This window comes from Zalophus californianus, chromosome 9, assembly GCF_009762305.2.
Source record: "Zalophus californianus isolate mZalCal1 chromosome 9, mZalCal1.pri.v2, whole genome shotgun sequence".
In the NCBI taxonomy this organism is placed as follows: Eukaryota; Metazoa; Chordata; class Mammalia; order Carnivora; family Otariidae; genus Zalophus; species Zalophus californianus.
This window is the reverse complement of record NC_045603.1, coordinates 10,609,516-10,745,855: the sequence shown is the minus strand read 5'-3', so window position 1 is coordinate 10,745,855 and position 136,340 is coordinate 10,609,516. Positions and strand designations below refer to the sequence as shown.

Here is a 136,340-nt window from a genome sequence, read left to right as displayed (position 1 = left end):
GCAACTAGATACAAATAACCAACCCAACTATTTGGTACTTACAAGAGACAAGATTTAAATATAAGGACGCAGAAAGGTTTAAAAGGATAGAAAGACATACCACACAGGGCACCTGGGTGGCTCCGCTGTTTGAGCGTCTGACTCTTGGTTTCAGCTCAGGTCATGATTTCAGGGTCAAAAAATCGAGCCCCGCGTCAGGCTCCGCGCTCAGCAGAGTCTTCTTGAGTTTCTCCCTCTCCCTCTCCCTCTGCCCTTCCCCCTGCTCATGCCCTCTCTCTCCGTCTCATAAATAAATCTTTTTAAAAAAGAAAAACATACCACACAAACGATAAACAATCGAGTCTGCTGCAGGTGTCCCAGAGTAGACTTTAAGATAAGAAGCATTACTAGAGGGCGCCTGGGTGGCTCAGATGGTTGAGCGTCTGCCTTCGGCTCAGGTCATGATCCCAGGGTCCTGGGATCGAGTCCTGCATCGGGCTCCCTGCTCCTTGGGAGCCTGCTTCTCCCTCTGCCTCTCTCTCTCTCTGTCTCTCGTGAATAAATAAATAAAAAAAAATCAAAAAAAAAAGAAGCATTACTAGAAACAAAAGGGACATTTCAATCAGGAAGATATCAATCATCCCAAATGTGTATGCACCAAATGGCAGAGCTTCAAAATACAAGCAAAACTTAACAGAACTGGGGAGCCCGGCTGGCTCAGTTGGTGGAGCATGCGACTCTTGATCTGGGGATCGTGAGTTCAAGCCCCACGCTGGGTGTAGAGATTACTAAAAAATAAATAAATAAACTTAAGAAGTAAAATTATTTTTTTAAAAGGATGCTCATCATATGTCATTAGGGAATTGTACATTAAAACAATCATGAGATTACACACCAATTAGAATGGCCAAAATCCAAAATACTGACAACACCAAATGCTGAGGAGGCTGTGGAACAACAGGAATGCTCATCCACAGCTGGTGGGAATGCAAGATGGTACAGCCACTTTGGAAGACAGTTTGGCAATTTCTAACAAAATTAAACATACTCTTCCTATACGATCCAGCTATCACACTCCTTGGTCTTTACCCAGAGGAGTTGAAAACTTAAGGTCACACAAAAACCTACACATGGATATTTGTGGCAACTTTATTCACAACTGCCAAAACTCAGAAGCAACCAAAATGTCCATCAGGTGAATGAATAAAACTGTGGCATACCCAGGCAATGGAATATTCTTCAGCACCAAGAAGAAATGAGCTATCAAGCCATGAAAAACATGGAAGAACCTCGAATGTATATTACTGAGAGAAGCCAATATGGAAAGACTACATATAGTATGATTCTAACTCTGTGACATTCTGGAAAAAAAGCAAAACTATGGAGACGGCAAAAAGATCAGTGGTTTCCAGGGATGGGAGGGGAGGGATGAATAGACGGAGCACAGAGGATTTTTAGGACAGTGGGACTATTCTGTATGGTACTATAGTGGTGGATACATGTCATTTCAAATTCATCCAAGCCCACAAAACGTACAACACCAAGAGTGAACCTAATGTAAACTATGGACTTTAGGCAATAATCTGCCAATGTAGTTTCATTGATTGATAAAACAGGCTGTTGATCGTGGGGGGAGCTATGTTTGCAAGGGATATGTGGAAACCCTCTGAACTTTCCACTCAGTTTTGCTGTGAACCTAAAACTGCTCTAAAAAATAAAATCTATGCTCCATCTGTAGGAACATCAAAAACATCAACTTCCTAGGAATACAGGTTTCCCCCACTATGCACAAGTGGAGTGTTACTGTGAGAACTTTTGTAAGCCGAAATCCTCTAAAGAACAATTACCATTGGTTTCTACGGAAACATGTTTGAGTGCTCTAAGACCCCCCCAAAAAATAACCTCTCTTAGGCTTTTCTGATACCTGAGGACACATCTTGCTAACAGATGCACAAAATAAATCTAGATAAAGCACAGACGCTCAGAGTTCCAAGCTCTAGCAGCTGGGTACTGAGCACAGTCCCAGGGAAGGAGCTTGGAGGGGCGACTCTTGCCACTTGGGGGGTGAATGCTTCCCTAATGGCTCCTTGCAAAACCAATGCTGAATGGTATTTTTGCTTTGGGCCTTTTCTGGTAAAACTGAAAATCTTCAGATTTCTTTTGGCTCGTAAAAACAGGTGCTAATGGAAGTCTTCTGTAAAAACGAAGCGGCGAGACATGAACTTTGGAAAAACGGGGGATACCCGAAAATCAAACAGTGTGCAAGACCCCTACACTGAAAATACAAAATATGATTGAGCATCAGGGAAATACAAATAGAAACCACAATAAGATTCCATTTCACACCCATGAGGATAACTTAATCAAAGTGACAAACAGTAGCAAGTGTTGGCCAGGATGTGGAGAAATGAGAACCCTCTCCCATTGCTGATAGGAACGCAGGGGAAGAAAAGGTGCAGCCACTTCGGAAAAGAGTTTAGCAAGTCTTCAAAAGGTTAAATATAGAGTTCCCAGATGACCCAGAAATTTTCACCCCTAGGTATAAAATACCCAAGAGAATTGAAAATATCTGCCACACAAAGACTTACACATGATGTCCATCACAGCATTATTCAGAACAGCCCAAACGTGGAAACAACCTAGATGGCCATCAACTGATGCTCCTTGGGAGAAATAGAGTCTTTTTTATTTTTAAGATTTTATTTATTTATTTGACAGAGAGAGACACAGTGAGAGAGGGAACACAAGCAGGGGGAGTGGGAGAGGGAGAAGCAGGCCTCCCACTGAGCAGGGAGCCTGATGTGGGGCTCAATCCCAGGACCCTGGGACCATGACCTGAGCCAAAGGCAGACGCCTAATGACTGAGCCACCCAGGCGCCCCAGAAGGATGATCTTTTCAGTAAATAGTACTGGGTCAATTGGGCAGAACTGGGGAAAATGTGTGCGTGCACGTATTTGTGTGTGTGTGTGTGTGTGTGTGTGTGTGTGTGTGTGTGTGTGTGTGAGAAATCTCCCTCTGCCCTCCTCTTATAAGGATACATGTCGTTGGGGCACCTGGGTAGCTCAGTAGGTTAAGCGTCTGCCTTCGGCTCAGGTCAATATCTTGGGGTCCCGCGATTGAGTCCCACATTGGGTTCCCTGCTTAGCGGGGCGTTCTGCTTCTCCCTTTGCCCCTCCCACCCCCACTCGTGCTCGCTTGCATGCTCACTCTCTCTCTTGCAAAAATAAATAAATAAAACTTTAAAAAAAAAAGGATACATGTGGTTGTATTTAGGACCCAACTAGATAATCCAGGATAATCTCCCTGTCTCAAAATCCTTAACTTAATCACATCTGCAAACACACTGCAGGGGTTGGGATGGGCACATCTTTGGGAGCCCATTTCTCAGCCTACCACAACCCCTACCTCACACCATAAACAGAAATAAATTCCATACCTAAATGTGGAAGATTAAAACAATAAAGCCTTAGAAGAAAATACAAGAGAACATCTTCATGACCTTGGAACAGGCAAAGTTTTCTTAAACCAAAAACAAAAGCACTAACCATTTAAAAAAAAAGCATATGTATGTAAGTGGCCAATATTAAATTAAGAAATATGTTCAACAGGGGTGCCTGGGTGGCTTAGTCGGTTAAGGGTCTGTCTTCGGCTCAGGTCATGATCCCAGGGTCCTGGATGGAGCCCCATGTCAGGTTCCTGCTCAGCAGGGAGTCTGCTTCTCCCTCTGCCTCTGCCCCTCCCACCATGCTCTCTCTCTCTCTCTCAAATAAATAAATACAATCTTTAAAAAAAAAGAAATATGTTCAACAAAAAGTACACTTTAGAAGAGTTAAAAGACAACCCACAAAGTGGGAGAGGATATTTACAATACACGTATACAACAAAAAGTTTCTACTTTATATATATACATATATATAAAGAGCTCCTACACATCAATATCAGAAAGGTAGACACCCCAATAGAAACATGGGCAAAAGACTTAGATAAAAGAGCGTACCCAGATGGCCAGTAAATGCATGAAAGGGGGCTCAACCTCATTAGCAATCAGGGAAATGCAAACTGAAACCACAGTGCAATATCACCGTACACCTACCAGAATGGCCACAACGAAAAAGGTTGAAAATGCAAGTCAGGGAGGATGTTGAGTAATCAGAACTGGTGAGAACGTAAATTGCTTGCTACCATCACCTCGGAAATCTTTAGGGCACCTTCTGCTAAAACAGAACATCCGCAACTCTCCAAATGTCCGTCAATAGTAGAACAGATAAAATAGGGGCGCCTGGGTGGCTCAGTTGGTTAAGCCTCCGACTCTTGATCTCAGCTCAGGTCTTGATCTCAGGGTCGTGAGCTCAAGTCCCATGTTGGGCTCCACATTGGGCGTGGAACCTTCTTAAAAAGAGAAAGAGAGAGAAAAATAGCAGAATATATAAAATAAAGTGTGGACCACACAACAATGTGAGCAAATAATGTACAATTAGGCAACACGGAGGGGGTCCCACAAATGTGATACTGAGCAAGAGAAGCTGCAGACGAAAGAGGATATGATTCTATTTACACAGAGAACAAAAATAGGTCAAGATTTAACAGGTCAGGACAGTGGTTCCCTTTGTGGGGAGTTGGAAGGGGGCACAAAAAGGGTTCATGAGGGGCTGGTGGTGTTCAATGTCTTTTTTGTAATTATTATTTTTATTATTTTTTAAAGGTTTTATTTATTAGAGAGAGAGCACGAGGCATGTCTTTATCTGGGTGCTGGCTACATGTCGTGTTCAGTCTGTATACACTTACAAGTTTTATATGTATATATAAGTAGAGTTATATTTCAATAGAAAATTGTACCCACAAAAGCAAATTATACATTGTAGCATGGGTCAAATGCAAAAATGTAATTAAGTGACAACAGTAAACGCAGAATGTACATTGCATGCCACCATTCGTTTAAAAAAAACTGGGGTGGGTGCCTGGGTGACTCAGTCGGTTAAGTGACTGCCTTCGGCTCAGGTCATGATCCTGGAGTCCCCGGATCGAGTCCGGCATCGGGCTCCCCGCTCAGCGGGGAGTCTGCTTCTCCCTCCAACCCTCCCCCCTCTCATGTGCGCTCTATCTCTCATTCTCGCTCTCTCAAATAAATAAATAAAAATCTTTAAAAAAATCAGAAATGTAAAATTAAAAAAATAAAAAAATAAAAAAAACTGGGGTGTGTGTGAATATACGGGCATGTATATATGCATATGCGTACATCATCCCTTGAAGAATGTGGAAGAAACTGCCCTCAGCTTACTGTCTTTCAGAGGGGGATCTGGAGGCCTTCATGAAGTTTTATCCAGTAAGTATATTTTCAAAACTATTAAATAGTTCACCCATATGAAAAGGTTTACAGAAAGACAATAAACACCTAAAAAAATGTCTAAAAGACCAATATTTGGGAAGTACTGGGAAGTAGCAAGGTCCACAGTTACCTCATTTGGGTTTCTTTCCTCTTTCTCTTTTTTCTTTTTTTTAAGATTTTATTTATTTATTATTTGAGAGAGATCGAGAGAGAGAGAGAGAGCATGAGTGGAGAGAGCGAGAGGTAGGCCCACCGCGGAGCAGGGAGCCCTAGGCGGGGCTCGATCCCAAGACCCTGAGATCATGACCTGAGCCCAAGGCAGCCGCTTAACAGACGGAGCCACCCAGGCGCCCCCTCATTTGGGTTTCTGTTGGGATCAGAGCAAGGGGCTCCGGGTTGGGGTGGGGGTGGGATGGCTCACGTGCACCCCCTCCCCTTTACAGAAGAGGAAACCCGGGGGCAAGACAGCGGCCCAAGTCTGCGTGGCCTGCCCTCCTGCCCCCAGGTTCGACTATGGCTAGTGGATAGGTGGTGGGGCTTTGGAGTCAGATGGGGGTGGAAGGTTGTGTGACCTCTGAGCCGGGCTCTGCTAGTCTGAAAAGTGGGGACAATACCCCCCACTTCGTTCTGATGTCAGCAGAACCGATGTACGTGGGTGGAATAGCTGGCGGGCCGCGGGAGCTCTGTAAGTGGCCGTCCCAACGCCGTCCGCAGGGAGGGACCGGCTGCAGCCTCCGCGCGCGCTGCTCCAAAACGGACACACGGTGGCGCCCTCCCCCCGCGGGTACCGCGAGGTCCCAGCCCCTGAGGGCGTTGGCTCCTGGAGAGAGGGACACGTGGGGGGAAGCTGCCTGGGCACACGCGAACTCACACTTCTGGGCCCTGGAGATGGAAGGGTGAAAGACGGAGGGCGTCCCTGTTCAAGGAGGTGGGACTGAAGGGGCTGGCAGCCCAGGAAGGAGGGAAAAGGGGAAACAGGCTCCCCTGGCACTTGTCGTATGTGAGTGGTGGGCCCCTAAAAGATAGGTCCACCTGGAACCTGTGAATATGACCTTATTTAGAAAAAGAGTCTTTGCAGATGTAATTAAGATGAGGCTCTAGAGATGCGATCATCTTGGATTATCCAGGTGGACCCTAAACCAATGACAGGCGTCTTGTGAGGGAGGACGCTGACCTGGAGAAGGGCATGGGGTAGCAGCAGAGGTAGAAGTGATGGCAGCCACAAGCCAAGGAAGCCCCAGAGCTGGAAGAAGCAAGAAAGGACTCTCCCCTAGAGCCTTCCAGGGGAGCCCTGCCCCAACCTTGATTTCAGGCTTCTGGCCTCCAGAACCGTGAGGAAATAAATTTCTGTTCTAAGCCACCTAGTTTGTGGTCAGTCGCTATAACGGCCCCAGGAAACCAATACAGATGTTTAAATTCTCTTCCTACTGCTCAGCCCACTGACTCCCACCCCTCGTAGCCTATGGATGGCACCCGAGGCCCCCCAGCTCCTGACCCCACTATTTGCTCCCAAAATCCAAACTCCACCATACCCACTGTTTTCCAAACATGCGCTCTTTCACCCCTCTTACGCTTTTGCTTTCGGTGGCCCGCTGTCTGGGGTGCCCCTCCCTCTAGGTCCCCTGTACAACTCCTATACACCCTTCAAAGCCCTCCCTAAACATCCTCTCCATCTCTTCCCAGGACCCTTGTGCCACTCCTCACTGGTCTTCTTGCTCCAGGTGGGTCCTCCAGTCTATGGACACTCTTGCTGCTCAGATCTAACTTGTCACTCCTCTGCTCAAAAGCCTTCCATAGCTCCCTGCTGCCCTAAGGATGATGTCCAAAGGAATGAAGTACTTCAAATACCCCTTCCCACCTCTCACTGCACCCCAGCGATGTCTAATGTACCCATGTGCTACATACCTCTGGACCTTGGCATAGGCAGTGCCCTTCCCCTGGAACGCCCCCTCCCGTGCCAGGCATGCTCCAACCCATGTCTCAAGTGGCCTGTCCTGTAGAACCCACCATTCTGCAGTGACAACAGCTAAAACATCTTCAGGCTGACCACACACCAGGTACTGCTCTAAGTGCTTTACCCTGTGAGTTCTCATAACAACCCCAGGAGAATGGGGCGCCTGGGTGGCTCAGTCAGTTGTGTCTGCCTTGGGCTCAGGTCATGATCCCAGGGTCCCAGGTGGGCAAACTGAGGCCCAGATGGAAGAAGAACGGTTCAGAAGTGGCAGAAGGATCTGAGCGCAGCCCACACTGTCATTCCTCCTGTGGGGGCCGCAGTTGAACAAACTGTTGAAGTCTCCCCTTATCCACACCGCAGCCCCAAGCCCCAAATTCATTGCTGGCTCCTCTGTGGATTCTGAACTTTGTCAACACACCCCTCCAGTGAGCAGAAGTGACCCGATCACACGGTGGTCTCCCCACCAGGAAGCACCTGAAAAGCTTCTCTTTACTTCCCTCGGTCTGTGGTAACTGGCACAGTGGAAGGGGTTCCATAAACAAGAATGAATGAGCGAGTCACAATGGTTTCCAGGGATGTCAGGCCCTGGGAATGTCTCACCCTACTCAAAGACAAGAATAAATTATGCAAATCATCTGGAGCCAGACTTTTTGCCTTCTCCCTCCCTCCTCCAACACCCCCCCCTCGGCCCACCAGGTTTCTGGGAGGGCCCTGGGCTCTCCAGAAAATGCCCCAGGCTCTCTAGTGGCCCGATTCCTGATTACAGACGAAACTAGAGCTTAAAACCTGGTGAATCACTAGCAACCACCAGCCAGGGCCTGTTGGGGTGTCAGGCAGGAAGGGAGAAACCAGGCTCCCCTGCCCGCCTCCCCTACTCCTGCCACCCCCAGCCCTGCCGTCACTATATAACCCCACAAACCTCTGTAGTCTTGGCCACACGAGGTGGAAAGGGCCTAGCCTTGGGTGCCAGTGACTTTGAGCAGCTCCGAGACTGTCCCCACTCCCCACCCCTACTCAGCCACACCCAGGTCCCAAAGAACCCACAGCCTGAACAGCTTGCAAACCCTCTTCCCGTCCCTGGCCTGGCGACTCATTAATGACACCCAGGTGCAGCACCCCCATTTTAGCAGTAGGGAAACCAGCTCAGGAAGTAGAAACTACCGAGACCATCATCAAGTGTTCCAGGGGCTGGAGGCGGAGGTGGGGGACTATAACCCAATAGTTAAGAGCCCAAGTCCAGGTTCAAATTCTAAGTCGACTCTGGTAAGTCACAGGGTTCTTGCAAACTTGGACAAGTTTCTTAGCTTCTACAGGACTCAGTCTCCCTGTCAGTAAAATGGGAAGCCACTCTAAGTACCTACAGGTCACAGGATTGTTGTAAGGATCATATGAGTTGACACAGACAGGACCTAGAAAGGCAACGTATACTCTATAAACAGTGGCTGTTTTTTAAAGCGTATTTCAAAGGAATCTTTTCCCAAGGACAAAGCATTTGGAGTGAATCCTTGTCATCAGAGAGGAATGTTCCCCATACCTGTCTGGTAGAAAGCTCAGGCCTGGGGCCTCCTTATAAATCCTGAGGCCTGTCCCACCCCAGACCTGCCAGGTAAGAGTCTGGGGGTGGGAAGCTGATATTTTTAATAAAGGCCCCCAGGGTTCCTTGAATCAGGCAAGTCTGGGGATCTCAAAAGACTTGGAAACTCAAGTCTTCTTTTGAAGATTCTTCTGGTAACATACCTTTCACCCACCTGTCAACAGGTCCTTGGGGGAAAACCAACTTTCTCTTTTTCCCAATTAGTAACACTACTACTTGTAAACTGGTATAAGCACTCACCAGCTCCAGTGTTTGCTAAATTCATTCCATCCATCAACAGCCCTCTGAGGCAGGTTCTCTCTTTAGCCCCATTTTACAGAGGCAGAAACTGAGGCCAGGGAAGGTAGTGACTTGACCAAAGTCACATCGCTGGAACTTGGCAGAGCCAGGACTCTATTCGCGGTCCCAGTATGGCCTGGGCCAGCAGCCCCAGCTCCTCCGGGAAATGCCCTGATGCTCTGGGGCAGGTCTCTCAGGAACCCGCAGGCTTCTCAGGTCGCTTTGCAGAGCTAGAGGCCAAGGTCCCAGTCCCAGTCCCCAGGACCTTCCCTTCACCATGGCCACGAAGCCACACCAAATCCCACTGGCTCCTTTACTGGACTCCCCTCTGCATCCTAGCCCAGGGCAAAAGAGGGCGCTCCAGAGCCAAGGCAAGTCCAGGCTCTGAGGCATTCCCCCACCCCATCCGCTCCTCACTCCCTCACCTGCTCCTTTCTCCAGCCCCATCACGTCGCCAGCATTTTCTCTAGAAGTGCAGTGCCTTTGACCAGGCTGTTTCCCGGGCCAGGCCCACCCTTTCTTGATTGTAAGCCTCCATGTTGAGAGGGCAGCCTCCTCCAGGAAGCCCTCCTTCACTGCTACTCTGGGTTAGCTGGCTTCTTTTTTTTAAATATTTTTTATTTTTATTTATTTGAGAGAGAGAGAGAATGAGAGAGACAGAGCACGAGAGGGAAGAGGGTCAGAGGGAGAAGCAGACTCCCTGCTGAGCAGGGAGCCCGATGCGGGACTCGATCCCAGGACTCCAGGATCATGACCTGAGCCAAAAGCAGTCGCTTAACCAACTGAGCCACCCAGGCACCCTGGGTTAGCTGGCTTCTTGGTGTTCCCACCGCCCTCTAGGGAATGACTGCCTCGAACCCCGATGATGCTGTGACCTAAGGATCTATCTCCAGTACTTTAAGCTGGGGGTGGGGGGGGCAGAGACAGAGGATAGGTGTCACTCACCTCCTTCTAGGCAAGGTAGGGGAAGAGGGACAGAGCCAGTCTCCCCGCCCTGCCTCTTCCAATGGCCATGACCCCCAAGCCCTTGGTCAATACCTGTTGGGCAACCACAGGACAGATTGGCAGGGACTGCCTGGAGGGGGAGGAGGGCAGAGCTGTTTGCTTCCTGAGGGGCAACTTTGGCCAACCCCACCCCTCCATCTGCACACCCCGCCCCCCACACCTCTGCTTGGGCCTGGGGCTTGGAACACGGAGGGACTCCTTGAGGTGTGGTCCGTGGTCTCTCCGGTGGTCCCAAACCTTGGTCCGTGGTCTCTCCGGTGGTCCCAAACCTCCAGGCAGCCCCTGCCCCATCCTCCAGAGACGGTGCAGGAACGAGGCTGACGGAGCTGCTGGCTCGTGGCCCTTGCCCACAGATGAGAGACTGTGGCTGCCAGAGCCCGGTCAAGCCAGAGCTGAAGTCTTGTGGCCCCAGGGAGGCAGGATGGGGTTTGGCCTCCTCCCTCCCGGCTCCCACAGCCCTCCCCTATCCAAGCAAGGGAGGGGCCCTGGGGTGGGGGCGGGGGAGAAAATGGGGCGGGGCGCCCAGACTGGTCGGGGCTGGGCCCTGGAGCCAGGGATGCTTCCTGCGGACATTCTGGACATTCGACTCCCACATTCCTGGCCATTCCAAAGACTCTTCACTCCTCCTCCCTTCTCGCGTTCCCCAGTGTGGGGGGAGGGCAGCGGCCTGGGTCTGAGCTAGCGCACGGGGCCTCTCCGGGAGGGACGGAGGTCTGGGCTAGAGGGGCTGCCCCGGAGTCCTGTCCAAGGCACCGCCCCAGGGGTCCTTGTGATTCTCATAAACAGGAAGTCCCCCCACCGCTGCAGACAGGCCCCTGTGTGTGTAGACGCTGGGCTCTGGAGGCCCAGCGGCCCTTGACCTCTCCGGCTGCTTCCTGTTAGCTGGGCCAGAGGAGAGAAAGGGAGACAGAAATGGCCTGAGATGGGGAGAAGCCTGAGGGAGTGACGGCAGCAGAGACAAGCACGGAGGCTGAGAGGGGAGAGGCCAGAACGAGCCTGGCACGTAGTAGGTGCTCAAGAAATAACATGGCCTGCGGCTGGCGGGGGAGGAGAGGGGCCACCCTGGAGAGAGCAGCAGAGTTAGGGGAGACAGAGGCTGGGCCTCCCTGCCCCACTCGCACTGAAGCCTAGCACATAGTAGGTGCTCAGTAAGCATGTGACACCTATGTTTAGGACAGGCGAGGAGGGAGTATTCTTGGGGGAGCAGCACTACTTGGGGGGGCTGGAGAAAGGGGCTCCCCTGGCCTGGCTGCTCCCCCGGGACGGACAGCCCCCAAGACTCAGCGTCCCGTTGTCCCTGTCTGGCCCCCACCCCACGGCTGGCTGGGCCAGGCCACCGTCTCAAGGCCCTTTATTTTTAAAATCCCTGTGGTGTTCCCACCCCAAACCGAAGGAGCAGTGCCAACCACAGATCCGCCTGCGGCCTGGGCTCAGGGCCCAGAGGCACTGGGGGTGGGGCATCCGGCCACCCTGCAGCTGCCAAGACAATTCTGGGAGGCCAGCGAGGCCAGCCAGCCTGCTGGGCAGGTAGGGAGGCCCCTGGGACGCCCCCATGCGGCGCCCAAGGTGTTAGCCCGGAGGCCCCCTAGGGCAGCAACCCGACGGGCACGTTCAATCCAGTGGCACATTCTTCTGTCCAGCAAACCGTCGTGTCCCCACAGTCCACCAAACAGATATGTGCACGGCACCTACTGTGTGTAAGGAACGACCAACAGGCTCGACCCCATGGGGGTGACAGGTGGGGCCTCACAAGGATGCAGGTGGTACGGTTGTGGAGCCATTCAGGAAATGGACCCTAGCTCCTCCCAGGCCACGTGGCCTTGGGCAAGTCATTTGGCCTCTCGAGACTCAGGCTCCTCTAGTAAGATGGGACAGTGAGAACTACCACAGAAGGCAGTGGTGGTTGCTGCCCTCATGGAGCTTAATGTCTTGGGGCAGGGGTGGGGTGGGGAGGGAGGGATGGGGCGCTGTATGAGCAAGGTCATGGTAGTCTCTTAAGACATGGAGCAGAGGGGCACCTGAGTGGCTCAGTCGTTAAGCGTCTGCCTTCGGCTCAGGTCACGGTCCCAGGGTCCTGGAATCGAGCCCCGCATCGGGCTCCCTGCTCAGCGGGAAGCTGCTTCTCCCTCTCCCACTCCCCCTGCTTGTGTTCTCTCTCTCGCTGTGTCTCTCTCTGTCAAATAAATAAAATCTTAAAAAAAAAGAAAAAGACATGGAGCAGAGACACGGGAGGGAGAGTGTCGGTGAAGCCAGGGGTGGGGCAGAAGTTCATTTAAATGGGTGGTCTAGCCGACTTCGGAGGAGGTGAACTGGGGCTGAGAAGGAGACTACCTTTCACTCACCTTGGGGAAGAGTATTCCAGGCAGGGGAAGAAGTGGTGCAAAGGCCATGAGGCAGGGGTGGAGGGGAGAGCCTCAGATAATGGGTAGGGAAGGAATCTATAAACTCTGGGGCGCTGTGCACTTGGCCTTCCAAACCTTCTTGTTATTGTCATTATGTCAAGTCTAGGGAGGAGACAGGAATGTCCAGCAGACTCAGGCCACCGCTGACGGCTGTCCCTGCATCCCTTCCCCTTCATTTACTCCACCTAGAGAATGCCAGGCTGGCTGGCCGGCCGATGTGCGTGGGCCCTTGGACTACAAAGGGTGCGCACTCTGGCCCAACCCGTTTTCTCCTTTGATCCTCCCATTAGCTATGAGGTAGGGCAGGCGGGGCTTATTATCACTGGCTCCATTTGATGGACAGGGAAACCGAGACCGGGGGTGGGCACGAGATCCTGGCGGTGGCTTGCTGAGATCACCTAAGTCATTAAGGGCAACACTGAGCCATGTGCCCAAGTGGCCTGGTGCCCAGGCGAGCCCATTCACCACACAGTAGTCCCTTGGGACCACCCTCCAAAAGCATTTCCCCACCTTACCCCAGCATCTATGTTGGCACCCACAAACCAGCACACAGACTCCACCAGGAGATACTAGCCTTCCTGCAGGCTCTCGCCAGAGAAGAATGTGGCCTGACCCTCCCCGTGGGAGCTCTGGCCAGCAGGCCTTGGCAGAAGAGACGCTGGCTGAGTCAACAAGAGACTGGCAGGGGCTCAGGCTGCCCAGTGAGGTGGAGTCAGAGACCTAGAGGGGGCTGCCCATACCCCGCCCCTGACTCTCCAGGGCCACCCACCCTCCTCCTGGGCTGGGCACCAGCCAACCCCGTTAACCCACGCAGCCCCGACAGGGGGATGGCCTGGTGAGAATCAGTTGGTCCATCCCCCTGCAGAGAGGTGCTGTGAGACTTCAGGTAGGTTGCTCCACCTCTCTGGGTCCATTTTTTCACCCGTGAGACCCTCTACTTAACCTTGAGGCTGTTGTTGGAGTCTTTGTGAATTAATAAAGGTTATTCTGCACATAAAACCCGCAAGCTAAAACAACAAGCCACTGTGTCTCCTCTCTGCAAGCTGGAGGGGGCGTTCCTGAGTCCAAAAGCTAGAGCTGTGCCCTGTTGCCCATGCCATGTAGGTGCTTAAGGAGCTCTTGCTGTGGTGTGACAACTGAGTCCATGGAACAATGCAGAAAAGTACAAGAAGCCTGAACATCTGCAATCATCGTGACCCATACCCTCAGCCTGTGTGGGCAAAGCTCCTTTCCCAGCCATCTTTCTTGATCACAGGCATTATTATTCCCATTTTACAGATGAGAAAACTGAGGCACCAGGAGGCAAAGGAACTGGCCCAAGATCCACGGCTGGGATTAATGGGAGCCAGATCTTCTGACTCCTGGGCAGACATTCGGAAAGGCGGAACACCTGGGGGCCTCTGTGTGCAACACCAGGAGGCGGAAGGAGGAATGGTGAGCAGGGGTTATGGGGAGTCGATTTCGGCTCCATTTCGGGGAGAAATCCTTGACTGGCAGAGCTGTCCTCGTGGGGTGAGCTCCCAGCCACCAAAAAGGTAGAGGCAACACCCAGCAGTCAGGGATGCTTCTGAGCAAGTCCGGCCCCAGGGCGATGCATGTGTAGCACATGAGGTTCCTTTCCAGACATTGAGACTGAAGGAACAGGGTCCCCTGGCCTCCTCAGAGCCTTTGCCCTGAAGGCAGCAGGGCACTGGGGACTCCACAGGCCTGGGCTTGAATCCCGTGGGACCACTTCCGAGCTGTCAGAAGTGGAAGAAGTAACTTTACCTCCTTGGCCTCAGTGTCCTCGTCTGTATAATGGTGGTGTGAGGATTCGAGCAAGCCCAAGTAGCTCAAGTGCGAGCCTGACACTTAGAGGGTGCGTCATTAGTGTTCCCCTGGCTTCTGATAATCTTCCTCTTGCCATCAGTCTAGGAGAGGGAGGAAGAAACCAGGAGCTGAGAAGCAGTGGTGGGGAAGGAGGATCATTGGGTGAACGCAAGCCTCAGAGCCAGGAGTGCCGGGTTCGAGCCCCAGCTTCACCAGGAACAGGCAGGTGCCAGGAGGAAGTTGCTTCCCCTCCTCTGTAAGAGACCACGTATGTTAAAGCCCTTCATCGACCCAAGAGGGCCAGCTTTTGTCAGAAGAAAACAGATGGGCCCATGCATCCAGGAAGGGGTGAGAAAGGAGCCCCCAGCCCCATCTAGATGGGGTCACACGAAGCCCCAAGGGCTGGGGGCTGGGCAAGGCGGGGGGGCCGTGATGCTGGAGATGGTCCGGCCAAGGCAGCGCTGGCCTCCAGCCCACGGGCCTATCTCTCAGGCCAGGCTGGACGGCAGAGAATAGACCATTGTTTCTGTGCCTCAAATACTTTTCCTGTCCCCCCTTACCCCTCCTCTCTCCACACACCCCCCCCACGTTGAGAACAAAGATCTCCTGGAGGACCCCTCCTCACTGCCCTTCCATCCAGGCTCCTGGACGCCTGGCCCAGCTCTGGAGAACCTGGCTCCATCACCCCTGGGACAACAGGGTCACCGGGCCCGGACCCTTCAGCTGTCCCTCCCCACCTCCTGCAACTACGCGCACCTCAGACCCCCACTCCCGCCTCCCTCCATCCATCTGACTGTCCTCATCAGGGGTGGGGCTGGAGGAACTGACCCTACATCCTTCCTAGCCCCCGTCCAACTTCTTGTCCTGTTCTCCAAGAGAAAGGGAGCCTGGCGGGAGGCGGCGGGGGGCGGGGGGGGGGGCTTCCCCGCCCCCATTTCCCTGCAGAGCAGTGAATAAGGAACCAGAGCAGAGTTGGCCTGGAAGGGTCCAGCTGAGAAAACTCTTGCACATGGCCAGCCCTTTTCCCAGAGCCTGGAATTCCAGAGGCGTTTCCGGCCCTGACAGCTGCCTGCCGGCAGTCAGGGAGCCATGCTCTCCCTCTGGGCCTCGAGGCCACGCCCTCCCAAATACCCTTGGGATTAACTCCCATCCTGACCCCACTGCTCCGAACAACCCATTCACACCCAGGCATCACCCCCAGAAACAGCTGGGCAGGACAGCCAGGGACTAATCTGCCATCACCTGGCCCTCAGGCCACCCACCAGCCCCCGGCAGGGCCCCGATGTCCCTCATCACTCAGTGGTCACTCCAGCCGACTCCCCATGGGGCACACACTCATGCCAGACACACACACTTACTGTACTCAGCCTGGCTCACATGCCTTCTGCTTTGCACAGCTTCACACGTCTGTATAGAACCCCATACCACCTCCTCCAAGAAGCCTTCCTGGGAGCCCTGCCAAGTCTGTGCTCTGTCTGAGCCTTAACTGTCTAGCTTGCCGTCTGGTCTGTTATGAGGAAAGCCCAACCAGGATCTCAAAGCACCCCACTCCCGAGGGCAGCCGGTGCTGGGCACAGAGCAGCGGCCCAGGCTAGCTCAGGCCACAGAGGGCCTGGCATTCAAGGCCTCTCTCCCATCCTCCATAGTAGACCCTTCCTAGCTCATTCTCTACCCTCCTGAGCCCTGTTCTCACCCCAGCTCGCCTAGGGGCAATAATTCCCCAAGCTCAAATACCACCTCCTCCAGGAAGCCTCCCTGGACCTCCTCAGTCAGTCCTCTGGCTCCTTGGCCTCTTCTTTTTTTTTTTTTTTTAAAGATTTTATTTATTTATTTCAGAGAGAGAGAATGAGAGATAGAAAGCACGAGAGGGAAGAGGGTCAGAGGGAGAAGCAGACTCCCTGCTGAGCAGGGAGCCCCATGTGGGACTCGATCCCGGGACTCCAGGATCATGACCTGAGCTGAAGGCAGTCGCTTAACCAACTGAGCCACCCAGGCGCCCTCCTTGGCCTCTTCTACCACTGTTTTGACCCTTCATCCTCACCAATATCTTGGCCTATGTCTTCCCTTCCAGACCAGAAGTCTCTGGAGAGTAGGAATTACACTCCTTACTCACTGCTGCCTCTTCACAAGGTACCCCTGCCTGGAGCCTGACCCACAGCAGGAACTTGCTTAAAATGTGTTAAATGAAATCGTCTTTGGGGGAAAGGAAAATGGTAACAATAGGAATAACAGTAGTTATCCTTCTTGACAGGTCAGACAGTGAACGTCATGGCTCATCACAGACAACACAAGTGAGGACCAGGCAAGAAAGTGGCTCGTCCAAGGTCACTCTGCTAGTGAGAGGCAAAGCCGAGATCTGGACTCTTGTTTGTCCGACTTGCAAATACACGCTGGGGCCGTACTGGTGAGAGCATGGTGGATAGCCCCCTTGGCCCCATTGCCAGTCTGCCCTAGCTGACGACCTAATCTGCCTCACAAACTTCCTCAAGAACCCAGTGCTGTCCCCTTTCCCTGCAACACCTAGGTGCATCTGAGCCCCTGCCAGGAATCTGGCCCATGGGGACTCTCCCTGGAGTGGTCCCAGGAGAAGGACACCTGCCCTTATGGTGGGGGCAGTCCAGTTCAGGGGACAAGGACCCCCTTCCGATGCTGGCTGTGACCATGCATTCCCCAAATTGCCAGGAATACCAACATCACCATCTCCGGGGAGACCTCGCAGGCCAACAGGTACCAATACAGACGCTCTGAAGGAAGACCTCCAGGAGGAGGTGACATTTCAAAGCAGCTCAGAGACCCATGTTGGTCAGCAGAGGCCGGGTGTGAGTCGAGGTAAGAGCTTCACAGGATGGACAGGAAAAAGAATGAGTGAATGCATGGAAGGACAGGTGAGTGGGTAGATGGGTGTGGGTGTGGGCAGTGGACCAAGGGATGCTGCACGGGCAGGATATATAGGTGTATAAATGGATGGGGGCGGAAGGATGCATGGGTGAGTAGTTGGACAGATGGGTGGGGGGATGGATGAATGAATGGACAGGGGTGTTGGCAAGGGGGTCAAGTGAGGAGTGGGTAAGTGGTTAGGTGATTGGATCGGTGTGGAGAGTAGGTAAGCAGGTAGACAAATGGAAGCGTGGAGGGGGAGGTAGATGGATAGATAGAAGTGTAAGTAGTCTGTAGGAGGATAGAATGGTAATCGCATCCATAGGTGGAGGGACCACTGGCCACTCAGGAGAGAGAGTACTGGGAAGACCAATCAATGGACCAAAAGCCCAGCCAGACTTTGGGATGGAAAGGGTACACGCAGGGCTCCCTCGGGAGAGCCTGGGATGAGGGCTGATAGATGTGGCCAAGCCAACTCACTCAGCTCAAGGCTCCCACTCCAAACCTCACTGGAGCCGGGTGGGTAGCCACGGGCATTCTTGAGTCCCCAAGGCGGAAGTGCCCCTCTCTAGCTGCACCCTGCTCTAGCTCCACAGAGGACTCCCTGCCCAGAAACTGCCTCCTGCCCATAAGCCCTAAGCTTCAGCCCACCCAGTCTGCAGGGGTGAGTTGAGGGGGCAGCTGAGCTCTGTGATTAGGCCCAAGGGCCCCTGTTCCTCCAGAACAGAGGAGGAACTAGGGGCTCCTGAATTCTAGGCAGCCAGTCCCAGCTAGCAGCTCCCAATCCCTGGCTGGGAAGCATTCGTTCTGCATTCTACATGGTGATTACAGCTCCCCAGGGTTAACCCCTGCACTCCTGGACACAGACAGCCCCTCCACAGGGAAAGGAAAGGGACCATGAGAAATGGGTGGAGGAAAAAAGCACAGGAAATGGGGACTGCCCATCCTGCATCCTTCATAAGGGTGCCAAGACCCCTCCATTCCACCCATTTTCCAGAGAGAAAAACTGAGTTGGATCCTTAAATCAGGAGTGGAGCAAGGAACAGGAACACAGCCTACATGGAGAGAGGCTTTGAATGAAGGGAGAGGGCCGCTCTTAGCCTCAGTTTACCTATCTGTAAAATGGGCAGAGAATTCCTGACTCACAGACTGCCTCGCCATGAGCTGGAGGAGACAAAGTGCCTGGCACACAGTAGGAAGGTTCTCAGCCACTGGCACTCTGCCCCCAGCGCGGAGCTGGAGAGCATGGGGGAAGTGTGTGGCAGGCTGTAAGCATGCCCACTAAGACTGCTTTCCCAGCCATCTCTGGGGCTGGCAAGTAGCAAATATCTGCCGTGGAATTGTACCCATTTTATAGACAAGAAACTTGAGGATTAGAGAGGCCAAGTGCCTTGCCTCCAGTCACACAATGGCTGGGAAGCCCATGGGCCAAGTTTTGGGTTCAAGGCCTTTGACACGGCACTAAATTGCTTCCTTTGCCGGCTGTTCTGGTGATCCTCTGGCGAGAATGACAAGTAATTTATTGTCTAACTAGGTCACCGTTGAGAGTAAAAGGAAGAACTATTAATAATTATGCTGAGGGGCGCCGGGTTGGCTCAGTCGGTGGGGCCTGCGCCTCTTGATCTCAAGGTTCTAAGTTCAAGCCCCATGTTAGGTATAGGGATTGCTTAAAAATAAAATCTTAGGGGTGCCCAGGTGGTCAAGTGTCCAACTCTTGATTTCAGCTCAGGTCATGGTCTCAGGGTCGTGGGATCGGGCCCCGTGTCAAGCTCCGTGCTCCGCGTGGAGTCTGCTTGAAATTCTCTCTCTCCCTCTGCCCCTCTCCCCACTCTCTCTGTCAAATAAATAAATAAATCTTTAAAAAAATAAAATAAAATAATTATGCTGGGCCCATCCTGGGCAAACAGGGAAATATGGCCATCCTGCCAGAGCAGGAGGCTTTGGGCAAATCACTGCACATCTCTGCAAAATGGACATGATGACAGTATTGTCCCTATGGGGCTCTCATGAGGATTAAATGTGGCAGTGCCTCTAAGAGGCTGTAGAGCCTGGTATGCATTCGATGCTCAATAAATGCTGGTTATCACTACTGCTATTAATGATAATAGCTACTACTCCCTGCCTCCATCACTGTCCTTCCAGTTCATTCTTGGCTCAGAGAAAGAGCTTCCAAATACACATCTGACTCACACTGCCTACTGGCTCCCCATCCCTGCCCAGAGGAGGCTGGACGCCCAAGGGTAAGCCCCCAAAACCTGGCCCAGTCCTCTCCCAGCCCTTGACTGTGCCCCCGCCCCCATCCCTGCCTCTCAGGGGCAGTCTCGCTTCTTCCTCACCCCTGCTCTTCAGCACCCCTGAGACAGCAACCCCCAGGACAAAACACCTCCGAGCCCGACCCCGAGGAAAGGGCTCTGACTGACAGGAGTCTCAGTCCTACTGCTGTGCCACTTGAGCAGGTGCCAGAATTCTTTGTGTCTCAGTTTCCCCATCTGTCCCTCTGTCCAGCTGGGGGAAAAAAACCCTCCCTTTGTGGCCAGCATGAGGATTCAGGGAGCCAATGCAAGTCTCCTCCACCAGGCTGTAAACATGGCCCTCCTCCCAGGCGGATGATTTCCTCCAGCCACACCTGCCTCCTCCTGTAGATCCTTAGGTCCAGATCTTTGCTTGTGCGGTCTCCTGCCAGGTGTGTGTGTGTTTGTGTGTGTGTGTGTGTGTGTGTGCACTTACACGGTGTTCCCCCTATGTGTCCTTTACAACTTAAGTCAGGTATCACCTTCTCTGGGAAAACTTGCTGGGCCCCTCCACTCCCCTGGAGGCTGTTAGGAGTCTCTCTGTGCTACCACAGCCCCCAGGACTTTCTGCCTGTCCCCAGAGAGCTCACAGAATCAGAGGAGGGCAAAAAAACATGAGGCAGGGATCAGAGTTCTCTCTCCCTTCCTTGAGGATGACACAGGGTCCGGTGCAGGGTGGTTTCCTGCCCCTCTTGGATGGGATTGGGGGGGTGCTCAATAAAGCTTTCTAAACCCATCCATCTGAGGTTTGGTCTCATGTACCTGTTCAGCAAGCCTCCTAGGTGCTGACAGAGCAGAGAACACCTAATAACATAACATCCGATGCCTACTACTATCCCATTTTACAGATGGGAAACTGAGGCCCAGAAAGGATAAGCAGTGGCTAGAGCAGGAGAGGAAACCAGGCAGTTGGGTTCTAGGGCCCCCACCACACCACACACCACTCCACAAGTTGCCTGCTGTGGTCTGCGCCCCAGTTGGGCTCAATCAACTCTGTGTTCCAGCACCCCCGAGGCCTGCGCTGGATTGAAAGGAATGGGGGATTGGGAGAAAGGCAGTGGGCATCCCAACTCGTAGAACTCAGGGTCTCTGCGGGTCTGTCCGGCATTCAAGGCCCCGGAGACCCGAAGGGAGCGGCTGGGGAGCCCAGTTCTCAGGTCTGGGCGCCCCAAAGCCCCGCGGGGAGCCGGTGGGGGAGGGGTGGCCGCCGCTGACCCGCGTCGCCCCGCCCGGGCACCCGCACGTTCCCGGGGTCCCCCGCTCCCTGCCGGCAGTCGGGGGCGGCGGGCTAGGGCCCCTGCCCGGCACCCTCGCCACCCCCCTCCAGCTCTCCTCGCCCCTCTGGGCGGCCCGACCGGTGCCCCGGAGGGGGCCCGGCCCCGCCCGCGGGCGGGAGGAGCGAGGCGCGGGGAGGGAGCGCGCCCACACCCCGCCCCCGCCCCCGGAGCCAGCCCGCGGAGCCCGCGGCCAGGGCGGCGCAGACCGGCCCAGCCACTCGCCCGGGCTGCGCGCCGCGACGCGCTGCCGCCGCCCCTGCCGCCGCGTCCGCCCCCCGGCCCCCGGCCCCCGGGGCTCGCCGAGCGAAGGTAACAGCGCCACCCGGGTGGGCGTGGACGCCGGCGGGGGGGGACCGGCACCCTCCTAGGCGCCCGGGGGCTGGGGCGGGGGAGTGGGGGAGGCCAGCCTGCCGGAGGCGCCCCCGGTGCCAACAAGGAAGGCCCAGCCGCCGGCAGCGGGAGCGGCGCGGGGGTCCCTCCAAGTTTGGGGGTTGTTTTGTACTGTCCACGGCGAGCGGAGGGGCGCAGAGAGTTGGGGCGGGTGAGCGGTGAAGCGGGCTGCGGGAGGAGGGGGAGAGCAGAGGGCCGTCTACGCTCCTTCCTGCCCTGGGAAAGGAAGGGAAGGAACGGGGAGGGGGCGATGTGCCGGAATGTCGGGCCCCTTGGCGAGGCCGGCGCGGAGAGCGGGAAGTGGGGGGCGGGAGGGACCGCTGGGGAGATGGACCAGGCACCCTGCCCCCAGGCACCCTGCCCCCTCCCCAACCACCGCATTCCAGGCCGAGCAGCGGATGAGGTCATCCCGTCCGGTTCCCCTCGGGCCACGGCAGCCGGCTGTCCCCTTCCCCCGCGGAACGAGCGACCCTCCCCATTCTAACCCCCTGCCTCCCAGAGGGAATGTTTTATGGCCCAAGTCTTCCGCGACTTCCAGTCCCGACTGGCCTCGAGATTGTTCTGTCCTTGCCCCAACCAGGCAAGACCCGCGAAGCCTGAAGCCCATTTTCTAGACCGGAAAACTGAGGCCTAGAAAGGCGGAGGGACCAGTCCCAGGCCGCCCCAAACGCGTTGTGGGGAGTGGAACCCAGGACTGGGGGGGGGACACTTGGTCCGTGGCCACCCCCCTCCTCGAGTGGAGGGCTTCGGCCGTAACTTGGAGTGGTGGACCAAGAAGCGTCTCTCCCGCTTTTTCCTCTTACTCCCCTATGGCCCCTGGTGCTCCCTCCTAACCCCTCAGAGTCCAGCAACAGGGTCCCCACTGCGGCCGCAGACAACTTGCTGGCCTTTTCTGGCCTCGGTTTGCCCGTCTCTCCACCTGTGGGGAGGGGTGCTTCAGGGGATACGAGGGGCCCCAGGGAGTTAATCTTTTATTCTAGGGCCAGAACTGTCCTGACCCAGGCAGGGCCGCGCTGTCCAGTGGTACGGGTGGTGTTACCCAGCCGGACGCCGGTGGGGAGGGGGCTGTGTGCATGTGCCTGGCCTCCAGGGTGACAGGTGGTGCGCTGGCAGGCACGAGGGTGACCCTCAGGTGAGCGCCAGGGTGCAGGAGCCCAGCCTCTGCCCTCCCCGATGTCGGACAGCACCCCCTGCCTCCACCGCACCGCGGTGCCTCCACAGCGGCCCCTGTCGGCCCCCTCCAGCCTTGTCCTTGCGGTCATTACCACCATTGAGTAACCTCTTCCCAAGTGCCCCAGCCTCACTATCCTCTGTAGGCTAAATACGAGGACCGCTAGGACCTTGAGGCTGCTGGGTGACCACTCTTGCCCAGGTCACAGGCACCGAATGTACACAGTCTCCCGCCTCCCAGGCCTGCCCTTCCCGAGCTCAGCAGCTGGGCATTGCCTCCTCCAACAACTCTCCCCAGGCCCCTGTGGTCCTACCCCTCCCCTGACATTTACTTGTGATGGTGACAGAATCCCAGGGAAGCTCCGGGGCCATCCACTTTTTTTTGCTCTGTGACTTGGGGCGAGTCAATCCCCTTTCTGCGCCTTATTTTGTTCACCTGTAAAATGGGTGTCGTGAGCGTTAACAGGTAGTAATCCCGGGCTGGTGAGAGGAGGTGGGCCTTGCACCAGGACACCTGGAGCCCCTCTTCCTCCAGGGCCAGGTGGGGCACACCTGATCGCCAGCAATAAAACCCTGCAGTCAACAGCTGGGGTCAAATTGCTGCCACTAAGGGGCCCCCAGTGAGAGATGTTAGTGCTAACATGTTGGATTTGAACTGGGGCTGCCCTGCTCCAGGACCTGGGGCTTTATTTACAGCACCTTCCACTCATAACTCCTCTGGGAAAGGGCCAGCTTTCGATGCTGTTCTTGTTTTCCACGTGGGAAAATAGGTCCCCAGTAGCAATGCCCTGCCCTTTGTCCCACAACCTCTCTATTGGCAGGGTCTCTTTATTGCAGTGGGCAAGGTGGAAGGGTAAGGAGAGACCTTTCCGAGGTGCCCAGACGCATCTGGTCTCACGAGTCAAAATGGCCGTGGGGATTCAGTGGGGGCCAGAGTCCCTTTTGCAGAGAGAAGAGTAGCTACTTGGAGGTGGCGGCTGGGAGAGAGGTGGGTGTAGCCACAAGACAGACACAGGGACCCCTCACATGACATCTCAGGGTGACCCCCCTCCCCAGTTCCTTCCCCCGCTCACAGAGTCATCCCGCATCTCTGCAGAGCTAGGAAACCTGCCATGTACCTGCCAGGACCTTGGCCAAGTCCCTTCCCTCTGAACCTTGGCTTTCCCTGTAAAAACGGGCTAACCCCTCAGCTGTGCGGGGCAGTTGGCGTCCGAAGACGTCATGTACTGGTTGGCCAACGGCAGAGTGCTCCGTAACTTCAGCAAACATTCCGCGAGGACTTGGTGCCGGGGGTGCCAGGGAAAGGGATGATTCAGACACCCCCCGCCCCGGGGGAGGAGTTAGGGTTGGGGGAGGATCAGATGGTGGGAAGGGAAGAGAATGTAGTCAGAGAACAAAGCAAGCTTTGTTTTATTGCTTTCTTTGTTTTTATCTTGTTATTTAACCTATTTTGAATTTCAAATAACATTCAAAGGGCAGTACTGAGATTTTTCTGCTTGGAGGTGGCAGCGAAATTTAAAAAAAAAAAAAGTTCAGGCACAGATCTAGGTGTTCTTGTTAAGGATTATTATCAACTTTTATCAGCTGAGGTCCCAGGCCCGCGGAGGTAGGTGACTTGCTCAAGGTCACACGGTGAAGCTTTTCCCCACCCATCTACCTACCCTCCCTTGGAAGGTGGCAAGGGGTGATCCTTTGGCAGGAAGGTCATTGTAGCGATCTCCTGCGATTGAACCCCTGTTGATTTGGCACTTGCCACGTGCAGAGTTCAAGCTGGATGGAAGGAGGGAGGAAGACAGGAACATCTAGACGGCGGCCCCACCTTCACAGTGTGTTGCCAATCTGGGGAAACAAGACTGGGCTCCAGGAGCCAGTCAAAGGCTATGTGAGTCAGAGGCTCTGAGTTCAAGTCTCGACTAGCTCTCTTGATGGGACCTGAGTTCAAGTCTCGACTAGCTCTCTTGATGGGACCTTGAGCAAACTTGTAACCTCTCTGGGCCACAGGAAAGCCAGAGGTCAGACCATAGGCCCATAGGCATCCTCCAGACTGCACTTTCTATGATACTAGAAGGGATGGGGTCAGACCAAGAGAAGCTTAGAGAAGGATGGGGCGGGGGAGGAGGCAGGGAGATCAGGAGGGGTGGGCAAGAAATAGCTTTTGGCACCAACTGTGCTTTTTCCAAAACTTGTTCCCTGACAACAAGGCTCCTACCTCAATTTGAAAAACTATAGTAAAATTCTTTCCTGCGGGCCTTCTCAGAGCCTTCAATCTGCTCAGGCATGCAGTCGGCAGCTGGGAAAAGCCACTTTTGACCACAGGATCCTTTTTCCAGGAAGCACCTTGAGGCGGAGCGTTCTGAGGAACCTCTGTGCAGGCTGTTTACACAGCAATTCCCAAAGCCTGTGGCAGGGCACCTCCTCCCTCCTGGCCTCTCTGAGTGGAGGACAGTTTAAGCCACAGAGAAGGGAGGTGATTTGCCCAACCTGGCAGCAGAGGAGAATGTACCTTGGGGCTCAAGGGCTCTGGGTTTGCAGGGGAGGATGGGGTGGGGGGTGCTCTCCCTCGCCATTTTGATTGTGTAGCTTCAAACAAGTCACTTCACTTCTTTGTGCCTCAGTTTCTCTAAAATAGTGCCTCCCTCAGGGCTGTCATGCGGGTTACATGAATGACAGGTAATTTATCAGCACTTAGTAGGTGCTTCACAGACGGTCTGGGTATAAGGACCATCCGTGCTTCTTAACTGCTACACATCTCCAGGGTACAGCTGGATGAATTATTCTGTGCCCCTCCCAGCAGTCCCTGCTCAGAGGCAACCACGATTCTGACTGTATCACTCTTGTTTCCTTTGCCTGCTCTTAAATGTCGGGTGCCCAGAATTCTACAGCATGTCCTCCTTGTGCGCCTGCTCAGCGTTTTGTCGGTGGCCCCCATCTCTGTCGGCAGGTATAGCCACCTGTTCTCTCTAGCTGTGATTTGGACCCAGGATCCCCCGGGCCCACCATCGTTTTCTTTCTTTCTTTCAGGTCTCTACCCCTGGGCAGAGAGGGGCTGTCCACACTCGAGGCACAACTCATACCTTCCCTGTTCTTGGACAGAACACCGACAGCTGCTTCCACGGGGCCGGGAGCCAGGCCCCAGGGAGAAACCAGCCATGGGCCTTCCACAGCCTCAGCATTTGGGGGCGACACCTTAGGAGCGCAGGGGAGGCAGCCTCTGTCCACCCCCTTCCACGGGGAAGGAGGGAGCTGAGAAGTGGACCCTGAGCCCAGGCCCCAAGGGGGGCATGCACCAGCCGCTGTGAGAGCCAGAGCTGATGCCGGGCCCCCAGGGGGCTGGAGGAGCCCCTGCCATGAGCCTGGGCAAGCTCTCGCCTGTGGGCTGGGTGTCCAGCTCACAGAGCAAAAGGCGGCTGACAGCAGACATGATCAGCCCCCCGCTCGGGGACTTCCGCCACACCATGCATGTGGGCCGTGGTGGGGATGTCTTTGGTGACACCTCCTTCCTCAGCAACCATGGCGGCAGCTCTGGGAGCACTCACCGCTCACCCCGCAGCTTCCTGGCCAAGAAGCTACAGCAGGTGCGGAGGGTAGGGGCGCCGCCCCGGCGGATGGCCTCCCCGCCCGCACCCTCCCCTGCTCCGCCCGCAGTCTCCCCGATCATCAAGAACGCCATCTCCCTGCCCCAGCTCAACCAGGCTGCCTACGACAGCCTCGTGGTGGGCAAATTCACCTTTGACCGCAGCCCTGCCAACTCCACGGACGGCCGCTCCAGTTACGGTGAGGGCCTGTGCTTGCTGCTTATTTTTTAGGTGCTGAGCTCCAGAGGGTTCGATGGGTCAGCCTAGCCTCCAAGTGAGCGCTTTTCCCCACATTAGTTTGGTCTCCCCATGGAGGTTAGGCCCAAACTCCAGACCGTGAGTGGGGTGGGGGTCAAGGAGTATTTGTACGCTGAGGTTGAGAGGTGAGGAGCTGGGGTTTGAGTCCCACCTGCCTCTAACTTGCCTCCCCATGTCTGGGCCCCTGGCTGAGCCAGCCCGTTCCCCCCCACCCACCCCCGTCCCCTTCAACCGAAGCAGCCCCTTTACATCAGAATGACAGAGTGGAGAGACTGGGAGTCTGGGCTCTGGGATTAAAATCCTGCTTCTACCTGATTTCCAGCAAGCCGACTGCCCTCTGTCAGGTCAAGTCCTGACCTGTATAATGGGTGCATTAGGGTCATTGCTGAGACTCAGAGATGTGATACGTGTATCAGGCGTGGCCCAGAGTCGCACATAGTAGGTGCTCGGGACATAGGAGCTGTTGCTGTGTTGTTGTTATTTGAACAGAAGTTCCTGTGACTTGACCAGTTTGGAAAAACCACTCCCAGGGACGGAAGCCAGAGGTCCCTCTTGCTGTGGTTGGGGAGTGGTGGGTGCTTCGGTCCTTCCGCTGCGCTGCTCACCTGGGAACCGGGGCCGCTGCTGCCACCTGGTGGCCATTCCCGGCCCGTGGCTTTGCCTCACTGCCACGGGCCTCCTCCCATGCTCGACTCCCTGAGGGCTGCTCAGAGCTCCCCTGGGGGCTGGTCCACAGTAAGCACACCGGGCCTCGGGCATGGCAGTCCTGGAGCCAGAGGGTGGAAGAGGTCCTTTGCAGGGCATCTGCCTGTCCTCTGAGTCTGTGATTTCTGTGCAGTCAGACCCTGGCTGCTGGTTCCATCCCTGTGCCCACAAACCCGCCCACGCGCTGTGGGTTTGCTGCAACCCTTGGCCCCTGTCATGGAAGGGGACTAGCGACCATGACCCTCAGTTGGGACTGAGAGGAGGTTTGAGCTCCAGGCTTGGCTCCACCCCTTCAGAGTCTGTGACCCCGGGGCAAGCCTTTCCCCTTGTCCCAAATTGAGTCTTACTTTCTTCATCTACAAAATGGGAATGAGGACTGTGTCCATTTTCCACTTCTAGGCTTGATAGGAAGATCCTGTGAGAGACTCCAGGGTTCACTATATTGGAAAGAGGGGAGAAACTGAGGCCAGATGCGAGAGTGACGTGTTAGAGGTCACAGAGCAAGCTGGCTCTCCCCAATTCCTGGTTGGGGACCCCAGCTATGACCCTGCTCCCCATTTTTATTTTTTTCCAGGCGTGGACTCTGGGTTCTGCACTATCTCCCGCCTGCCTCGCCAGGAAAAGCCTCGTGACCGAGACCATGATAATACCTTCCCCTCTGAGTCCGGGCTTCGCCGCTCTGACTCCCTTCTGTCCTTCCGCCTGGACCTCGACCTTGGGCCATCTCTCCTCAGTGAGCTGCTGGGGGTCATGAGCCTTTCAGAAGCCTCTGCTGCTGAGACCCCAGCCCCTGCCACAAGTCCCCCCGCCCCTGCTGCCGGTCCCCCAGCCCCTGCCTCAAGACCCCCGGCCCTTGCCACAAGCCCCCCAGCCCCTGCTGCAAGCCCCCAGCCCCGTGGACACTGCCCCAATGGGGTAACCGCTGGGTTGGGCCCAGTGGCTGAGGTGAGGGCCAGCCCAGTGGAAGAGTATCCCTGTGCACCTGCTGGCGTGGCCCCTGGCAGGCACTGGGGAGCAGGCTGGGGGGACAACCAGGGCAGCCGCCACTACACTGGGAGAGATGCCTGGAGCCAGGAGCTGGGGGGAGTGCTGCCCCAGGCTCGGGCTTCTTGGGAGAGCCTGGATGAAGAGTGGGGCGCACCCCAGGCAGGCAGCAGGGCCCCAGTGCCCAGCACAGTGCAAGCAAACACCTTCGAGTTTGCTGATGCTGAGGAGGACGATGAAGTCAAAGTGTGAGTGGCCGGCCATGGGCTCAGGACCCTGCCGGGGCTCAGGGCACTGCCAGGAACAGCCCAGGTGCAGAGGCAGCACCTGATAACTAGGTCCTGCCCATGATCGATGGGAGAACGCAGTTGACCCCCAGCCCCTCCACCCCTCTGCAGGACAGACATGGGAGGGAGGCCAGAGGAGACCAGGCTTGTTCTCATTCCTGCTGGGCTGCCTTGCCCAGCCCCCTTGCCACTCTGGACCCACAGCCATTCCTTAGGCCCACCCCCAACCCTGTGCCACCCCCACTGATTGGAGGGCCCAGCCTCACAGTGCAGCTTTTGTGCTGGAAAAACTGTCCTTGCTGGGGGTGGGGGGGGGCACGGGGTGCATACCACACAGGGCCTTTGTCTCCTCTCCCAAAGGGACCGCCTGCCCCAGCCCTCCTAGAGCTGCCCCCAGCAGGGTCCCTGCCGCATCCCCGAGAGCCCCAGCCCTTGCTAAGGCTGCTTCCCCAACATTCCAACCCTAACCCCTGACTTATCCCAGAAGTCTCAGAGAAAAGTCAGGTGTGACCTCACAGGGGAGGAATCCCACCTTCCTGTGCACCCCAGACCTGCTTCTGGGTCCTGATTAAAAAAGGCTTTTTGATAAAAGGTGTCCTGCAAGATGCTTGGGGACCTGGGAGAACAGGGTCAACTCCACCTGCTTAAATAGCCTCCCATCATGTTCGGAAAACCAAAGAACCGTGCCCCCCCCCCCCCCCCCCCCCCGCCAACCCACACCCCCAGGGCCCCCAGTGAGGGGAGGGGCTGAGGCAGAGGGTAATGAGTAACCAGGCTGGAATGACTGTTCCAGCGATAAAGAGGCCCAGGTGGGAGGCTTATCTACAGTTCCTGGAACAGCCCCTGGCCCAGGTGCCTGCAACCAGTGCCTGCCCTGTAATCCCACAGGGCAGCCGTGGGTGCTTGGAGGTGTTTGGGAGCACGTCCCAACCCCCACCTCGAAGCCCTATGATCTCGTGCCTCAGTTTCCTTCTCTGTATCATGAGGATGCTGGGGGCATGACAATGTATGGAAAACACCGGCCACAGAAAGACTGGATAAAGGCGTGTTCTTTTTGTTTCTTCTTCGCTTTAGTGGAGGAGAGTAGGGTCCCGGGGGCAGGAACTGCTGGGCGGCTGCTGGTCCTGTGTGACTGGGTAGAGAAGCTTCAGAGAGGGCATCTGTACCCGGGGTCTTCACTCCGGTGAAGTGCTATCCACTTAGTCAATCTTGAAGGAGGAGACATTCAACCCGCCTTGCACGCTCAGGTAGCTCAGGTGGCTGTCGCCCAGCCTGTTGGGAAAGGTAAACTGGTGCCCATCTGGCAGCTTCACTTTGAATCCGTCATTCCCAAAGGTCACGGTGATCTGTGGTGGGAGGGAAGGTGTCAGGGAGGCAGGAGGCCCCGGAAGTGGGCCAGGGCAGCTTGAGGAGGCTCAAACAGTGCCAACACGTGTCTAGGCCAGGGGGCCCTACCCTCGGGGCTCTCCCATGGACGTGCTCCTCGGGCGCCTTTCCCCTTTGACCTCACCTTGACTTCTGACCCTGGGCTGAAGCACATGTGACCTTCCCGTTGCTCCTGCCCCCAGTTGCCATCCCATGAGTTGCAGATGATGGCAGAATCATGGAAGCGTGGGTTGAAATGCAGGTTCAGCTTCTCTGACCCCTGGCCCAGATTAATCACAAATCTGCAGGGAAAGGGGCAGCAAGTCAGGATGGGGGGCCAGCGCTGGATAAAAGTACTTGGGTTGACCCCAAGCTGAAAGAATCATGAAAGAAAGATGTTAATTGAGGCCTGTGCCTTAAAACAAGGGAGGTGACAACCTGGTCAGACCTAGCACGTGGGAGTACCACATTCCATTTGGCACCTGGACTAAGGCTCTCAACAGGAGGGTCACTGAGAGTGACAGTCTCAGGAATCGGGGTACCTATCCTGGGGGAGAGAATTGCTGTCCTTAGATATTTGGAGGCCTGTTGAGTTTGGCCATAAACAGTTAAGCTAAGGTGGTGAGCTCCCTGTCATTACAGGTATTCAATCAGGGGTTGTGTGACTTCTTGACAGGATCACTACAGCCTGGGTTAGACCGTCAAGGCCCCTGAGAGTAGGACACTCTGAGTCATGAATAGGGTGCCTTCAGGGGTAGGTCTCAGACCAGAGGGGTTACAAATGTCTGTAAACTTGAACCCAAGTAAGAGAAAGGGGTGACTCTGCTCTTGGCTCCTACCCCCTACATCAGCCTGCCCTCGCCAACCAAAGATTCGTGGAGATCAGCCCCAAGAAATTCTATACCCGTTCGGCACACAGGTAGAGCCCGATGCTGAGCTGTAACACGGGAGGGGCAGCGCCGCTGGTTCTAATGGAGAGGATGCAAGTGAGACCCCCCCCCCTTGGCGCCCCCTGGTGGCTGTCTCTGGGGTAATGTGTATGAAAGGCTGGCCTCTGCCCATTCAGCCGGGTTAAGAGAGTGATGGTGGGGAGGCGTGGGCTTTCAGTAGAGACACCTGACCCACAGGGGGCTGGGCAGAGCTCCAGGGGCTTCTCCACCTGCCTCCTCAATGTTTTGGGGGGCCGCGGAGCTGAGCATATAGCATGAGCTGTGAAATTCTGAGGGTCCCAAACACCCTCAGCCGTGAAGGCAGGCCCCCTCCTGTGAGGGGCGCGGGAGGGTGTGGGAACCAGCAAGGATGTTAAAAAGGCCCGTTTGGACCGGGGTCGCTCTCCTCTGTGTCCATCTCACAGGGCTGCCCTGCCTGCCTGCCCGCCCCCCTGCTTCCAGGCCTGTTCCAGGCCTGTGGACAGCTCCCCTGCCCCCTTCCGTCCCACCCCACCCCCCACCCCCCGCCTCTCCTCTTGCTCACCCATCAGCATCACTGGCAATCTTGCCCTTGATCTTCAGGGTGGTCCCCAACTTCATGTCCATGTTTGTCATCTCCAATTTTTCCTGTGCCAACCGAGAAGCATTCCATAAAAAGCCCATCGCAAGCATGCCCAGAGCCCTTCTGCCGGTGGAGCCCGCTCACACGCCGCAGGTCGCACTCCCCCTCTGCGCACTCGAGGGCACTGAGCTGGGAAAGGTTCCCCCATCGTTAATATAAGAGATTTGGACTGGGTGGTCTCTGGAGAAGGAGGAAAGAGCGGGCAGGGATGGGATGGGTGGAGAAGCAGAAAGTGGGTTGGGAAGGTCTCTGGGCCACAGAGCTCCTCTGAGAGGGGAGGGCTGGACAGCATCATCCCTGCCACACGTGACCCCACCCGTGGCATTCACATCCTGCATCCTATCTGTACCAGCTTGAACGGTGTCTCCCAAAAAGTTATGGCCACCTGACACCCATGGACATGACCTATCTGGAGATAAGGTCTTTGCAGATGTAATCAAGATTTGTTTAGGGTAGACCTTAAATCCAATACACCTGGCATCCTTATAAGCAAAGGGAAAAGTGGACCCAGAGACACAGACACACAGAGGTGAAGGCTCTGTGAGGACAGAGGCAGAGAGGGGAGAAGTGCAGCCACAACCAAAGACTGCCGCGAACCGCAACCACCGGAAGCTGGAAGAGAAAAGAAAGGATCTTCCCCTGGAGCCTTCAGAGGAAGAGTGGCCCTGCCGACCCCTCGATTTCAGACTTCTAGCCTCTAAAACTCTGAGAGAATAAATGTGTTACAGTGACCACGGGGAACTAAGACACCTTCTGATCCTCAGATGCCATCTGTGATCCAGTTGCCCAAATGCGGGAGACGGAGGCTCAGAGAGGGGCAGTGACTTGTCTGAAGCCACACAGCTGTGACAGAATCAGGGACCGCAAAGGGATGCACTCAAACTCCTGCGTTTAACAGATTGTGACCTTGGGCAACATCCTCCCCGAGCCTCAGTTTCTTCATCTTTATAAAGCTCAGTAGAGGGGCGCCTGGGTGGCTCAGTTGGTTAAGCATCTGCCTTCGGCTCAGGTTATGATCCCGGGGTCCCGAGTTTGAGCCCCAGCTCAGCAGGGAGTTTGTTTCTCCCGCTGCCCCTCCCCCTTCCCCTGCACATGCTCTTTCTCTCAAATAAATAAAATCCTTTTTAAAAAGCCCGGGAGGGCGCCTGGGTGGCTCAATTGGTTAAGCGACTGCTTTCGGCTCAGGTCATGATCCTGGAGTCCCGGGATCAAGTCCCACATCGGGCTCCCTGCTCAGCAGGGAGTCTGCTTCTCCCTCTCACCCTCCCCTTTCTTGTGCTCTCTCTCTCTCAAATAAAAAAATAAAATCTTTAAAAAAAAATTTTAAAAACCCGGTAGGTGTTGACAATTATTATTATTCCTAATATTATTATTATTACGGAAGAGCAACTGAGTCTAGAGGGGGGAAGAGGTAGGTTCACGTTCCCGCAGCAGGGTGGTGGTAGAGAGAGCAGAGAACATCCATGCTAGAGGACGGTGGAGGCCGTCTGTCCTCCTCGGTCACTATACAGATAGGGAAACCGAAGCCCAGGGAGGGCCGGTGACACTTTTCTCCAGCCCCCCTCCCCACCAAGTCGCCCCACTCAGGCAAAGATGTGGGGAATGGAGGAGGTGAGCCGTGGGGAAGCCGGCTTCCTCACCGACATGGTGGCAGCTCCTGGCCGCAGTTCTTGGTGGCTCCTGGAGGCCTGGGCTCCAGATCGCGCCTCACAGCCCAGTTTATATTCTAGAATATTACACATTAACTCCCTCAAGGCCATAAATGGGGACTTTGGTCCCTTCTGCCCCCGTGTCTCTCCACCAGCATCTCCTAGTACCCAGACCAAACGGGTGGGAGGCTCCTCACCTGGGCGCACCCAGCCCAGCCCAGCCCAGAGCATCCTCCCGACCTCCCTGCCCCCAGCCTCCCACCCCCTCCCAGCCCAGCCCCAGCTGGGTGTCAGAGCCAGCACAAACACCATGCGAGCTTGGCAAGCCACCTGCCGTCCTGAGTTCTGCTTCCTCATCCTCAAGCACAGAGACTCGCTCTGCAAAAAACCTCGAAGCTTCTCATTTTCTCTGACGTCGAGCTTCATTCCGAGAGCTCTCTGTTTTGTTTTCTCCCCTCACCCCATGATTTTTCTGATTGTACGTGTAAGTTTTAAAAGCAATACATGGTGGATTCAAGGAAAACATCTAGAAGTGCCTATAACAAACTGTTAAAATCAGAGAAGGGAGGGGAAGGGCTGAGGTGGGGGCAGTACTGGGGATTTAAATGCTTTGATCTTCTGTGACTTACATCACTGGCTCACGCAGGCAGTTCGAGATATGAAGTATGAAAAACGTCAGAAATAAAGCAAGCGCTCCTAACCCTCCCACCAGAAGGAAACCTGCTTTCTCTACTGGCTCATTTCCCTCCTCACAGTTTTCTGTGGATTCATATCACAGACAGCCCTCTGTGCAGTTGCCTACCCTGCTTCATTCAGTAAACATTAAAGCCCACAAATCTGTATTTCACAATGATAGTGCAATGGCAGTGAACTATTCCACCTTTCAAGAACTAAATTTATTGGACCAATTTCCTTCTGCTGAACACTTACATTAATTCTAAATGTTTGCTATTAAAAGTACTGCTGCATTCAATCTATTTGCATATAAAGTTTGACTGCGTCCGGACAACATATTTAGGGTGGATTCCTGGAAGCGGGATTTTTCTAGAACCCTAGTTTGGCATGGTTTCCATCAGAGCTGGTAGTGGTCACTCTGGAAGGGGTGCGGAGAGGCCAGCCCTGCAGAGAACCCTCCAGTGCCAGGAGCTGACGGGTGGCTTGCTGCCCGGTGCTCACAGAGGACACCGCCTCCAGGCCCCTGCCCACCCCAAGAGGACGGTGATTTCCTCATTTTAAGCCACAAGGAAATCAATCCGTTCTCGGCCTCCCTCCCAGGGCCGTGATAAAGCCCAAGCAAGATAAGGAGGTTTCAGGTGCTTTATACACAGAAAAGCCCCTAATCAACAGAAACTGCACCTCGTAAAGGTGGTATTTTTCTGATTATAGCAGTAATTCTAGCTCACTATAGAAGGTTTCTATAAGTGCACAAAGTAGAAAGAATTTACAAGTTCGCTTGCTTTAGAAGAATCTTTTAAGATTTTATTTATTTATTTGACAGAGAGAGACACAGTGAGAGAGGGAACACAAGCAGGGGGAGTGGGAGAGGGAGAAGCAGGCTTCTCGCTGAGCAGGGAGCCTGATGCGGGGCTCGATCCCAGGACCCTGGGACCACCACCTGAGCCAAAGGCAGACGCTTAACGACTGAGCCACCCAGGCGCCCCTAGAAAAATCTTTAAAGATGGGAGCACATGTTCACGAATTGGATGCTTTTCTGTGTGTGCGTGTTACCTCAATGAAAGGTTTTTTAAAAGAAAGAAAGAAGGAAAGGAAGGGAGGGAGGGAAGAAAGAAAGAAAGAAAAGAAAAAATCAAAATCACCAAAGAAAAGAAAAAAAATCAAAATCTCCAGCCTTGTTCTCTTAGTAACACCTGCCTTCTGGGGCGCCTGGGTGGCTCAGTCAGTTAAGCATCTGCCTTTGGCTCAGGTCAGGATCTCAGGGTCCTGGGATCGAGCCCACCTCAGGTTCTCTGCTCTGCAGGGAGTCTGCTTCTCCTCTCTCTGTGCTCTCTCTCTTCACTCTCATAAATAAGTTAATTAATTAAAATAAAACAAAGCCTGCCTCCTAAAGGGTACTCTACACTTTACAGAGCACTTTATCCAGCCCTCATCACAGTAACCTCAACAAATTTTCAAGATGATCTTTATTATGATCCCATTTTTCAGATGGGGAAGGAAGGGTCCCATGCAAGGAGTAAGAGGCAGAGCTTGCCTTGTCTACAAACCCATGGCTCGCTGCCCTCACTTAGCAAAGGGAAGAGTCGCCCTCCAGAAGGATGTCCTTTGTGTGACACACAGCCTTGGTCATGATGTCCAGTGATCCCTACCTCCTGGTATTCACACCCTCGTATATTGACTCCCCTTGAGTGTGGCTGGACCCAGAGACTTTCGCCTAACAAAGAATATTAGAATAGGGCAAAAGTGCCCGGGTGTCACTTCCAAAATTAGGTACTGAAAAGACTGATTACAAAAAGAGACATTAGAAAAGACTGTCCCCTCTCCCTCTCCCTCCCTCCCTCCCTCCCTCCTTCCCTCTCCCTCTCTCTGCCCTAACTCTGGGGGAAGCAAACAAGCCACTTTTGAATAGTCCTACAGACGAGGCCCATGTGCCAAGGAACCGATGTCTCCAGCCAACAGCCAGTAAAGACCTGAGGCTCCCTGACAGCCAGATGAGTGAACCTGGCAGTGGAACCCCCCCTCCCCACCACCGCCGACTTAAGCCGTGGGATGGCTGAGGTCGCCAACACCTGGACTGCAGCTTGTGAGAGACCCAGAAAAGTCCTGTCTGGATTCCTGAGCACAGAAGCTGTGAGAAACCTATTTCTAGTTTTATGTCTCTCCATTCAGGTGAATAACTAGTACACTTGGCCAAGCGATTACTACCAAAAGCTCGGGGTGAGAAATAGTATCCCCGAAGGCCTCCCCACTAAGGAATCTGCGGTCCGGCGTGTCCCTGGACATTCCATCATACTGGTCTTTTTAAAGACCCAGCCCCTGGTTTTGTGTCCTTAATTCCTCCCTTTATGCCCTATTAGCTCTTTCTCTTGGTGTTTCTTTTATTGCTCTTTTTCTCGCTTCTCAAGTTGAATGTTCAGTTCATTCATTTTTCATCTCATCTTTTTACTCATAAAGGCATTTGAGGCTATAAATTTCCCTCACTGCCTCCTTGGCCACTTCTCCAAAAGTTTTGTTGTTGTTGTTGTTTTGTTTTGTTTTTTAAGATTTTATTTATTTATTTGACAGAGAGAGATAGCGAGAGCAGGAACACAAGCAGGGGGAGCAGGAGAGGGAGAAGCAGGCTCCCCGCAGAGCAGGGACCCCGATGTGGGACTCGATCCCAGGACCCCGGGATCATGACCTGAGCCGAAGGCAGACACTTAACGACTGAGCCACCCAGGCGCCCTGTTTTGTTTTGTTTTAAGATTTTATTTATTTATTTATTTGAGAGAGAGAGGGAGAGAGACCGAGCAGGAGGGAGGAGCAGAGGGAGAGGGAGAGGCAGACTGCCTGCCGAGCAGGGAGCCCAACATGGGGCTCAAACCCAGGACCCCGAGATCATGACCTGAGCCGAAGGCAGATGCTTAACTGACTGAGCCACCCAGCCACCCCACTTCTCAGAAGTTTTAAGATGTTCTGCTCATATTCCCGATGTTACCTTGAACCGAAGCCGGATGATCAGAATGTTGTTCTCAGCACTCAGGTCACGCTTAATAACTATTTGGGGACTGACCTACTGAAGAGCAAACTCGCCATCCCCATCATCACCGGGGAAGGGTTGGAAAATAAAATATCACAAATACCCGCTATGTTCACGACGCTACCCAAATAGAAACGAACTATCATACAGCCATCAAAGGTCACATTTTGGGGGGCCGCTGTAAGGGGCAACAGCGAGAAGCAGCCACAGAAAAGCTGCTAATGTGGACACCTCCAGGGGGCCAAGAAGGACACAGGGTCTCCGTAATGTGACGCAAGCACCTACAACTTTATTCAGAACACAGGGGATTGAGGGCCTCCGTAGAAGAAAAGTATAAAATACAGTCGGGCCTTAAAGAGATCAAGCCTAAGCAGGGAGACAAGCTTGAGCCCAGGAAACAACCAGAAAACAATGTACTACGCCCCCTCCCCCAGTGGAAGGCTGCAGAAAGTTCCAGACTCCTGGGGCAGAAGGGGTCCTCAGATGTCATTTGCAGGACAATATGGAACTGGAATCTTGGTTCTACCACTTGCCAGCTATGTGACCTCGGGCCCAGTTACTTAACCTCTCAGATCGATCTCTTCCTCTGTAAAATGAGAACAAAAGTGTTATAAGGATTAAGGGAGATAACACCTGGAGTTTTGCTGATAGTTTACAGATATTATTTGTTATTATGACCAGGAGCCCAGTGCCCCACCTGTGTTGGCTGTGAGGAAGGTAACTGCCCCCACCCCCACACCCGGCAGCTGCGTGAGAACCCTCAGGCTCAACCCTCAGGCCTACAGGAATGTTCTTCTGACAACCTCCCAGGGCCCCATTATGACTTTTGTGAGCCCAAAGTACTTCTGCCTTCATGGGCCCCTTCCTGCAGTAACTACACATATTTTTATATACACATGCATAAACACACACACATATATCATTATATTTTACACCACACTGAATGAATATGTCAATGTTATATATTAATGCACCTGAAACTAATAAAACACTGCAACCTATACTGAACTTTTTTTTAAACATTTTATTTATTTGACAGAGAGAGACACAGCGAAGAGAGGGAACACAAGCAGGGGAGTGGGAGAGGGAGAAGCAGGCTTCCCGCAGAGCAGGGAGCCCCACGCAGGGCTCGATCCCAGGACCCTGGGATCATGACCTGAGCCGAAGGCAGACGCTTAACCGACTGAGCCACCCAGGCGTCCCTGAACTTTTTTTTTTTTTAATGTTATATATCAGGGGCACCTGGGCGGCTCAGTGGGTTGAGCGTCCGACTCTGGATTTCAGCTCAGGTCATGATCTAGGGGTCGTGAGCTCGAGCCCCGTGTTGGGCTCTGCACTGAGCAGGGAGCCTGCTGGACATTCTCTCTCCCTCACCCTCTGCCCGTCTCCCCAGCCTGCACACACTCTGTCCCTCAAAAAAAAATTTTTTTTAATGTTATATATTAAACATTTTCTCAGGGATGGGCGAAATGGATGAAGGGATCGAAAGGTATAAACTTTCGGTTATAAAATAAATAAGTCATGGGAGGTACCGCATGGCGACTATGCTTAATTATGCTCGTGCGTATTTGAAAGTTGCTAACAGACTAGATCTTAAAAGTCCTCATCACAAAAAAAAGGCAAGAAAAACAAAACAAAACAAAATGCGGTAATGGACGGCAGCTCGGCTTACTGTGGCGGTCATTTCTCAACATACACAAATACCAAATTCCTTCTACTCTAAACCTGAAACTAATATAATGTGATATGTTGGGGCGCCTGGGTGGTTCAGTCGTTAAGCGTCTGCCTTCCGCTCAGGTCATGATCCCAGGGTCCTGGGATCGAGCCCCGCATCGGGCTCCCTGCTCAGCGGGAAGCCTGCTTCTCCCTCCTCCACTCCCCCTGCTTGTGTTCCTGCTCTTGCTGTGTCTCTGTCAAATAAATAAATTTAAAAAAATAATAATAATATAATGTGATATGTCAACTATACCTCAATACAAAACAAAACCCAGAACACCCACACTTCTTTTCTACCTGAGAGTTCATTTGCTTCCAATTTTATAAGAAATTGAAACCTTTCGGTGCACCTCTGAAGTGTGCTGGGCCCACGGCACGGTGCCTGCCGTGCCCACTGGAGGAGCCAGCCCGTGGCTTCTGGTGACTGTTGCCCACTGGCCTTCTGCTGTTGGGGGACTTTAGTCCTGAGGTCTGTGAGATCCCGGCCTATCTCCTCTCCTGTCCTGCTCCGCCCAAAGAACAAACAGCCCAACGCATCAGTGATATTCATCCTGCTTCCCTTCCGGCTCACCCCCTCCCCAACAGCCTCCTTCAGATGACAGAGGGAACAGGGTGGGAGCACGGAAGCACCGAGCTCTGGGTATCAAATGGGAAAAGGTCAAGTGTCATCTACGAGCTGAGGAGCCATGGCGAGTCACTCGGAGCCTTGGTTTCTTAATCTGTGAAAGCGAGCTAAGAGCGCCTTCTTTGCGGGGTGATTGTGAGAATATTTTTAAAATTTAATTTAAAAACTGGACTTATGTAGCATGTGGGGCACATCATAGATGCTAAAAAGATAAACAGATATCTTCCTTTGGGAGAATTCCTAAGTGGGTAACGGTTCCACCTGCGCTGATGACCCCAGAGTCCAGGAGAGTGGACAGAGAAGAAGCTCAGGTAAATTTGCAGTGAGCAGCGTCCAACAGCTCGGACTGTGGCTGGCAAGCGCACTCCTTCCCCTGCCCCTCGGGAGGAAGCCAGTGTCCATTCTGCCGGAGCCTGGGGATCCTGGACAGGAGCAGGCGGTGTGCGAAGAAAGATGCTGGTGACAGCCAGATGTACCATCTCAAGGCAGCCAGATGCTCACACCAGCCCGTTAGGGACCCCATCTCCCAGACAGAGCTGGGGCTCACGATCTGTGCTTCCCGATCTCCAAGGACATCAAAGCCCTCCTAGCCTCGGTCTTTCTTCAGGCGTGGTAGCCTCAGGCACAGGGAGCCTCGTAGATAGCTGTGTGACCTTGGGCAAGTCACGCAACCTCTCTGGGCTTCAGTTTGTCCATTTGTAAATGGGAACTGTCACCTCACAGGGTCACACCTCACGGGGCAGCTGACCCTGAAGGGAGAATGCTAAACACAGTGCTGAGCCATGTTCAGTGTTGAATAAGCATTTGCCGTTATTAAATATTATCTATTGGGGGGCGCCTGGGTGGCTCAGTTGGTTAAGCGACTGCCTTCAGCTCAGGCCATGATCTCAGGGTCCTAGGATCGAGCCCCGCATCGGGCTCCCTGCTCGGCGGGAAACCTGCTTCTCCCTCTGACCCTCCCCCTGCTTGTGTTCCCTCTCTCGCTGTCTCTCTCTCTCTCTCTGTCAATTAAATAAATAAATAAAATCTCAAAAATAAATAAATAAGTAAATATTATCTATTAGGCCTGCTTGGATGTTAGGGCTGCCAGAGTAGGTGTCCAGCCCTGCTGCTCCAGCTCCAACCAGCCGCCCGTCTGTCCTTCAGGAGACATCCACAGGGTTCTTGCCTCATATGCCCCAGGGATCCTCCTTATTTAACCTGACCCCAGCCTCTGTGGCTCCACTCTGAGCCCCAGCTGCTGGCTGGACCTGGCTGCAAGCCGGTCCAACATCCCTCGGGGACCGCAGAGGTCCACTGGAGCTCTTGGGTCATCCCCGCCTCACCTGGAATTGGGAAGGGGCCTTGAAGAAGGAAGGATTTTGGAGAAGTGGGAGGAGGGGATAGGCCACAGTCACTTAGCCATACCCGCAACTTGTCCTCCAGTCTTTTTTTCTTTTTCTAGGATTTTATTTATTTATTTGACAGAGAGAGAGAGAAAGAGAGAGCACAAGCAGGGGGAGTGGCAGGCAGAGGGAGAGGGAGAAGCAGGCTCCCCGCTGAGCAAGGAGCCTGATGTGGGGTTTGATCCCAGGACCCCGGGACCATGACCTGAGCCGAAGGCAGAGGCTTGACCGACTGAGCCCCCCAGGCGCCCCCCTCACGCCCCATCCTCCACTCTTGCCCCACAACCTTTGGCCACCCACTGGGATCTTTATAAATCTAAGTGACAACATCCCAGTCTCCTGCTCTAAACCCTCCAGTGCCTTCTTCTGGCATTTAGAACAAAATCCTAAGTCCCTCTTGGCTGACGAGACCTCCTTGATCTGATACTGTCCACCTTGCAGCCTCATGTCACTCTGCCATGTCCCCTGGCCAGACTGACCCTTGAATTCACCAAGCTCATTCCAACCTCAAGCCTTTGTCCTTGCTGTTCCCACCACCTAGAACTCTTCCCCAGCTCTTGGATGGAGCTTATCGTGTCTATCTCAGCCCAAAGGTGGATGGATGTTGAATTTAAGTTAAAAAAAAAAAAGGTGGGTGGGTGGATGGTGGATGTGTGGCTGGATGGTGCATTGGCAGCAGAAGCACTCATCATAGAGGGCGGAAGTGTGGGTGTTTGCAGGGGCTCCAATCTAGGGACGCCTAGCCCCATCACTTCCATCCCTGCCACCCAGCGTATTACCCAAACCCTGTGGACCAGGAAGCCTCCTTCTCAGGGTCACAGCTCCCTGTGCACACATGGTGCTCGGAAGACTGACGGAAGAGGCATCATGTTCTGTGTTCTGTTTCGCATAAGTGGCAAGAGGAACATGTCCACAGAGAATGTCTCTCTAGAAATTAAACAAGTAAATCAAACTGTTTCTGTTCCTTAGGTGGTCCTGCAGTGCTCTTCCTGGGGGAGGGGAGACCCCAGCCCTGAGCCCCATTCCTCCTCCGGGGCCACTCAACCTTCCTGTGGTACTCTTCGATGTCCTGGTCACAGCCCATGGAGCAGATCTGCTGGGGACAGAAACAGCCTCTGGATATAACCCCTCACCTGGCATTCCCACCCCGCTGCCCCTCCCCCCCCCCAGCTCCTGGCAAACTCAAGGTCAGGACTCTATCTGCCTCAGGGCAGACGGTTGGTCTTTGTGTCGGTATAACGGAAGGGAGAGGGGCGTTTATCTGCCCCGATGTGATAAACAGCAGAGGAAGCTCCCCACCAGGGGAAGCTCACCCCCTCCCAAGGCCTCCAGTCCAACTTGAGCTCACGAGGCAGCTAGAAAGACCTCTCTCCTATTGAGTCAACATCCGTCACCATCTTGCACCCCAGAATCGGAGTAGATGCTGCAGGATTCCAGGGACCCCGGAAGTCAATGGGGAAATATCCATTTCAGAGGCTGGCCCCCCCTTTTTAAAGTGGGGATGGAACCTGGGCCCCATAATACTTCTGTGGGTCAACTTCACAATTCAGAGAGCCACCGCCCAGAGCTGTAATGGGGCCTCGTCCACCTCCCAGAGGCCCAGCAGGAGTCCACAACCATAGAGGATGGAGACCCCGAGTCCAGAAGAGCTGCCTGCTGGGGGGCTTCAGTGGAATGACATATTCCTCAAATCCTGGCTCTGCCCCTTACTTATTGTGTGACCTTGGGCAGGCCAGGTGGCCTCAGTTTCCTCACCTGGAAAGTCATTTTATTTATTTTTTTAAAAGATTTTATTTATTTATTTATTTATTTATTTGAGAGTGAGAAAACAGGGGGAGGGGCAGAAGGAGAGAGAGAATCTCAAGCAGACTCCACCCTGAGCGTGGCAGGATCTCACGACCCTGAGATCAGAACCTGAGCCGAAATCAAGAGTTGGACGCCTAACTGATTGAGCCCCCCAGGCGCCCCGGGAAAGTTGTTTTGAAGATTTCTATTTCACAGTATTGCCACGGGGCTAAACGAGAGAACACACGTGATGGGCTTCACAGACAGAGTCTGGCACGTGGTAGGGACTCCTCTGCTTCTCTTCTGTAATCTACAGCTTAATGGCTGGCATTTACTGAGGGGTTCCCACACTCCGGGCCATGGTGACGCCCCTCACCGGCATCATTAGATTTACTGTGAGGTGCTCCGGGGCCTTCACAGAGTTGGCACCCGATAGATGATCATTCTCTCATCTGGACACAGGACAGCTGCCCAGCCTCAGTATCCCCAGCTGCAGCAAGAGGGGTTGGGAGCAATGACCCTCCGGCTCAATGTCCAGCGGTCTCTCTGGGTGTTGATTTCTCCCTCTGCCACTCTGCCCCGCCCTGGCGCCCCACCGCTCAGCTGGAGGTTCCAGGGGCCTGCTAGAGGTTCCCTTCTCCCCTGCAGAATTCTAGAGGCCCCTCCAGCCCCACCCTCCCTGGTCTTCGTACCCTATAGGTCATCCTCAGCCCTGCCCCCAGGAGCTGATTTGCAAAGAGGATAAGGGACCTCACCATCAGATCTCCAGAGTCTGTCCATTTCCCAGCAAGCAGCAGACAACTGTTCAAGGTTTTGGGGCACCTGGGTGGCTCCATTTGTTAAGCAACTGACTCTTGATCTCAGCTCAGGTCTTGACCTCAGGGTCTTGAGTTCAAGCCCCGCATTGGGTTCCACACTGGGCATGGAGGCTACTTAAAAAAAATAAATAAAGGTTTCAACCCTGATTTGTTGCAGGTAGGAATGTAAAAGGGTGCAGCCATTACGGAAAACAGTTTGACAGTTCCTCAAAAAGCTCAAAGTAGGATTACCACATGACCCAACAGTTTCACTCCTAGGTAGAGTCGAAAGGGATGAATGACAAGGACTTGAACAGATCCATGTACACCGATATTTACAGCAACATCACTCATGAAAGACAGAAGATGGAAACAGCCCAGTGTCTGTCAACAGGTGAATGCACAAACCAAAGATGCTATGCACCCACGGTGGAATAGTATTCAGCCTTAAAAAGGAATGAAGAGCCAATCCATGCCCCACATGGATGAACCTTGAAAACCGTATGCTCGGTGAAAGAAGGAAGATACAAAAAGCCACATATGGCATGATTCCACTTTGATGAAATCTTTACAATAGATAAATCCATAGAGACAGAAAGTAAATTAGAGGTTACCAGGGGCTGGGGCTAGGGAGTTACTGTCTGATGAGTACAGAGTTTCTATTTGGGGTGATAACAAAAGTTTTGGAAATAGATAGTGATGCTGCACAACATCGTGAATGCGATTACTGCCACTGGGTTATGCACTTAAAATAGCTAAAATGGAAATTTTTATGTTATATATATTTTGCTACAATTTTTTTTTAAGATTTTATTTATTTGACAGAGAGAGACACAGCAAGAGAGGGAACACAAGCAGGGGGAGTGGGAGAGGAAGAAGCAGGCTTCCTGCGGAGCAGGGAGCCCGATGTGGGGCTCGATCCCAGGACCCTGGGACCATGACTGAGCCGAAGGCAGACGCTTAACCGACTGAGCCACCCAGGCGCCCCTACAATTTTTTTTTTTTTTTTGAGAGAGAGAGAGTGTGCACGTGCGCAAGCCGGTGGGGAGATGGAGGGCTGGCGGGCAGATGGAGAGAGAGAATCTTAAGCAGGCTCCACACCCAACACAGAGCCCACGGACTCCATCTCACAACCCCAAAATCATGACACCTAACCGACTGAGCCACCAGGCGCCCCAATTTTGCTACAATTTTTTAAAATTAATAATGCAATTTACAAAAAACCACGGAACTGTACACTTTAAATGGCTGAGACATATGGTATGTGAATTATATATCAATAGAGCTATTTTTTTAAGATTTTATTTTTATGTAATGTCTACACCCAACACAGGGCTTGAACTCATAACCCTGAGATCAAGAGTCCACTGGCTAAGAGCCAGATGGGTGCCCCACGATAGAACTATTTTAAAATCAGAGCTTGGGGGCGCCTGGGTGGCTCAGTCATTAAGCGTCTGCCTTCAGCTCAGGTCGTGGTCCCAGGGTCCTGGGATCGACCCCGCGTCGGGCTCCCTGCTCGGCAGGAGGCCTGCTTTTCCCTCTCCCACTCCCCCTGCTTGTGTTCCCTCTCTCGCTGTGTCTCTCTCTGTCAAAGAAATAAATAAAATCTTTAAAAAATAAAAATAAAAAATAAATAAAATCAGAGCTTGCCTGGAGTTGATAATGGCAACTTCTTTCACTTATTTTCCTCCTAAGGCCCCACCTGGAGTCTGGGTTCCAGCCACAGGGCATAGCCACTGTGTTTTTAGGAGGTTGTGGAACGGGTAACCTCTCTCCAGGAGAGAGAAAGTATTTGCCTCCTCCTGCTGGCCACTAAGGGAACAATCTAAATTAGCAAAAAAAAGAAGGGGGGTGGAGCACCTGGCTGGCTCAGTCAGTTAAGCGCTTGCCTAAGCGTCTGCCTTCGGCTCAGATCCTGATCTCAGGGGTCCTGGGATGGACTGTGGGGCTCCCTGCTCAGCGGGGAGTCTGCTTCTCCCTCACCCTCTGCCTGCAGCTCCCCCAGCTTGTTCTCTCTCTCTTACTGTCAAATAAATAAATAAAATATTTTTTTAAAAATGAAATAAATTAGCAAAAAAAAAAATAGCTCGTCAATTGCTAACCACCTACCTCAGAAAAATGAAAAATTACAACAGGCATGTGATTTAAAAAATACTTCATAGAGCTCGAAAGGGTTAGACAGGGAAAAAGCAAGTCTTCCTCTTGACCAAAATTCTCACAGCCGCCCAGAGGAGAATACCCTTCTCCTGCTTCCTTCCAGAGTTATGCTCCATGCCTCTCAGGGAAGAGCCTGCCATATGTACTGTCCCATACCTTAGTTTTATTCTCTTAACGGTATATCTTGGAGATTGTTCTATATCACTAAAACACTTCTCTCTAGAGGCTGGGCCTAATTTGAGGTCTAACTAATGGGAAGCTGAGTTGGATATGCCTTTAGTTGGAGTTTTAGTGGGTTGTCATTATAAGGCTCACAGTCGCTTCCAGGAGCAGTTAGGTGATTGCTAGCTGTCCTAGTGTAGACAATGGTCTCCAGAAATACTATCACCCATACCCTCTCTGCCGATTCAGCTGGTGTCCTGACATAAAGGTGCAGGGAAAGAGGTCACATCACTATGTCACCAGGACTATACCCCCACGCACCCGACACAGGAAGAATGTGGGCAGTGGGGGAGAACCAAGGTCTACATTGTACCAGAAACTAGTCTGCGGAAAACTCTCCCAATTCTCAGACAAGCGGTGGACTCCGTTCTCACTGTCACCTAGCTACAAGGGAACTCCTCGCCATCGGGAAGACGGTCAACGACACGTTGTATGTGACTCTAAACGCACCACATGCTGTTTTCTTCTTTGTTGGGAATCCTGTGCAATCGAATGGATCAGAACACCTCTATTGTAGGACCCAAGCCTGTAACAGTCGTGCAAACAGCAAGTGTAACCGTGTGTCAGGCAGAACGTTTTCTGTAACACGATGTGTGGGGGTGTGTCTCAGCATAGAAAACATTTTGTTCTGACAAAACTTTGCAGTTCCTGATGAAACAACACACAAAGTTTGGCTTTCTCAAGTTTGACAATATTAGAAACTTAAGATTTATGTGACATTACCAATAATAGGTTATGAAGAAGAGAATAAAATAAAAAATAAAATACAAAACTTTTTTTTTTGACTTTGGGACCCTTTTATTCTCAAATGAGATTCAAAGGAAATCTTGAGCAGAAATTCAATACAAAAAAACAACAGAAAAGAATTACTCTTCAGTACAGAACTCTCAGATTTACTCGGGATGTCTGTGAAACTGAAAGAATACCTTCATAATTCCATATAATTATTTTTACAAAACTTTTTTTTGATCAAACATGCTAGAAGCCTGACTTTTCTTTCTCATTACAGAAAAAATAATAAAATCAGTACTATCTGAAGAGCATGCAGCCCAAATTGTAGGAGAAAAAATGTAGGGGCGCCTGGGTGGCTTAGTCGGTTGGGCATCTGCCTTTGACTCAGGTCGTGACCTCGGGGTCCTGGGTGAGCCCTGTGTCAGGCTCCCTGCTCAGCAGGGAGTCTGCTTCTCCCTCTCCCTCTGCCCCTCCCCCTGCTCGTGCTCTCTCTCTCTTTCTCTCTCTCTCAAATAAATAAATACAATCTTTTAAAAAATGTACTACAATGGCATGTCAGGTAGTTAGGTAAAAAATTCTTATTGTTCTGATCTTGCGAGTATAGTATTTGTCAGCTTTTTAAAGTTTGTAATTCAGGAGCGCCTGGGTGGCTCAGTCATTAAGCATCTGCCTTCAGCTCAGGTCATGATGGTCCTGGGATCGAGCCCTGCATCGGGCTCCCTGCTCAGCGGGAAGACTGCTTCTCCCTCTCCCACTCCCCCTGCTTGTGTTCCCTCTCTCGCTGTGTCTCTCTCTGTCTAATAAATAAATAAAATCTTTAAAAATAAAATAATTAAAAAAAATAAAGTTTGCAATTCATAGGAATTTATTTTCTCACTCTCAATGAATACCTAATTTTGTATGTGTAATTTTATATTCTTTTGTTTCAATGAGGTCTCCAAATTTTTATAAACTTCAGGCTCCATAAAACTTGGGTTCACCTTGTCCTCATGTAAAGTGCGTTGCTTACGTTGGCTATCTGTCCAAAAAAAAAAAAAAAAGATTGAACCCCCCTCCCTTTTTTTTTTTCTAGTTATAGTCAGATGTTTATGTAAAAATCTGATCCACCAACTTAGCGCTTTCAACCAACTTGGGGTACAGAAACCTTCACAGGCTTCACAATCTTTTGCTTAGGTGCTGCCCTTATGGGAGACATTGCTGTCTTTTTAGATGCTTGCTTAGCCTTTTTTGCTTCCTAGGCAGCCCTGACGGCCTGTTCTCGTTGGGCCTTCCTAACTTCAGGTTTCTGATTCCTCTTGGCCAGTATTATCAGCAAGAGACGCACCAGTGATGGTCTTCCGGAATTTGACAGCACGGCGGGTTCTTTTCTTTTGAATTTCTTCCAACTGTCCCTTTTTGTGCTTTCTTGTGTGGAGGACAGCCCAGTTTATCTGCCGAGGATTAGATAAATGATCTCAGAGATTTCTTCCAGCTCCAGAATTCTTTCTGTGGGAAGCGTGCCCTGCCCCCCCTCCTCCCAGCAGCTTGACTCGGACAGAAAGACAGCAACTCCTGTCTTGGGGCTTATCCGAGTCTTTTCTGCTGTACTTGGAGTCCTTTTCCGGCAGGGAGACAAAAGTACAGGTATGCAGAGCTCCGGGGGGTAGAGGTGAAGACAGATACCTCGAAGGTATAAGCTTTGGGGGAAAGGGAAGACAAAGGGGCAGGACCCAAACCCTAAACCTAGGGAATGGAACGGAGGACCACTCCCACTATAACAGCACTCGTGACCATTCAGAGCCCGCCCTTTTTTTTTAAGATTTTTTATTTATTTATTTGAGAGAGAGAGAGAGATTGAGAGAACGAGTGGGAAGAGGGGCAGAGGGAGAAGGAGACTCCCCGCAGGGCAGGGAGCCCAAGGACCCCGGGATCATGACCCCAGCCGAAGGCAGATGCTTGACCAGCCACCCAGGCGCCCTTAGAGCCTTCTTTAATTTAGCATTTATCGAGTGCCTACCGTATGCTAGGTGTGGTAATATGTTATCTCTAATCCCCCGCCACCCAGGACTCAAAGTCACATATAGCTCTGCTCTCTTCTGCCTGGCACACCCTTCCCTCCAGCCAAGCCATACTTCCCACATACTGTCCCCTTCTCTTGGGGAGGGCATTTCTGCTCCTACTTTAGTTCCTTGCTCAAGGGCACCTCCTCTCTCTCACCCCTCAGTTCACCACCAGGATAATTGGTCTTGCCCCACAACCCCCACCCCTGCAACACTTGTAATATACCCCTCCAGGACGTTGACTGTGCAGCCAGCTCACAGCTCCCCGGTGCGTTGTCTTCCTGGCATCACCCCGTTTGAAATTACATTGTTCATTTATGGGTTTATCAGTTTTGTAGAATGTAAATCCCACCAGGGCACATTAATGAATGGTGAGCATCTATCCATCAGCAATTAGAGAAGGGCCATGTTTGAATATTGCCTTCCAATTGGTGAATTCTGGGGTTTCTTCTTTCCTTCCAGCCAATAGGGTGAGGGTCATAGTGTGGCGTCTGTGGCCACACACCCCCGGTAAGCCAGATCTCTCTACCTGCTGGAAAGGGGTATAGAGGGAAAGGGGGGATTGCTTAGACTCTTCACTCCCTAGCCTTTTCTTCTTCCCTACCACCTGGGTTGGCATACAATTCAGTCCCCGGAAAGTATGACTTCGCTCAGTACATCTGAGAACCAGAGCATGGAAAGGTTGATGTTACAATGAGCTGGGGCAGAGGGAGTCCAGGAACCGGGGTCCACTATGCTGCAGAGATCGTCCATATGATCCCTGGTCAGACCTTTGGGGGTGAGTCTGTGCAACACTAAACATGCTTATCTCAGACATAAGGTCCTTGAGGATCCAGAGTGGGCAGGTGCAGGGGGCTTGGGCAGCAGGGGATGGTAAGGCTAACTTTGGACCGTGAATTCCCGGTACACACCCCCAGCAAGTCCAAACGGAATATGAGTTTGTCCAGGAGCCTTGTTCATTAGCTCCCCAGGGGATTATGACACACGAAGTCACCTTGGAGAAAATCAGCAGAGTATCCCCAGCGCAACCTCGGAAATCGAAAGGAAATTTGTCCCAGCTCCCCACCAACTTGGAGCCTCCGTCAAGATCTTCTTTAACCTGTCTGGACCTCAGTTTCCTCCTCTGTAAAATGGGGAGATTAATCCCCACCTCAAAGGTGTGATATATATGTAAGAGTCATGGCACACTTGACTCTTTAAGTCAAGTCATTGGCACAAATAGCAGGTGAGTCAATAACTGGTAGCAAGTTATCTTTGTCATGGAATCAAAGCAAAGAGAGTGAGGGGCGCCTGGGTGGCTCAGTCATTAAGCATCTGCCTTCGGCTCAGGCCATGACCCTAGGGTCCTGGGATCGAGTCCCATATCGGGCTCCCTGCTCGACGGGAGGCCTGCTTCTCCCTCTCCCACTCCCCCTGCTTGTGTTCCCTCTCTCTCTGTGTCTCTCTCTGTCAAATAAATAAATAAAATCTTTAAAAAAAAAAAGGCAAAGACATGAAACAAACGGTCACAGGAGAGATACCCACCCACTGCCCAATTCTCCAGGACATGGACAAGTTTAATGAACAAGTTCATTTCTCTAGGGGCCTCAATCCTCTCCCTCCACACACAAGAAATGATCCAGTCCCCTGCGAACCAATTCTTATGTTTACTGTCCCATTATTTCAGGCAATCCAGATTTTCTGGGACAGCTTTCATCGTAAACAACCAATTAGATCATTTTCTGTAGTAGAGGCTTTAGATCTGTACTGAATTTATCTTTCCTTCCACCTCAAAAGGTCAATCTTTTCAATAAGGATAATTTATCGAATGTATGGGGAAATAGGACTGAATTTTAATACTTTATGAGACTTCTCATTTACGTCAATTAATAAATCAGGGCAATAATCTTCCCTATACCACGTGGCCTAGTTCTGATTCGGAAAATAGGAGCCCCCGTCCCTGTCCCTGTACACCTACGTAAGTGGTTGAAGACGTAAGCTGCATGTACGCTCTCATCTTTCTGACACCTGCTTTCACCTCAGCCAGCAGTGGAACATGGAATCATGGTTCCCGGAACCAAGCACACACTTTGGTTGCAGAGACTCAAGCTTGAGCTCAGATTCTGACTCAGGTTTGCTGAATTGGATGACCTCAGGACCTCTGCCCTCGTTAGTCTCTCGGTTTGGACACCCTTCCCACAGCTAGCGCCTTCTCAGCTACAATGTGAATTCATCAGAAAGGTCTGCCTGGCTGCCCCACACTTGGCCTCCACTCCCACGGGGGCCCACTGCAGTGTTTTTATAATGAATTCAGCATATTTTGTTTGCTTTTGTATTTTCTGTCCTTTGAAGGCAAGGAGTTGGGTCTTATGTAGGCTCTTGTGATGGAGGCTGTGTGGCGACACTGGCCAACCACATCCATACATGGGGCCTCAGAATTCTCATCTGTAAAACAAGGAGCATTACACCCAGCTCTGAGGTCTGGGTGAGGATTATGGGACACAATGACACCCATGGTCCTTTTTCCCCCTGCCCCCAGAGGGCAGCCTGGAAAGGAGATGTGAACCAAGATCTGGCTGGGTCACAGGGGCTGGAATTAAGGCCATGTCTCCACTTGTTCGTGGGCCTTCTACAGGCGCCCCCCAACCCCCTCCCCCGGGGAAAGAATTGAGTGCCTTCCTACTTGCCCTCCAAGATCTCTCCCCATTTCCTCTTCCCCACCCCCTTCCCCACCCATCCTCCCCAGCCTTTCCAGGGCTGGAGGGGTTTTCCTGGCAAGGGTCTGAGGCGTTAAGCCCTAGGAGGTCAGTATGGGTTGTCAGTTAATTACAGGTGCTTCAAGGATAGCTCCGCTTTCTTGCCGTCACCCACCCCAGTGTTCCCAAGTCACTCAGAGCAAGACATTTGCAAAAAGTAGAGATGGACACAGCTTTCAAAGGCCAAAGCCCTGAATTTCCTGCTTTCTGTGCTGGTGCCCCTTCCTTTCACCATCCTCAGTATCCTCCTCCAGCACCTTCTCCAGTGACCCCCCCAGTCTGCACCAGGCCCTACCTGCCTGGCCACAGCTCCTGAGTCTCCCTCACCAAGCCCTATTCTCTGGGACTCACTGACACACAGCCTTGAGCCTTCCTAAAGAGCACAGCCTGACTCCCCCCACATACACACATTGCTTTGCAATGTTGGACACATTCCTGCACCCTTCCGTCTATAAAATTTAAGAAATAATGCTTTCTACTCATTCATTTATTCAATGCCTATCTATCAAATACCTACCAGGTACCAGCAACTCTTTTAAGCTTTGGAGGTATGTCAGTGAACCAAACAGATGAAATTCTTTGCTCTCGCAGAGCTTACATTCTGGTGGGGAAGAGTGACCAGAAAACACAATGAAAAAAGAAAATATATAATAAAGATAAGTACTAAGGATTAAAGTTCAGCAGGAAAAGTGGGTAGGGAGCATGTGTTGGGGGGGTTCACTTTGCAGACACATTTCTCTGGATTCTCACAACCATGTTTCAGATGAGAAGCCTGAGATCTAGGTAGGCTAAGTGATTTGCCCAAGGTCATACAGCTTGTAAAGCAGTGAAATCAGAATTTGGACCCAGGTCAAATCTATGCTATCTTTAAAAAGTGACTCCTGACAGCCCCTAAATCAGTGCGGTAAATACGGTTGCCTTTTATTTCTGGGATAAATCATTTCAGTAATAAAAGAAACAGAAAGAGGTCTAAGTACACATTACGTTATGGCTTTTATTGAGGAATGCAATAAACATACATATCACTTTCCTGCATAATTTTAATGGCCTGCGGGGAAGAATTTTAGAAAAGCATCTCAGTCGGCTGAATGGTGAGTTTAGGGGAAAAACTGACCCAGCACAACCCCTTCATCTCCCAGATGAGGTCACTGCGGTTCTGCAAGGTGACTCAAGGTCGTTCACCAAGGCGCTCACCAAGCCAAACCGGCTTCACCAGATTTCCTAGTCTTTGCAGCTTTAACCCTCCCTGGGCCTGGGTGGCTCCAGAGGGCGCTATGGCCTGGTTCCCCGGAGGGCCGCCAGGGGGCGATAGACTGCAACGGACTCAGGTGAGCCGGGGACCGACTCCCCCTGGGCGTGACGTCACCTGGCGATCCCGGGGCCGCCGGTGGGAAAGCCGGAGGAGGGAGACCTTTGGTGGAGGGAGAAACAGCAGGAGAAAAGACACCTTGGCTAGGAAGTCTATCCATTCTGTCCTCCCCGATTGCAGACTAGCCCCCACCAGTACCGTTTCCCCATTGCCGCCTGGACCGCTCTAAAACAAAAGCCTGACTTTGTCGCCACCCATGAAACTCTAATTAACGACACCAACATAGCTCACAGAAAAAAAGCTAAACACAGACCTGCATGATCTTGCCCTGGCCTAATTCCTCCGGGGCCCTATTGATATGCTTTCAATTCTCTAAATGCATCATACTCTTTCTACCCTGCGAGCCCTGAAACGTTTGGTTCCCTCCACCTGAAATATCTTTCCGCACCAGGCTTACCCGGAGAAATCCGTCTGTCTTTCAGCTAAACGTCACCTCTGTGAAACCTCCCCTGACAAGAGCCCCTCCCTCATCCCCCTTACCCCTCAACTCCAGTTTGGAGTCGGGGCAACCTCCTGAGTTGCCACTGCCACATAGGCTTCCCCTACCACATTGTAATAAATATCCGGCCTTGCCTTTCTCCTCCAGTTCTCCTCCAGCACCCATCACAGAGCAAAGCAAACGCAGAGTTCATTAAAAGATCGCAGAACGAACGCAGAGAAAGCACAGAGTTTAGGCTCTGCCCCTTGTGTGACCTCAGACAAACTATCTGGCTCATGGGTTTGTTGTGGGGAGTGAATGCATTCATGCATAAAAAGTGCTTAGAACAACTCCTCAACACTGTAAGCCCTCAACAAACTTTGACTTGTCATGTTCGCCGCGGCCAACGTACGTCATTGCCCTTTTAAGGGACCCTCCCACTTTCTCCTCTAAGCGGAAGTACCCCCTCAGGGTTCAGGATGTGACCTCAGAGCCCCTCAGAAACATGGCTGCGGAGCGTTCTTCCGGAAGCGGTCACGAGCACCTTCGTGACGCACAACGAGTTACAGCGTCCCGTGGGGTTTCCATGGTACAGCTCTCGTCCCCCAGTCCCTCCGCTTTCTCTCCTGCCTGAACGCCGTGGACAAGAAGGCAGGCGCCGGGTCCCGCCCGCGACGTAGACACCACCTGGGGGGAGGAGTTGGGAGAGCAGGTGACGCTCTAGGCGAGCTCGTTCGCGTCTCTATGGTGCCGAGCGCTCCTTTGCGCCTCTCCCTTGCGTCGGGGCGGACGTTGCCCCTTTAATCGGCGGAGGGCGGTGCCGAGGAGGTCCCGCGAGAGCAGCGGGGGGGCGGTGCCGAGGCTGGGGGCCCGTGGCGGGATGGAGCCCGCGATGGAGCCGGAGACTCTGGAGGCGCGAATCAGTGAGTGTCCGGGAGGGGCGCGGGCCGGACCGGAACCGGAACCGGGGGCACGAGGCGGGCCCCTTCCCGGCGGGGGCGGGGTACGCGGCGCCCCCTCCCCACGCTCCGCCTCCGGCCCAGCAGAGGCGGCGCCCCGAGCTGGTCCCTCCGACCCTGGGGTGAAGGAAGAGCCCACCAGCAGTGCGGACCCGCGGTTGGCAGCGGCCACCGCCCGCCCATCTGATCCTTGGGCCGCGACCCTCGGGGAGGAGTGAGCTGCGCCCAGAACCCCCAGGATGGAGACAGTAGTCTCGAAGCCCTTGAGGCCCAGACTTCTCCACTGAGGAGCGGACCCCCCCAAGTCATTCCCTTGGGCCCGGCGGCCCTAGGGCTGCATCTCAGACCCCAGAGGGAGGGACCCTACTCTCCGTGGGCCCCAAATCCTCCACTCTCCGGCCCTGCATGGAGTGATTCCCTCCTATACGTTCCTTGAGCCTGCAGCTCCTCTCAGATTTGCTTGTTTCCTCGCCCAGGAAGGGAGGACTCACTGGCCCATCAGATCCTCCAAGCCACACAGTGAGAAACCCTCAAACCGTACAGGCTTGGGAGGGTCCCATCTGAGACTCCAGAAGTAATGTCAAGTTCTCTATCACTACCCTCAGCTCAGCCCCTCAGATTCTGTACCTCCACCCAAGACTCCTTTCCCAGCCCTTGCTGACGTTCCTCCAAAGGCCCCTGAACGCCTTTCTGTGTGTCCTCAAGCACCGGATCCTACTGCTCAGGCTTCTGAGACCCCACACCCTCCACCTGCCCTCCCTATCCCATATTGCTGATGGAGATCCTTGACTCTCACAACCCCCGCACTGGACTCTCCCTGGGCTAATGACAACTCCCTTCCAAGTCTCTTCTCCCCTTGCTCCACGTCGGTGCCAGGGCTTCAGCGAGCCCTCCGTCTACCTTCAGCTCAGCTCCTTGGCCCCTGGCACACCAGGGAGCTGTGCAGGGGGATTTTCGGTCATGGCCAGCCCTTTTTGAGCCAGTCTTGAGCAGAATTGAACCCTGAGGTTGGTTCCAGAACCACAGCATTTCCAGGCATATTTCAGAGTCAGTCTAGCCAGTGGAGGGGAAGGGCATGGAAAGGAAGCACTAGGTGGCCATCGAGACTGTTCCAGAATGCCACAGGTGTCCAGTTCCCAGCAGCAGCTTGGGAGGATGGGCAGGGCCCTGGCTGACAGAGCTGACAAACTTTTGGACTTGAGCTGAAGGTGATACAAAACACTCTCAGGTTTAGCAATGGTGGGGATTTTCTGAGAGTCCAGAACCGAGAAACAGGGGTCAGGACACCTGGGTTTGGCAGTAAGCTGGACTCTAATAGACTGAGGCTACAACTGTTTTCTCTTTTTCTTCCCCTTTGTGCCTTACCGAAATTATAAGCTCTTCCCTTGGCAGTGGTTTGGAGTTAAAGAGTAGCTTCTGGTAGGTAAATGATGATATTGTCACCACTGTGGAGTGACAGGGTAGAGTCATGCCCTATTGGGAAAGACTTCCCTCTTGCCTTCCCTGGGTGTTCTCCCTTGCTTCCTGCCAGGGAAAGTGCTCCCCCCAGGTAGAGGTAAGAGGCCTGGGGGTTGGGGGCCCAGGCCAGAGAGGTTAGTCAGCCCTCCTTGGACCCAGTGGCTCTCACTCTGAGCCAGATGCAGGGGAGAAAGCTGATGTCTCATGATGCCACTGCTTCTTCCTCACTGGCTTCTGACTCAGGAGCAGATTCTAGAACTAGCTTCTCTGTCCTCTCTCAGACTCATGTGTCTGATACTTGTAAGGGACTTCCCGTTTTAGTGTCCCCCAGCCAGATGTCATTGAGAGGGCAAGACCCAGCCCCATTCTACATTTCTAACTCCAGACTGGTGTTCCCCAGCCTCTGGCCACATTGGGGGACTAGAAGGCAGAGTAGACGGCCACACTTTCCCTGGTTGGGGGGGGGGGAGGCAGCTATTCCTGGGTCTCTGGGCGGTCAGCAGGGGCTTCCTTTCCCTGAAGGATTAGAGGGCCCTACAGGGTTCCTGGAACAGAGATTTGTACCCAGAGAGAAAATGCTTCATTCAGATCTCTGCTCAGCTGCACCTCCTCTGAGAGCTCTCCCAGAGAGAGCAGCAGCCCCCCCCCCCCAAAACACTTTCTGTACGTTCTCCTTGCTTTGATTTTGTTTATGGCACTTCACAACAGCGTACGGTGTTCTGTTTGTTTGTTTATCTGAGTAGTCGGTGTTTCTCTTGCTGGGCTGTGAGCTCCAGGAGGGAAGGGATTTTGTGTTGTTCCCTTCTGTGGCCCCGGCACTTAGAATATTTATTGAGTAAATATGAAAGGAATAAATGGCTGCCAGGCACTGTGATCCCAGAGCTCTGGGTCTTCCACCACAGCATAGAACCCAAGTCGGCAGGCACCATGTGTTGGGTCCTGAGCTGCCTCCTGTCCATGGATCCTTCTCTGTCCCACCTGCTGGGATGTGTTCCCTCCACACCCCCTGCCCAACGTCAGGCTTGGGCAGAACAGGCCAGAATAGAGTGAAACTTAGAGACAGACTTCTGGGAAGTCTGACAACCAGCTCTGGTTGTCGGCATGGCCCCGCCTTGTGTCAAGTGTTTTGTCATCGAAATCAGTCCACATTTCACTCCAACTTTACAAATGGGGAAACAGAGGTTCAGGGAAGTTACGTGAGCTACTTGATTATTTTTTAACCAGCGTTGGATGTCAGGGAGGTGACCATCGGGCCTGGTTTATCACCCCCTCCTGTCGACCTGTGCCCTTTCCTGGCCACTACCCATTCCTGGGTTCCGACTCCCCCAGAACCTACGCCCACTTGCCTGCAGCTGAGCCCTCCTTCGTTCGTTTGCCAAGGGGAAATCGGTGTGTGCCCAAGAGGCTGAGATGCAGTGCAACAGCAGGCTTGGGCCCCCTGATGAAGATCAGAGCTGGGGGCCACACAGGAGAGAGCTGATCCAGCAGTGCCACCCTGGGCAGGAGCCAGGGTTAGGGAAGACTTCGTGGAGGAGGTGATACCTGAGCCGCACTCCTCACTAAGGTCCTTCATGCTCTGCCCTGTGTTCAGTGATCCACATCTCTCCTCATGCACGACCCTCATGCCTTCCGCAGCCTGGATAACTCCTACTTGAGTGTTGCCTCTTCCGGGCAGCCTCCCTGGCCCCAGGCCCAGCTGAGTCCCCTGCTCATGGCCCCTTCGCCTCCCTTTGCCACGTTGTATTGAGAACCTAGCTTCCGTCGGCCCACTTCCCAGCCACACGGCTCCTTAAGAGCAGAACTATGGCTTTTTTTTTTCCTTACCTCTGGATCTGAGTGTGTAAATTCCACGAGAATTATGAGGGACACTTTCAGAAGCAGAATCGGAGGAGGTACAGTCAGGCAGGCAGACAGGCATGCAGCTGCAGAGATGGGAGCCCGAGGGAGTGGGGGAATGACCCCTGAGCACCATCGCTACAAGTAGGGCTATCCAGGGAGAGGCTGCAAGGGAGACAATGTGCAGGAGCTCATCTGTCCATGGATGCAGCTGAAAGATCATCACTCAGGTCTTGAAGCTATTGGGGCAGGAAGTCAAGGGGCGTCTTCTTGTATGCTCAGTCCTACCCCCTATCCCCTACTGATCAACCCTGCTGCTAGAGCAAGGAGTGGGAGAGGCAGGGACCCCTTTCACCAGGCCATGCTGGCCCTCTCTCCTCCTGCAGACAGAGCCACAAATCCCCTGAACAAGGAGCTGAATTGGGCCAGCATCAACGGCTTCTGCGAACAGCTCAACGAGGACTTTGAGGGGTAGGTGGCCTCCTCTTTTGCTCACGTACTCAACAGAATCCACTGTGCACCTGCCGTGCCCACTCCAGACCCTGGCCTCGGGTGGAGACATGAGTGGGTTGAGACTCCGTTTTCATTCTGAATGTGCTCACCAACTAATGATGGCACCACCTACCATAATGTGTGCCACCCTGTAAACTGGGCCTCACTGAACCCATTTTACAGGTGAAGAAGTTGAGGCCCAGGGGACTCAGGGGTTCCCCACAAAGACAATGGTAGACCTGGGCTTGATTAAGCCCAGGCCTGCCTGAGCCCCAGCCAGTGCTTTGTTGGGACATGCTCCCCAGCTGGGAGGAGGCCAGCAGGCCCTTTGCTCAAGGAAGAGCGAGAACCACCTGCGTTGGAATTAGTGCTTATCAAAAATGCACATTTGGGGGGCCTACGTGCAGGCAGGGACTAGAGTGGCAGGGAGCGTGGGGTGGCTTTGCTAGCAGGCTCCCCAGGGGGTGCTCAGGTTTGGGGAGCACAGCCAGGGGGCTTCTGCAGGCCCTCTGCTCTGGGAGGCTGTGCATACAGTGTGATATGCGCAACCCGGAGTCCAGCTGCTGGGCTGCGAGTCCTATTCCTCTGTCAGCTGAGTCAGCTGGGCAAACCTCCGTTTCTTTTGTAAAGTGGGGGCGAGAGTGCTGTCAACTCTGCAGGGCCCCCCTGAAGCCTGGGCAGGAAAAGGCATGTGAAGCGCCTTGTCCATTCTAAGCGCTCCATCCATGTTCAATGTCACGGTCACTGGTGATGGGTCTTTTATGGTCTAGTAGACGGGCTCACTACCTCCACTGTGAAGCTGCTTTGCTTTCTCCCAGCAAAATGTCCTGTGCCCCCTCAAATTCCCAGGGAGCTCCGTGTGCCCGTGCTTCATGATCCATTGTCATGGTGTACTCCCAGACCGGGCCCTTGAAGGCTGTGGCCCCCTCTCCAGCTCACAGTTCTCGGCAAAGCTGGTTGAGGGGCTGAGCTCACGCCTTTTGAAGGTCCCCAGCTCCCGAGTCCTTGCCTGGCCCTGCCCTGTCGGTCTCCGGCCCCATCCGATCAGAAAAGGAGCTGGGCCTTTGCATCTGCCCCACTGAAGCGACCAAGGGCTGCGGTCCCAACAGGGTGGTGTGGCAGCCCTCCCCTGGGATGCCTCGGGCTCCAGCTGTTTGGGATCTGTGCCATTCCTCTCACCCAGGCCTCCACTTGCCACCCGGCTGTTGGCTCACAAGATCCAGTCACCACAGGAGTGGGAGGCGATCCAAGCCCTGACGGTAAGAAACGGAGAGAGGGTGCCATCTGTCCCCCGACCATGTGGATGGCACCCAAGGAGGCCAAGATGGAGGTTTTTTTGGGGGGGGGTCCCATCAGGCTCTTCTTTAGAGGCCAAAGGAGTGGGGCCAGAATGGCCTAGATCAGGAATCTGGGCCAGCCCTGGGGGCCCGTGGCCTCCTGCCCCGGCCCCTGCACAGTTAGGCCTCTTGTGGGGAGGAAGCCCCCTAGGGCCATCTGGCCCAGGGGTTCCCTGCTCCAGCCATGTGTCAGATCTCCAGGAGGCCGGGCACATACTGAATGAGGGCTCCACTGAACCTGAGCTCCTTCAGTATCTGCTCCCAGGAATCTGCATGTTTATAAAGCTCCCAGGAGCAGTGTGGAGCCCGCTCAGCCCATCAGTGGTCTCCCGACCCAGGACGGTGCCGTCCTTCCCATGGGGGCTCGAGTGCTGATGCCGGCCTCAGGCCAGAGCTTTCAAAGCTGTGTCAGCAGAAGACGGGGGGGTGCACTGTCTGGGGCCCCCAGGCACGGGCCACATAGCAGCCCACTGTAGAGCAAGGCTGACCTCGGGTGGTAAACAGTTTTTTTCATAGTTACGTATTTATTTTGATGGGATGGGGTTTTCTCAAGTACACGCCAGTCCTAAGTCCTACGAGTTCACAGATGTGTAGGATAAGGCAAGGTAGACGGTGCCTGTTGAAGTTTATAAAACCATCAAAGAAAGGTCATAGGATTTTGTGGTGCTCAAAGGCGGCCAAGCCAGGGAGGGGCTCCCGGGGGTGGTGATCAGGCTCAGGGGCCTCTTGTCCTCAGGAGTCATTCCCTCCACCCTCTGAATGCCCATCCCTGGGCTTCCGGGCCCCGGCCAAGGTGTGGCGGGAGGCTGTCTCCTCTGACCCCTCTCCCTGGGGTCCCTGCCCCCAGGTGCTGGAAACCTGCATGAAGAGCTGCGGCAAAAGGTTCCATGACGAGGTGGGCAAATTCCGCTTTCTCAACGAGCTCATCAAGGTCGTGTCTCCCAAGGTGGGTGCTCCCAGCCCCAGCTCAGGCCTGCGCTGTCACTGGGGGGTTGGGGAAGGAGGACCCCCTGTGGGAGGCGCCTGACCGCTGTCATCCCGAGAGCTCGCCCTGGGGTTCCTGCATCTCCTGCTCAGCCCCCCGTTAGAAGTCTGAATGGCACAAACACAGAGCCTTTCTCACGGTCCTCAGCAGCGGAGTCCGGGACAGCGGGGGTCCGGGAGGGAGGCTTCCAGGCTACCCGGTGGCTGGCGGCTGTGCAGCTGCCCACGGACGGGGCTGCTCAGGCTTAGTGAGGAGTGACCACAGGGCGTGCACCCAGCACGGCCGCCCTGGCTCTGCTCTCTCCCCGAGGACCTGGCTGCAGCGCCTCACCCGGGGCTCTAGCGGAGGGTCTCCCTGTCCCCACCTCACAAGAGTGGCTTCCTTGAGGCCTTGGACGCTGAGGCCCCACATCTGAGTGGCAGAGCCTGCTCATGGGCCAAGCCCCAGCATTGGCCTCGGGGGGGGTCCCCCCATAGGGCACGCACCTGTTTGAGGCCCCTTGGATGAGAGCCCATTCCTCCTTTGCTCATACCCCCCTCTCTTAACCAGAGCAGCTGAATGTCCCCCCCCCCCCCCCGGCCCCCATTCTCTTCCCGGGAGGCGACTGGTGTGAGAGCCAGTTCCCTCAGCCTAGTTTGCTGCCAAGAGACTGTGAGTGGGACCCGGGTGAGCAGTGCCATGCACACCCGTTCCCTGGCCAGCTCCAAGCCAGGAGGCTCCTCCTTCCCAAGGTCACAGAGTTAAGCCATAGATGAGCTGGTCCCGAGCAGGTGCTGGGCTCCGCGCCTTCCCCGTGTCAGCTCTTCATCCTCGCCATGATGCCACTGCTGTCGTCCCCGCTTAACAGGTGGGGCAGCAGAGCTGGGACCAGACTGCTCGGCAGGCTGAGGTTTCCAAGGGAGTCCTGGGGAGGCAGCCAGCTTGGGGCAGGGGTTGGGGCTGCAGCGAGCGGGGCCGGACGATGGCAACGGCCTGCTCTCCCCTCGGTCTCCGAAGTACCTGGGCTCACGGACATCAGAGAAGGTGAAGAACAAGATCTTGGAGCTCCTCTACAGCTGGACGGTCGGCCTGCCCGAGGAGGTGAAAATTGCAGAGGCCTACCAGATGCTGAAAAAGCAGGGTGAGGCACTAGAGGGTGGGGTGTGAGCTGGGGCTTCTAGCAGCTTCAGGGGCAGCTTCTCGCAGTGAGGTCATGGGGCTGCCCTTTAACTCTTCAAGAACCTGTAGCTAGTGGGGCCTTTTTATGGCTCTGAAGCTAGGTTGGGTGGAAAGAAAGCGAGTGTGGGTCAGACTTCTCAGAGAGTGGCCCCCACAGAGTGGCCTCAAAATACGGGTGCCTAAACTCCACCAACGCAATTCGACGTTGTAGTTCAGGAGCCAGCCCTGGCCCACCAGAGTCAGAGCCAGCATGCTGGAGAAAGACTGTCCTCCACCCTCCATCCCACCCTCGCCTGCCCTCCCTTTCCCATCCCGCCTCCTGGCCCTAGGCCCTGTTGACAGCCTTCCCACCACCATCTGCTCCAGGGATTGTGAAGTCTGACCCCAAGCTTCCAGATGATGCTACCTTTCCTCTTCCTCCTCCACGACCCAAGAATGTGATCTTTGAAGACGAGGAGAAATCCAAGGTGAGGCTCCAGGGATGGGTAGGAGGGGGGTACATGAGGACCTTCAAGGCCCACTTGGTCTGAATTCCAGGCCCTGGCTGCCCTGCCCTGAAGCCGAGGCTCATGCGGGCACAAGTGGGTGACAGGAAAGTTTATCAAGCACTTCTGTGTGCTGAGCACTTCCCATCCCAAGCCCCTGCATGTAGTAGACACGACAGCACGTCTGGTGTCCCTGGGATTTGTCTCAGGGCATTTCATAGGTTGAGCAGGAGTTTGCCTATTTTTGTCTTTGATCCTTTTGATGATAATTTTATTAACTTCGTGTTAAAGAAGGATGTGCTCGTGGGCAAGAGATTAAATACTATAGAGGAGGTAAGGTAAAAAGTACGTGTCTACCTAGTCCCAGCCCCAGAGGGAAAGCACTGTTGAGTTCCTGGTACATCGTTCCAGAAAGATTCTCTGGCGATAGTAGCATAATATTCTGTACCATTTATCAGAGACTTCTCTGGGGATCATTCACGTGCCGTGTTTCAGTGCCCCCCACCCCCCGCCGCACCATTAGGTGTCAGTAGATGCTCACCATTTCACGGACAGCTTAATAAGTACCCCACGTCCTACAGCAAGAAAATGGGGAGCCAAGATACGACCCCAGACCCAGTACTGATGTCAGAGTCATGCCCCTCTGTCCCTGCAGATGCTGGCCCGCTTGCTGAAGAGTTCCCACCCCGAGGACCTCCGAGCAGCCAACAAACTCATCAAGGAGATGGTGCAGGAGGTGACTGCCAAGCCCACAGCTCAGGGAGGAGGCAGAGGGGGGATTTGAGCTGGGCCACCCCGGGTCGGGGGGTGGGTGCGTACGAGGAGCCCTGCAGTGGCCAAGTGAAGGGCTGTCATGGCCAAGAAAGAGCTGACTGGGGGACCTTAGTGGGCAGAGCCAGGACCTGTGTGTAGGGAAGAATTTCCTAGCAGCCAAGCTAACCTGCTGTAGTTGGACTTCTGTGAGGCTGACGACCTTTTCCACAAGAGGTAGAAGTAAATGATGCCTCGCTATATGGTTCTATAGGTATATTTATCACAAGAGAAGCGTACGTGTTTAACTTCTAAGCAGGTATACAGATGCCTTGGGTGCACACTGAAACTTTTATATCGATGAGGGCAGGCCATCAAAGCTTACAGTCTGGAGACCTTCAGGGCAGGAGTCCCAGGGTGTCTTGCAAGGGCAAGCTCTGTGCCCTGACGGTGCAGAGGAAGGCCGGGTGGCCCCCTCTCAAGGAGGGTGACTGTCAGATGGCACAGCACAAGCCCACGTTCTGTCCCGTGAGGGGGGAACACGCGTAGTAAGCACAGTGGGCGTGGGATGGGAGGGTCGCTGTCCTAGTTTCTGGTTGTACTGGGTGACCATGAAGGCCCCCTTTCACTCTCAAGGCACCTCCTTTCAAGGGACAAACACAAGGAGGGCAAGGGTCGTGTAGAACCACAGCTGTAGGTCTGTGGCCCTCGTCCTCCAGAAGCACCCGGCCCAGATTCCTGAGCCATCTTGGAGGTTGTGTCTGAGGGCCCCGCAGGTTCTGACAGGCTCGTGCGGAGGCCTGGGACCAGGGGCCGTCAGCAGGAAGAAAGGAAGTGAGCACAGGGTTGGCAGAGGGCTTCTTGGACTAGAATGCCCTGTCCTGGGCACGAGCCCCACGTAGCAGGATCACACCACGCCAGTGGAAACTCTGGAGTGCTGTGGACGGTGCCTGGCTCGGAGCAGGGGTGACCTGGGCTCCCCTGGGGCGGCCGCCTCCCTAGGACCAGAAGCGGATGGAGAAGATCTCAAAGCGGGTGAGTGCCATTGAGGAGGTGAACAACAACGTGAAGCTGCTGACAGAGATGGTGATGAGCCACAGCCAGGGCGGAGCCTCAGCTGGCAGCAGCGAGGACCTCATGAAGGTGTGCCTGCCTCTTCTGCCCAGCCCCCACCCTCTCCTGGCCCCTGCCAGCCTGACCCCTGCCCCCCACCCTACTGCCCCCAGGAGCTGTACCAGCGCTGTGAGCGGATGCGGCCGACGCTCTTCCGACTGGCCAGTGACACGGAGGACAATGATGAGGCCCTAGGTGAGCCCCTGGCAGTCAGTCCTGTCTCTCCGCCTCCTTCCCCCTCTCCACTCCCCACTCTGCTACCAGGCCTTGCTAAAGTATCTGCAGTTGGCAGGAGCTGCCACCAGGGGGCCCCCTTCCCCAGCACCGACCTTGGGTTCGTGCACATCCAGGAGGAGGTAGAGAGCAGGCGCTGGTGTGGTTAGGAGATCCCAAGGGCCAAGTCCCTACTCTGGCATTTCATGTACTGCCCCCGAGCTGAACAAGCTGAAGGGACTGGCCCAGGTCACCGAGCCTAACAGTGGCAGAGCCCGGGTAGGCCAGGGGCTCTGTCCAGACACTGCCTCCCTGGTAAGGGCTAGAAACTAAGGACAAATCCCACAGGCCTGAGCAGTTCCAGAGCTGGGCCTTGTGACTCCTGCCAGGGCCATGTATCAGGTTCTCGTCCTTATGCTCTGCCACTGTGTCAGCCAGTCTCTGGGGCAGCAGTCCGGGGACCATCTCAGCCCCTGACTCAGCGGAAGCTCATTGAGGGCCTCCTCCCGTGCCAAGTACCTGGTCCCTGCCCAAGGGACTTGCTTCCCGGACCCCTCTAAGCCCCGGCTCCTGAGGGGATAATCTTGGTAAGGGCCTAGTTTGTGCCAGGCGCTACTCTAGTCCCTGGGGACATGGTGTGCTTAAAATCGACCAAAGCCACATCCTCAGCAGAGCATGCAGCCTAAGGAGAGGGGGCAGACAAGAAACCAAGGCCGTGAGCAGTTAAGTTTCTCAGGTGGTTGCCAATGACACGGAGACCAGCAAGCAGGGAGGGGACTAGGTGGTGGGGTGAGCAAAGGCCTTCTGAGGGGACTTAGGGTGAAGATCTGAAGGCAGGCAGGCAGGAAGTCACACAAATGCGGGGGGCATCCAGACAGCAGAGCCGGTGCGGAGGCCTGGAGGCCAGAACGTGCCACCGTGTCAGGGCGGTGGGGACATGGGACAAGGGGAGGTGGCAGAGGACCCGAGTGAGTAGAGCAGTTGGGATGCCCCTGGCCCCACCCCCTCACACGACGGTTGGGATGGACGCAGGGTGCTCCTCTCCCCCCCAGAGCCCCCATCTTCCTTCAGCCTGGTCTCTCCCCTCCTGCCTGTTCCAGCCGAGATCCTGCAGGCCAACGACAACCTCACCCAGGTGATCAACCTGTACAAACAGCTGGTGAGGGGTGAGGAGGTCAACGGCGATGCCGCAGCCGGCTCCGTCCCTGGTGAGCAGGTGGCACGGGGGGCCGGGCAGGGCCTAGTGGGCTGGAGCAGCACAGAGTCCGGGGTGGGGGCTGTGACTGCCAGGGTGACCTTGCCCCCGTAAAACGGGGAAGGCCCCTAGGGAGACAGCTGCAGGGAAAGTGTGTGCCAGGGAGGGGAGGGAGCCAGGGTTTGGCAAGGACAGGCAGAAGAAGGAAGGCCTTTCTTTCATTTACTGAATCTGGCACCTGTTGTGCGGGGCTGGATGGCACCCTCCGGGCTTAGTCTCCTTATCACAAGGTGGGAGGGAGGGTTTGACATGTAAACATTGCAGTCTCGGCTCCATCAGGGTGAAGGGACTGCCGTGGGGGCCCACGGAGGTTAGAATAGGCCTGTTGGGGGGTGGGGTGCAGGGTTGGGCACTGCACAGAAGCAGCAGAGTTTAAGCAAGACCTCAAAGGATGGGAGGCAGTTGGCCAAGTAGAGAGAAGGAGGAAGTAGGTTCTGGACAGAAGGAACACCGTGGGCTAGACAAAGGGCCTCGTGGCAGATTTGGGGGCCAAGGCAGTGTGGCCAAGGGGAGGGGGAAGGAAGCAAGAGGGCTGTGAGGGGTAGGGGGGGACAGCTTGCTGCCCCCCCCACACCAGGCGCCTTGGCCTCCGAAAGCCTGACTGTCCTCCACCCAGGGCGTGCCCGACTCTCCTTTCCCCCTCCAGGGAGCACCTCAGCCCTGCTGGACCTCTCCGGCCTGGATCTCCCTCCTGCGGGCACCACCTACCCAGCCGTGCCCACCTGCCCTGCTGACCTGGCCAGCCCCGAGCAGCCTAGCACCTCAGTTTCCCTGCTTGATGACGAGCTCATGTCTCTGGGTGAGGAGGGGGCCGGGCCCAGAGGAGGGCAGGGTGGCTGCAGGTGGAGGTGAGGCCTCTGGCTTCCTGTGAGGCCTCTGGAGGATGGGGTAGGTGTTAGGCCCATTTCACAACTGAGGAGGCTGAGGCTCAGGGAGGTTACAGAGTTCGTACAAGCTCTTACAGTCAATGGATCGAGGCTGGCCAGCCTCTAAACCCACCTCTGGTAAGCCCACCACACCCAGGCTCCAGTGGCCTGAGGGAAACCAGCGGGACTTCCCTGCAGCAGGTTAGAGCCGAGAGTGGGGAGCAGGCCCTCAGCAGCCGCGGTTTCCCCACCCGCTGAGGCCCCGCGGCGGCCGCCGCTCCAAGCACCCCATGCCCCAGGCTGGTCCCGGACCACAGGCCGGGGGAGCCACGGGGAACCAGATGCACGCCCGGGGAAGACGCAGGGGCGCCCGGCCAGCCGGGCAGGTGTCAGGAGTCCAGCTTTCGGGCAGCAGATGGGGCGTCTGAGGGCTCAGAAGCGGGACACCATGGTGACAGCCTCCTCGTCTCAGTCCTCGAGTTATTAGAGAGAGAGCTTGAGCTCTGTCAAAAGAACCTGGAAGGTTTTGTTGGGGAACTGACTTGGAAGGCAGGAGTCAGACTGTGTTCTCTTGAGCCAAATCTGAGGTAAAAAGCCAACCTGATGGACCGAAAGAAGCACTCGGGTGCCGGGGTCCCAGGCAGGTGGCTTTCCTAACCACTGCTGTCGCATCACAGACCGCCGTCCACCCACCACAGGAGCGGGTGCCACCAATGTCCCCGCTTTACAGATGCGGGAGCAAGGCTTAGGAAGGTGGGGTGACTTGCCCAAGTAGGGGCGCGCAGGTTAGGACGAGGCACTCTGAGCCTGAGGCCTCTCTCCTAGCCTCTCTGCCGCTCTGACTCAGCTCATCGGCCAGGAAAGGGACATGAGGACTTGAAATGGGGCATGAGGGATGGGGGGACAGTGGACCAGCAGCGGGCACCTGACCTAAGAGGGTCTGACCACAGGGTGTCCGTGGGCCTGCTTCTCCTTCCCACCCACCTGCCCCCTTTCCATTCCGAGCTAGGGGTGCCTCAGGGCAAGGGAGTCCTGACCCCGTTTTACAGCGAGGCAAAGGATGGCCAGGGACAAAGCGCCCCCAGGCTCTTCTGGCCCCGCAGAGCCGGCCCCCAGCGGCAGCTGCCTGACCAGGCAGTTGGTGTGTGTGGCCCCGGCCCCCGGCGAGTGGCGGGGGCAAAACCACCTCCTCATGAGAAGCAAGGTGTGCTTGGTACTTCCTGTCCCTGAGCTGCTGCAGCAGAGCCCTGAGCCTCCAGCTTCCGTTGGTTTCTACTCAAAGGCAAAGAAAATGTGGGAACAGGAACCAGAAGTGCCAGGGCAGCACCCGGCCAGCTTGGGGGATAGAGGAAGCCTTGGGACCACAGCGGGGGCTTGTCCTAAACGGTTCTTCGCGGCAGGAAGGGTGAAGGGTGGGGGCAGGGCAAGCAGCACAGACTTCCCGTCCGCCAAGGAGGGTGTCCTGGCACTGTTCAGGCACTTCCTGTGATGGGCTAATTTGTCACAGTCCCCTCACACAGACGCTGCTGTTGGCTCGGTTTTACAGATGAGGCGCAGGGAGGTTGTCACCAGCCCAAGGTCACACAGCCAAGTGGCAGGGCTGTGTTCAAACTCCAGCGATGAGGCCATGCTCCATCCAGGCCCAGATGCTGCCCCTTGCGGGCTACGTGGCCTGGGGCAGGTTCCCTAACCCCTCTTGGCATCCGTTTCCTCAGCCCTGAATGAGGGATGACACCCCTACACCTGCCTTCCATGGCTGTTTGAGGATTCAGTGAGCCCTGTGTCTGAGGAGCCTGACACATTGGGGAGCGCGTAGGAAACCTTGGCAGCCACCCCGGTGTCGTCCCTGCTCTCGGGGCGGTGTGCCCAGGGGAGGAGACCCGGCAGTCCGAGCTGCCTGCACCTTGCCCTTGCCCACCAGAGCTTCAGGCTGCAGCTCACTCTTTCAGGATTTGCTAGAAACGGGATAACTTGTCTTCTCTAGGTAAAGCCTGTGGTGAAGTTGGCCTCGAGGGCGCTTCAGGGTGGGCAGAGGTCAGACTGGTTGGTGACCTACAGCCTTCCACTCCTCAGCAGGCCAACGGGCAGAGCAATGCAGAGGGCCCCCGGCTCTCCTTGGCCCCAGCCAGCCCGCCCTGTGGGCACAGGCCAGGGCAGAGAGGGCCTTCAGAGTCTGCCCCAGCTCCCTCCGGCCACAGTGCATGTGGGGACACCGCAGCCCAGCCAGGGGCTGCTCGGAGGCTGGGGCACCTCCTGCCCCTGGACGTTCAGAGGCCATGGGGGGTGGGGGGGGTGCAGAATGCTGCCCCCTCTCCGTGGATGCTCACCTGGTGTCTTCCACTGCGTCGTCCCTCCCCACCACCCCTGGGCTGCCAGCTGCCAGCCGTCTGTGAAGACAAAAGTCCTGATGTCCCGTGGTTGAGGTGGCTTCGGAGTGGCAGGAAAAAAAGCTTGAGTGGGTGCAGGGAATGGGCCTTAGGATCTTTGGTTTCTGCTTCTGCTCTGCTGCCGGTTCCAAAAATGGGTTTTCCCATTTGAGCTAAGCCTCTTGGGGGGACACGGGGAGGGCAGGAGCCAGTGACCCCCAGGCCAGCACTCAGCCCCCCCCCCCAGCTCCCATGCTTCTGTTCAGGAATCCGGCTCCTTCACCTCTGTCTCGCTTCCTCTCAGGCCTAAGTGACCCCACACCCCCTCCAGGCCCAAGCTTGGACGGTGCTGGATGGAACAGCTTCCAGGTAGGAGGGCCAGGAACCAGCCCAACCCCTTCCAGGGGTAGGGTGGCTGGGCCAGACAGCCTGCCGGGGGGGCAGTGAGGTGGGAGGACCATGCGACAGCGGCCCTAGGCCTGAGGCACCCATCCCCCCAGGTGGGGGAGGGCAGGCATTCTCTCCTCACCTCCACATGCTCTCCCTTTGTCTCAGCGTTGGGTTGGGACGGAGTCCCCCATTCTTTTTCTCTTGGGGTGACTTTAAGGTCCCTGGAATGTGATGGTTTTTTGAGTAGAACCCCAGACCAGACCGGCCCACGAGAGGGGTGCGGGCCAGCAGGAATGTTGTCCCCTTCTGTGCTACTGCTTCCCCAGGTGTCACTTACAAGGAGGGGAAGGGCCCTCAGAGCAGCACCCAGTGACTCTGCTCCTGCTCCAGCACAGCCCTGCCCATCTGCTTGCTTTGTGTATGCCCAACAGTCCTCTGATGGCGCGGAACCCCCAGCCCCGCCTCGGGTCCCCGACACGGACAGCCAGGCCTCCGTGCAGACGTCCCTGCCAGCGAGCAGTGGTCTGGATGACCTGGACCTCCTGGGGAAGACCCTCCTGCAGCAGTCACTGCCCCCGGAGTCCCAACAAGTGCGGTGGTGAGGGCTCCGCCCGGGCTGACGTGGGGTGGCAGTCGCGCCCACCCCGCCCCCTCCCCCACCCAGCCCCACGGGCAGCAGTTTCTGGGCTCTCCCAGGCCCCACAGGGAGAGACCCGGGGCCCGTGTGCTCCTGTGAGCAGCGGCTGCTAGAGGACCGCCGCGGGCCAAGCTCTGTGCTGGGCTGGAGGGAGGCAGCAGTGCCCAAGGCAGGGGCAGGGCCCGTCCCGTGGAGCACAGAGGTTCTGAGAGAAGGGAGAGCTGTGCCCTACAGGGCAGGGGTGGCGGGCGGGGGATCAAGAGCTGCCTGTGCCAAGGTGAGGAGACCAAGGCCGGAGAGACAGGGAGGCGTCTGAGCTGGCCATTAGGGACAGCCAGGAAGCCCGGCCTTTCCTGTGCCCCTGATCTCTCGGCCCCCGAAGATTCACCCCCCAATGCCACGTCCCCCAACAAGGGAGAAGCAGCAGCCGGCCCCCCGGCTCACACTTCGGGACCTGCAGAATAAAAGTAACTGCAGCTCGCCCAGCTCCGGGGCCACTGGCCTCCTCCACGCCGCGTCCCCCGAGCGCCCCGGGCCTCTGCAGCAGCCCACGGCGACTGAGCTCTCGCTGGCCAGCATCACTGTGCCCCTGGAGTCCATCAAACCCAGTGAGTGGGCCGGGGGTGCCGGCGGGTACGGGCTGGGCCGGGACCCCCTCGCTGTCCCGTTTGGAGCTCTGATCCGGGAGGGAGCTCTGGGCAAGGCTCTTGCCCTTCCTGGGACCCTGCTTTCTCATCTGTCCCAGAGTGAGGGCAGAGAGCTCCAGAGTCCAGGCTTCCGCAGGCAAGAGGACTTCTTACGCTGGCCGCTGGGTGCGCCCTCCCCAGAAAGGCAGGGCCAGGACAGAGAGGTTCGGGGTCTCTCCGAGATCGTGAAACCAAACCAGGATCAAGATGTAGGTCCAAGCTTGAGCTGCTCCTGCCCAGGAGCAATAGGGGGGCCACTCCTGGCCCAGGCCGTGAGGAGACCAATGAAGACGGGCAGGTCTTCTCGGCCTTGTCCATCTCGTGACCGCATTGTGACCGAGGGCATCACCCCCAGTGTCCCCAAGAAGTAGGTAGTGGTGCCCCTCTCAGCAGCAGGGAGGACCCTGAATGGCAGAGTGACTGTACCGGGGTCGCACGGTGAGAGCATGACCCCAGCTTACCCCTCAGCCTTCAGCATTCCAGCAAGCAGTACTGGGGGAACCCCACCTGTGACCCTGTCTGGGGTGGGTGTCCTGCCGCCACCAACACAGTAGAAGTGTGCCTGCCCCGTCTGGGTGCCAGTCTGCACCCCCGGCCGCCCTGCTGCCCAGGGTCAAGGCGAGGACCGGAGTTTGTGGACTCGTCCGCTCCTTGCCAGCAGCGTGGCGAGTGCCTGATGGGAGCCAGGTTGGGGAGCGGGTGGGACTCGCTTGGGCTCAGGCCTGGCACCACCCGTTGGCCTCTCCCCCCCCCTCCCCCGCCAGGCAGCATCTTGCCGGTGACGGTGTATGACCAGCATGGCTTCCGGGTCCTCTTCCACTTTGCCCGGGACCCGCTGCCCGGGCGCTCCGACGTGCTGGTGGTGGTGGTGTCCATGCTGAGCACTGCCCCCCAGCCCATTCGCAACATCGTTTTCCAGTCGGCTGTGCCCAAGGTGACGCGTGCATGCCTCCCTCCTTTGGAGGAAGGGTAACTTGGGGCTGGAGGGGAACCAGCTGGCCGGGGGTGGGGGGGGCAGGGGGCAGGGTCCCTCTGGGGATTAGGGGTTAGAAAGGAGCCAAAGGACAGAGCCCCCGGGCCCCCGGGGGAGGAGCTGACAGGCGGACTGGGCCTGGTCCCTCAGAGGATAGGGCCAGGAAGCCAGGGCTAGCCGGCCCCGTCCCACCCTACTGCCTGCAGGTCATGAAAGTGAAGCTGCAGCCACCCTCAGGCACAGAGCTGCCGGCGTTTAACCCCATCGTCCACCCCTCAGCCATCACCCAGGTCCTGCTCCTCGCCAACCCCCAGAAGGTGAGGGGCCCGGCTGTGCCAGCGCACCGCCGTGGGGTGGGGGCGGCCTCGTGTCTCCCTCTCACTCCGCCTTCACTGTCTCCGCCCCAGGAGAAGGTTCGGCTCCGCTACAAGCTTCTCTTCACCATGGGCGACCAGACCTACAACGAGATGGGAGATGTGGACCGGTTCCCCCCCCCCGAGACCTGGGGGAGCCTCTAGAACAGGGAGGGGCTGGGCAGAGGAGGGGCCACAGGACTGGGCACCGTCTAGCCTGGGTGGGGGGCTGTGGTGGCCTAGGGGCACCCTTTGGTCCCGTGGCAATGTCCCCCGGGCCTGGTGCTTCTCCCCGCACCCCTGCAGCCCCCTCCTTCCTTGCCCCCTCCCCTGCGGAGCTGAACCCAGCAGGAGGCCGGGCCTGGGTTTGCACTGCTGGGGACCTTCGCCACAGCGGGGAGCCTATAGCCGGGAACAGCTGCGTGGCCCTGGAAGGACTTGGGGTCATGGGGGAGAAGCATGGCTGTCGGGCAGGGGCCATGACCTCAGGCCCAGCCCTGACCCCAGCCTGGAGTGGGGTCATCCCCACCTGTCTCTTATGCCTTATGGGAAGGCCCAGCCATAACTCGGGGGGCTATGCTGGTGCGGGAACCAGCTCAGGCCTCCTCCATAGGAACCGGGTGACTGGGGGGGGGGGGGGTGACGTGTACACCCCCAGCTCTTTGCACTCTCTGGTGTGTGGTTTGACTCTGCTTTTCCTTCTCAGTGGCCCTGTGGTCACCATCTCAGGAGGCCCAGTTGGGGGAGCCCCACCTGTCCCCCACTCCTTGTGGGGGTTTCACTCCACCCGCCTGCCCCCTTTGCCGTCAGGCCTCCTGAGGGGCTGTGGGGGCTGTGACTGCTGGCCCGGAGGTCGTGGCAGACCTGGGTGCCCCGGCTGGGGGCTCCGGGGCCCCTGGCCAAGGGAGGTCCTGCACTGGAGTTCTCAGCCTCTGCCGGAGCCTCCTGTGGGCGGCTCACCTCTGCCCATCCGTCTGTCTGTGGGCCGAGTGGGGTCAGTGTGTGAGTGAGAGCAGGAGTATTTATGGAAATAAAACGTCCTTTTTCCTGGACCAGCTGCCCTCCGGGCCCTTCTGAGGTGGAGGGAGATGGGGGTCCAGGAGCGGGAGGGCCATGGGGCTGCCCCGCAGGCCTCTCTAGCTGCGTCTTTGGAGATCCAGCCACGGTTCCCCTCCCCATCACCCCTGAGCCTTTCACCGGAAGAGGCCCTGCTTGGGGGCCTGTGGCGGTGCTGAGTCACCAGAGAGGGCCCAGGGCTGTGGCAGGCCCAGAGCCGTCCCAGCTGGAAGTGAGTGGCCACTCAGGCCTGCCAGGAGCCCCAGCTGCTGCAGACGCTGAGTGGGAGGCCCCCTGGTTGCTCACAACTTCCTCCTGCTGCTCTCAGCCCTCCAAACACAACCGCGGGGCCGCACCAGAGGGCCCTGCCTCGCCTTCTCTTCTCGCCTTTCCCCAGAGGCTGCTCCCAGGAAGCAGGGTGTTAATTGCAGCTTGTTTCTAGAGAGGCCCAGGGATGCTGTACTGGGCCCCCTGCCAGTCCCAGCTGCGGCTCACTTACCCCTGGTGTTACCAGAGTTCTCTCTTCCCTGGGAGGCTCCGGTCCAGTCCCCAGGGAATGGGGTCCAGTCCCCAGGGAATGGCGCAGCCTCTCAGCTGAGAGAACGAGCCAGTGCAGAGCCGGGCAAGGGGCAGTTCGTGCAGGGGATTGCTCAGTGGTGTGGAGCCAGCCCTACGTGCTGCTCTGCAGGCAAGGGTTCCCCTTGAGATAAGCCTGGGCAAGGCTGCCTGCCATTTCTCCCCCCTAGCAGATGATGGGGAGTCCTGTATTTAACAAACCAGTTTCATTCTGTCTAACCTAGTGTTTCCCAGGCTGGACGCCTTCCCAGAGCCCAGCATGCTCACTCCCCAGCCTGGGCACTCTTTTCCATCCAGCAGGTGAGGGCTGCCTCTCTCTGCCAGGTCTCACTAGTTGCACTCATGAGAGCTTCACGTCAGTGCAGGAACCCCCCACCCCACCCCAGACACAGCCCTCCTGCAGTCGGGCTTCCAGACGCCCTGGCCCCCGCGCACCCCCAGCCCCTGCCCAGCCACGTGGCCGGTTCCTGTTCCCTTCCCCACTGGGCCAGACTCTGCGTGGACACTTGGGATGCCCCTGAAAGTCTGCAGAAGGAAGGTTCTAAATGAGATGAGGCCCCGCTCGCAGTGCCACTGCCCCGGGGTCCCGGGAGCACCGTCTGCAGTAGGATCTTGCGCATCTGTGCAAGGGCTGCAGGGTGGGGTGCAAGCGTGTGCAGCTTTGGGCGGGGAGTCTCTGTCTGCTCCTGGCGGGGTCCCTGGCGCACTGTGTGACTTTGAGCGAGGTGCTGCCTTCTCTGGCCTTTGGGTTCCTTTCTGATAGTGGGGCGGGACCCAGGGAGCTGTAAGGCCCCCTCTGAGGCCTGAACAGTCCTTGAACGAACTGGTTCCCCAAGGTGTTGGCTTGGAGTGACCCAGCCTTGACAGGGACGGGGATATCCCTGTCATCTTCACGACCTCCCACCTTCCCTTTTTCCTAGTCAATCCGGCCAACAGTCTGCTGTCCCGCGGGTCCCCCTGAGCAGCCCCCATGGGAGGCAGGGCCCCACGGTCAGCTCAGAGGCTGGCATGGAACCCGTGAGCCAGGAGCCCAGCATGTCACTGGGACAGCGGGAAGGGAGGCGGACCTGTGGGGCCTGCCATGGAATCCCGCATCTGCCTGAGGGGCTGGGGCTGGGGTGATGATGATATGATGGGAGGTGACCCTCAGCCTCCACTCCCGGGAGGAGTCTTTACCCAAATAATGCGTGTGCGTGTGTCAGTTCAGCCAGAGGTCTGGAGCACTGAGCTGCGCACAGGAGACCCAGAGGCTGTGGAGCCCTCGGGCTGGAGCAGGGAAGGCGCGTTCTCTCTCTCAAAGGGTGACTCCCGCGCCCCCCCCCCCCCCAGCCCAGGAGCCCTGGGACTTCCCAGACCCTGAAGCCACACTTCCACTTCTATTCATGCGGCTGGAGGCAGCAGCTCGTTTGGGTTTCTTTTTTGGCAACCGCAGCACACTGCTCATCTGTTTGTGGCCGCCACCAGCAACAGAAGGGCTGCCACCCGCCCGAGAGCCTATCCGCGCCCCGTCCTGCTGGCCCTGCCCCCAGTCACTGCCCAGGCGGAGAACACAGGAGCCCGCCTGCTGCTCACACCTTCTCCCTTGGTCCTCAGAACTGCCTGTGGCCATGAGAAATGGAGGCTCGGAGCCTGTGAAGTGCCTGAGGGCACAGGTCAGGGCCAGGCCAACCAGCAGTCCTGCCAGGTGTCCCTCTGGCGGCACGTGTGTTCATACACCGCCCCCCCCCCCCCCCCCGCCCAGTCTCCCAAGCCCTCCGTGTGCCGCTGTTCTCTGGAGCCAGGGTTAAGGGCATGGGCTCTCCGGGGCTGTCCTCAGGCCTCGGCCGCTCCCAGGGTTTCCTTATGGGAAAGTCCTTCTGGCTTGAGGAGGAGGCAGGCAAGTTCTCAGAGCCCCAGAAATCACACCGCATGCCTGGCTGCTCTGGACAGCAGCCTCCACTCAGAGCCGGGCAGTGATAGGACCACAAACCAGCGACTCGCCCAGGCAGCTACCATGCAACCTTCTTGCTCAGTCCTGTGGCCCCACAGCTGACCCCTGCTCCCACCGCCTCCGCGCCAGCCACTGGCCTCCCTGTGCTCATCCTGCTTGAGCTTCACCCACTGGCACTTCCCAGACTGTCCCGGGTTTGCTCCCCGGAGGCACCACGGGGATGAAGGAGGGGGCAGCTGTTCTGGAGCCTCCAGGCAGCACCATCTGACACCGCAGGAGAGCTCGTGGGGGCTTGGGAGCCTGTCAGGTCTGCCTTCTAACCTGGCCTCTACCACTTAACCAGCGAGGGGCCTGGTGCCTGGAGCCTTGGTCTAGTCACCTGTAAAACGGGGATAATGATGCCAACCTCACTGGCGGGGGGGGGGGGGGGGCTGCTAAAGTAGGTGACAAAGCGGGCTAGTGTCCCAAGAAGGCAGCAGGACACGTGGAGGGGGCAACTAGGCAGGAATAGGGGCAAGGGTCTTTTCATGCCAGACGGTGCAGGCTGGATAAGCAGAAGTAGGGCCTGTTCTAAGCATTTTACGTAGGAACTCGTTTAGTCCTCAAAGCAACCTGTTGGGACCTGCCCTCATTCTTCTCATTTTACCCAGGACACTGAGACTCAGACAGGTGAACTCCCTGACCCAAGGTCACCCGGCTAGTTAGTGGCTGAGCCCAGCTGGCCAGCTTCAGCCACACACACTCAAGCTCTGTTCTGGCTATCTCTGGGTTGGAAATAAGTGTCCATTGATGCAAAGTCTTCACTTGCATTCAAGTCAGCCCTGTCTCTTGAGCTCCTGTGACCATGGCACATCGCTAGACCATGCAGGGTTCAGCCCGGGCGGAGGAGAGCCAGCCAAGTCAATGAGCCCTCCCAATGCAGTGTGGAAAGGTCTTGTGATCGGAGATGGTGTTGGCCGGTGACCTCTGAAGTCCCCCTCCTGCAACTGCAGTTCTAAAACTGCGATCTCAACATTCCCTGATAAAACCTCAGAGTCCAAAAGTCTCTGATTACAACATCCTTCGAAGGAAGGGCCTATGATCCAACCTTTGGGGCTTCCAACCCTTTATGATTCAGCATCCAAGTGTGCTCAAGCTTAAACGTACCCTAAAACATACCCCTCACCCAAGCCAAGAGGCACAGCAGCCTCACCCAGGCCAGACAGAGAAGAGCTCTTGGGTCAGACTGGAGGGGAGCCTGGGTAAGAGGCCCAGAGTTCCACTGGGCTGATGAGATGGTCCCAGTGGTTTCCAGCTGCCGCTGCTATGGCCCAGGCATCCTGACCCCTCTGAGCTGGGGCTCAGGCCTCCTGGGCAAGCCTAGGGGGGACAAAGGTAGAAGCCAGACCTTGCCCTCAGGGACCTTCAGAGCAGCTGGGGAAGTGGACAAGCCCAGGCCCAGTGTGTTCCAGGCTGGAGGCAGGGCTGAAACAGGGTGGGGACACCATGTAACCCAGAGACTTCCCAGACGGCAAGGCAGTGGCACCTGGTGTCAAGCTGCTGGCTTAGGGCTCTTCGGCTTCCTAGTTGTGCACACAGTAGGCTGTGCCCATTGCAGAGATGGGGGAAACTTGAGCCACCATGATGTTCTGGGATCTGGCCAGTGAGGAAGGGGCAAAGGCCAGGACTAGCACCCAGACCTTGCAAACCCCAGCCCCATGTTTTAAGAAGCCAGGTCTATACTGGACTCTGATTTCTCCCTCCATCAAGGCATTCCTCAAGCCCTGCCCTTTTTCTAGAATCCCCTCCAGGGGCCTTCCCGGTTGGGAAAAGGGAGGTGGGCTAGGGAACCTTGTCTGGGGTCTCCTTATGCCAGCTTGAGCCTTCAATCCAGGGGATTCCACGCTCAGGTGGCCTCCCAGCTGGGAGGCTCTGACTCAGCAGCCCCAGCTAGAGGGTTCCCTTCTCAGGCCCTCCGCACTTCCACTGGGCCTGTCTGGCTCTCCCTTCCGGGGAGTGGAGGAGCGTCCAGTGAGTGCTCACCGTGTGCCGGATCCCTTGTCTGAGGCCAAGATCCTGCCCTCATGAAGTACTCAGTCTGCCCACCCAAACACAGTAGGTGCTCAAGTAATCCTCAAACTGAGTTAAAACTCCCAACAAAGTAAAGGACAGGGGGCATGGCAGGACCGTAGGGATGTCCCTCCCTCTCCCCCCATCCCTGGGGCCCCTGATGCCTGGGGGGTATGGGGGTTCAGAGTAAGGAGAGCCTACTGTGTGTGGTCCCTCATCTTGTATTAACTAACAGTTATGGAGCACCTACTGTATGCCCCACTGTGTTTTGGGTGGAGGGCCAAAGAAATAACTACTACTGAGTTTGGGGGATCAGAGCAGCACCCACATCACTGCCTTAAAAGAAGAAGGGCAAGGACTCCAAAAGTTTGCTGGAAGGAGGAGCTTTACCAATGGATGGAGGGAACTGTGCTGGGGCTGGGAAGGAGCCGGGTGTCAGGGAGCTGCTCTGGAGGGTGGGACACCCCGCCCCAAAGGGACAACCGGAATAGGCAGGGTTATCTTGTGCACTCTCAGGGACAGGCAGCTGTCCTGGCCCATCAGACCATTAAAGACAGCAAGTCCAGAGTTCCAGGGACTTGTCCAAGGACACAAAGCAGCAAGGTGACCCCCAGGAAGCCAAAGTCCCCAGCCAGTCTCCAGCAGGGGAGCGGGCAGGGGCAATCTTTAGCTCAAGGTGGCCAGAAGTTCCTTTGGAGAGGGAGTCCAGGGCAGCATCCTTTGGCAGGCCCGGATAGGCCAGTACGGGCTGGAGAGGCCTGTCCTTGGCCTCTGCCTCCCAAGCATGGAACCCTCTTTGCCTTTAAGAGGGGTGCAGGAGTTCTTGAAACCCAGGGCCCACGGGCCGGCGGGAGGGGCGGAGCCCAGAGTCCGGCCGCGCTGGTGGCAGGAGCTGGCTTACCTGCTTCCCGCCACCGGGGTGGGGCGGGGCGGGGCCGGGGGCGGGGCCACCACACAACCTGTGGACGGCCAGGCGGCCGCCTGCCCGACCGTCGCGGGGACCGGCCGGGGGGCCTGCGGGGGGCCCGGAAGCCGGGGGCGAGCGAGAAAACAAACTTGGAGAGAGGAGTGACCTGGGGGCCGGGGGCGGAGTCGCGCGCGGAGGAGGAGGCAGCGAGCGGCCGCCGGAGCGCGGCTGGCCCAGGAAGCGGAGAGCGCCGCCCACCCATCCGGGGCGAGAGCGGCGCTGCGGGCGCAGGCAGGCTGGGCCGGGGGCTGCCGGGCCCTCGCCCCCCAACCGTGACCCCGCAGCCCCCAGCCCGCGCCCAAGATGATGAAGAGGCAGCTGCATCGCATGCGGCAGCTGGCCCAGACGGGCAGCTTGGGACGGTGAGTGTCAACCCGCGCCCTCCCAGCCCCACGCTCGCCCCCGCCGGACCCTAGAGGACGTGGAGGGGTGGGGGAGGCTTGGGACGGCCGGACAGCCACCCTCTGACTGGCCAGAGGCCTGCTTTCTCTCCCCCCGCCTCTGAATGCCACCCCCACCTCCCGGCCAGAGAAGGAGGGGCAAGGCCCTTTGGGGAAGGGGGCACCCCCACCCCTCTGCGTGCAGGGAGGATCAAGGATGCTGGGTCTTCTCGGCTTCCATGAGCCTCTTGAGCGAACGGTCCTCCCTGGCCTCACTTGTCCCCTCTGTACAATGGGGACAGCTAGTCATTACGGTTGCCTGGAGTGGGGGGGGGCGATCAGGGCCCCAGACCTCGGGGGGGGGGGGAGGGGAGGAGACTAGGTCCCGGTGTGGTGGGAGGAGGGGCCTGCCTTGTCCCGCTTTGTGCCTCTCCCCCCACCCCACCCCAGCCCAGAGGCCTCCAGCTTCTCTATCTTGCTTCTGCTTTTCCCAGCTTCAGGTGGAAACATCCCCGGGTGTCTCTGTTCTCACCCCCAGGGCCCCAGAGCCGATGAGAGTGGAGGCCAGAAGTTTGGGGAGCTCCCGGGGCCTATCTTCTCTCCTCTTACCCCTGTGTTGGGAGTTTCCCATTCTCTGGGCCCAGGGGAGGGGACTGAGTGTCCAGGCTCACACAGGCATCCGTGCAGTGGGAGACTAGAGCCAGGGTGGTCAGGCCCCCTTGCTCTGGGCCTCAGTGTCCCCATGTGTCCCTGGGCAGGGGTTGAGGGCCTGCACAGCCCTCCAGGCCGGAGTCCTGTGTTACTGACCGACAGCCCAGGAGTCTGAGCCCGCACACTTCCCGTTCTTGGGGCTGGCCCAGCCTCCTCTCCCCAGGGTCAACACCAGAGAGGCTGAGGTGGCTTCCCAACCCCACCGCCTTGGGTTTCATCCTCTCTCTCTCAGGACACAGCCCTGGGTGGAGGAGGAAAAAGCCATGTATCCTATTCCCGCCCCCACGGAATGTGCTCCGACTGGGATGAGGCCGGCAGGCCGGCCACCCACCCAGGGCGGGCCCCAACGAGGAGGGGCCCTGGGAGCCACTGGGGTCCAGGTGCCCTGTTGAAGGGGCAGGGGGAGGCAGGGGGTTTCCTAACCTGGGCCACCTCAGCAGAAGCTCCTCCCTCCCCCACAGCACCCCGGAGACTGCCGAGTTCCTGGGGGAGGACCTGCAGCAGGTACATGCCTGGGCCGGCAGCGGGTGGCAAGGCAGGCCTGCGCAAGCTGTCAGCAGAGGGCCGGGCCAGGACGCCATTTGAGGGGCTGGGTTGAGTCATTCCCCAAGCTGTTGGCCGTGGGGTCTCCAGGAGGAGGGGAGAGAAAGGTGGTTCCTGCTCTGGGAAAGAACAGGGCAGAGGGGGGTGGGGGACAACAACCTCCCGTGATCCATAAACTCTGAGCCCCCCCCCCCCCCGCCCGCCCAGGTGGAGCAGCGGTTGGAGCCGGCCAAGCGAGCAGCCCACAATGTCCACAAACGGCTGCAGGCCTGTCTGCAGGGCCAGAGTGGGGCGGACATGGACAAGCGGGTGGTGAGTGGGGGTCCCAGGGAGGTGGGGCCCAGGCAGGACACCTCTTCTCAGTGGGGGAGTGAGGTCAGGGCTGGGGTCTCCCTGCTAGTCCGAGCCTCTGGCACACCAAGGGGGCGGAGCCTGTGCTGTCCCAAGACCCCTCAGGCACCCCACTGATGAGGCTATAGTTCTTCCCCACCCCTCCTGGACCCTCGCCCCCTCTGCACCCATCCCCTGAGCCAAGGCCAGGCCTCTGACAGCACCTGAACTTCTCACAGCCCCCAGAGCTGAGCAGAGCAGGCCCTCTAAACGGAGGCAGTGCTGTGAGGGCTTCCTGAAGGAAGTGGCATTTGAATTGGTATTAATACTCACTGGTATTAATCAACAGCGAGTATTTGTAACTGATGACTGCCAGTCTGTTAAGCTCTTTTTTATTTATTTATTTATTTATTTATTTTATTTTTAAAGATTTTATTTATTTATTCATGAGAGACAGAGAGAGAGAGAGAGAGAGAGAGAGAGAGAGAGAGGTAGAGGGAGAAGCAGGCTCCCAAGGAGCAGGGAGCCCGATGTGGGACTCGATCCCAGGACTCTGGGATCATGACCTGAGCCGAAGGCAGACGCTTAACCATCTGAGCCACCCAGGCACCCTAAGCTCTTTTTTTTTTAAAGACTTTATTTATTTATGTGAGAGAGAGAGAGAGAATGAGAGAGAGAGAGAGAGCACGAGAGGGGGGAGGGTCAGAGGGAGAAGAAGACTCCCTGCTGAGCAGGGAGCCCGATGTGGGACTTGATCCTGGGACCCCAGGATCATGACCTGAGCTGAAGGCAGTCCCTCAACCAACTGAGCCACCCAGGCGCCCCTGTTGTTAAGCTCTGTGAACGCATTGCCTCACTTCACGCTGAGGACACCCCTAGGAGGAGGCTGCCTTTATTAGCACTTTGTACAGATGAGGAAATGAACCCACAGAGGTAAAGTCTTAAGGTCACACGGCTAGTAAGTGGCAAAACAGATTTGATCCCTGGTCTTTCTGACTCAAGCGGGTGCTCTTCTTAACTCTAGGTGGGAGGGTTTTGAGCTCAGCTGTGACTGAGTGCGAGCCACCGATGCCCTGGGGCAGGGGAAGAGCCCCACTCACCTCCATTCTCCTTCCAACTGTGTGACCTTGGGCCAGCTCCATGCCCCCCGTTCTTAGTTTTCTGGTGTGTGAGGGTACTTGGTCGTTCCTTCAGGCGCAGTTGACTGGTTTCTGGGAGGGGAAAAGGGCACCCCAGATGGAGTGGGGTGGGGGCACATGGTCACAGGGTGATGTCGCTCTGCCGTGCCCGGTCGTCCTGTCTCCACTCCACCTGAGATTGTAGCCCTCCTGGCTTCCTTCCTCCCCTGTCCATACCGAGTGCCTCAGTGGGGCTCTGTCCCCAAGGAGCTGTCTGTGTGCTTGGGTGGGGTGGAGGGTGACCCGGCAGGTGAGCACACGCTCACAGCCAGACCCTGGCCTTCCTGCAGAAGAAGCTTCCCCTCATGGCTCTGTCCACCACGATGGCCGAGAGCTTCAAGGAGTTGGACCCCGATTCCAGCATGGGGTGAGCACAGACCAGGCCCCAGCCCTCACCCAGAGGTGCCGGGGGGGGGGTGGAATCTGGGCTGGGAGGGGGGTCCAGGTGAGGAAGGGCATCCCCTGTGGAAGGATGACCGGGCTGAGGGTAGTGGCTGTGCTGGGGGCGGGGGGGCGGTGTCCAGGTCGGGGGTGCGGCCAGGCCTGGGAGGATGTTTGAGAAAAGATGAAGGAGAGATAGAAGGGGCAGGGGGTGATGGGGAGGGAGGAGGCCCCACCAGGTGTTTCCAGATGGGGGTGAGGAGCTGTGGGGGCTGGGCCCACCGGTGCTGTGTCCACAGGAAGGCCTTAGAGATGAGCTGCGCCATTCAGAACCAGCTGGCCCGCATTCTGGCCGAGTTTGAGATGACTCTGGAGAGGGATGTCCTGCAGCCGCTCAGCAGGCTGAGTGAGGTGACCCTCCCCACTGCCCCCAGCCCCGCTCCTCGCCAGCGTCCCTAGCCTCCACTCTTACCTCCTCAGCCCACTGACCCCCTCCCTCCCCATGCCTACCCCCAGGAGGACCTGCCCGCCATCCTCAAGCACAAGAAGAGCCTGCAGAAGCTGGTGTCCGACTGGAACACCCTAAAGAGCAGGTGAGAGCCAGAGCCCCTGGGTGGGGCCCACGCCTAGGTCAGCCCACAGAGGTGGCCGTAGAACCCACACTCGGAGGGTGTGGCAGGGCCCACTGGGCATAGTGTGTGCACGTGCTCATACCAGCTGAGGGTGATCCCCAAAGCCTAGGAGAGCCAGAAATGATCCTCCAAGATCCCTGGACAGCAGGGATCTCCCACCCACCCCTTGCCTGGCTGTGATCACCAAGCCTACCACCAGGGGGAGGCCCTGAGCACTCATGGCCCCCGCCTAGCCGAGGCCCCTGGCAAGTGGGGTTCTGGGATGTTCATCCATAAATCCCAGAATCCTGGGTGGTCAGGCATATGGAGGGGACACTTGGCTCTGGACAGGCAGTGGGGGGACACTGACCACCACCCCACCTTGGGATCGTTGCCAGGCTCACTCAGGCAGCTAAGAATTCAGGCTGCGGTCAGGGCCTGGGCGGTGGAGCCGGCGGTTACAGCCATACGGCCACTGCCACCAAGGTGGAGACGCTGAAGGAGGAGGAGGAGGAGCTGAAGAGGAAGGTGGAGCAGTGCAAGGTGAGCGGGCGCTTGGAGTTCCTTGGGTGGGAGGAGGGTGCCAAGGGCGGGTCCCGTCCCCATTTCAAGGAGGGGAAGCTGAAGCTCGGAGGCGTGATGTGCCTCACCCAACGCCACACGGCCAGGAAGCGGCAGAGCCAGGATTTGAATTTGAGGCAGTCAGCCTCCGAGCTCATAGCCTCTTCTGTCTACACCACACATAATTCCTGGGAGGCAGGGACCTGGTCTGTTGGCCACGGTCTTGGCGGGGTTGCTGGGTGAGTCGAGGAATGAATGGTAAATGACATAAGCCACTGTGCTAAGGGTGTGAGGTGCAGAGATGAGGTCTAGATGCTGTAAAAAACCGCTCAGGAGTTCCAAGGGGTTCCTGTGGGCCGTGTCCAAGTGCAGACCGTGCCAGAGAGAGGAGAACTGACCGGGGCCCTCCACGTAGAGCTTGAACAAGTCACTAACCCTGGGTCTCAGTTTCCCCGCTGGGCCCCAGCCTCACCAGTGTGAGTCCTCCCCTTTCTGTCTCCAAGGACGAGTACTTGGCCGACCTGTATCACTTTGCCACCAAGGAGGACACGTATGCTAACTACTTCATCCACGTGAGTCCTAAGACTGGGCTCCAGCCCCTGGGACTCAGGGGTGGACACCAGGGGCCCTGGGACACCCTTCCAGATGTGGGAGGGAGGGGTGTGTTCTTAGGGACTCCGGGAAGGCGCAGCATCCCTCACTCCCCCTGGGGGTGCCCCCTTGTCTCCACAGCTCATGGAGATTCAAGCTGACTACCATCGCAAGTCTCTGAGCTCGCTGGACACAGCCCTGGCTGAGCTGAGGGAGAACCACGGCCAAGCAGGTGGGGACAGAAGCAGGGCCTGGCTCTGCACCCCCGACCCCAGCCCTGCTCCGGACATGTTAAGAAGCTTGCACTCCATCCTGAAAGGCCCTAGGGAGCCATGGATGATTTCTGAGCAGATTAGTTCTGATTAGATTTGTGATAAAGAGGTCATCTGCTGGGTAGAGGATGGAGTGAAGGGGCAAGACAGGAGTCAGGAGACCTTCAGGAAGCAGAAGCAAGGGGGCGGTGGCCTGGACTGGGGCAGAAACGGTGGAGGTGGGTGGATTCGAGAGAGATGTTGGGCGATTTCAGGTTATGTGGCACGGATGGCTGGGTGGGAGGTGGCACCATTGGCCAAAGCAGTAGCCCTCGCGGATGTCTGGGGGTGCCCTGGCCTGGTTGCCAGGGAGGGGAGGACCCTGGGCCGCTGATCTGTCTCGTCCCTGCAGACCCCTCCCCCTCGATGACGGCCGCCCCCTTCTTCAGGGTGTATGGGGTGTCACTGGCAACCCACCTGCAAGACCTGGGCCGGGACATCGCCCTGCCCATTGAGGCCTGCGTCATGATGCTGCTTTCTGAGGGCATGAAGGAAGAGGTGGGGCCCATGGGGGCGGGGTGGGCAGGAGCCCTGGGGCCCTCCCTCTGTCCACAGCTCCCACCGGCTGCCCCGTGCTGGTGCTGTAATCCCACCATTAGAGCCCAGGTCCCACCATTAGAGGCCACGGCCTCCTGTTGCCAAACGGACACCAGCTCCCACTTAGGGATGCTCGTGAAGCAGCCATTGTGCTGTAGAGCCTTTACATTTCTTGCTCCATTTAGTAATCCCAGAAGCCCTTGCAGGAGCCTTCACTGGCTCCCTTTCACAAGGGGGGAGACGGAGGCCACAAGGAAAACATGCCCAGAGGCACACGAGAGGGTGGCAGTAAAGCCTGGGGCCCCCGTGCAGTCCCTGCTGCAGGCGGCCTGCATCCATCCAGTGCACCAGGCTGTCGCTAGTCCATCAGCTCCTTTCCTGAGGACAGACCTTTAGGAGGTGGAACCTACTCGAAGACCCACTTGGGCTTCCTCTCAGCGCTGCTGGGCCTCTTCTCTCCCTCCCACTCCTAACCAGACACCTGTCTCCCCACCGCTTTCCCAGCTCCTCCCAGACTCCCCACTTTGTGCCAAATCCTAGGCCTTGAGAGTGAGGGCAGCCGTGCACACCGTGACCCCCATGCTGCCCATCTGACCGGTTGGGGACCCGGGCCCCATGAGGGCCAGGCGCCCACCCCGGGCGAGCCAGGGCCTCCCAGCCAGGACCTCTTCCCCTGCCCACCCTTCCATGACCCCCCTGCCCATTTCCTCTCGCACCCCAGGGCCTCTTCCGTCTGGCGGCCGGAGCCTCGGTGCTGAAGCGCCTCAAGCAGACCATGGCCTCGGACCCCCGCAGCCTGCAGGAGTTCTGCTCTGACCCCCACGCCGTAGCAGGTGCCTGCTCCCAGGAGCCCGGGGAGGAGGGCCTTCCCCCGCGAATCCCTTCCCTGCAGCTGCGTGAAACGCTCCCATGATAGTTTGGCTGTGAAGGCCTGGTAATCGACACCTCGAGAGACATAGGGGTCTATAAAGGGGCGGGGGGCATGATGAACCCCCTGCGGTGCGCATACATTTTCCTGGGAACAGGTCCGCTAGACATCATCATTTTCTTCAAAAGGCCCAGAGCCCAAAGAAATGATCAGACCTGGTCATGTTAGTGTGAACAAAGGCCTGGTTCCTAACAGAAAGCGCTGGGCACCGGGGTGGAGGTGGGGGCTTCAGGGACTGTGTCCAAGACCCCTGCCACCACTTCAGGTGCCCTCAAGTCCTATCTGCGGGAGCTGCCAGAGCCCCTGATGACCTTTGACCTCTATGACGATTGGATGAGGGCAGCCAGGTGAGGTGGGGGGGGTGCTGGGGAGGGCGGGGCTGCAGGGGTGGGACCCTGGGGCCCTGGACTGGCTCACCAGGTCTCTCCCCCTCCCCAGCCTGAAGGAGCCAGGGGCCCGGCTGGAGGCCCTCCAACAGGTGTGCAGCCGCCTGCCCCAGGAGAACCTCAGCAACCTCAGGTGAGCCTGAGCCCTCCCCCTTGTCGTAGGCAGGTTGTGCTAGTCATGTTTTTTCATACTAGACATCGAGCTAAACACACACCTAGAACCTTTGAAGCCAAGCCACCTGGTTTGAAAGTCCCCCCTCTGCCACTGTGTGGCCCTGGGCAGGTGATCTGAGCTCTCTGTGCCGCAGTGCCCTCACTGGGGAATGGAGCGCAGCAGTCCCTACCCCTCAGGGCAGGGAGGGAGATTCTCAGCTTAGCTCAGCGCCTGACACACACGTGGCACTCAGCAGGTCAGCTCATTTAACTATTAAAAAATTTTAGGGACGCCTGGGTGGCTCAGTCATTAAGCGTCTGCCTTCGGCTCAGGTCATGGTCCCAGGGTGCTGGGATCGAGCCCCGCATCGGGCTCCCTGCTCAGGAGTCCTGCTTCTCCCTCTGCCGGCCACTTCCCCTGCTTGTGCTCACTCACTCTCTCTCGCTCTCGCTCTTGTTCTCTGCCAAATAAATAAATAACATTTAAAAAAAAAAAAAGTTTAAAGCATCCTGAGGGGGACCTTTGCCACTCTTGGGAAACCCCAGGCTGAGAAATTCCCAGGCCTCAGGGGCATCAGTGGGTGTTCGTGGCCCTGTCCTTGACCAAGCCCACCTTCTGCCTCCCCAGGTACCTGATGAAGTTCCTGGCACGGCTGGCTGAGGAGCAGGAGGTGAATAAGATGACGCCCAGCAACATCGCCATCGTCCTGGGGCCCAACCTGCTGTGGCCCCCCGAGAAAGAAGGGTGAGGGGCTGCAGCCTGGGGGAAGGGGGCAGTCTCCACCCCAACTGTCTGCTGCTTATTTTACCCCTGGGCCTCAGCCTCCCCATCCTTGCAGTGGGTTGAGCAGTTCCTAGTCTCAAAGCTTGCCGTGAGGAGCAGCCCAAAGGGAACATGGACCCCACAGGACAGCTAGGCGTCCTGGGTGAGGGTGGTAGTGGGGTGCTTGGAGGGCTGGCAGTCCAGAGATCTGGTTCTAGCCTCACCCCCTCGCCCTTTCACAAATGCCTTTGGAAGTCACTCTCTGGACTTCCATTTCTTCACCTGCAAATTGGAGAGAAATTATACAAACTTTGAGGCTTTTTGTTTTGGGAACCAGATGAGATAATGAATGGAGAAATGGTTTATAAGCTGCAAAGTACTGTATGTGCTATGGGAGGGGTCATTATAATGCACCTAGCCACAGATAGCAAAAGATTTCACTCATTTGCTGAGAACGATTCCTCTGTAGAGGCTCAGATCCAAGAACTGTGAGGAAAAGGGAACCATCTTGCCTCATGATGCCCTGTCGTGGGTGAAGGGGGGGGTGGAACACTGGACATGTGAGCAACACACTGGCCATCCACCGGTGGTCGGTGAGCTTTCTTTTTTTTAAAGATTTTATTTATTTGAAAGTGAGAGAGCATGAGCAGGAGAGGGGGAGGGGCAGAGGGAGAGGAACAAACAGACTTTCCAGTGAACAGAAAGCCTGACTCAGGGCTCCATCCCAGGACCCCGGGATCGTGACCTGAGCCAAAGGCAGACGCTTAACCAACGGAGCCACCCAGGCGCCCGTCTGTGAGCTTTCTGAGAACAGGCACTTGATGCGATTGGGCTGGAAAGAGAGTTGGGGTCACAAAGACTTTAGGAAATGGACAGCTCATTTCTGTTCCCTTTTCCCCTAGGGACCAGGCCCAGCTAGATGCAGCCTCAGTGTCCTCCATCCAGGTAGTAGGCGTGGTCGAGGCTCTGATACAGAACGCCAATACCCTCTTCCCTGGAGGTAAAGTTCCTGCCTTTGTTTTTTGTTGGGTTGTTGTGTTTTTTTCCTAAGGTTTTATTTATTTATTTATGAGAGAGAGAGCATGAGTGCAAGCAGAGCAGGGGTGGAGGGGCAGAGGGAGAGGGAGAAGCCAACTCCCCGCTGAGCAGGGAACCCAATGCGGGGCTCGATCCCAGGACCCCAGGATCATGACCTGAGCAGAAGGCAGATGCTTAACCCACTGAACAACCCAGGCGTCCCGAAGTGCCTGCCTTTGTGAACATGTCTCTTTGCACCCTCATCTGCCCAACTCAGTGCCCTCCAGACTCAGTTTCAGTCCCTGCCAGCCCCACGAACTCACTACGAGACCTGGAGCACATTGCTTCTCTGTTCTGAGCCTCAGTGTCTCATCTGTAAAATGGGGATGATCCTGCCTACCTTGTGGGATTGTTGTGAGGCTCGTGTGGGAGCCGGATGTTAGGGGAAAGGGCAAGTGGTCCTGACACTGGCGGAGGTTCTGGAAGTTAAGACCTGCTTCCTTCTGTCTGCAGACGTCAATTTCAACGTGTCAGGCCTGTTCTCATCCCCTGGCCCCCAGGACAAGGTCAGCAACAGGCCAGCTGCTGAGGAGCTTCCAGCAATTGCTGCGGCCGCCTCAGCTCTGGCCCCAGCTCCGGCCCCAGCTCCAGCCCCGGCCTCTGCAGCTACCAAGGAAAGGTAAGGACTGACAGATATGACTGATCCCCCTCTTTGCCCCAAGACGTCAGCCTGAGGCACCATCTCAGGGCTTCCAGTAGGATTTTAGGAAATTCGATTATTGTATTTTCTTTTTTTTTTTTTAAAGATTTTATGTATTTATTTGACAGAGAGAGAGAGACACAGTGAGAGAGGGAACACAAGCAGGGGGAGTGGGAGAGGGAGAAGCAGGCTTCCCGCCGAACAGGGAGCCCGACTTAGGGCTCGATCCCAGGACCCTGGGATCACAACCTGAGGCGAATGCAGACGCTTAACAACTGAGCCACCCAGGTGCCCCTGATTATTGTATTTTCATCCCAAATACCGGGGTTTCCCCATTTGGAGGGGCTGGGGTGGAGACTCAGAAGCGATATTCCTCTCAGCCTCTGATGTGCTCCCTCGTTTGGTATGTGGCTGTTTACTGACCACCTACCTGCTCTGTGCTGGGCCCTGTTTGAGGCCCTGGGGATTCAGGGAAGGAGGGGGCTGGTCAGCTGGAATCTGTAAATACCTTCCAGTCTTCTCTTTGATCTTTTCAATCTGGAAGGCTCCGTGGTGCCATGGAGGTACCATGGCTCTGTACCAAGCAGTCGTAGCTTGCTTTCACACAGCCAGGGCCCAACCCCAGGCTTTCCTCAGATGAGCAAGACAGACAGACACGGCCCTCAGCGCTTGCTTTTCCTTGGGGGGGGGGGGTAGTCACCAAGCATGCCAACAGATGGATACTGTCGTGCTGGGCAGTGACTCGTGCCCTCATAGAAGAGGAGAGAGCAGGTTAGGGGGCTGGACTGGGCAGCTGCTTTAGCATGGGGATCCCTAAGGAGGCGCCAACTGAGCAAAGAGCTGGAGGAAGCCAGGAATGAGCCATGCCCGCCGCCCCCCCTTCCGCTTCTCATCCGCTGTCTGGCTTCTAGTGGCCAGAAAATCCACTGAGGTTCAGATGGAGGTTAAAAGCCCAGGCCCTGCTTTCTACCTGCCTTCCTGGCCCACAGGAATCCACGGACCCTCTCACAGGGTCACACGGAAGCCAGGGGTTCAGTGGAGATGCAAACCCTGGCCAATGCCAGAAGCATCTTCTGGGGAGATGGGGGCAGCCTGGGGACAGATCCCAGGCCCTGCCACAAGGTGGCAGGGGACAAGTCCTGGGAGAACCCAAACTCGGCCTATTGGCTGCGAGTCTCTCCAAGATTCCAGGAGACTCCTGAGAGGCGGCCAAGCCTGACCCTGACCCTCTCCTTCCTTCACAGGGCAGAGTCCGAGGTGTCCCCCAGACCAGCCTCCCCCAAGGTCAGCAGCAGTCCCTCGGAGGCAGCCACTCCAGCGGAGGACATGGCTCGGAGGAGTAAGTTGGCAGGGGGAGAGAGAAGGGGAAAGAAGGTGCGCAGGGAGAGGGCCCATGTTTTCAGATAGCTGGCGAGGCCAGAGATCCAGGTGGCCAAGAGCACAGGTTTGCTGCCTGACACTCTGGTTCAGATTCCAGATCTGTGACCTTGGGCAGGTGACTGCACCATGTCTGCCCCTCCTCCTCTGCGTCATGGAGCGATAACCACACCTGCTCTGTAGGGCAGTTTGTTAAGTGGTGCTGCCTGACTCACACCTGGCACACAGTACATGCTCGATGAAGCTCAGGCCTCACGGGGGGTCGGGGGGCTGTGGAGTCCGCCCCTCCAGAAGTCCAGAGAATGGAGTGAAGAGGAGGGAAGGTGGGATGGAGGCTTCAAAGGGCAACGCGAGGGGGAGGTGGGGGTGGTGAGAAGAAATTTGGGGCTCCCCTGTGCCCCTTTGGTGCACGTACCTGTTGACTTGGCCTAAAGCCAAGCAGGTGAGAAGGCCCAGGGTTCAGATGGGGAGACCCTGCTAGGGACCAGGACACTTGGGAGGGCCCAACCAGCCCAAGAGGCACTGGAGTTTTCTACATGGGGGGTACAGCTGACAAATCACAGAGGGACCTTCCTGCAGGATGGGGCGTCTAGGGATATGTGCTCACTGGAGCATAGCACCTCAAGTGCCCAAAGGTCCTCGTGCCAGCCCTGGGAGGTCCAGGCTTGCATCCCATCTCCCCGATGAGGAAACTGAGGCCCCAGGGGCCATGTGATTTGCCCAAAACCCACAGTGGGTGGAGGCAAGGCTAGGACCAGAGTCAGGCCTCCTGGCCCCTCAGCTGCCTCATGAGGTTGGAACTGTGCAGTGGGATCTCTGAAAACTAGGGTGGGGGGTTTCTGGTGGGCTCCTGAGAGGGGAGCAAGACCCCAGAGTCAGGGGGGACAGCTAGCATTTCTTTGTTCAACAAATACATATTGAACACCCACTCCGTGCCCCCAACACTGTGCTAGGCAACCTCACATAGGATGGCCTCACTTCGTTTACCTTCTCATCAGGGAGTCGAGCAAAATAAAAACGGACATGCTCCTTTCAGAGGGCAGAAAGCCCTTTGAAGATACAACAGGAAAATATGACAGTACCTGGAGCAGGGCAGGGGAAGGGGTACTCTGGCTGAGGGGGTGAGGCCCATAAAGAGAGGCCGAAGTGATGAGGAGCCAACCGTGGAAACAGTATTCCTGGCAGAAGGAATGGCAGATACAAAGGTCCTGAGGTGGATGCCTAACTGCCCCTGTCCTTCCTCCACAGCCAAGCGCCAAGCGCCAGCCCGGCCCACCATGCCGCCCCCCCAGGTCTCCAGCACGCGCTCCTCCCCTCCAGCCCCACTCCTGCCGCCTGGCTCTAGCAGCCCTGTGATCCCCCAGGCTCTGCCCCGCCGTCTGGTTAGCAGCAACCTCCGGGCCCCTACAGTGCCACCCCCCTTGCCCCCCAATCCTCCCCAGCCCGCCCGGCGCCAGAGCCGGCGTTCACCAGCCTCCCCCAGCCCCGCCTCCCCAGGGCCGGCCTCCCCAGGGCCGGCCTCCCCCAGCCCTGCTCTGAGCATTCCTGCTCAGGTGGACCTGGGGGCGGCCCCAGAGGAGGGAGGGGCCCCTGAGGCTGTAGGCGGGGCCTCCACTCCCCCAGCCATCCCCCCTCAACCCCGGCCCAGGAGCCTTGCCTCAGAGACCGACTGAGCGGGCTGCCCCTCCGCAGCAGCCCCTCAGCATCTCCTCTCTCCCACCTGTCCGCCCAGGACACAGCCCTCACCCTTCCCCGGGGTGGGGGCCTCCAGCTTTTGCCTACAAGTGCCTCGGTGCCCGCTGGGTCGGCCCCCATGGCAAGGAGGACTCAGGACAGTCCTCCACCTCCAGACCTTTCCCTCTGCAGCCACCCTGGGCTTGGGGATCCCTCACCCGACTCGCAGCTCTCTGGCAGGGTCCCCGGGGAGCGGCCGGAAGGAAGGAGGGGCTTGCCTGCTCCTACAGGGCTGTTATTTTTCTCTTGCCAACAGATTGTTTTGTAAGGCTGGTAAATAAATTATTTTGGACAAAACTAGAGCAGCTGCCCCAATGATAGTTGGGTTGTTTCTTCGGCCCTCAAAATAAAGAAGCCACTTGCATGAAAGGGAAGATACTCCCTCTTCTTTGCCTCCTTCCTTTCTTCCTGTCTGAAAGAAAAAGGGCCAGCATTTTCAGCGCTTACTCTGCGCTCTCCACTGTGCTTTTCCATGCATGGTTTCCATAGAATCCTCTCCCGGGAAAGTAAGTCCCATTACCTTTGACTGGTTGAGGAGAGACTGAGGCTCAGAAAGCAACCTGCCAGGCACACAGCAAGTGAGGCATGGACATGGAATCAGGACCCATTTCTCGCCAATTCCAGAGCCTGGGCCTGTCCCTCACAGCCTGAGCAACTCACTTCTTAGTGCTCCAGTTTCCTCATCTGGGAAACGGTACAGCCATCTCCACCCCAGGAGTGTTCTGAGGATTACACGAGGCATTCCTGTAAAGACCAAAGCACCACCCTTGCACACAGAAGCACCCTAAGAGTTGGCTGCGGTGGATGTCAGCTCCCCCAACTCCTGGTGTTTTCAGAGTAGGCAGGAAAGGCTACTCAAGTTGCAGGGCTGGATCCGTCTGCAAACCACGGTGGCTGCTCCGTGCTGGACCCTGGGCCAGGGCCCCAGCTCAGCCCTACGCTCAAGGAGCTCCCGGGAACAGACAGGCAGGAGAGCTGACAATCAGAATCAAGCGTAATGGCACTGGGAGCCCATGGCAAGCCAGTTAGGGGCTGACAAGCTAACCCAAACTCTGTGTGGAGGGCACAGGAAGGCTTCGTGGAAGAGGTGATTCAAAGAGGAGGCTTTTAGGAGTTGACCAGGTGAGAAAGGGAAGAAGGAAGAACATTCCAAGCTAAGGAGACTACCTGAGACAGGAGCCAAAGGCCAGGGCATTGGGGAACAGGAATTATTTGAGCCTCAGAGAGGGGGGACACGATAGGGTGGCTTTTCCCAGGCCTTTGGAGCTCTGGTTGCTCCTGGAGGTCAGGTCTCCAGCACCTTCTCAGAAGTTGGCTGACAACTTGGAATTGTGACACATGCCTCCCCAGGTGGGGGCCAAGGCAGCCAAATCACCCCAATCGCTGCCCTGGGCAACTGGCTACTGCTCTGGCTCCTTCCATCCCCAGGGTGCTTAGTGATTGGCTGCCTCTGGCAGCTTGGTGACCCAGTGCCTCTCCCCACCCTGGCCTTGGGTAATTAAAAACAAAAACCGAAAATATCTCCGCCCCACCCAAAACAATTAAATCAGAATCTCTGGGGTGCAGCCATGCTTTGGTATTTTTAAAAAGCGTTTGTCAAAGTCATCGAGCCGTACATTTAAGATCTGCTCATCTTACTTGTATGTAAATTAAATCTCAAAACATAAGTTCCCCAGGGGACTCTACCAGCCAGCGTGGAGAACGACTGGTCTGGGCCAGGGACCCCCGCGCTCGAGAAGACACTATGTGCCTCTCTCCCATCATCATACCGACACGCTTCTCACGCCTTGGCTCAGTACTGGAGCGTCCAGGGTTCAGAGGGCAATGAGATTTGACCCAAAGGCAACATCTCCTTTAGCATCTGTTTTCCTCCTAGCAACCAGCTCTCCTAAGCTTCCGATTGGCTGGGGAACGCAAGGGAGGCTAATCGCTCCAGATTTTCTATTCATAACTCTTTATTGGCCAAGAAGAACGTCAGTCCATCCTTTAATTGGCTAGTCGGGGTTGAAACTCGGCGGCGACTGGCCTAGCAGAGCTAGGGGGCGGGGCGAAAGCTAGGTCTTCATTGGTCTCCTCCCCTCAGCGGCGGCCGAGATTTACCCTTTTCTCCCCGCTCGGTTAGGTAGAGGCCTCGCTCCTCTCCGAGGTTCTCGCCCCCATTGGCGCGCGGACGAGGCCGTGACCCCGCCCCGTGGCCCTTCCGGCGCGCCGATTGGTCGCTGCGGGGAACGGGGCGGGCTGAGGGCAAGCGCGCCGTGCCCGCAGAAGGAGAGCGGCGCGGCGCGGCGCGGGGGAGCAGGCGGCCAACCGGCTGCATGGCGCGCTGCGAGCGGCTGCGCGGCGCGGCCCTGCGCGACGTGCTGGGCCGGACGCAGGGGGTCCTGTTCGACTGCGACGGAGTGCTGTGGAACGGCGAGCGCGCCGTGCCGGGCGCCCCGGAGCTGCTGGAGCGGCTGGCGCGGGCCGGCAAGGCGGCGCTGTTCGTGAGCAACAACAGCCGGCGCGCGCGGCCCGAGCTGGCTCTCCGCTTCGCGCGCCTCGGCTTCGGGGGGCTGCGCGCCGAGCAGGTCTTCAGCTCCGCGCTGTGCGCCGCGCGCTTGCTGCGCCAGCGCCTGCCCGGGCCGCCGGGCGCGGTGTTCGTGCTGGGCGGCGAGGGGCTCCGCGCCGAGCTGCGCGCCGCGGGGGCTGCGCCTGGCGGGGGACCCCGGCGAGGACCCGGGCGCGGCCCCGCGCGTGCGCGCCGTGCTCGTGGGCTACGACGAGCACTTCTCCTTCGCCAAGCTGAGCGAGGCGTGCGCGCACCTGCGCGACCCCGACTGCCTCCTCGTGGCCACCGACCGCGACCCGTGGCACCCGCTCAGCGATGGCAGCCGGACCCCCGGTGAGCGCGGGGCTGGCGCGGAAACTGAGGTGGGGTGGCGACCTGCGCTCTCCCCTCCACGCCTAGGGAAGAGGGGCGAAGAAGGGGTGTCTCCAGGTGACAGGTGGGGACCCGGAGAGATGCGAGGGCGGTTCCCACCCTGCAAGAGCCCAGGCGAGCTTTGTCATTCATGGCCACGTCTGGTGATTCTTGAAACTGCCACCGCTTGAGGGGCAGTTTAACGGATGAGGAAACAGGCCCGTTGTGGTTCAGGGGGTTGCAGGCGGACTCCCAGCCCCGGCCTTCCCGAACCCGCCTCAGCGACCCCTGTCATTTTGTCCCACTCTCCAATCAGGGGTTGAGGTCGGAGGGTTGGGAAACAGCCTGGAAGGATTGTTCCCTTGTTGAGCTGTTGGAACACCATTGGCAGCCGCCGGTTGTAGGCGGGGGTGTGAGAGCATAGGAGGTGGATGGAGTTTGACCTGAGTTCCAGTTCCAGCTCCAGGACTCAGTAATCTTAAGTTACATAACCTCGGAGCATCGCTGTCCCGGGTGTAAAATGGGAAGGCTCACCATGCCATTTCCTCCCAGGGGAGAGTGATCAGGGTGACTGCCCGGCACGTAGTAGGTGTGGGTTGTATCCAGAGCCCTCTTATGTTATTACAGAGCTTTATGAAGTACCTTGCTGTTTGTTCTTACTTAGTTTCTAAATTACTCTGGAGATGACCCATTCTCAGTTAAAGAAACTGAGGCTGAGAGAGGGGAATTGAGCTGCCCAAGAGCAGGAGGACCTGGGGGCGCCTGGGTGGCTCAGTTGGTTAAGCGACTGCCTTCGGCTCAGGTCATGATCCTGGAGTCCCGGGATCGAGTCCCACCTCGGGCTCCCTGCTCAGCGGGGAGTCGGCTTCTCCCTCTGACCCTCCCCCCTCTCATGCTCTCTCTCTTTCTCTCATTCTCTCTCTCTCTCTCCAATAAATAAATAAATAAAGTCTTAAAAAAAAGAAAAGAGCAGATGGTAGCAGAAGATAACTGCCAGTGCTAAGTGTGTGTGGACAAGTCAGTACCCCAGTCAGTAGCCTGAGGGTGGGGACAGATCTTCACTCCCTCCTTGCTGGCCACTCATTTAGACTGTCATTGATACCAAATTCTGGGGGAGCGGGGCTGGTATTGACTGAGGAATAGACACAGTATTGTGATGGGGGGCAGGAGGGGCGTAGAGCCGAGGGGATCTGGGAAGGCTTCCTGGAGGAGGCATCCTGCAGGACAGGGCAGTAGGGGATGAAACGTGGAGCAGGGCTTGGGCCATGGCAGAACCGATTCCAGGCTGGGAATCTATAGTTCTAGGCTAGTTCTGTCCTCGCTCTGTTGCAGACCTACTTGCTGCGTGTTCCAGTTTCCCCAAAAATCCAAACTGAGGGCTCTGGTCAGGGCTTTCGGCTGCAGCAGCTCCCGCTTGTCCTGGGCCATGCTATGAAAAGTGAGTTTCTCCCTGGAGGCTTCAAAGTTCAGGTTAAGGCTGTGGGTTAAGAGGCCCCCTAGGACTCAGGAAGGGTGGTGTGGAGGAGCTGGGGACAGGCCAGGCCCTGCCTATATGCCTCTGCCCCTTTCATCTCCAGCCCCACCTGGCTGTGTCACAGGCCCTGTTGATCTTTCCCACGACCTAGAGGGGGAGGTAGAGGCTTAGCTACAACACGGCTGTCATCTTCGTACACAACTGAATGATGTGGCTTTAAAACAGTGGTATAAAAGTATTAATAAAGGCCCCGATATGCATAAAATCTGAAAGAATGCAAGTCTCTCACCCCGATGCCTCCTTCCCTGTGGGTCTCCTAAATTGTGTGTTTACCTTCTTGCCACATGGCAGCCACTTGAACTGGCAAATAGAAATGCCTGCTGAGGAATATGTCACCACCAAAACATGTGTCAGCCTTGGATTACAGGATGTTGGGTTTTTTTGTTTTTAAGATTTATTTTAGAAAGAGAGAGAGCATAAGAGCAGGGAATGGGGCAGAGGGGGAGGGGCAGAAGGAGAGGGAAAAGGAGAGAATCCCAAGCGGACTCTGAGCTGAGCACAGAGCTGGACGTGGGGCTCCATCTCACAACCCTGAAACCATGATCTGAGCTGAAACCAAGAGTCAGACACTTAACTGAGCCACGCAGGCGCCCCAGATTATAGGATGTTAAATGAAGTGGCATAATGGTGGTCTGAGGACAGAGCTATGTTCCTAGATGCCCCTGCTAGGATGCTCATACCCCTAGGGTAAGGATCCGTGCTGCCTTCCCTGATGTATGCCCAGTGCCTAGCAGAGTCCCTGGCGTGTAGTTGGGCCTCAGTAAATATTAGCTGAGTGTATATAGTGGGACATGGGGGGCCAAGGGTGATCAGCTCTGTCCTGGTGGGAGAGGAAGTTGCTGACGCAGCTGAGACCATTCTGGAGGGGAGAAAAACACTTTGGGGTGACTCAGTTGAGCCCTTCCCATCCTGGGAGGAATTTTTAACCAACGGGGCAAATGGCTTTTCTTCCCTACCCAGTTATCAAGAAAACAAGTAGGCAAGCTCTAGGTCAGATGTCAGGAAGAACCTCCCAGCAGCGTTGCTCTGCTCTGGGTCAGCTCTGCCCTGATCCCATGACCCTGGGGAAGTTCCTCCTCCTTGTCTGGGGGCTGGCCAGGCTGAGGATTCTTTGCTATTTGTGCCCGTTCTTCTGTAGCTTTGACTTAATAATGGGGGGGGTGGGTTGAGCTATACCATTTCCCAATCTCTGTGGTGTAAATACTCCCACCATAGCAAGGTTCAAGCTGCCAACATCAAATCACTGAATGTGGAGTTGGGAAGATTTGTGCACACCGTTATATAGTATTGCCATCATTATAGATGTAAATAATCTCCAGAGCATAGATCATGGCAAAATAATTAGGAAGTAATGAACTTTGAGAATTTATTACCTTGGTTTTAAACATAATTAGACCATAAGTTTATATAAGTTGACTTTTTCATAGTGGCTTTAACAACGGGCTCACAAAATTCCTGAAAATGAAACATTCAGCACTGCCAAGCCAGTACCAGCTGGTCCAGTACACGACTGGGTCAGACCCACCTGAACACATACCCTGTGTCTGCCATTATTAGGCTGTGCGACCCTGGATAAGTTACTTAATGGCACTGAGCATCAGCTTTCTCATCTGTAAAATGGGCTTCTGTGAGCAGCCAGCACAGCCCCTGGCACTTTAGAATGTGCTTAGTAAATTGTGATCATCATCATCATTTGTTCAGGGACATTAATGTGAAGGCCGAACCTTGTAGCACAAAGACGGGCCTGTAGGACGAACACAGTGGACTCATTGTTTTGGGGGGCAGGACGGTCCTGGGCTGAGAGTCAGGGCTGTCCTTTTCTAAACAGTCTTCCTATTGTTAAATACTTGGGTGCTTTCACAGTTTTGCTTATTATAGTTACTGCAGACACGGACATCTTCAGGCATGTAGCTTTTTTGTCTCTGGCTTGAATTCTCTCCCTGTGATCACTTTCCTGGCCGCCGAGGCTGACTGGGGCCAAGACGCGAACATTTCTGTGCCCTGCCTCGTTCTAAGAGGGCTGTGCCCGTTCCTGCTGCCAGGAACCCACATTCTTGGAGCAGTAACCACAGCTTCTGTCTGTTTCCCTGGCACTTTTATCTGCTTTTCTGTTTCCCAAGCAGTTGCCCCTGCAGTGCCCACAGCACCTCTTTGAAGGTAGGCCTGACTTGGATCCCCCTGTTCCAAGGACTGACTGAGCCAGGCCCAGTTACACGCAGTGTGGTTCATTCAGCCCCTACAGGGCCATATTAGAGATGGGGAAACTGAGGCACAGAGAGGCGAAATGGCCTGCCTAAGAAGGGTGGAGATGACAGAGTCTGAATGCAGGCCTCTGGTTTCAGGCCCTGTCCCTGTAACCACTACAATAAGACTTGGAAGACTTTTGACTCATTTCAGTGCCTAATCTAACCCCCCACGCCAAGCTGCCTCCCTGGAAGCCCAGCATCCGAGCCGGGATGCCCTCCCTGCTGCCACTCGGCACTGACCACGTCTCCATCTCCCTGCAGGTACCGGGAGCCTGGCTGCTGCCGTGGAGACAGCCTCGGGCCGCCAGGCCCTGGTGGTGGGCAAGCCCAGCCCTTACATGTTCGAGTGTATCACCGAGCACTTCAGCGTGGACCCCGCCCGCACGCTCATGGTGGGCGACCGCCTGGAGACCGACATCCTCTTCGGCCACCGCTGTGGTATGACCACCCTGCTCACGCTCACAGGTGTCTCCCGGCTGGAGGAGGCCCAGGCCTACCTGGCATCTGGCCAGCTCGACCTCGTGCCCCATTACTATGTGGAGAGCATCGCGGACTTGATGGAGGGGTTGGAGGACTGAGCCCATGTGACTGGCACTGCAGCCCCATCCCTCCCTGACCCTGATCCCGTAGATGGAGGCAAGGGGCCAAGAGCTGCAGGCTCCTGGGCCCCGTTTTCTGCAGCTGCAACTGGTGGGGTTGGGACCCAGGGAAGGTTTTAGGGCCCTCACATCCCCTCCCAGTGATGGCTGGGCACTCTTTGCTGTTCCAGAAGCGGTCCCCCTTCCCCCACCAGTTCGCCCTGGCCTAACCAAGCCAGGTGGCCTTATTTCCTCGCCTGTGACCTCCCCTCTTTGAAATCTGGGCCTTGATGCCCGCTGAAGATTTCCCCCAACCCTGAACACTTAATGCCCTAGTCCCTCCTGGGGCGGGGTGCGGGGGGGGGTTGCCTCTAGAGCTCTGTCTGCCCCTGGAGCCCTGGCCCTGGGTTCCTGTTGACCGATCAGAGGCCTAGGTAACCACTAACCCTCCTGTGCCCTGAATGGACCAATCAGAAGGCTAAGCAAGAGTGACTCATTGATGGGTCTGTCCTGAGGGGTTTCATTGGGAACCTAAAGTGACAGTGACGCTTTGATGTTCTGAAGCCAGAGTGGACCAGTCGGAAGGCTAAGTGGCAATGACCCTTTCATGTCCTGGGTCCTGTGAGACCAATCAGAATACAGAGTTCTAATGACTCATTGGCCTCTTAGATCCTGAAGAGAACAATCCAGAAGTCTGAGAGACAGTGGCCCCTTGACGGTCTGGATCTGACTGGACCAGCTAGGGGTCCAGATGTCTGTCAATAAGTAAGGGTCCAAGGGCTGAAGACACCCCTCCACAAAGATCGTGAGCCGGGGGTCCACGCAGTGGCTCTGGGGGCTTCTGTAGTGCGGCCCCACCCTTCCCTGATGATGGTACCAGATCAGCGTTGGTGGTGGCCACAGCTCCGGAGGGCGGGGCTTTTGTGTCCCTCCCTGTGCTGTCCACGTTTGCTGTGCCACCTCTCCCCCCCATGCCCACCCCCAGCTATTTATTTATTTATTTATTATCGTGTGCCAGTGTCGGTGGGAGTGGGGGCGGGCCCTTCCCACCGCTTCCACCTCTGTTGTAACCGGTCCTCTTGTACTTAATAAAGTGCGAGTGGAGTGTCCGTGTGGGCTCAAGTCTGTGTGAGCAGCGGGGCGAGAGGAGGACCCCCTGCCTGCGCCTGGTCTCCACAGAACTGGCCCGGTGCACCCTTCCCCTGCGTGAGAAGACCCACCTCAGGACCAGAGCATTTTCTGTGTGTAGAACTTACTACCTCAACCTGATGGCACGTTGTGCCTCACGGGGGGGGTTAAATACCAATTTCTTTCAGTCCTTCAGAAGACAGCGAGCTTGTAGTACTTGGCCCGTTTTACCACTTGGGGAATGAGGATCAGAAATGCGGCGTTAAGGGGCGCCTGGGTGGCTCAGTCGGTTAAGCTTTCGACCCTCAATTTCAGGGTCCTGAGTTCAAGCCCCACTACTTAAAAAAAGACGCTCCAGAAACATGGGTCTAACTTACCAGTGGCACACATCTAGAAAGCATGATCTCCTGAGGCCGGATTTGAACTTGTGTTGGCTGATCCAGGAGGCTGCAGCCCCCACTCTGCCAAGACTGAAGGGGAAAGAGATCCCGGCTCTCCTGGAGCTCAGGTGAGATACTGCGGCCCCACCTACCCCCTTCAGGCACCCCTCCCCCCAGGTGCTGTGAGCTGGCTGAGGGCAGCCTCGTGGGGAGAGGCCCCGGCTGTTCCAGGGCTGACTGACAGGAGTTTGCACGAGGCCTTCCTGCTCAGCCTCTTCCCTCACGCGTGCATTGAGGGGTGGGACTGCGAGGTCTGGGAGATGCTCCTGCGAAGAGGGAGTGCTTGACGGAGCCTGGCTGCATCATGAAGTCCTCTTTTCACTCTTGGTGACTTCTGGCTCTGACAGGAACTCCGCTCAGCCGGCTAAGGCCTAAAGGAGTTCCCTGGCTGCCCCTGTGAGGTGATCCAGCCCTCTCCAGGTGTATCCCTCTCAGCTAGCTGTGCTGCCTCATCCGACCCACATCCCAGGGCTGACTCTCGAGGGGCCCGGTTTACGTCACATGCCCATCTCAGAACCTGTGTCCAAGGGGATAGAGCAGAGCTCTTGGCTTTGGTCATGTGCCCCCCCGGAGGAGGTGAGTGCCCGCCTCCCTGGCCCCATTCTGGTCCTAGCAGCCACCTTCCTTGTGGACAGAGGGTCCACCTGATATCCTTGAAGGAAGCACATGGTGGTCTGTGAATCAGAAGGGGGAGGCATCTCAGTCCTGGGGAGGGACTCCTGACTGGTTTAAAGCCTGAATCATGGTTATTTGATCCCTCCCCCCCCAGTGATTGATTTAACCGTGGACTTGTGATACACTTCTAAGACATGAGGGGAGGTCTGTTGGGAGATTCTGGAAATAGTTGCCTCACTTTTAAAGAAGGCCCTGGATGGAGGAGGGAAACACTCTTCTGGGCTTTGGGTGTGGAAGCTGTTGCAGCCATTCTGTGACCATGAGGCCAACCCAACATACTTCCCTCATGACTCTGCTTCAGGTGGCAGAGCAGAAAGATGGGAAGAACTTTTGGGGGCCGTTTCCCCAAACTTCTTAATTTTTTAAAAAGATTTTATTTTTAAGGAATCTCTACACCCAACATGGGGCTCAAGCTCACAACCCCAAGGGCAAGAGTCACATGCTCCACCAACGGAGCCAGCCAGCGCTCCTTCTCCAGAAAAGTTTAAATAAAACAGGTAGAAGTGCAAGAACGGCACAGGAAACACCCATACGCCCTTCCCCTGGAGTCCCAGTTAGTATTTCAGGAAGCTGATGCCACCAATCCACAAAATGAAACAACTCCTTCCCACTCTGCTCCCTGGTTTCACTAGTTTCCTGGTTTTGCCATCCCCCACATTGACTCCCCTCTTGTGACCAGAGGCCCTAGAGGGAATTTCTATTGACTGCATAATTTTTTTTCCTTTGGAGGTGGCTTTGAGGCTAGGGGCTGAAGCTCAGACTCACTGAAATCTGAGCTTGGTCGAGCATAGCGTCCTACCCAGCGCTCTCTTGAGATTTCATTTTAGCTATTACAGATGACCATGACCAGGGGATGGTATATGTGGCTTTTTTTTTTTTTTTTTTTGCTCGCATTTCCTTATGTGTCCAGTAATCCAAGTCCCCAGGAGTCAGAGCCATCTCTAAATTCCATCGGTAACTTTTACCATTAGTAACAGTACAGCTCAGCTGCCCATGGCTACGTGGCCACCCGGGAATCAAAGGTTCCTCTTCCCTGCCCTTCCTTTCTCTTCCCAAACCACATGTTTCCATGAGCCTGGGCGGCTCTAGCAAATCCCACTTCTCCACCAACTAAAAGGGAAAACTGTTTCCTCTACCCACAGAACACTTCTGACACCACATGTGTGGGTTTTCTGCACCAAGCAAGTCTGTAGTTTCAGGCAGACACCAACTGGGTGTCCTAGAATTCAGTTCAATTCTGGCACTACCTCGAGTTTGTGCAGGCCCCCCGGGTTAAGGGTTCAGTCTCACAAGACTCTCTGCCCACCCCCCTTCAGGTGCCCCCCGCCAAGTCCCAGGGGTCACCTGTGCTTTTGACCAACTGGCTATAAATTGGAGATTCCCAAAGCCCCCTTCTCAGATCCAATAATTTGCTGTAACGGCTCACAAAACTCAGGGAAACGTTTACGTTTACTGGTTTATTATATAACAAATGATATGTAAGGATACAGATGAAGAAACACAAAGGACGAGGTCCAGGAGCTTCTGTCCCCATGGAGTTGGGGTATGTCACCCTCCCACTACGTAGATGTGTTCACCAGCCCAGAAGCTCCAAACCCTAGAGTTTAGGGATTTTTTTTTTATTTTTTCATGGAGCCTCATCACATAGACATGATTGATCATAACTCAGTCTTCAGCCCCTGTTCCTTCATTGGAGCCACCGAATTAACGGCCATGGAGACCTTGTTCCAGACTTGTTATGTGAAAGTTTCCCTTAATTTTATTTTTTTTTAAGATTTTCTTTGAGAGAGCGAGAATGAGAGAGAGAGAGTACATGGCGGGGGGAGGGTCAGAGGGAGAAGCAGACTCCCTGCTGAGCAGGGCGCCCAATGCGGGACTCGATCCCGGGACTCCAGGATCATGACCTGAGCCGAAGGCAGTCGCTTAACCAACTGAGCCACCCAGGCACCCCGAAAGTTTCCCTTAATTTTAAAGCGATTTCCTTTGAGTTTCTGTTACCGCCAAAAACTCTCCTGATACACAGGCCCTGGGCACCTTATAGAAAACATTAAAATGGGGCACCTGGGTGGCTCAGTTGTTAAGCGTCTGCCTTCGGCTCAGGTCATGATCCCAGGGTCCTGGGATCGAGCCCCGCATCGGGCTCCCTGCTCAGCGGGAAGCCTGCTTCTCCCTCTCCCACTCGCCCTGCTTGTTGTGTTCCCTCTTTGGCTGTGTCTCTCTGTCAAATAAAATCTTTAAGAAAAAAAACATTAAAATGCACCCACTTCCTGGAAGTCCCACATTAAATATATGTGGGCTTTTTGTTTATACGTTTTTGACGTATTTTTATACATTTGTTTTATTTTTTATTGTATTTATATATATTTTTAAAGATTTTGATTATTTTGAGAGTGAGCGCGAGAGAGAGAGCACAAGCCAGGGGGAGAGGCAAAGGGAGAAGCAGGCTTCCCACCAAGCAGGGAGCCCGATGCGGAACTCGATCCCAGGACCCTGGGATCATGACCTGAGCCAAAGGCAGATGCTTAACCAACTGAGCCACCCAGGCGCCCCTATATGTTTGTTTTAGACATGATGTGACTAGGGGGATCTAAGGTAGGAGTACCCAACCTCTAGGAAGACTGGGACACACTTTGGAAGTAAGAAAATTGAACCCTTGAAAATTGTTCTCAAATGTTTCCACTTTTATGACCGCCAGGTTTTTGTTTTTTTAAAGATTTTATTTACTTATTTGACAGAGAGCACAAACAGGGAGAGTGGCAGGCAGAGGCAGAGGGAGAAGCAGGCTCCCCACAGAGCAAGGGAAGCCTGATGCGGGACTCGATCCCAGGACCCTGGGATCATGACCTGAGCAAAAGGCAGTTGCTTAAACAAATGAGCCACCCAGGCGCACCCCATGACTACCAGGTTTTAAGCCTGAGTGCCGTAAATGCTGATTGACTTCAGCTTTGCAGTTTTAGTATTTTGGAGCCAATACATTTTTTTTCCTTCAGGTCTCAAATATTTTATAAGCTCTTAAAAAGCTCTCAGCTTCCTGTGAGTCTATAATTATGTCAAAAGAAAAACATGAAAGAAATTAAAAGACTCATGCCCGAGCCCTAGTGGGCTAATGAATGGCAGGACCCCACCCAGACCTCGTATGAGAGAAGGGGTAGCTCCCCAAAGATGAGTGAGGGCCTGTCATCAGAAGGGGGACAGACAGCGGGTGGGAAGGCAGAAGTGACAGAAGGCGACTGTGTTTGGGGAGGCGGCTGTCTGGGCAGGTGGAGCAGCACAGCAAAGACAGGGAGGTAAAAACAGATGCTCAAGGTAAGTGGGGGTTGGAAGAGTGCCTGAGGTTGGGGGTCATCTCCCCCCTCCCCAGTTCTTTCTACACTTCATGGAACAAGAGGAAAAGATCTTTTTTTATTTTTTTGAGGTCCAGGTATCCCAGGACCACAGGGTTCTTTCCTTGGCTCAGCAGATGGAAAGCAGTTCAGCCCTAGCTCCCTGTGTGACCTGGGCCAAGTGACCAGCCTCTTTGGGTGGTTTCTGCATCACTAAATGAGGGAGCAGGACAGGTGGGGGATCTCGGGGGTCCCTTCCTGCTCTGACCTGTAGGGCTCTGGAGCTGGCTCTAATCCCCCCACCATCCCCGCCTGGGCCAGCCAGGTTGGTTGAGGGGTGTGGATGGTGTTCCAGTGGGCCCCGGCAGCCCTCCCAGCCACTGCCAGCTGGAGGAGGCACAGCCTTCCTGTGGGCAGGGCAGGGCTGCACTGGCCTGGATCCCCTGTCTACGGGTGCTGAGCTCATTTCTCACTGCAGCGGCCAAGGTCCAGCCTATAGGATGGAGGAATTCCGGAGAGCTCGCTGCCTCTGCTGCAGGGCAGTGAGGGAGGAGGAGAGTCCCAGGGTGGGGGGGGGCCTTGGCTTGGGGGTGCACACGAGAGAATGAATGTTGAGCCCCCCGACACATCACCTCTGTAATCCTCCAACCAAAAAAAAAAAACAAAAACAAAAACAAAAAATCCTCCAACCAACCGTTAGTGAATGGTAATATTCCCACTTTGAAGGCCTGGAAACAGGTTCAAAGAGTTCAAGGACCTTGGCCACAGTCACAGCCAGGCAGCCCCCAAATAAGGACTTGCCTTCCCTTCTGATTCTAACGTCAGGTTCATTTCAGAGCCCAGAGCGGCTTCTCTGTGCAGTGCATTCCAGTTGACAGGCATGAGGCTGGGGTGGGGGGGGTAAGGGGGGTTGGGAGGTAAGGGGGGGTGGGGGGCTTTGGGGGATGGGGGATGGGGGAGGCATAGATGGAACGAGGTAATGTTTGAAAGCAAGGAGATAAGGTGCCCACCTATCTGCACAGGGCCTGGCAGATAAATGGGTGCCACCCCAGGAGGCCCTGAGGACTGGGCGGGGGTGGGGTGCACACAGGGCACCTTGTCACCCAGGAAGACCATGGTCCCTGTTACAGGGGACATGGGAAGCCGGAGTGACTCCCTGCCCCAGCATGGGCAGGAGGGGACTGTCGGTGATGAGGTAGGGAGGGGTGACAGGAAGACCTCCCAGCACTGTGGACCCCAGGAAGGTAAGCTCAGCCTAGGAAAAGAGACAAGGGAAGCCAAAACCTTCGGAGACTGCGAAAAAAGTAATCACTATTTAGTACAACAGACATGAATTCCACCCTGGACTAGCCTTGTGTAGGAGAGCAGGGTTTCACCTCCCCAATTTCCAGACTGGGAGGCCAACTTGGGGACAGCGTGGCAGGGATGGGAGCAGAATCCAACTCTTGGGACTCCCACAGGGGCCTTTCTGGAGGCTTATTCATGCCGTGGCATCCCTCTACTGGCCCTGAGCCAGCCAGACCCTGGGGAATAAAGCCGCCCCTCGTCCAACAGCACACACTTTCTGATGCTGGGCCTGTCCTCCAGGTTGGGGGAAGCATGGGAGCAGCTCTTGAGTCGCCGAGAGCTCAACGACCAGGCTGGAGCAGCCAGCCAGCCCCACATAACAACAGCCGGGATAGGACCGGGCCTGGACCATCCCTGTTCCTTGGTCGGGACTCCTCAAATGCCCCCATTCCTTGATTCAGGCAGAGGGTGTCTGTGGCGCTTGGAGGGGAAGCACAAAGGAAAAGCAGCAGAGCGGCTCCACGCACCCCTCCTTATGTTGAGGTTTAGGGGAGGCCCCAGAGGAAAAAATGAAAGAGCTGTGCTTGGTTTCTGAGGCTTGGTCTTGGAGGAAGGGTGAGGGGCTCCAAGAGGGGGCAGCGCAGCCTCCTTTCTGGGACTGCCTCGAGGCCCAGTGCACTCCCTGCCACTCCTCCCGTGTGAGGGTGAGCATCAGTCATCTGCAGGGGTGGTCGGGGGGGTGGTGCAGTGGAGGACCTGGCTTCCAGGTGTGAGTCACTCCTGGTCCACATCTTGCTCCCTTTTCAGTGCTGGCAGTTTCAGAAGGGAGATGGCTATGTGGAGAAGGAGGTTCTGGTGACATCTCTCCTAGTAAGTGCCCCACCTTGCCCAGGGCTCCCCACACCCCTCTCTCCTAGTTCCTGGGTATGAGGTGAGCACCCCTCTAACCCACCCACCCTCAACTCTGTTGCTACAGTGATCTTCCCTGCAGCCCATGTCTGCCCTCAATACTCATCTTCTCCATAACCTTCTATGGCTCCCCAGCAACCCTCAAAACTAAAACAATGACTAAGCGCCTTTAATGAGGCCCTTCCTGATCCAGATACTGTTGGCCTCCCAGTCTCATGCCCCATCTTTCCCCAACATACCCAAAACTCCAGCCATGCCCAGATGCCCTGGACCCGTGTGTTCTCACGTCTGAGCCTTTGCTCATGCTGGAATGCCAGGCCCTCTTTCTTCACCCATCCTTCAAGATCCACCTTTTGGGGCATCTAGGTGGCTCAGCTGGTTGAGCATCTGACTTCAGCTCTGGTCATGATCCCGGGGTCCTGGGACAGAGCCCATGTTGGGCTCCCTGCTCAGCAGGGAGTCTGCTTCTCCCTCTCCCTCTGCCCCCCCCCCCACTAATCCCCCCTTCTCAAATAAATAAAAACTTAACAAAGGCCCACAGTCTGGACAGTCTCCATTGCACCACAGTGCTTGTTCATGACTTCTCTTAGAACCAGCATCATGCTACTTAATTAGCCGGTCCTGCCCCAGCAGCGGGCTACCTGAGAGCAGAGACTCTTATGGGGTTCCTCTCTGAATCTTTACGGGCTAGCTCAGGGCAGGCACATAGTAGAGGCTCAGGAAAATATCTGCTAAGTGAACAGGGAAAGGAAAGGCCGTGCCTAGGCTTGGAGAGAGAGATATGAAGAGAGTGGAAGGGAGGGGGGGCACAACCCCAACCCCTCCTGGCCTGGTCCACCGTGGGCCTCCTCTCAGGCCTGACTCAGGCCAGAGGCTGTCAGGCAGGAGCTCTTGGGAGGATCCCCAGCAGGCCCCTCAGGAAGGCTGAGGCATGAAGCCTGAGGCCTGAGCCCCAGTGGCAGCCTGAAGCCTGGCACTCGGCCCAGCCTTTCTTTAGCACGAGCGAAAAGCGCGGGTGGCAGCCACAATCCCTGCTTCCGGGGAGGCCAGGGTGGGGCCAGGGCCTTGTGGTTAATGGTCCTGGGCCCTCTGCAGAGCCTGCAGCGCAGGCCACGCTCTGGTCTCTGCAGGGAGCAGCCTGATGAACCCCAGTTCTGATCCTCTGAAGGAACCTGTATCCCCTCAGCCATCTTCTCTGGATAGCCCCTGAGCTCGGCCTGCTGGTCCCCTTACCGCCAACTCTAGTGCCTAACTCATCCTCAAACTATTTTCCACTGGCTCCCCCCCCCCCGCAAACACCCCCCCCAGTCCCTGCCACAGCACAATTCTTTTGGTGGGGGTGGGGAGGGATGAAGGGGAATGGGAGGTGGACCCTGGACCCTGGGGGAGGGGTTAAGGAAGAGGGGGGTTTGCCACTCTGATTGGTCACCTCTGCTCCAGAACGGCTTCAAAATTCCACGCACTCCGCCTCCAGTAGGCCCCCATCCCTGTCCTGGCTTACAATTGGCTGGGCTTCCAGGGGGCGGGACTCACCGGAGCCTGGTCCCGTTAAAAGAGTGGGAGCGGCCCGGGGGCCCATCTCTCCCGTAGAGTCTTGAGACAGCTGGTGTGGCAGTCCGCGGGAACATCCTCCGGTCCTCGGTCATGGCTTGTGTGAGTCTGGGGACCCCGCCCCAAGGCCCAGGGATGGCGTGGGGGCAGACAGCCCGGGGAGAGTGGGGGCAGATGGGGATCTGGGTTCCAGTCCCTGGGGTGTGGCTTCGAACAAGTGCCTTCTGTGCCTCAGTGGCCGCGTCTGTAAAATGGGGGTGGGCGCCATGGTCCCCGAAAGCCCTCTCTGGCTTAAGAATTAATCTGAGTTCTTCCGGAGTCTGACAGCACAGTTATTTCCGCCAAGGTTTGACATTTTGCAGTTCCTCGGATAACCAGGAGAGAGAAGGGTGTGGCAAACTGGTGGGGTGGGGACGCACTTTGATGACACCCAGGCCGCTGTCCCTTCCCCACTCCTTCACCCCGGAGAGCCTCCTGTCCCTTCCCCCCCCCCTGCAGCTGTCCCCAGTCACTGGGCCAGGGCAGAGTCATCCTCTGCTCTAGAGAGCTCTGAAAGATAGCCAGGATTTGAGACGGGCTGCCCGGAGGGTGCCTGCTTGGGTTAGTGGGTGGAGGGTGGTTCCGTCCAGGCCAGTCAGGTGGGGGCTGGGTAATTCCCACCCCCATCCACACACACACATTCCCCATGCTGGGAGATTGGGTGCTACGGGGGAGAGAAGGAGGCAAGAATCTTCCGCAGGCCCCGAGGGAAAGGGTTCAAGTTTCTGGCAGAAGCAACCACTCACACCAGTTACGCATTGCGGTCAGTCTTGCTATTGCTGAGCCGGCCAGGCTGCTGACTCTGGCCCTTGGCCACTCACTCTTCCTTCTGCGGAGGGGCCTGGCCTTGCCCCTTAAGGGTCTCCTCTCCAAACCCTGCGCCTCTCTGTACCGAGGGACTGGAAGGGGATGGTGGGGAACCTCCCAGCCCAGGGGTCGCCTCTTCTCCAGTAGAAGGGCAGACCCTTCAGTTTCTTTGCCACCAAGTCGCAGTGTCACTCATTCCGAGTCCGCTTCTCTCCATCTATTAAGTGAAGGGATGGAGTAGAGCACCCCACCTCCCAAACCACTCTGAATCCAAAATCCCCACGCTGAATCGCAAAAACTTGTAGATCTTGGCTTCTACAACCTCGGTAGTGTCAACAGACAGGAAATGGACCTGGTTGAGAGCAGGGATTTTCCCGGGACCACACGGAGGGAGAGTCTAGAACTTGGCGACGGATTCCCCAGGCTTCCCGCGGGTGGGGTTAGAGGATCCCGGGTGGGAACCACCCCACCCCCTCCCCCCCGGCACTGCGTCCTCTAACCTCGCTGACTCTGGTCTCATCGTCTCTGCAGGGTCTGGTCGCCAGCAACCTGAATCTCAAACCTGGGGAGTGCCTCAGAGTGCAGGGCGAGGTGGCCCCCGAAGCCAAGAGGTGAGCGGGTGAAGGTGGGGGTGGCGGGCGGCAGGGGCCGGGGCTCCGAGCCCGGGACGGGGGAGACGGGGAGGGGGGCGCGCGGCGGGGCCGCTCCCCTCTGGCAGGGGCGTGGCCGGCCAGGCCCCGCCCCTCCCTCCGGCGGCGAGGGGGTTAACGGCGGTGGCGTCTTCTGGGTGAGTCACTTCCTCCGCGGGGTCTGGATGCCCCCTCTAGAGTCGCCCGCACCCTCCCTGCGGGAGCCTCCTAAACCAAACCAGCTGCGGCCTCGGCCTCTACCTTGCCTGGCCCCGCCCCCACTGTGGGAGGGAGCAGAGGCCGCTCGGGGGCCCGGGAGAGGGAATGGGGGCGCCACCCGGCTGCTGGTCCTCGGGGTCCCTCGGTCCCGCGCTCTTCACTCAACTCAACCTTTCATTCCGTGGGTCCTTCTTCCTTCACTCATCATCCACTCAGCAGGCTGCCGAGTCTCTGAGCAGCCATGTGACCTTGGACCGGTCAACCAACCGCCCTGAGCTTCAGTCTGTTGTCGATTCCCCAGGGGGGAGGTGGTTGTGTGGAGGAAGCGAGGTGCTGTCTCTTCAGTGACCATGACGATGATCAGCTGACATTAGAAAGAGCCGCACACTTCCTGTGCGCGCGCTATCCTTTTCATGCTTAGCCAACCCTCCGAGGTAGGTACTTCTCTCCACTCAGCAAATGCATTTTTGATGATGATGACGCATTCATTAGCCCCACCGCTACTGAGCACTGTGTCGTCGTGCTGGGCACCAGGAGTACAGAGAGATACAAGGACACTCAGAGGGCACCATGTGGAGGGAGTCTCTCTGTCCTTGACCAAAGGGACACAAACTAACGTCTGAGAGTCTTGGCTGTCAGCACAGACAGACCCTTAGAGATCGCACTGGGGCAACCCCCGTTGGGCAGATGAGGACGACACTGGGTTCCTGAGAAGGGCAGGGACTTGCTCAAGGTCACACAGCAAGGAAGCAGCGGGGCCAGAACTTGAGCCTCCCCGCTCAGTGAGTCCCCCAGCTGGTGGCCCGGACTGGATGGTCTGAGGGGGCTGCAGCTGGCTGAGAAGGCCTCAGTGCCCCCTGCTCCCCACAGCTTCGCGCTGAACCTGGGCAAAGACAGCGACAACCTGTGCCTGCATTTCAACCCTCGCTTCGAAGCGCACGGGGACGTCAACACCATCGTGTGTAACAGCAGGGATGGCGGGGCCTGGGGCGTGGAGCATCGCGAGTCTACCTTCCCCTTCCTGCCTGGGAGTGTCATGGAGGTGGGCTGGGGTAGGGGGCCTGGGGCCTGGGGCCTGGGGCGCGGGGCGGCAGGGGGGCGGAGCTGGCTTTTGCGGCTGGAGACCTAGGGCCCACCCTGCCCTCTCCCTCCCCTCCCCTCTCCTGCTGTGTCCAAGCCAGTGCGCAGCAGCCCTGAAGCCCGAGGTGGTCAAGCTGCGTGAGGAAAGCGCTCTGGGGAAGTCCCGTGGCCTGCCGACCAGCTGTGACTGCAGAGCCCAGGCTCCTCCTTGAGGGTCCCCACCACTTACTGCCCTTCTCCACCCCCCAGGTGTGCATCTCCTTCGACGAGACCGAACTGACCATCAAGCTGCCAGATGGATACTTATTCAAGTTCCCCAACCGCCTCAACCTGGAGGCCATCAACTACCTGGCAGCCGATGGCGACATGAAGATCAAGTGTCTGGCCCTTGACTAAAGGCAGCCGGGCCGTGGCCCCTAATAAAGGCAGCTTGCCTCTGCTCCCTCTGGACCTGCCTCCTGTGTGTCTGTCGGGGGGTGGGGGTGGAAGAGGAGGTTGCCACCGACTCCCCCAGGCTCCCCCTTCCTTCACTTACACGGCCTCAGCGCACACTGCCTAAGTGCCAGGGCCAAACAGGGAGCTCAGTACACAGGAGGGGGCTGGTGACTGATAAAAGAAACCCAGTCACAGTCTTCCCAACAGCTCCCAACCCAGTGAGCCCCAGCACACACAGGTGCTCAAAAGATGATGGATCAATGAAACCAGGGTGAAAGAGGCAGGGAGGGACTGATGGAAGCCACGGTATCTGGCAGTACAGAGGGAGAGAAGAATCGGGCCTCCTCATTGTCTTTCGTGAGCTAGAAAGATCTGTTGCAGAGTGTGGGGCCACGAGCTGTGTGGCCTTGTGCATGTTAACTGACCTCTGTGAGCCTTGGTTTATATATCTCTACAAGGGTGGGGGGTGGGGATGAGAGCACGCAGCCTATCAGGGTTGTGAAAATTCCACGAGATGCGTAAAGCAGAACAAGTTCAATGCCCGGCACATGGCAAATGCCCGGTGGGCTTCCTATCCCTGCTGCACTACCACACGTGAGAGGTTATCCATGTGGTTTTGGAATATAGGCGAGGTTTGGTGGGGTGGGGTGAAGAGCCGGTGGTCAAGATTTTTTTTTTAAAGATTATTTGACAGAGACCCAGCGAGAGAGGGAACACAAGCAAGGGGAGTGGGAGAGGGAGAAGCAGGCTTCCCGCTGAGCAGGGAGCCCGATGCGGGGCTCGATCCCAGGACCCTGGGATCATGACCTGAGCCGAAGGCAGATGCTTAAAGACTGAGCCACCCAGGCGCCCCCAAAAAGGTGGTTTTATGAAAGCACGGGACAGGACCCGTGGGCAGAAACTGCACTGGGGTCATGAGGAGTGGCCCATTACCGACTTTAAGTTGGGAGGGGGTTAGGGATAGTGTTAAGTCTCTAAGGAATCCTAGAAACAAGGTTTCCAGGACCTTGAGGGAGCTAGCTATTGTTGGGAAAAGGTCATTTATTACGGTCTAATAAAATCTTAGTCATGAGACCCTTCAGATGTATATCGGTGGGCCATATGCTTAGAGGATGATTGCCAACATGTATCTTGGGGGTTTAGAGATAAAGGAAGTTTCCAAAGGAATTTTTATGTTAAAGTAGACTTAACAGGATCCTGGGGGGGGGGGGGGGGGGGGGTCAGGCTAGGATTGCCTTTTGCCCTTAGCAAAGTATTAACATTGAAGCAGTTGAGTCCCTAGAGGAATGTCACTCTGCCTGTTTCAAGGACTTGTCAATGGGCTGTAGGTAGTAAGGAAATTTAATTTTCTTCTGCCTTTGTTTCCCACATCATTCCACCCCTCCGAACAGTTTTGTTTTTTTAAGATTTTATTTTATTATTTGACAGAGACAGTGAGAGAGGGAACACAAGCAGGGGGAGTGGGAGAGGGAGAAGCAGGCTTCCCGCCGAGCAGAGAGCCTGATGCAGGGCTCATCCCAGGAACCCGGGATCATGACCTGAGCTGAAGGCAGATGCTTAACGACTGAGCCACCCAGGCACCCCCCCGAACAGTTTTGATCCTTAAATCTTTAAGGTTCTTGAGGGTTGAAGGTCTCATCTTCTGTAACTTCTTCCTGCTGAATAGGGGCATAGAGATGTCCCTACCTATGGGTCAGCATTGGTCAGTTGGGGCTTATATAGAGGAGTTATAAAAGGCAGAGGCCGCAGAATCCAAGGGAGACTGCATGTGTAGATCTTCCCAAGTGGGAAGATCATCTGTTGGCTTGAAGTTATGGCAGTGAAGAGGTCTTGACACCAGGTGGAGAGACATGGGAGAAAACAGCAAAACATGATTAGTGTAACAAAAAAAGCAGCTCAAATAAGAGTCCTTTGATAGTTGACAAAAAATCCTTTTCCAGTCCAGGAGTTTAATCCCTCATTAGAGGAAGAGAGGGACTGTTTAAAGTGCCAATTTGAGTATTTTTGTCAGAAACCCAGAAATATTTTGTGATCGTCTGGAACGTATACACAGCATTTTGTTTTTATGCTAGCACACATTTCACCTTGTGAAGCAGCTAAAACATCTAATGTCATTCTATTTTGAAAAGTACCACTTAGGGCTTTGACCGTGTACTTATTAAGAGCTTCCAGGGGCGTCTGGGTGGCTCAGATGGTTAAGCGTCTGCCTTCGGCTCAGGTCATGATCCCGGGGTCCTGGGATCGAGTCCCGCATCGGGCTCCCTGCTCCTTGGGAGCCTGCTTCTCCCTCTACTTCTCTCTCTCTCCCTCTGTCTCTCCCTCTGTCTCTCATGAATAAATAAATAAAATATTAAAAAAAAAAAAGAAATCTAGGTTCTTTAAAAAAAAAAAAAAAAAAGAGCTTCCATGTGCCAAACACCCTCCAGTCCCAAAGAGGGAATACAAATGGATGTTAGTTGGTCATACCAATGAGACACAGAACATGTCCACCATTGTTTTAAATGTGGAAGGTTGGCTGGGTTGGTAATGGTTTTATTTATTTTAAGATTTTATTTATTTGACAGAGACACAGCGAGAGAGGGAACACAAGCAGGGGGAGTGGGAGAGGGAGAAGCAGGCTTCCCGCCGAGCAGGGAGCCCGATGCGGGGCTCGATCCCAGGACCCTGGGATCATGACCCGAGCCGAAGGCAGACGCTTAACGACTGAGCCACCCAGGTGCCCAGTAAGGGTTTTAATAATGTGCCCATGCATCCAGGCAAAACCCCAGAGTACAGTGGCCTTCCAGCCTGGGGGGCGCTATGGACACGGGTGAGAGCCACTGGGTCCTGTTAGGAGACAGTCATCTAATTCTGGGTCCCTTTAACTGCAGTCAAAATATCAAGGGCTATTCAGTTTTGGAGGGCCATCTTTTGAATTTGTGTAATAAAAGACAGTCTGTTGTCACTTTGTAGGGACCACGGGAGTCCAAATCTAGGGATAATTTTTCTTAGCAAAGATTTTGTCACCTCCGTGGCCTTTTTACCCAAATCAGTAGCCTGGTGTAAGCCCTGTATTACCTTCAATTGGTTATTTTTGAGTATAAAGATTTTTCCTTCATTATTAACAAGGCAGTCCTGTGCATTTCTTGGTCTGAATAGACCAGACTTAAGGACTTTATTGGAGTTAAGATTGATAAAAGACTTAATATTTGTTTATTTTGTGCTGCCTGCTTGGCTGCACGGTCTAGTGAATTGTTTCCTCAGATTCTAAGGTCGTACCCTCGATGTCCTTTGAGGTGAATTGCAGCTACTTCCTTAGGTAGGCGTACAACCTGAAGAGTCATAATTTCAGGCCCATCTTTGGGGAGTTATGGCTTGATAATAAGCCCCTTTTCTTCCAAATTGCTCCGTGAGCATGTAGGACTAGGGAAGCATATTTGGAGTCAGTGTAAGTATTAATTTTTAAGGCTCTGGCAATTGCAGGGGCACCTGGGTGGCTCAGTCCTTAAGTGTCTGCCTTCGGCTCAGGTCATGATCTCAGGGTCCTGGGATCGAGCTCCTCACTGGGCTCCCTGCTCAGCGGGGAGCCTGCTTCTCCCTCTCCCTCAGCCTGCCACTCTGCCTACTTGTCATCTCTCTCTCTCTCAAAAATAAATAAAGAAAATATTAAAGATTTGGCAATTGCCAAGCACGAGTGAGCACTAAAGCATACCCAGCTTTTCTTATTCCTTTTTCCATGAAACTATTGTCATTAGTAAACCAACTGTCGGGCACCTGGGTGGCTCAGTCGTTAAGCGTCTGCCTTCGGCTCAGGTCATGATCCCAGCGCCCTGGGATCGAGCCCCTCATCGGGCTCCCTGCTCGGCGGGAAGCCTGCTTCTCCCTCTCCCACTCCCCCTGCTTGTGTTACCTCTCTCGCTTTCTGTCAAATAAATAAATAAAATCTAAAAAAAAAAAAAAAGAAGAAGAAGAAAGAAGTACGATGGTCAGGTTCAGGCATAAGGGTAGCTGAGTTTAAAGTCTGACAGGTTTCAAGTATTATTTCAGGCATATCTATAAGTGCAGACTGGTATTTAATAAATCGGCCTCCATCATCCATTGGTGGCCTTTGGTTTCTAAGGCACTCCGGACCTGAGGTGAAGTCATTATAGTCAGGGACTGTCCCGTGGTGAGCATATACCAGGAGGGCTGTTATATGCTTGGCGAAAGGCTTTGTTTACAATTGTAACTCAAAAGTGGTGGCATCTATGATAAATATGACTATGACGTTTGAAACCATCAAGAAGACCTCTGTTTGAAGTCCAGCGTTAACAATATCCTAATTATAAGGAATCACTGCCAAGTGGGAGAAGACTTGTCAAGAGATAAGGACATCCCCAAGTGCATCATCCAATCCAATCATAATGAAAGTGGGGTCATCCATTATCTCCACAAGTCTATAGTTAACCCTACAGAGTGGGGTATGCTCTGGCTTTTAGGGGATGATTTCATCATCCTGGCCACATAGAATTGGTCAATGTGCTAGTTGAGTTATGCAATCACTGGGGAATCAATCCCATTTTCCAGCTGTTTAAATAATCATGTGCCCATGGGGTCCTGTTATTATCCCCATTGAATAACAAGCAAGAAGATTGTCTATATGTGAGCTACTGTAGTAAGTTTTCCGAAGTTTACCTCAAGTTATCTAGCTTAGGTAAGCAGCAAACATTTAAAGACAATCAGATCTAGAATTTAACATCCATAAAGGTGTGTTACTGAAACATGATTTTTCTAAAATAACCCTCATTTTCAATCAGAGATAGCTAAATCAGGACTAATTTATCTGAAGAACACAGTTTTAACAAACTTGGCCTAATTATTTACATAAGCTCAGCAAGAATAAGGATTGATCATACAGATTTTTGAGAATCTACTTTGCTGGAACTTTTTATAAGGAATCTCTAGGTCGAACTTTTAGTAGCCTCTCCAGGCCAGAAGCCAAGCCAAGTACTTGCCATCAGACATGCCTGCAATACCTGTAGATTTGGGTGGATTCCTCTTCATGAGGGCCCCCAAAGTATCCTGAAGTTCCTGCACCTGCCAGGAAGTGACATCCTTTACTCACCTGGTGAGGCTGCTGGGAACTCTAAGCAAGGTATCAGGCCAACAGTTCCCAAGGGCTTTATGGCTCAGGGTTTCATAAAGTCAACCTTACGTCCTGAAAGCTGTTTGGTCAAATCTGAGTCTATGCATGCCTTTCTCAAATATGACATTCCAGTCAAAGCCTTGGTAAAATAACCAATGTTTCCAATGATGTCCTGTTACAAGGAGAATAGATTCTTATTGAACTTATGCAAATGACTATGATTGCCATGGAAGAAAGAATACTTACTGAGACCTTTTGAATTTTGGAGGGTTTAGGTAGAGAGAAAAATTAAATGCTTTAATTTGCTTGCAAATGAATATTTTATCACATTTCTGTAAGTCATGGATATCTTAAAAAGTTTCCTTAGTCTGGAAGAGTAAACATAGAGAACCAGCAATGTTTCAAACAAGAGTCACCAAACTATAATCATCTTTTTAGTTCATTTAGTCCCATGTTACTAATTCTTGTTTAATTTGAATGCAGCTTTTTAGTTAGTTCTGGAAATTCTTACCCATTTCATTTTCATGATCTTAAAGATATTGAATACCTGTTTTTTTTTTTTTAAGATTTTATTTATTTATTTGACAGAGAGAGAGAGAGCGAGAGCAGGAACACAAGCAGGGGGAGTGGGAGAGGGAGAAGCAGGCTCCCCGCTGAGCTGGGAGCCCAATGCAGGGCTCGATCCTAGGACCCTGGGATCATGACCTGAGCCGAAGGCTGCCGCTTAACAACTGAGCCACCCAGGCGCCCCTGAATACCTGTTTTGTCCCAAAAGTCCTTTATATGAACTTCCTTGAAGATGAAACTCATTTTGCAAGACAATAAGAACAATTATAAATGACAAAAAATCAGAAATGGACACTGTTAATGCTCTGAGAGTTCATTATGATACAATTGACAAGGAAAGTCGGTTATTCTGTGACACATAACACCTCCATAGCCAGAACACTGAGTAATGATGACCTTTTTTTAATTTATTTTTTAAAGATTTAATTTATTTATTTGACAGAGAGAGAGACACAGCAAGAGAGGGAACACAAGCAGCGGGAGTGGGAGAGGGAGAAGCAGGCTTCTCGCTGAGCAGGGAGCCGGATGCGGGGCTCGATCCCAGGACCCTGGGATCATGACCTGAGCCGAAGGCAGATGCTTAACGACTGAGCCACCCAGGTGCCCCGAGTGATGATGGCCTTATACCAGAATGTAACATACCAAACAAATAAGCCTAATTAGTCAACCAGATTTTGTTCATGATTTAAATCTTGGGGAACTTTGTTAAATCCTTAGAAAGTTTTTTTTTTTTTTAAGATTTTATTTATTGGGGCGCCTGGGTGGCTCAGTCGTTAAGCATCTGCCTTCGGCTCAGGTCATGATCCCAGGGTCCCGGGATCGAGCCCCGCATCCGGCTCCCTGCTCAGCGAGAAGCCTGCTTCTCCCTCTCCCACTCCCGCTGCTTGTGTTCCCTCTCTTGCTGTGTCTCTCTCTCTCTGTCAAATAAATAAAAAAAAAATTTTAAAAAAGATTTTATTTATTTATTTGACAGAGAGAGACACAGCGAGAGGGAACACAAGCAGCGGGAGTGGGAGAAGCCGACTTCCCCACGAAGCAGGGAGCCCCATGTGGGGCTCGATCTCAGGACCCTGGGATTATGACCTGAGCCGAAGGCAGGCGCTTAACGACCGAGCCACCCAGGCGCCCCAAAACCTTAGAAAGTTTTAAAGCACGTGCCTAAATAGGATTAAGGATGTTAAAGACTTGATAAAGGCAAAACATAGAAACTGTTTTTTTCTGGGCAGGCAAAGAGAAAACAACTGTTTACATTTTCTTATCAAGAGCAGAACAACTCAAGAAACCTTGTCTTTTGGGGTTTTTCTCTTTGTTTTAAATAAGTCTTATTTTTTATAAAGATTTTATTTATTTGACAGAGAGAGAGAGCACGAGCGAGCACAAGCAGGGGGAGGAGCAGAGGGAGAGGGAGAAGCAGGCTCCCCGCTAAGCAGGGAGCCTTGATGTGGCTCCATCCCAGGACCCTGACATCATGTCCTGAGCTGAAGGCACACTTAACCAACTGAGCCACCCAGGCACCCCGAAAGCTTGTCTTTTTTTTTTTTTTTTTTAAGATTTTATTTACTTATTTGAGAGACAGCACATGAGAGGGGAGAGGGTCAGAGGGCGAAGCAGACTCCCTGCCAAGTAGGGAGCCCCATGCGGGACTCGATCCAGGGACTCCAGGATCATGACCTGAGCTGAAGGTAGTCGCTTAACCAACTGAGCCACCCAGGTGCCCAGCTTGTCTTTTTGAACAGAGAAAGCTGACTTTCAGTCTCATACCAGTGTACTTTAAAATCCATTCATTTCCATCTTAGTCCGTCCTGACCACACCTAATATTCCATTCCAAAGATTTCCCATCACAAACCTTCCACAATTTTCCTTTGCATTCAGATTTTGTTCCAAGCCATTTCCTTCCAAACAACCAGTCTCATTTAGGACAAAATTACCTTCTTTCACCTTCAACAAAAATGCATTCCCATTCCCTGTATCTTTCTTACATATCTTCTACTTTTCTACATACAGAGTTGTTTCCCTTATTTCTATCACTCTTAATTACATTTAGCATAATTTTTGCACTCTTAGAAACCTGAGTCTCGGGCGCCTGGGTGGCTCAGTCGTTAAGTGTCTGCCTTTGGCCCGGGTCATGATCTCAGGGTCCTGGGATCAAGTCCCACATGGGGCTTCCTGCTCAGTGGGGAGTCTGCTTCTCCCTCTTCCACTCCCCCTGCTTGTGTTCCCTCTCTCGCTGTGTCTCTCTCTGTCAAATAAACAAATAAAATATAAAAAATAAAAAAAAAAGAGGGGCGCCTGGGTGGCTCAGTCGTTAAGCGTCTGCCTTCGGCTCAGGTGGTGGTCCCAGGGTCCTGGGATCGAGCCCCGCATCGGGCTCCCTGCTCCGCGGGAAGCCTGCTTCTCCCTCTCCCACTCTCCCTGCTTATGTTCCCTCTCTCGGTGTGTCTGTCTCTGTCAAATAAATAAAATCTTTAAAAAAAAAAAAAGAAACCTTAGTCTCCAGTGAAAACTAAGTAGTAACCAGCTGTGAACTGTTTCACCAGAATTCTTCAGATGGCAAATTTATGAATCAATTAAGCACAAAACATGTTTACCAACAGATTTAAATATCCTTAGTTTCTTTGCTGCAATAAAAAGTCAAAAGGACAAACCTACATTCGGTAATCAATGATTTAGCACTTTATCCTATTTGGAAAAGACCTAGATGTCCAAGGAATTTAATCCCATTTATCATCCAAGCAAAACTTTATAAAGTTTCAAGTTACCAAAGACTTTGAAAGCTATCTTAACAATTACCCAAGAGAACTTTGATGAGACAGACAATTAACCATTTTAAGTCATCTTTTTGCTACCAAATTACAACAGAGATAACAGGAGCTTATTTGACCTTCAGTAAACCTCGATAGAATAAAAGTTTCACGTTTACTGCTGATAACTTAAAGACATGTCTATCTTAATTAAACCAACAAACTTAACTTAGTGTAAATACTGATTTATGTTCCACCTGGATCCTTCCCATTGTCAATTTTTACCTGAGACGCTGGTGGGGAAATCTGGAGTGGGTGGTGTTAGGTCCAGGGGGTGCTCTTCATGCTCCCTGACAGTGAAGGGAGAAGGAGCCCTGGTGCCTGAGGCACGGAGGATGGTCTAGAAGCCAGTCATGCAGGCCCCACCCAAGGTGGTGCAGAAACAGAAGGGGGAGGGGGAGACAGAAGAGGCAAAGTGCTGCCAGAAGGCAGAGAAAGGGTTCCTGGTTCTAGAGCTCATCAGCTCCAACAGAGGCACAGACGCCATGCTTTCCCACCAACAAGGGGGGAATAGGCAGTCCATGTCGGGCCGGAGAAGACAGGGAATTTTCCCAAAACAAAGGGAGTTTTGGCAGCTTCTTGGGAATATTCCTTAAAGTCCCTTTCCCGAGGTAGACTAACCACAGTTGGCTCCAATTACAGCCATTAACCCGGGATATGAGTGAGGGAGAGGCCCCCAAATCTAACAGGAAGAACAGTGAGAGAGTCAGGAGTCCCCTTTGCCTGAGATGGCCTGTGTTTCCTCCAGCAACCCGGGTTTACCAGGAGGAGGCCTATTTAGGTAATTATCATCCAATATGTAAGGAGGGGGTTTACTAGCCAGACACATTCGGGCAAACACATTCTGTCCTGTTTCCTGCAGAGGAGATCTAACTGATAGTTCCCACTGAGGCCATGCAGTGTTACAGGCGCTCAGTCCTTTCCTAAGTTTTGCAATCCAAATTGTTTCCAGTGGGTTAAAAGGCACCCCTAGGGAGAGTCCTTGGGAACTGAAGAAGAAGCCTACTAAGGCCATGTGACCAGAAAAGTAAAGAAGGCCCATTACCACATACCCCCGACTCCCGGGTAGCATCCCACGCAGGATATGTCAGAGGTTCTCATGTGTCAAAAGCGACCGGAGGTGTCTCTCAAACAAGACATCGCTACTGATCACAATCCTGCCTTCCTGTGAAGGCATTCCTGCCATAAAAGTCCCCGTAGGAGGGATGCCGGCGTCCCTCCCCTACTCCATCGCATCCTCCGCTGCCGATGGGTGCCAGTGAATGGACTGAAATATCCGTGCCATGCCATCACATGCCCTGAAGGTTGCGTACTGCCCTGCTGTTTTTAACCCATGGAAAATACTGGAAAAGTTTCACAAGGGGGAAATTACCGAATGTTGTAGTTTTAAGTAGTTAGTAGAGGACATTGACAGAAAACAGTGAAGATGGAAATCCATCATGATCTAAGCGACATTCCAACATATGTGGTCCTTACAGCCAACTTCCCTAGAAAATGGTCCCGGGTTGGGTTTTAATTCCATCGGGTACTAGTTTTGGCCGGCTCCAAGTGGCTAGAGCAGGAATGTGGAGGGGATCACATTAGATCAATCAGGAGGAAACCTCACACGGGAGACTTAAGAATGGCAGCCGTCCTGGTGACTTAGGTGGCTGTCCCGTGCTCAAGACAGACAACTTTGTATAAGGACAGGAGTAAGAGAGGGCATCAAGTTTCTGGGTCTTATTACCATCCTGGCCAGGGTACTAACTTCCAGCCAAAAGGCAAGCTTCCTCCTCCCTGTAGAGTAGCCACAGACTAGAGGGTTGCAGCCCGAGCAATCAGCATGAAAGTGTTCCAATAAGACCGTACTCCTTGAAGAGGCCCTGGAGTGAGAGTAAAGGAAGAGAAAAGAAAGTATTCACCAAGTTTGCATCGAGGCTCAGAGTCCAGATGAAGTCTGGACTCAAAGCCCCATGTTGAGTGCCATATGATGTAGGAAAAATGTTAGGGTTCAAAGCTGACCACCAGGAAAGAATTATTGGGACATCTTTGGTTGTGCAAAAAGGTGGTTTTATGAAAGCACGGGACAGGACCCGTGGGCAGAAACTGCACTGGGGTCATGAGGAGTGGCCCATTATAGACTTTCAAGTTGGGAGGGGGTTAGGGATAGTGTTAAGTCTCTAAGGAATTTTGGAAGCAAGTTTTCCAGGATCTTGAGGGAGCTAGCTATTGTTGGGAAAAGGTCATTTATTACTGTCTAATAAAACTTTAGTCATGAGACCCTTCAGATGTATATCGGTGGGCCGTATGCTTGGAGGATGATTGCCAACATGTATCTTGGGGGTTTAGAGATAAAGGAAGTTTCCAAAGGAATTTTTATGTTAAAGTAGACTTACAGGATCCTGGGGGGGTGGAGGGTGGAGGGGGGGGTCAGGCTAGGATTGCCTTTTGCCCTTAGCAAAGTATTAACATTGAAGCAGTTGAGTCCCTAGAGGAATGTCACTCTGCCTGTTTCAAGGACGGGTCAATGGGCTGTAGGTAGTAAGGAAATTTAATAATTTTTCTTCTGCCTTTGTTTCCCACATCAAAGGGGACCTGCAAGATAATGCTAAAGGGGACCTACAAATTAAAGCTAAAGGGGACCTACTAGATATTGTTAAAGGGGACCTTCAAGATACTGCTAAAGCGACCTTGCCACTGTCAAGTTAAGGTTGTTTACCCTTCTACCAAGCCATTAACATTAGGATAGGAGCTTCCTGGAGGAATGTCACACATGTCCCACCCAGGAGTGGGGGTGGGAGGGAAGTTGCAGGGTGTCAGCTTGTGCTTTGGCTTCAGGTAGCCTTCCGCTCCATCGTCATCCGTTTGAAGGAAAGGAAGACCGTTCCGTAGGATGGCATGACTCCTTGGTCTGCACCAGCCCTGCTGAGCTCTGTGGAGCTGCCCAGGCAGCCCAGCTTTGTGGCCCCAGGCCACATACCACCTGTGCTGGTGCGTAAGGGCAACCAAGGACTCTAGTCTGGAAGCTGCTGGTTCTGTGACCCTGGGCAGGACCCTCAACCCAACACTGGGGAGAGGGGCTCAGGCAATGGTCCTGGCACAACTGCTGTCTCGGTTCTTTTCCCTTTTTCTCCCTAAGTTTGTCTGTCTGTTTATAATCGCTACACCCAACTTGGGGCTTGAATTCATGACCCCAAGATCAAGAGTCACATGCTCTATGGACTAAGCCAGCCAGACGCCTCTGCTGGCCTGGTTCTGTATAGGAGGAACTGGGCCGTGGGGTGTTGGGGGGACATGCCAGCCCCCCACCCTGCAGGGAACTGAGTAGAGGTAGGCAGCCTCCCAGCTCCCAGAGGCCTGCTGCACACAGCCTCTTCCCTGCAGAGCAGAGGAGTTTGGGGAAACTCAGTCGGCCTGAGATGAGGTCTCTATGAGCCCCTTCTCTGTTGGTTTCCAAAGAGGACATGCCTTCCAAGACCCACCAGGCTCTACTCCTTCAGAGGGCAATGTTTATTTATTATACTTTTTAGTTTTTTAAAAGATTTTATTTATTTATATATTTGACAGAGAGGGAACACAAGCAGAGGGAGAGGGAGAAGCAGGCTCCCCACAGAGCAAGGACCCCGACATGGGGCTCGATCCAAGGACCCTGGGATCATGACCTGAGCCGAAGGCAGAGCCACTCAGGCGTCCCAGAGGGCAGTGTTTATTTAACCCAGCCCATCATACTCACTTGCAATAAGTGATGGGACCTGAGCTGATGGCCTGGCAAACCCGCAGACTGACCATTCCCCAGCACCTTTTGCTTCCTGCTCCCTGCTCCAGGGCCCCTACCTCCCTGGGAAGCAGCCCCTAGAACTGAGCCAGTGTTCAGGATGACTTAGAATCAGCACCTCAATGGGCTCTCCCCAAGCCCTAGGGCACTGTCTTCTGAGGTGTGTGTGGGGGGTGGGAGCCTAGTCAATCTCACTCTCCAGGCGAGGCAGCACCAGTGTGGGACCCAGGGTGGCGCTCTCCCATCCCCCAACCTTAATGTCCTCATCTGTAAAATGGGGGCCATTATTTGCACCTGGGCCCTTTTGGGTGGATGATTCCCATCGCACTGAGTCCCCTGGGGAGCACATCTCTACAAGAGGGCCCAGGAGGATGGAGTGAAGATGCTGGGGGGTCTGCCACAAGCCACACCCAATCTCCAGGCTCTCCTGGGGCACCCAAGTGGCAGCCCAGAAACAGCTTTGGAAGTCTGGCTGTGCCGGGACGCCCTCTGCTGGACATCGGAGAAAGTGTCTCTTGGACTGTCTCTCTCTGGTCCTCTCCGTTCGGCTCCCCAGATTCTTGCTAGACCAGCTGAACACCCACAATACCCCAGGACTGGGAGGAACTACGATGGGGCAGAGAAAAGTTCTGGGGCAGATAGGGAATGAGAGCACTGGGTGTGCAGGAAGGAAACTGGGCTCGGAGTCAAACCCGTGTTCAAACCCCAGCCCCACCACTGTGTGCCCCTGGACCAGTTACTAGATCTCTCTGAACCTCAGTTGCCTCATCATCAAATTAAAACTCATTATCTACCCTGTGGGGTTGTTGCCAGGATTAGGTGAGATAATGTAGAGAAATGCCTGGTTCCGGGCACACAGTAGTGATGTAGGAAAGACATTAGGATTCGAAACCTACAACCAAGAATGCATTCTTGAAACTTCTTTTTTTTATTTTTTTTATTTTTTAAAGATTTTATTTATTTGAGAGAAAGAATGAGAGAGAGAGAGCACATGAGAGGGGAGAAGGTCAGAGGGAGAAGCAGACTCCCTGCAGAGCAGGGAGCCCGATGCGGGACTCGATCCCGGGACTCCAGAATCATGACCTGAGCCGAAGGCAGTGGCTTAACCAACTGAGCCACCCAGGCGCCCTTGCATTCTTGAAACTTCTTTGGTGCAAACAAAAAGGTGGTTTTCTTAAAGCACGGGGACAGGTTTTATTAAAGTACGAGCAGAAAAAAGAGAGGGCGTGAGGAGTGGCCCATTATATACTTTCAAGTTGGGAGGGGGTTAGGGATAGTGTAAGTCTCTAAGGAATTTTGGAAGTAAGGCTTCCAGGACCCTGAGGGGGCTAGCTATTGTTAGGAAAACGTCATTTTACTGTCTAGTAAAACCTTAGTCATGAGACCCTTCAGATGTATATTAGTGGGCCACGTGCTTGAGGGATGATTGCCAACACATGTCTTGGGGGTTTAGAGATAAAGGAAATTTCTAAAGGAATTTTTATACGTTAAAGTAGACTTACAGGATGGGGGTAGGGTGGGGTCAGGCTAGGATTGCCTTTTGCCCTTAGCAGAGAATTAACATCAAGAAGTGGAGTTCCTAGAGGAATATCACTCTGCCCGTTTCAAAGACTTGTCAATGGGCTGTAGGTAGTCAGGAAATTTAGTAATTTTTTCTTCTGCCTTTGTTTCTCACATCAAGTAGGTGCTCAATAAACATAAAAATGATTTCAAGGTGAAACCAATCCAAAGAGTGGTGGGTGTGTTATTTTTTTTTAAGATTTATTAGTTTATTTTAGAGCACACACAAGTGGGGGGAGGAGCAGAGGGAAAGGGAGAGAAGCAGACTCCCCCCTGTGCAGGGACCTGATCCAGGGCTCAACTGCGGCTCTATCTCATGACCCTGAGATCATGACCTGAGCCAAAACCAGGAGTCAGACACTTGACGGACTGAGCCACCCAGGTGCCCCCAAAGAGTGGTGGGTGTTTCAGACCATGAGCTGCAGTGAAGTTTCAGAGTCTGGGTGGGGTCCCAGTCCCTCGGCTCGTCTCCTGGCAGGTGGGCTTCTCCCTGCACTGGGGGCTTTGGCACATGAGGCTCCCTGAGGTACCCCCCCGGGGGGCAGGCAGGCAGCGAGGGTTGAGTGGGCCAACAGCCCAGAGCTCCCCGCACAAGGTCCTGCAGGCGCAGCTGTGCCCTTCCTTGGTCCCTGTCTCTGTGTCAGCCTGGAAGATCAGCGAGGGCAGCAGTCAGGGAATGGCTCCATACACCACTTCCTCACGGGACAACTTCCCTGTCTGAGCCTCCCTTTCCTCATCTGTATAATAGGGATGAAAGCTGGGGGCACCTGGCTGGCTCGGTGCAGCCTGCGACTCTTGATCTCGGGGTTTTAAGTTCGAGCCCCACAGTGGGTGTAGCAATAACTTTAAAAAATAAAATCTTTAAAAAGAAAGAAAGAGGGGTGCCTGGGTAGCTCAGTCAGTTAAGCCTCTGCCTTCAGCTGGCTCACGTCATGATCCCAGGGTCCTAATGGGCTCCCTGCTCAGCGGGGAGCCTGCTTCCTCCTCTTCCCCTGCCCCGCCCCTGGCTCATGCCTGCAAGCTCCCTCTTTCTCTCTTGCTCACTCTCTCTCAAATAAAAAAATAAAAATCTTTAAAAAAATAGAGAGAGAGGAAAGAAGGGAGGGAAGGAAGGAGCGAGCACCAACCTCACAGGGCCGTTGTGAGGATCCACTGGAATAATCCACAGGAGACCCTGAGAACATTCCTCAGCACAGAGGGAGACAGAATAGCCCTGTAACCCTGGACAACTTGCCTCCACTCTCTGAGAGAACAGGTAGGTCCCCTCTCTGGGTGCCTGGCACACAGGAGGCACTCAATACACGTGGGCTGACTTGCTCTCTGGGCTCCAATCACTTGTCCAAGGAGAAACGGAGGGGGAGGCGGGTCTTAAGGGTCTGTTATTCCTCTGATAGCCCCACTCTCAGCCAGTTCTGGGGTCACCTCCTCTGGGAAGCCCTCTGCACTGGAGAAGCCAGCACAGAGCTCCTGCAGCACAGGTACCATCCCCCACACGGTAACGACCACCAGCCCCGCCAGACTGGGCAGGCCTTCAAAGCAAGGGCAGCAGCTTGTGTGCAGCGCCCCAGCAGGGACGAACTGGGAGTGGGGGATTCGGGCATCCCATCCCAGTTACTAAAATTCCCCTTTAGGCGGTGTTTCACAGAATGCCTTCACATGCCCGCCGTCTTCAGTAAAGGATGTGTTATTATCACACCCCCATGCCACACCTGGGGAAGCGGAGACACAGAGAGGGGAGATGGCTTGTGTAGCAAACACAAGTGTGGCGTATATTACTTACACGCAATGTCACCTAACTCACTTTTCCTAATCATCATGGTTCTCAAAGTGTGGTCCGTGGACCAGCAGGATAGAACTTGTTAGAATTGCAGATTATGGGGCTCCCTCCAGACCCGCTGACTCAGAAACTCTAGGGTGGGGCCAAGAGATTTGGTTTCAGCAAGCCCCCCAGGGGATTCTGATAAACGCCAAAGTCTGAAAACCACTGCCTTGCACAACCCTACGAAGTCACTATAATTATCCCCATTTTACAAATAGGGTAATTGCAGCCAAGCGAAGGCAATCGGTCCAGAACCACAGCTGTAATTGGGGGTATCAGGATTCTAATCCACGGAGTGTGGCGCCAGAAATGTGTTCTTGGAGACCACTGACGAGTTGACATCAGAATCAAAAGTAGGATCAGCAATATTTGGCCATTTACTAATAACTCCGTATTGAGCGGCTACTGCGTGCCCCGGCACCGTGCTAAACTGGGACCTCTCTTTCACCGCTGCTAGTCTAGGACAGGGATTGGGATTAGGAATCACCGGAGGGGGCGCCTGGGTGGCTCAGTTGGTTAAGCGACTTGCCTTTGGCTCAGGTCATGATCCTGGAGTCCCGGAATCGAGTCCCACATCGGGCTCCCTGCTCAGCAGGGAGTCTGCTTCTCCCTCTGACCCTCTTCCCTCTCGTGCTCTCTATCTCTCATTCTCTCTCTCTCTCAAATAAATAAATAAAATCTTAAAAAAAAAAAAAAAAAGGAATCACCGGAGGGGGGGCAAGTATCTGAGTATTACACACAGAAGGCAGGGCTGGGGAGGCGGGCTCCGCGGCCCCTTTAAAAGGCGGGGCCTGAGCAACGGAACTGAGGAGTCTTAAGCGCGAGGCGCGCCCGAGAGGCTAAGAAACGATACACCCGGAAGTGTCTTAGGCGAGCTGGAGGCGTGCCGCCGGAGGCCTCACCGCTATGGGCCGCAACAAGAAGAAGCGAGATGGCGACGACCGGCGGCCGCGGCTTGTTCTCAGTTTCGACGAAGAGAAGCGGCGGTGAGTGCCAAGGCTGGAGCTGATATCCTTCAGGCCACCGGCCAGGGCCACAGCTGGGGCCGAGGCCCGGCGGCTGTCGCTCACGCAGAGGTCCCTTCCGGCCCCGCCCTCTCGGCGTGGCCCGAGGCTCCCCTTCGACATCCCCCTCCCCTGCGGAATGGAAGCGGCCGCGGTAGGCCCCCACGCCTGGGGAATGGAGTCGCCCGCCCCGCCCTCCCGTCGCTAGGTCTGCGCCCCAGCTGACCCGGCTCCTGGTGTGCGGGCGGCCAGAGGGGTGGGGGTGGGGCCCGGGGAGCGGGGGGGCCCCCCCCCGGAGCTGAGGCTTCGACCTCCCGGGCCCAGCCCAGCGGCCCCGCACGTGGTGCACTCAGTGTTGTTGATGAATGAGGAGTGAATGAGATGAGCGTTGCTTAAGTTCATTTATGCCCTCATCAGACGTGTCCTGAGCTCCTTCGGTGTGTGGGTGCCAGATCTCGGGACCCCTGAGCTGGACCCCTAAGCCTCAGCGTCCGGTCCATCAGATGTCCCTCGCTCAGAGCGCTACTTTGCCATATGGTAGTGGGTCAGCGAAAAGCCTAGTGTTGGGCCCCGGGAACGTTTGGGAATGGTGCAGCCAGCACTAGAGAGATGAGAAGCAGCCCAGATCAGATAGGGGAGGGGAATGCAGGGTGGCATCGAAGGGGCTTACTGATGGATCTGGGGGCGGCTGTCCTGGGGATATGGGGTGCCAGTCCAGTGGAAAGTTTGTGGATATCTGGGTGAGGGTGGCCTTGAAAGTCCTGCTAGGAGTGGTTTAATTCACTGGGTCATGGAATCTGGCGACATAAAAAGGGCCCCCTGCCTGTCCTAGGGTGCATAGGCCCACCTACATGGCCCTGTTGCTTGAGGCTGAGAGCCCGGGGGGGGGGGGGGGTGGGTGGAAAGAAGCAGCATCTCCCTCTTTCTCCTGACCTTACACTCTATGACCTTTGGCAAGTAGCCTAGCCTCTCTGTGCTTCAGTGTCCCCATCTGTAAAACAGGGATTGGTACCTACCACACAGGTTGGTGTGAGGAATACGTGAGGTGACACATGTACATTTTTTTTAAGATTTTTTTTTTTTTAATTTGAGAGAGAGCAAGCACACATAAGCAGCGGAGGCGGGGGTGAAGAGGAGCAGAGGGAGAGGGAGAAGCAGATTTCCCGCTGAGCAGGGAGCCCGATGCGGGACTCAACCCCAGGACCCTGGGGATCATGACCTGAGCCAAAGGCAGGTGCTTAACTGACTGAGCCACCCAGGTGCCCATGTGTACATTTTTGTAATAGTACAGTATTAGTGGTTTTTCTCTTCCCGGTGTGAGCCTTTCTTTCCTTGTGTCTCCTCCCGATTCTCCCTTGCCTCTTTCCTATAGGGAGTACCTGACTGGCTTCCATAAGAGGAAGATAGAGCGGAAGAAGGCAGCCATTGAGGAGATCAAGCATCGGCTCAAGGAGGAGCAAAAGAAGCTCCGGGAGGAGGTGTAAAGGGGGAGATGGGTGAGGGAAGGGGGGTAGGGAGAGAGGGAGAAGGAGAGAGAGAGAGAGTGTGTGTGTGTATATAAAATCTGATTCCCGAGGTATTTACATCCTTGGATGGCCTTAATACGAGCATCTGCAGGAATAACGGAAGGTGTGGGCAGGCCTGGGGAGCAGTTTGTACCGGTAGAATCATGGTGGGCCCTGGTCTGAGGAAGGCTTAGGATGGAATCTCCTGGTGTTTCACTAGGAGTCATTCATGGTCTCACTCACCCTGGAGATGAACAATGCTCCTGCTCGGGGTTGGCTGGAGAGGCCACACTCACTGTGTTCCCTTCCCTTTTGGTTTCAGCGCCATCAGGAATACTTGAAGATGCTGGCAGAGAGAGAGGAGGCTCTGGGTAAGTCCCATCTTTGCCCTGACCTGGAGAATAGCCAACAGGCCTAGGTTATTTATCCCTTGGTGGGTGGAAGGGGAGAGGTGTGGGGGCTGCGCAGAAGCTAACTTCCCTAGCTCTAGGGGTCTTGGTGGTGATGTAAGGGCCAGGGACGGTCTTCAGCAACCTCTAAATGTGAGTGGATCAGACACAGGAAGAACCAACCTCTTGGTGAAGCGATCCTGAGCAGAAAGCCCAGTTCCTGAGGCCTGGAGGACTTGGGGGCGGAGGTGGGGGGACGTGGGCAGCAGGAGCTGCTGGGGTCACACGAGGTTTGTCCTAGATGAGAACCAGATGGTCTGAGGTCTCTCCGGAGAATCAAGGGAGGAGTTGAATTGCTTACATGTGTCTGCAGGCTGGGCTCTGGAGGCGGTGACTTCCTGGACACTCTCCCATAGCGTAGAGGGGGCCGTTGCACTCTAGGGCTGGGCAGGGGGTGAGAGTCTGGCTACTTGTGCTCTGAGGCTGAGAGCCGGTTCTGTGCCCACCTTGCACAGAGGAGGCAGATGAACTGGACAGGCTGGTGACGGCAAAGACAGAGTCGGTGCAGTATGACCACCCCAACCACACAGTCACCGTGACCACCATCAGTGACCTGGACCTCTCGGGGGCCCGGCTGCTGGGACTGTCTCCACCTGAGGTGGGTGTAACTTCCAGCCCTAGAGAAGACGGGCCCCAGGTGCAGGCTGGCTTGTCGGGGGTGCCGAGTGCTGTTCCCTTTATGGGGATTGCAGCGCGAGGGGCTCTTTCCCTCCTGGGTGCTCTTCTGGGCCTGGACAAAATCCCTGACCCTGGGGCTTGCAGAATCCAGTTCCATGACTCAGCGGCTGTGGGAACGTGGGCAAGTGTCTTCGCTAGTAAGTTGTGGGGGTCACTGCTGATGGCACCTGTCTCAGGGGATTACTGTGCGTGTAAAAGCGGTTCATCCAAGAGAAACACCGAAGACAGCGGGGTATGGTGATCACTGCAGTGCGTGGGAATAGCAAAAACGTGGCCCGGCCGTGCGCACTAACACTGAGTTTGCAAGCTATGAGTGGGGAAGTACTCACAGATTGCAACTGACATTTTAAAAAAAGGGGGAATCCCCCTAAATTTTAAAAGCACTCCATGGGCCCTGACTCGGGAGCCACGGAGCCTTCCGGAAAGGGCAGAGGAAAGCCCTGCTTTTGGGTGAAGCAGCAGCATGGTGTGTTGTTTTGCTTCAGTTGGTGTAATGCAGTGTTCCTCCTCGGTGGGGGGACTACCTGCTGGGGAATATGAGCGAGGGAGAGGCTTTGGAAGTGATGGGGAAACGTTACGCAGGCAGAACTGCCTAATAAGCTCTCAAAAAAACCAAAAACCAAACCAAAAAACCCGCCAGATTAAAAATTTTTTTTAAATTTAGAGGAAAGAAATAGAACAGAATGTCATTGGAAGTATCACAGAGCCTCCCAGTGAGGTACCATCTCACGAAATGTTTGTTTCCATCAGAGTTGCGTCCGTCTGGGTGGGGTGGGCATTTCAGTACCTGTGTGTCCACAGTCACAAGGCAAAGCACGTTTCCTGTCACTGGTGAAGGCGTCCCTGAGCCCCGAGCCAGCGCTCTGTGGCACCCTTACGGAGCTCATCCTCCTCTTCTGTCTCCTGCTCACTCTTCTGTAAGCCCTTCCGGCCTCAGCTTGCAGTGGACGTGCCGACGCTCGCGGCTGGAGGAAAAGGGGGACAAGGCTGTGAGACGCAGCCCTTCCCTGTGCGCTCTCCGCTTCAGGGGGCTACATGGCTTGTCCACCCGTGGCCTTCTCCGAGCCCTGAGCCAGGCCTCGAGGCCGCAGGCCGTGCCCCTCCCTGACCGAGCCGTGACAGCTGGTGTCAGGCCTCGCGCTCTGCCACTCCGGGTGCCATCTTTGTCCTGTGTGTGCTTCTTCGGCAGGGGGCTGGGCACGGGTCCGAGGAAGAGGCGTCCTCTGTGGAGAAGCCGACCAGAGCCTTACCCAGGAAGTCCAGAGACCCCCTCCTGTCCCAGCGGTGAGCCCTGGTCTGTCCCCTAGGATACTGCTCCCTCGTGGCTGGCAGTGGTGACGGGGCCTCTGGAGCCGCCTCTCGCCGGCCTGTGGCGGGTGGCATGGGGCAGGTGTGGGGCCTGGAGCAGCCACTCTGCTCTGCCTATCGAGTGTCCCTCCTCCCTGTTCCCCACCCCCAATCCCCGACAGTGGCCAGGCCTGGGCGCCCTTAGTGCCCCGGGGTAAGGGCCTTTTTATGAGTGGAGGAACTGGCGGGCCTTCTGGGGTCAGAGCAGGCTGCCTTTGGCATGGATTTGGTACTCCCAGCATTCACGGCCTGCACCGACTTCCTCTGTGAGCCAGGCAGCCACTCACCCCCGAGCCCAGCTTTCCGCCCAGGCCCTGCTCCCCACAGTAAATGCGGCCCCAGCCTCACCAGCCTTCCACCTCCTACAGGATCTCCGCTCTCACGGCGTCACTGCACGCACACAGTCGCAAAAAGACCAAGAGGAAACGTCCCCGACAGGCCCAAGACTCCACCAAGAAGCCCCCGAGTGCCACTCGTACGAGCAAGACCCAGCGCCGCCGGCTGACGGGCAAAGCCCGGCACAGCGTAGAGTGAGCCCCGAGAACCAGGCCGTGCCCGGTCCTGTGCTGTGTCCGCCTGGCTGGCCCGGTAACGCAACACCGAGGTGGGGTGACTCTGCGGCCCACGGCAGGGAGGCCAGCACCTCTGGCCCGAGCTTGCTCCCTGGCAGGGGCAGACAGCTGAGAAGTGACTCGCCCCCAGGAGGAGCCTTCAGAGCCGAACCTGGGGCATCTTCCCAAATGTCTCCCCCACTGAGCCTTCATCAGATTTGTGAAACTGAGTACACTTGTGGTCTAAAGTTTGTCCCTGACCCTGATACCGCGTGCCAAGGGCAGGCTTCTGAGGTGGTGGAAACCGTCAGGCAGGTGGGTCCATCTTCCCTGTCCCAACAGTTTTCCCTGTGGGGGTGAGACAGGTAGTGTTAGGTCTGGGCCCCCTAACCCGGGTTGCAGGCAAGCATAACACTGGAAGAATCCAGAGTCAGCCAGCTGCTCTGAAAAGCAGGCTGCTGGGCCAGGGGGGTGAGCGGCGCCGGACTCCGCCCTTTACTGGCTGAAACTTCTTGGCCTCATTGGTCTCCTCAGCTGAAACTGAAGTGGTGGAAGCGGATGAGTTCCAGAGCATTCCCCACCCAGCTCAGGCCCAGTGAGAGATGGACAGGGTGACAGGAGAGTGCAGTGCCAGGAGCAGCCGCAAGTGCCATCAGGCCCCGGGGTGTGGGAGGGCCTGGCAGGAGGGGGAGCTGACCCCCCAAGCAGGTCTTCCTTCTGCTCAGCCCGTGGAGGGCTGCCATTGGGCAGGCACGTCTCTTCTCCTGTCCCCAGTGCCGTGGGGGGGTCATTTACCATTTAGAGCTACACATGGTGATATTTACAAGTATTCTCATCTTCTCTCTCCCGTGTGCGCCATCAGTTCTTACAGTAAACCAAGGAGATTGAGTCAGCGATTTTGCCCATCTTGGGATCAGAAGTGATGGAATCAGAACCCTCTGGAGAACTTGCCTTTTCTCCCCAGAGCCCCTCTCTCCATGATCCACGCCTGGATTCTTTCCTTGCCACTCTCCGTCTGGTGGGCCTCCTGGGCTCGGGGCTTCTAGGAGCTTTATAAAGAAGGATTAGGTTTAGCTGCGTATAATAGAAAACAAAATTTAAAAACAACTGGCTTGTATAAGAGGAGGTAACAGGGAGATAACTAGCCTGGAGCCAGGGGGGCTGGGGGGCTGGGATGGCAGGCTTTTAGCTTTTTGTTTTGTGCCATTTTCTTTCTTTCTTTTTTCTTTTTTAAAGATTTTATTTATTTGACAGAGCGAAAGAGCACAAGCAGGCGGAGCTGCAGAGGGAGAGGAAGAAGCAGGCCCCCCCGCCGAGCAGGGAGCCTGATGGGGGACTCGATCCCAGGACCCTGGGATCATGACCTGAGCCGAAGGCAGATGCTTAACCATCTGAGCCACCCAGGCGCCCTGTTTTGTGCCATTTTCAACACATGGCTTCCACCTCATGGTCCAAGATGGCTGCTTGAGCTTCAGCCATCATACTTGCCTTTCAGCCGGCAGGAAGGAGGAAAGGTTGAAGAACCTGTCCCTCCCTCCTTTTAAGAACACTTGACACTTGTTCTGTGCCATGGGTTGGGCAGAAGGCAGAGGCAAGAGGAAGGAGGAAGAGGGAGCCCCCTGGCTGTAGGGAAGGCTGGGTCCTGTGGTTCATTCTGGAGAATCATGTGCCCGAGTAAGAACTGAGGATTGTGCGGGTCACCTGGGCGTCTCGGGTCGTGATCCGCAGAGTCCTGGGATTGAGCCCCAGGGAGTCTGCTCCCCCCTCTCCCTCTGCCCTTACCTGCTGCTCGTTCTCATTCTCTCACTGGCTCTCTCAAATAAAAATCGTGGCTACGAGCAGCAGAGTGTCCCACAGAAGGCAGGTGTATAAGGAAAGGGCTGTCAGGAGAGGATCCAACTGTGTGGAACCAAAGCACAGCAGACGCTTGCTTTTCTGTTCCTGGGTGACTGCAGTGAACTTCCCCGATGCTAGCAGAGGGAGCAAGGCCTCTCAGCTCAGTAGAGGAAGGACTGTCCTGGTAGAATGCGTTTTGGGGCGGCTGAGCCCTCCCCAGGGGGACAGGTGGGCAGGCCCGCTGGAGCTGCCCACTGGGGCTGGGAGCTGTGGAGGAGAAGGTTCCATGCCAGGGAAGCCAAGGCTTTCTTCCTCTCCACAGTCCCCTGGACCTCAGAGGCTTGGAGCCCCCAGAGCTGACATCTTCCAGATGTTGGAGGCACCCTTTAGATGTTCCCAGGCTGCTCACACCTTTCTCGCTCTGTCTCTGTGAGCCACCTCCTCAGAGAAGCCTTCCCTGACCCCTCCTCCAGCCTCCTTCCCCCCCAACATGGGCCTAATGACACTTTGTTTCCTTCTTGTAACCACTGAACACATTGTAACCTAGTGACATCTGTCCCCACTACCAGACCATGAGCCTTCTGAGTGAGAAGTTGTGTCAGTAATTGCTGTTTCTGCCCCTGGCACAGGGCCCGTCTCACCATAGGTCCTGAGCCAGTCCTGGCCGAATTACATAGGACCCAATCCCCCTCCCCACAGGTGCTCCCAATGGCCCTTGAAATAATCTGTTACAGAACTTTTTTGGCCCTACTGCCATGTTTGCCTGTCTGCAAATTTCTGAATCTGTTTTTTTTTTTTCCTCCTTCCCGTCACCATATCCATCTCTCCTGGGCCTCCACTGAAACCTTCCCTGTCATCTGATTCCTTTTGGTTATTTGGCAATCATGCTGACTAGAGGGCGAGGGACTTTGCCCCATCTCCGTCGCCCCCTAGTCAGCGTGATTGCCAAATAACAACCAAAAGAAATCAGATGGGAAAGTAATTTATCGAGCACTTCTCATGTGCCAGTCACATTATTAACTCACAGCAGCATGGCAAAGTGGGAATTAGCTCCATTTGACGGGGGAGAAAACCGAGCCCTTACATAATGTTGGAAGTTACCCCTCAGAGGGGGCAGACACTTGGACGTCCCTCTGGAGGTCAGGGTTTTGACATCAAGTGTTAGAGGGCAGACATCCTTAGAGCCCAGAGGGCAGGGAGGGTATCCAAGAAGGATTCCGAGAGGAGGTGATCCTTGATGTCAATCTTGAAAGATGACTTGGGTTGGCCAGGCAGCTGAGGGAGGGGATGGGCGGGTAGAGGGCCCTGGTGAGTAAAGGTGGGGAGCAGCCAGAGGGAAAGCAGCTGCAGAAGCCCTTGGGCCCCAGACCCTGAAGGGCCTCAGACTTGAGCTGTGGACCTGGGCCCTTATCCTGTGGGCAGTGGGAGCCCCTGAGGTGGGGCTGGGGAGTTGCCAGGGGCAAGTCAGGGTCGGTCATTGTTTTAGAGAGATCTCCCTAGGGGTAGTGTGGAGGCTGCACCAGGAGTCCTGGAGGCTCCAGGACCCTGTTGTAGTTACTCCGGGGGAGGCAGGGAGGCCCTCTCATGCAGGAACCCATTCACTCTCGCCAAGCATTTATTGAGCACCTATGAAGTCCCAGCCACTGGGGATACACTGGTGAACAGGAGAGTGTGGTCCCTGCCCTCCAGTGACTTATATTTCATGAGCCGTAGCTGTAGGGACTGAGTGGAGGAGAGATGATAATAGCATTTATTGAGCACTTACTGTATACCACTCACTACAGTCTCATAGTAACCCCACAGTCTAGGCAATTCCATTAAGCCCACTTTGCAGTTGTGCATTGAGGTGGCCCCCTCAGGAAGCAAGACATTAATACTGCCTGACTGGCTGAACGAGCCGAGTCTTAACCTCCAAGGGGTGCACTCACAAGGTCCATAATGTGAAAGACACCCCAGGAGCTGTGCGAGTCCTGCACAGGATCTCGGCACAGTGAGCCCTTACTTAAGGCTGGGGAAACCAGGGAGGGCTTCCTGGAGGGGGTGCCATTTAAGCTATCACTAAGGGAATGAAAAAATCTGTGATTTACCATTTCAGAGACACCGCATGGGCTAGAAGTTCTGAACATTAGCTTGGTTTGACTCAAGAGTATTTAAAGACAGTTTGACCATGGGCACCTGGGTGGCTCAGTTGGTTGAGCATCTGCCTTCAGCTCAGGTCATGATCTCAGGGTCCTGGGATCGAGCCCTGCGTCAGGCTCCCTGCTCAGTGGAGAGTCTGCTTCTCCCTTTCCCTCTGCCCCGGCCCCTGCTCCTGCTCTCTCAAATAAATAAATAAATAAAATCTTAGGGAAGAAAAAAAAAAAAAGAATTCTGTGGAGAGGAACAATTCTGAGTGTTTACCCAATTTTTTGTGGCAAAAACCAAATCAAAACCAAAACCTAAATAAGTTGACTTTGCCGTATTTCAAGATGTTGCGATTTCATGCAGAAGTTCAGATTTCTGGCTTCTTCAGTAAAAGGAAGCCTGGCTGCACCCAATCACCACTTCCCAGGGTCGCATGGACTGGAGTCAGCCCTGATGACCCTGTGAGAGACTCGGGCCTTCCTGCTTCTGCACCGTGGGGCCACCACCCCCTGCCTCCCTACCTTGCCTGCCCAAGGCATGGGATTGTCCAACAGGCCTGTGGGCAGGGTGGGCTGGGAGGGCAGGAGGAAACTGAGGGCAGAGGGGTGGAGTGGGTCTGGAAGTGTCAGTGGTGGTTCAGCTACCCCAGACCTAAGGAGAGAGTATCCCAGCCACGGGGAAGAGCATGAACAAAGATGGAGGTGAGCAGTCGCAGACCCTGCAGGGAGCAGGAAGGGGGATGGTGTCACCAGGATAAATGGTGACAAGGGTGGCACGTGCTGCCCCGGCTGCCATTGTGCCCTTAACCCTGAGCCATCAGAGCCATCCCACGCAGGACTCTTGAGAGTGTGGTTTTTAGACCAGGCTCCGTCATCAAGTAACTGAGTGGCTCTGGACACCTTGCTTCAGCCTTGAGTTTCACCTCTATACTACGTGGATGGCAACGGCTGCCCTTCGCATTGCAGGGAGGTGTGGGG

The 136,340-nt window shown here is 55.1% G+C and overlaps 7 protein-coding genes across 19 annotated transcripts; 6 read left to right on the top strand and 1 right to left on the bottom strand.

The window, feature by feature from the left end:
- Positions 1 to 20,970: 20,970 nt before the first annotated feature.
- CDC42EP1 (CDC42 effector protein 1) lies at positions 20,971 to 28,891 on the top strand. 2 transcript variants are annotated; one of them, XM_027595013.2, is made up of 3 exons: positions 20,971 to 21,103; positions 25,376 to 26,128; positions 27,467 to 28,891. In XM_027595013.2, the coding sequence occupies exons 2-3, from the start codon at positions 25,666 to 25,668 to the stop codon at positions 28,126 to 28,128; spliced, it is 1,125 nt and encodes a 374-aa protein (XP_027450814.1). In that variant the 5' UTR covers positions 20,971 to 21,103; positions 25,376 to 25,665; the 3' UTR covers positions 28,129 to 28,891. The 2 variants fall into 2 exon arrangements, with proteins under 2 accessions (XP_027450814.1, XP_027450815.1); XM_027595014.2 differs by lacking the exon at positions 20,971 to 21,103 and adding an exon at positions 25,277 to 25,295.
- A 45-nt stretch (positions 28,892 to 28,936) lies between these two features.
- Positions 28,937 to 32,796, bottom strand: LGALS2 (galectin 2). Of its 2 annotated transcripts, none has more exons than XM_027595016.2 (4): positions 32,720 to 32,792; positions 31,002 to 31,084; positions 29,674 to 29,830; positions 28,937 to 29,435 (listed from the first exon to the last, which is right to left on the bottom strand). In XM_027595016.2, exons 1-4 carry the CDS (start codon positions 32,723 to 32,725, stop codon positions 29,367 to 29,369), a joined length of 315 nt encoding a protein of 104 aa, XP_027450817.1. In that variant the 5' UTR covers positions 32,726 to 32,792; the 3' UTR covers positions 28,937 to 29,366. The 2 variants fall into 2 exon arrangements, with proteins under 2 accessions (XP_027450817.1, XP_027450816.1); XM_027595015.2 differs by having other exon boundaries at positions 29,202 to 29,509; positions 32,720 to 32,796.
- A 20,114-nt stretch (positions 32,797 to 52,910) lies between these two features.
- Positions 52,911 to 71,783, top strand: GGA1 (golgi associated, gamma adaptin ear containing, ARF binding protein 1). 8 transcript variants are annotated; one of them, XM_027595055.2, is made up of 18 exons: positions 52,998 to 53,325; positions 56,200 to 56,383; positions 57,042 to 57,126; positions 58,331 to 58,406; positions 59,332 to 59,430; positions 60,466 to 60,589; positions 60,994 to 61,094; positions 61,768 to 61,848; positions 62,865 to 63,005; positions 63,089 to 63,170; positions 64,241 to 64,396; positions 65,090 to 65,242; positions 67,980 to 68,044; positions 68,497 to 68,663; positions 69,117 to 69,310; positions 70,153 to 70,322; positions 70,568 to 70,678; positions 70,769 to 71,783. In XM_027595055.2, exons 5-18 carry the CDS (start codon positions 59,347 to 59,349, stop codon positions 70,877 to 70,879), a joined length of 1,740 nt encoding a protein of 579 aa, XP_027450856.1. In that variant the 5' UTR covers positions 52,998 to 53,325; positions 56,200 to 56,383; positions 57,042 to 57,126; positions 58,331 to 58,406; positions 59,332 to 59,346; the 3' UTR covers positions 70,880 to 71,783. The 8 variants fall into 8 exon arrangements, with proteins under 8 accessions (XP_027450857.1, XP_027450855.1, XP_027450854.1 ...); XM_027595056.2 differs by lacking the exons at positions 52,998 to 53,325; positions 56,200 to 56,383 and adding an exon at positions 52,911 to 52,991; XM_027595054.2 differs by lacking the exon at positions 56,200 to 56,383 and having other exon boundaries at positions 52,976 to 53,325; positions 64,289 to 64,396.
- A 5,517-nt stretch (positions 71,784 to 77,300) lies between these two features.
- Positions 77,301 to 90,856, top strand: SH3BP1 (SH3 domain binding protein 1). Of its 3 annotated transcripts, none has more exons than XM_027595792.1 (18): positions 77,301 to 77,654; positions 78,845 to 78,887; positions 79,134 to 79,238; positions 80,725 to 80,801; positions 81,115 to 81,226; positions 81,332 to 81,408; positions 81,825 to 81,969; positions 82,491 to 82,559; positions 82,720 to 82,810; positions 83,242 to 83,387; positions 84,148 to 84,259; positions 84,620 to 84,701; positions 84,793 to 84,873; positions 85,522 to 85,638; positions 86,559 to 86,656; positions 87,187 to 87,352; positions 88,618 to 88,712; positions 90,654 to 90,856. In XM_027595792.1, exons 1-18 carry the CDS (start codon positions 77,596 to 77,598, stop codon positions 90,800 to 90,802), a joined length of 1,824 nt encoding a protein of 607 aa, XP_027451593.1. In that variant the 5' UTR covers positions 77,301 to 77,595; the 3' UTR covers positions 90,803 to 90,856. The 3 variants fall into 3 exon arrangements, with proteins under 3 accessions (XP_027451593.1, XP_027451592.1, XP_035577849.1); XM_027595791.2 differs by having other exon boundaries at positions 89,999 to 90,781; XM_035721956.1 differs by lacking the exon at positions 78,845 to 78,887 and having other exon boundaries at positions 77,302 to 77,654; positions 89,999 to 90,781.
- A 1,582-nt stretch (positions 90,857 to 92,438) lies between these two features.
- On the top strand, positions 92,439 to 106,999 carry LOC113922574 (pyridoxal phosphatase). Its single transcript, XM_027594591.1, is given in 5 exon segments — positions 92,439 to 93,165; positions 93,167 to 93,365; positions 97,425 to 99,377; positions 105,402 to 105,464; positions 106,944 to 106,999. Coding segments are annotated over 3 exon segments (882 nt in total). The 5' UTR covers positions 92,439 to 92,799; the 3' UTR covers positions 97,742 to 99,377; positions 105,402 to 105,464; positions 106,944 to 106,999.
- Positions 107,000 to 107,014: 15 nt separating this feature from the next.
- On the top strand, positions 107,015 to 110,278 carry LGALS1 (galectin 1). Its single transcript, XM_027594593.1, has 4 exons — positions 107,015 to 107,156; positions 108,432 to 108,511; positions 109,619 to 109,790; positions 110,078 to 110,278. The coding sequence occupies exons 1-4, from the start codon at positions 107,148 to 107,150 to the stop codon at positions 110,222 to 110,224; spliced, it is 408 nt and encodes a 135-aa protein (XP_027450394.1). The 5' UTR covers positions 107,015 to 107,147; the 3' UTR covers positions 110,225 to 110,278.
- Positions 110,279 to 126,710: 16,432 nt separating this feature from the next.
- NOL12 (nucleolar protein 12) lies at positions 126,711 to 132,682 on the top strand. 2 transcript variants are annotated; one of them, XR_003520059.1, is made up of 7 exons: positions 126,711 to 126,855; positions 128,246 to 128,351; positions 128,701 to 128,749; positions 129,283 to 129,425; positions 130,695 to 130,789; positions 131,221 to 131,718; positions 132,266 to 132,682. XR_003520059.1 is itself a non-coding variant. In XM_027594976.2 (6 exons), exons 1-6 carry the CDS (start codon positions 126,776 to 126,778, stop codon positions 131,384 to 131,386), a joined length of 639 nt encoding a protein of 212 aa, XP_027450777.1. In that variant the 5' UTR covers positions 126,711 to 126,775; the 3' UTR covers positions 131,387 to 132,682. The 2 variants fall into 2 exon arrangements, 1 of the variants encoding a protein (XP_027450777.1); XM_027594976.2 differs by having other exon boundaries at positions 131,221 to 132,682.
- Positions 132,683 to 136,340: the final 3,658 nt, after the last annotated feature.

Excerpts from the sequence above, each read along its gene's own strand:
- CDC42EP1 (XM_027595013.2), top strand. The coding sequence starts at position 25,666 with ATGCCGGGCCCCCAGGGGGCTGGAGGAGCCCCTGCCATGAGCCTGGGC. Across the intron at positions 26,129-27,466 it reads GGACGGCCGCTCCAGTTACG|GCGTGGACTCTGGGTTCTGC; the intron begins GTGAGGGCCTGT and ends ATTTTTTTCCAG.
- LGALS2 (XM_027595015.2), bottom strand. Across the intron at positions 29,831-31,001 it reads ATTGCCAGTGATGCTGATGG|ATTTGTGATTAATCTGGGCC; the intron begins GTGAGCAAGAGG and ends CTTTCCCTGCAG. Across the intron at positions 29,510-29,673 it reads GCCCAGGGTCAGAAGTCAAG|ATCACCGTGACCTTTGGGAA; the intron begins GTGAGGTCAAAG and ends CTCCCACCACAG.
- GGA1 (XM_027595053.2), top strand. The coding sequence starts at position 53,283 with ATGGAGCCCGCGATGGAGCCGGAGACTCTGGAGGCGCGAATCA. Across the intron at positions 57,127-58,330 it reads CTCAACGAGGACTTTGAGGG|GCCTCCACTTGCCACCCGGC; the intron begins GTAGGTGGCCTC and ends CCTCTCACCCAG. Across the intron at positions 68,045-68,496 it reads CTGGATGGAACAGCTTCCAG|TCCTCTGATGGCGCGGAACC; the intron begins GTAGGAGGGCCA and ends TATGCCCAACAG.
- SH3BP1 (XM_027595791.2), top strand. The coding sequence starts at position 77,596 with ATGATGAAGAGGCAGCTGCATCGCATGCGGCAGCTGGCCCAGACGGGC. Across the intron at positions 81,409-81,824 it reads TGGAACACCCTAAAGAGCAG|GCTCACTCAGGCAGCTAAGA; the intron begins GTGAGAGCCAGA and ends GATCGTTGCCAG. Across the intron at positions 85,639-86,558 it reads TGGCCCCCCGAGAAAGAAGG|GGACCAGGCCCAGCTAGATG; the intron begins GTGAGGGGCTGC and ends CTTTTCCCCTAG.
- LGALS1 (XM_027594593.1), top strand. Across the intron at positions 108,512-109,618 it reads GTGGCCCCCGAAGCCAAGAG|CTTCGCGCTGAACCTGGGCA; the intron begins GTGAGCGGGTGA and ends TGCTCCCCACAG. Across the intron at positions 109,791-110,077 it reads TGCCTGGGAGTGTCATGGAG|GTGTGCATCTCCTTCGACGA; the intron begins GTGGGCTGGGGT and ends TCCACCCCCCAG.
- NOL12 (XM_027594976.2), top strand. The coding sequence starts at position 126,776 with ATGGGCCGCAACAAGAAGAAGCGAGATGGCGACGACCGGCGGCCGCGG. Across the intron at positions 128,352-128,700 it reads AAAAGAAGCTCCGGGAGGAG|CGCCATCAGGAATACTTGAA; the intron begins GTGTAAAGGGGG and ends TTTTGGTTTCAG. Across the intron at positions 130,790-131,220 it reads GACCCCCTCCTGTCCCAGCG|GATCTCCGCTCTCACGGCGT; the intron begins GTGAGCCCTGGT and ends CACCTCCTACAG.